General features: G+C 50.0%; 2 protein-coding genes across 8 annotated transcripts; both read right to left on the bottom strand.

Moving 5' to 3' along the window:
- Window positions 1–29,133: 29,133 nt before the first annotated feature.
- Window positions 29,134–49,726, bottom strand: ASB1 (ankyrin repeat and SOCS box containing 1). 2 transcript variants are annotated; one of them, XR_006778981.2, is made up of 6 exons: window positions 49,367–49,726; window positions 45,809–45,950; window positions 43,501–43,803; window positions 36,133–36,518; window positions 33,145–34,964; window positions 29,134–30,654 (listed from the first exon to the last, which is right to left on the bottom strand). XR_006778981.2 is itself a non-coding variant. In XM_045793974.2 (5 exons), exons 1-5 carry the CDS (start codon window positions 49,413–49,415, stop codon window positions 34,837–34,839), a joined length of 1,008 nt encoding a protein of 335 aa, XP_045649930.1. In that variant the 5' UTR covers window positions 49,416–49,726; the 3' UTR covers window positions 29,134–34,836. The 2 variants fall into 2 exon arrangements, 1 of the variants encoding a protein (XP_045649930.1); XM_045793974.2 differs by having other exon boundaries at window positions 29,134–34,964.
- A 15,252-nt stretch (window positions 49,727–64,978) lies between these two features.
- On the bottom strand, window positions 64,979–123,998 carry IFT54 (intraflagellar transport 54). 6 transcript variants are annotated; one of them, XM_087864877.1, is made up of 18 exons: window positions 123,742–123,998; window positions 120,072–120,140; window positions 119,511–119,672; window positions 117,538–117,681; window positions 117,001–117,435; window positions 114,709–114,780; window positions 113,705–113,780; window positions 110,856–110,957; window positions 109,314–109,373; window positions 102,487–102,588; window positions 100,118–100,138; window positions 99,107–99,191; window positions 98,564–98,647; window positions 95,989–96,112; window positions 95,750–95,786; window positions 93,120–93,196; window positions 69,370–69,593; window positions 64,979–67,773 (listed from the first exon to the last, which is right to left on the bottom strand). In XM_087864877.1, the coding sequence occupies exons 1-18, from the start codon at window positions 123,862–123,864 to the stop codon at window positions 67,608–67,610; spliced, it is 2,163 nt and encodes a 720-aa protein (XP_087721003.1). In that variant the 5' UTR covers window positions 123,865–123,998; the 3' UTR covers window positions 64,979–67,607. The 6 variants fall into 6 exon arrangements, with proteins under 6 accessions (XP_087721003.1, XP_045649937.2, XP_045649932.2 ...); XM_045793981.2 differs by lacking the exon at window positions 110,856–110,957 and having other exon boundaries at window positions 109,314–109,409; XM_045793976.2 differs by lacking the exons at window positions 109,314–109,373; window positions 110,856–110,957.
- Between the last annotated feature and the right edge of the window lie 19,545 nt (window positions 123,999–143,543).

Here is a 143,543-nt window from a genome sequence, read left to right as displayed (position 1 = left end):
TTTGCTGATTTTGAAAGAAGTGGTACGACAATAAACGGGGAGGCGAAGGATCTATGCAGTGCAGGAATGAGACCAGTGTTCACTGGAATAGTCCATTCCGAGCAGGTGCTCGCCTGGCCCGTTCACATAACGCATCTAGTCTCTGCCTCCCTTTGGCCACCAAGCTATGAAAATCCCCACGTGTGCATGGTAAGGGGGCAATTATGTGTTTCCCTGGCAAGATATCACCAGAGGGTGCACTAAGACACAGAGTTTGTCTGAGAGTCAGCACTCTGAGCACGTTTGAGGAAGGGAGGGAGGGAGGGAGGGAGGGAGGGAGGGAAGAAGGAAGGAAGGAAGGAAGGAAGGAAGGAAGGAAGGAAGGAAGGAAGGAAGGAGGAAGGAGGGAGGGAAGAAGGGAGGGAGGGAGGGAGGGAGAGGGGAGGGACGGAGGGAGGGAAGGAAGGGACAGCATCCAAGGACCCAAACTGTATCATTGACTGCTAGGACCAAATGGCACCCACTGTCCTTGTGACCGCGGTAATGACGGGCAAAACAGAAATCCTTCTCTTCACCTGCATCCATAAGGCACAGATGAGGTCTGAGAAACTGGGGGTGATGTCGCTGGAGCACAGAGAGGGCCGGGGGCTCAGGGGACATGGTAGGGGCTTGCTGCCTTCCCCTTCCATCCTCAGACCCATGGACTCTCTCCCTCAGCTGCCCAGAAAAAGAAGAGCCAGAGAAAGGACTTTTGAATCTGGAAACCCCATCCCTGCTTTCTGAAGGACGAAACAGTTGGGGTTAGCGGAGACCGCCCGCATGCTCCCCCTCTGTTGCTTTCCTGAGCTGCTGGAACACTTAAGCAGACCTTTTGGGAAGGACTCCTGGTACAAAGAGTAATCACTGATTCAGCTAAAAGCTGGAAAGAAATAAGAACAGGGAAGCAAAAGTCCAATGTCTCAGTTATTAATTTTATGAACTACACAGGGTTGCAGTCTCTCCTTGCAGCAAACTTCCTTTGTCATGGATGAATGTAAACATACAAAATTTCATTGGCAATTCTGGTCAAAATATTTAAATAGAAAAATTTATGAGCAAAAGAGTGATTTTATTATTCAGTTCTGTTATAACCAGCCCCCTGAGTTTTTGCTCAGATTTATTTCAGCTTGAAGGCAGTCTTCTGTTCATTCTCTAATCCCTTCAACCCAATTAACATGTAACAGTTGATCAAACACTCTTGCGTTTTATTTTTTCTGATTATAAAAAGAACTCATGTTCCTTCTGCTTCTGGGAAGATGAAGTGGACTTACTTTTTTCCACTTTTTCCCACTAAGTATAGCTGAAAACTCTGGACACTATATGCAAAACAAATACAAAACACCCTGAAAAGTGGCAGACTAGGTAGGGCCCCAGGCACCCAAAGGAGACACATTGTGGGGGGCAGGGGTGGGGGGGGTCCCTGGCTTTGCTCTCACCTAGTATATTCCAGACTTGGAGATCGATGAGGCTGCAACCCAGAAAGGTCAATGCGCAAAGGTCCAAAAGAGCCCCAACAGAAGCCTGCTCCCTCTAGCCAGAGGATCAGAAAAGAGGCCACCTGGCTGGACAGAAAACTCTTAGACAATAACTTCTACTCCAGCCAAACACCGCAGAGAAAGCTGTGGCCCCTCCTCACGCATAAGAGCAAGGGCAAGTGGAGCCCAGACATCTACTTCCACCCACCCACCCACCCCCCCGCCAGCAGAGTGTCGCAGGCTCCAGGCCAAAATCACTCAGCACACCGAGAACCAGGCAGATCTCAAACTGAGTGAAAAAAGACAACCAAGAGATGCTGACAGCAAAGTGGCAGAAGTGTTAGAATTATCTGGCAGAGATTCTAAAGCAGTCATGACAAAAAAGCTTCAACAAGCAATTACAAATATGACTGTAACAAATGAAAAAAATTGAAAGCCTCAGCAAAGAAACCGAATATATTCTAAATGGAAATTTAAGAACTAAAAAGTTCGGTAGACAGCTCAGTGGATAAGCTCAGCCGCAGAATGGACAGGACAGAGGAAAGACATGGTAAACTGGGAGACAAAACAGTAGGCATTATCCAAACTGAACACGGAGAGAAAATATTCTGGGAAAAGACACTACAGAGTCTCAGGGACCTGTTGGACTATAACAGAAGATCCAATGTCCGTGTCATCAGAGTCCTGGAAGGAGAGGAGAAAGAAGAAGGGGCTGCAAAACATTCAAAGATATAGTGGCTGAAAACTTCACCAATTTGACAAAAGACACAAACCTACAGATTCAAGAAGCCAAGCAAGCTCCAAAAAGGATAAACCCACAGAAACTGTGCCAAGACACATCCTAGCTAATGTCTAAGAGCAAGACAAGGAAAGGATCTTGAAAGCAGCCAGAGAAAAACAGCATCGTACTACAGAGAAAAGAACAATGCGAATGGCAGTGGATTTCTCGGGAGAAACCAGAGTCCAGAAGGAAGCAGCACAGTAGTTCAAGTGCTGAAGAGAGAACCGTCTGCCCAGAATCGTTTCCCTGGGTAGGAATGAGGAGAAAATGAGATATTCTCAGATGGAGGAAAGCTAATAAGAGAATCTGTCGCCAGCAGACATGTCCTAAAGAATGACTTATGGAGGTTTTCTGAGCAGAAAGCACACAGTAGAAGGAACCCGGGACATCAGAAAGGAAGAAAAACACGCATAAGAAAAAGACCCAGAGAACTACAACAGGCTTTCCTTCTCCTCCTGAGATTTTGAGATTATGCTTGATGTTTAAAATCATAACACTGTGTGATATGGTTCTCAATATATTTAGAGTAAATATTTAAAACAATGATATCATCAGTGGGGTACAGGGACATAAAGAGAGATAAGGTTTCTATACTTCATTCCATTCAGCAGAGAGGGATCCTGTCAACCCCGTCTGAAACATTGCCTCCAGGGCACCGGTGCCCTACCCAGGCTGCACTAAGGGTTAACATCTGCACCCAAGGGGCTCACTGGCCCCTGGCCACCAGGGGAAGCAGACCACATTGCTGGGCTGACTCCCCTTTCCTGGCAGAGGGCTATCCTTTCCACCACCTCTTGCAACCAGATGGGAAGCCATATGCCTCTTGCTGAATGTCACTTGAAAAGACTGGAGTGACCTGCAACTGCCCTCTGCTCTGAAGGGCTGAGCCTGTCTGGGGAATGACTGGGGAGCCATGCAAAGGAGGTCTGGGCTCCTATCACCATCACTACCTGTGTGAGCAACGGCTGTCTGGCCTCCTTGGAGCTGTCCCAGCCCTGTACCCTCATGGACCCCTGAGCTGAGGGAGGATGAGGGCACAGTCAGACAGAGTCCTCCCTGTGCAGGTGCTGCCATGGAAGAACAAGAAAGGGAGGATGAACAAGAGTCGGCCCCATCATCAAGAGGAGGAAGGACGATGTGTGGGGCACAGGTGCCTTAACGGGATTCCAGAGTAATCATGAGGAGAGAGGGACTGGAGCATGGGTAGCTAGAGGGCATGGGGCTCCCCCCTGTGGGAAAGACAGAAGGTACAGGGTCCCCCACCAGCCGGCTTGTGTGCAAAACAAGACCGCCGCCAGAGAGCGGATTTCCAAACCCCACTCTTCCCGGTGGGACCGGTTTCAAAAACTCTGGGAGTCAGACACCAAAGAGGGACCAGAGGGTGAAAACGCATGGGCACTTTTCAAGGCAAGGGGAGAGAGGGCTAAATCGCGAAGCATCCAGACTAGAGCAATGACAGATTCTGAAGACACGATTTCAGGGACAGAGCGGTGAAAGACGAGTGTGGAGCGGAGAGACTCCGAGCCCGTGCCAGGGTGACCAGCTCGCTTACGCCTGCAGACTGATTGACGGTGAGCACCTGTCTTCGCTCCGGGGGCTGCAGTCTGAGTAGCTGGGCTCAGTCGCACACGCTGCGTGCCTGTGGGACTGACCCCAATAAGAGCCTCAGCAATTTCCTCCGTTGGCAACGCTCCACACGTGCCGTCACCCAACCTCGCTGAGAAGATTGTGTCTGTGTGACTCCACCGGGAACAACACGGGAAGCCTGGGCCTGCCTCCTCCTGGCCTTCCGCCCGGTGCCTGCTCCGTTAGCGCCGCGACGACCGGCTCCACGGGGGCAGAAGAAGGTCCGGGCTCCGAACGTATCCGAGCATCTCTGCGGAGGGGTGGCTCTGGGGGCCAGGACAGAGGACCCAGAGCCGTCTGGGCCCTTCCTGTCGTGGGGGACGCTCTTCCGACCAGTGAGATGTCCGGCAGCACCACCTGCTCTTGACAGAGAAGCAGAGAAGCAAACGTCCTCCACGACCGGACAGCCTGTCTCCAGCGCATCCAGCTGCAGGCCGGGCTCTGGCCACGGCGGCGCCGGGACGTTTCGGCCGCGCCATTCTGCGCCCAGGGGCTGCCCGTACTCGGCGGACTGCGGAGCAGCGTCTCTGCCCCCACCCACCGGCTGCGACCCCTTGGGGTGTGGCAACTAAAAATGCATCCGGCCATGGCCGTTCGTCCCAAGGGGGCAGAACCCCTGCTCTGGCAGCACGTAAGTCACGTTCGGTATTTGGTATTCAGCTACGTTCTTCAAAACCAGTTTTGTTTTCTTTATAAAACAGACACACAGACACACACACGCCCCACGGAAAGCCGACTTCCCAGCGGTACAAATGACTAGACACCTCCGAGCGGGTGCCCCGCGAGTCGGGAGGCCTGAGCAGGAGCACATGTGAAGGCCACGAGGCCACGGCCTTGCAGCTTCCCGGCCGCGTGCTGCGAGGACAGGGCCCAAGAGGGATGCAGGCCGCTCTAGCACAGCGTCCCTGCTCTCCGGGAGGCCGCAGGGAGCCCGGCCGGCCTCTGCCCGGGGACAGCAGCTCGGACAGCCTGAGCACACGACTCCACTGTCATTTGGGTCCCACAAGACAGCCGTTCTTCGAATCTCCGGTACAGCAGGAGGGGGCTGAGCGTGTGGAGAACTTCGCTCAAGGCGAGGCGTCAGGCCGTGAGAATGCGGAGGAGGGTCTTAAAAACCCCTCAGAGCCCCCCCACCAGCGTCATCGCCAAAGCCCCTGGTCAGTCTTTGAAGAAAGGTTTCATTCCTTCACGATTCACACCCCTCCTGGCTCCACAAAAGCAGAGGCAGAGAAACAGAAACTAGTCATCGGAATCAGAGAACATTCCAGGGCTCCGGCACCGACACAACTCCAGGGCTGGATCAGCCCCTGGAAGGAGGTCACGCCATTCAGAGGGGCGGCAACCCTGGGACAGAGGAATTCCTTATTTCAAAGTCCTTCTATAAAATGCTGCTGGCAACTGGTGCGTTTTTCCTTTGAGAGGAACCAGAACAGTTCTGAACATTGCCCCTGGGGGCTAGGCCCTGCCAGAGGGGAGTCCGTGCGAGTGGAAATTAGTATTCTCCTGAAAATGGTTAGGAACGCGCACGGGCGCCAGGGTGAGGCCCGACTGCAGCAAGGCTGTGGCGGGAGCCACGTGGGCTGAGGTCACTCGCCCTCCACCCGGGACTTTCTGAGGGGGGGCACTGCCGACCTGGGGGAGGGAGGGAACGCGGGGAAGGAGGGGAAGTTCATGGAGACTGATGATTACCAGAACACAATAGACGCTCTAACGGTGATCAAAGGGCAGCCTCTCCTGCTTTTGAATAATTCTCAACACTTTATAAGAATGTGGATTCCACCTCTGGCCTCAGGCCATGTAGGCCAAAGGTGAGGCTAATTAAAGCAACTTTTGGAATGTGAGGACAGAGGCACAGGGCAGAGGTGCAGCTGGGGGAGGCAAGGCACCTAGGCCAGGCCAGCCTCCCGAGCAGCACCTGGAGAGCCAGTGCCATTTGAAAGCTGATTCAGACCATGGCCAGGATGCTCTCGTTAAACTTGAACCTTAAACCATGCCCTTTCACCCCTCTGGGCCTTTGCGCAGGCCGCCATTTGTCTACCCTCCCCCATCCCTAATCTACTAGATTGTTCTGGAAAAATCCCCTCCTCACGAGGTCCCCAATCCCCAGGACATATCACCAAGCAAGCCAGAATCCCTCCTCTGGGGCCCACATGACAACCAGAGAGACATTTTTCCCATTTTTTTCTTCGGTCACTGGGCTGAAGGTCCCAGGAGGACAGGACCAGGCCATCCTATTCGCCTGGCACCAAGAGCAGTGGCTGTCACTTGACTAGAGCTCCAGAAATAGTCATGGAATTGAGACCGTCTCTTGGGGCTGCTGTAACAAAGAACCACAGACTGGGGGGCTTAACACAACACAGATGTATTCTCTCACTGCTCAGGAGGCCCAGAGTCCAAGGCTGAGGCACGGGTGGAGTTGGTTCCTTCTGGAGGCTGAGGAAGAATCACTTGCAGGCCTCCCTCCAGCCTGTGGGGGCTCCAGCAACCCTTGGCACTACTTCAGGTTGCTTCAGGCCAACCTCTGCCTCCCTCTTCACGTGGCCTTATTCTCTCTGGGTCTCCTCCAAGTCTCTGTGTCCAAACCTCCCTCTCCTTCCTCTTTTAAGGATACCGGTCATTGGATTTAGGGCCACTCTTATTCCAGTATGATCTCATTTTAACTTGTTTGTATCTACAAAGACCCTACATCCAATTAAGGCCAACATCCGTGGATAGTATGGGTTAGGACAGGACACGATTCATCCCACTGTAGCAAGGCTTGGGTGAAGGTCAGTGCCAGCCCCGAAAGCAGTATCCTTAAGCATCCCATCTCCTTCAATTTTCCAAGGCCTGCAGTGGTGAGCACTTCCTGCCCTTGGGAAGGTGAGTACGTGAGATCAGGTGGCTGTCAGTGCTACCCAGTGAGGGAGCAGTCCAGTCCCCATACCTGCAATTCCAAACATGGAAGCAAGTCCTCAGTCACTAATCATAACCATATCCCAAACACACACATCACACCACAGTTGTGGGAATACATGCACTGGGGTAGATGCGTGTGGTGTGTGTGTGTGTGTGTGTGTGCGTGATGTGAAGTACGTATGTGAGGTGATGTGTGTGTGTGAGATGTGAGGTACGTAAGTGAGGTGTGTGTGTGTATGTGTGTGAGATGTGAGGTACGTAAGTGAGGTGTGTGTGTGAGATGTGAGGTACGTAAGTGAGGTGTGCGTGTGAGATGTGAGGTACGTAAGTGAGGTGTGCGTGTGAGATGTGAGGTACGTAAGTGAGGTGTGCGTGTGAGATGTGAGGTACGTAAGTGAGGTGTGCGTGTGAGATGTGAGGTACGTAAGTGAGGTGTGCGTGTGAGATGTGAGGTACGTAAGTGAGGTGTGCGTGTGAGATGTGAGGTACATAAGTGAGGTGTGTGTGTGTATGTGTGTGAGATGTGAGGTACGTAAGTGAGGTGTGTGTGTGTATGTGTGTGAGATGTGAGGTACGTAAGTGAGGTGTGAGATGTGAGGTACGTAAGTGAGGTGTGTGTGTGAGATGTGAGGTACGTAAGTGAGGTGTGTGTGTGAGATGTGAGGTACGTAAGTGAGGTGTGTGTGTGAGATGTGAGGTACGTAAGTGAGGTGTGTGTGTGAGATGTGAGGTACGTAAGTGAGGTGTGTGTGTGAGATGTGAGGTACGTAAGTGAGGTGTGTGTGTGAGATGTGAGGTACGTAAGTGAGGTGTGTGTGTGAGATGTGAGGTACGTAAGTGAGGTGTGTGTGTGAGATGTGAGGTATCTCTGTAATGAGTGTGTGAGATGGGAAGTATGTATGTGATGTGGGTGTGGGTGTGTGTGGACAGCTGAAGGTCTGCTTCATTCTGCTTACCTTGAGAGGTTTCATGGACTTGATGTGCTTCATTAGATAAAAAATGTTTCCAAGAAACCAGGAAAGTTTCCCCAGTGGGGAAGGGAGGTGGAAGAAATGATATTTTTCAGGCTGCAGTCACTAGTAAATGGTAGTTGTATTAGTCAGCTCAGGCTGCTATAACAAAGGGCCACAGAGTGGGGGCCTTTAACAACAGAAATTTATTTCCTCACAGCCCTAGCAACCAGAAGTCCAAGATCAAGGGCCATGAGGGTTAGTTGCTGGTGAGGTCTTTTCCTGGCTTGTAGATAGCCACCTTCTTGCTGTGTGCTCACACGGCCTTCTGTGCACTCACAGAGAGTGAAGATCTCTGGTGCTTCTTCCTCTTCTTATAAGGACATCAGTGCTATTAGATCAGGGTGCCATCCTTATGACCTCTTTTAGCCTCAATGACCTTCTTAGAAGCACTGTCTCCAAATACAGTCACATTGGGGTTTAGGGCTTCAACATATGAATTTTGAGGAACACGATTCCGTCCATAACAAGACGTAATTTGAAGAAATAGATATTAGTGCCAACACTTCTCTTTGAAAGGACATAAAGCACTGAGGAGAAAGGACACCTGAGAGGCACTGAAAGAATGCGGAACATGGCACATCCTCATCTAGGAGCCTGAGGCATGAGGCAGAAAGTGTTATTGGCTTGGAAGGGTCTCCACGAACAGTCAGTGAGGCCACAGAAGTGTGACCCCTGGATCTGCACCCACTGGAAACATTGGAGCTTCCTGGTTCCCTGAAGGGGACCAGAATGCTCACATGAGGGATGTGAAGAGTGAGTGTCTGAGAGGAAAGTGGCACCCCAGTCTCCCTCACAGGAATCCTGGTGACCTTGGTACCATGTGCTGAGGGGACTGAGAGGGCTGAAGGAGGGGTTCCCAGGAGACCACACACAGACTCACAGAAGCCCAGAGCCAAGGGGACTCCAGGCAAGGCATGGTGACTAGGCGACCTAACACCACCTGTCCTAAGATGATTATCCCAGATTAAGCAAATGCACTAAGCAGCAAAGTGAGAGACGGGCAGAAGAGCACAGGTTCTATCAGGCCGCCATACCAGATGCGAGCTGTCCACCCATTTTCTTTTCTTTCCTCAAACACTCTCTGGGGGACAGGTCCATATCAGCCTCCAGATCCTCCAGACTGTTCTTCACACCACATTGGAATATACAAAGTTCAGAGGAGTCCCAGGAAACCACCTGAAGGGGCTTACTTTCCCTCACAGATGTACAAACACAATAAAGGAGGCCCTTCCCCGTTGCTGCCTTTCCCTCAAGAATGTTCAGTGTGGCTCAGACCAGACTCTGTGTCTCAGGGGCACCACACCCTTGCAGAGCCTCCACTTCCTCACCTGTGGGTTGGTACTTCTCTCGGGAAAGATGGGCGAATGGTACTCTGCTCATGAAATCATTGTGCCAACCACCAACACCAGCCAAGAAAAACCCACCATTCACCCCACAATGCTGCCCTTTGCATTTGTAGAGGCGATCCTGAAGCAGCCAACCAGCAGAGGGCACCCCACAGTCCCCGAGCCTCTGTTCAACTGGGGCTGGTGTCTCCAGCTCTGCTTCTCAGCACTTCCGTTCAAAGGAGGTGGTGATGGCCCCATTCACTGCGCATGGAGCAGGTTTATTGGCTGCTGGGACTTTCCAGTCACTTAGAGTGAAAATAATTGCATCCACATGGCATTTGTTTATAGAGAGTTTCACTCATGTTTCACTGAGTACCTTCCTTTTAACTCAGTTACTGAACCACCACCCACCAGGTCCCCCTTCTTCGATTACTGCTGTTTCCTGTTCCCTGAGCACAGTTTGGGTTCTATTAAATGGTGTCAGGTACAATGCAAGTGGGCCCCAAGTGTTGAGAAAGGGTTAAATATGGCCCACCACATATTGGCTATAGAAACTCCCACAACCATTTTAGCTCTCTGAGCCTCAGTGTCCCCCATCTGTAAAGTAGTGACAATAACTCTGCTAACTACTTCATGGGACAATTATGAAAATCAAATTTAAAAATCATCTGATAAAATGCAAACTGCTGCTGAAGCAGTCTGGAATTATTCCATCAATCTGCTCTAGCATGACAGAATACCTGTATCAGACCAAACTCCCTGCCAGAAAGAACAAGAAAAGTTGGATAAAACACAAAGATCCCAGAGAGAAGAAAACTGACTAATGTGAGAGTGCTGTTCCTACCTTCCAGGTAGGAGGAAATTCCTAAGCAGCATGGATTTGAGAGGATTAGAAGCCAAGCAGAAAGTGGCTATGAGTGAGAGAAGCAGATTCTCGCCAATCTCATAGGTTTAAGAGGTACCATTTGGTTCAAGGTACCAATTCAGCCAAAACATGAGGACCTTAAGAGACAAGGTGAATGCACAGAAGTGAGCCCAACACTCTTCATCACTTATCTCCACAGACTGATTGCTTATGTGCAAACCGCAGCCCATCGGCTGACAGGCCCTGGAGAAAACAAAAGTCAAGAGTCTGAAAAGCCGAGTAGAGGTTCAGGCACTGTCACTAGGCTGTGGAGTAATTGGAGTTCAGGGTGCATTGAGGATCATACCTGTGAATAATGATCCAGAAACTGATTTGGCCTTACAAAGACTAAAAACCACCTTGAATCAGTTCACTGATTAAATTAAACCAGTCTACCCCTAAGCAAAAGTAAACCCTCTCTAAAGGAAGATAATACCATTCAGAACTACATCAATTTATGATGCAATGCCCAACATTCAATCAAAAATTACCAGACATATTGGACACAGAATCAAGAGAAAAAGTCACAAGAGAATAATAGTGTAGAAACAAGTCAAGAGTCCATTAACAGTAGAATAAACAAATAAAATGTAGTATATTTGTATAATGGATTTCTACATAACAATAAAAAACCACTGCTAAACAAAACAACATGGATGAATTCAGACATAATGTTGAGTAAACAACAGGTATAAAAGAATACATACTAAGGAACCCATTTATAGGCAATTCAAAAATAGATAAAACTAATCCATGGTGTAGAGGTGGTAAAAAAAAATGGTTATCTCTGAGGGAAATATCATATGCAAGGGACATGAGGGAGACTCAGGTGCTACCTGATACAGGTGATTATTTGGATATGAATATAGTAAATGATGATATAGAGATAGAGGTTGAGACAGAGCAGAGAGATGTGTGTGTAACAATTCATCAGGCTAACCACAAGATTTATGCACTTTATCATATATAAATTATACCTCATTGAAGATTTTATTTATTTATTTGACAGAGAGAGAGAAAGAGCACAAGCAGGGGCAGCGTCAGGCAGAGGGAGAGGCAGGTTCCCTGCTGAGCAGAGAGCCCAATGTGGGGCTCGATCCCAGGACTCTGGGATCATGACCTGAGCCAAAGGCAGTTGCCTAACTGACTGCACCACCCAGGAGCCCCTGAATTACACCTCACTGAAAAAAGAAAAGAGGAAAATAGTATTTCAAAAAAAATAGAATTCAGTACATGACTTTAAAAGCAGATTATACATAGCTGAAGAGAGAATTAAAGAACTGGAAGAAGTCAGTAGAAAATTAAACACAGAAAGAAAAATACAGATGAAAATACAGGAAATCGGGGGCGCCTGGGTGGCTCAGTCTTTAAGCAGCTGCCTTCGGCTCAGGGCATGATCCCGGCATTCTGGGATCGAGCCCCGCATCAGGCTCCTCTGCTGGGAGCCTGCTTCTTCCTCTCCCACTCCCTCTGCTTGTGTCCCTCTCTCGCGGGCTGTCTCTCTCTCTCTGTCAAATAAATATATAAAAACTTAAAAAAAAAAAAGAAAATACAGGAAATTATTTTAAGGGGAATCTGGGTCAAGGAACACAACACATGAACAAAGAAAAAATTACAAGGTGGTAGGTAGATTTGAGCTCAAATATATCAGCAAGTATAATAAATGTAATTTTGTTAAATACACCAATTAAAAGACAAACTATCAGATTGAATAAAAATACAAAGTTCAATTTGATGAAGCTTGAAGCTTATAAGAGACACATCTTAAATATAAGAATACAGAGAATGTGAAAGTAAAAGGAGTGTTCAAAAAGATATACTATACAAACACTAATGAAAGGAAAGCCAGTGAAGTTTACTGATATCAAATTAAACTCCAAACTAAGCAGCATAAATAAAGAGGAATCTTTCATAATAATAAAAGGGTCAGGAAGTATTGAGAATTCCAAATACATATGCACCTAATAATATAGGCTTAAAATATATAAAGCAAATTGGCCTGCCTGGGTGGTTCAGTCGGTTAAGCATCTGACTCTTGGTTTCAGCTTGACATGATCTCAGGGTGCTGAGATCCAGCCCTGAGTTGGGATCCATGCTCAGCAGGGAGTCTGCTCCTCTCTCTCTCTATCTCTATGTCTATCTCTATCTCTATCTCTCTCCCCCCTCACACTCTCTCTCTCTAAAAATAAATAAGTAAATCTTTTAAAAATTTATATATATACATATATATATATGTATATATATATAGCAAATAATTACATAAATAGAGGGAAAATGGGTGAATTCACAACCAAAATGAAATACTTTAATAAATATCTATCCAAAGTGGACAAATAAGCAGACAAAAATATCAGTAAATATACAGAAGACTTGAGCAACATACTGAAATCTCAACAATTTTAAATAGTTAAACACATTGTATTCTCTATTTTCTGATTATAGTGGAATTAACCCACAACTGCAGAAAAAAATTAAAACACTTTTAAATAACCTATAAGTTAAAAAAAATAATGTAAATTAGAAATATTTTGAAATGAATGAAAATGAAAGTAGAACATATCAAAACTTAAGAGATTAAAGTCAAAGTCATGTTCAGAGGGAAATTTTGTAAGTTTAAGTGCACGTAAAAGAAAAAGAAAAAAAGCTAAAAATCAATCATCAAAGTCTCCATTTCAAGAAATTTAAAAATAACAATTAACCCAAAGAAGGAAGAAACAAAGCTTAAAGGCTTATCTGGAAGAGACTTGTGAATGTAGGTGTCTAATGAAGCAGACCCCGGTGAGATTCACATGTCAGCCACGTCACTGCAGACAGAATTACATCAGCGAAGACACTGCCAGCTTAGACTGAAGGGGATAGATATCGGTAGAACTAAATTAAAGGAGCTGATCTGATCCCAAAATTCCACTGACAGGAATAAGACTGTGAAAATGACTCCACTGCAGACACGCACCATCTCTCACAGAAAAAGGAAGAATGACTCAGAGGGTGGAGCCAAGAGGCCAAGGGACAGAGCCACACACTCTGAAGAATCATCTCCGGGCCTGGAGACCTAATCAAGGAACCTCCAACATGTGCCCAGCCAGATGACAGAATTGCTACGGGCCAGTGACTCCGTGGAGCCTCCCATTCCCCCCCCCCTTTGAAGAGGAATATCTAGAGAGCAAGGCCATGCCAGTCCCACCGCCGTGCGCTAGGTGCAGGGAGCAGATACCCGATCTCTAGCTCCGTGGATCTGAAGGTGGGGAGGAACAATACCTGAGCAGCTGTACTTAGAGAACTTGGAACGTGCAGCCTTGTGAGCGCAGCACACTTGGCGGAGTTTGAACCATGCATAGGAAGAAAAGGATCTGCTGGGTAGAGCTGCAAGGAAATGAGGGGTTGAGAAGAGCTGGGGGGGGGGGGCGGTTATGGAAGAAAATTGAGCCTCCCATCAAGGGTCAGGGAAGTTTATTCTCACTCCCAACGGAGGAACTGAAAAGGCATGGCAGTCAGTGTAGACACAGGAAAAGGTGAAAAAAATGGGGCCAGATCTCAACCCTGAACTCTGAAATTGTACATCCCACTAGACCTGTTCCACATTTTTCACTGGGATGTCTTGAAGATACCTCAAACTGAACATTTCCAAGACCAGATCTGGTCTAGTAGCTTCCATATCAGTGAATGACAAGACTCTGTCCAGTTGCATGAGGTAGAAATCGAGGCACAGTCCTTGATACCTTCCTCCCCCTTACAACTCATTATCTGATTAGTCACCAAGACCAGAAGATCTGACTCCCTAAGCCATTCTAACATCAGCCCACTTTTCTCCATCCCCCTCCCCTGTGCCGCCAACCACCACCACAATCCAAGCTACAGAATCCACACTGGCCTCAGAAAATGGGCAAATCGTTACCCGCCCCCCAACCCAGACACTGAGACTGGCTTTTGTGGCCAATACACTCTTTGCAAAATGCAAGTCCCATTGTGACTTTCCGTACTTAAACCCTTAGGTGGCTTCCTAAGGCTGTTGGGATGAGGATGAGAGAGCTCACCTGGCCCAGTGGACACTCCATAGTCTCCACCTGCTGGCCTCCCCAACTCCCTTGCTCCTCTCTCCCTCCAGCCTCACTGGCCTGCCTCCTCGCAGCCCCTGGGGTTACTGGGCACCCATCTACCATGGGCCTCTGCACAAGCTCCCCCTCTCCTTCCACCCTCAAACCTGCTCCTTTTCCTAGGAAACTCCCCGATTTCGGCTAGAGGTGGTTTCCCCCTAGGACCCCTCCCCGCCCACTTCAATACACGCCCCCTTAAACAGTACTCCTTTCCTTGGCATCCCCTGCTTGGGTTCATTTAACCCTTGAAATAAGCCTAAGCAGTAGAGGACATTCTCGGTCTCCCCTTACACATGAAGAGACATGGGCCTAGAGGAGTGAAGAGAAATGGCCAAGGTCACAGAGGCTTGGGACACATATGATTAACAGAGAGGGGAACAAAATTATCGGGAAAGTACTTCTCACTTAGAAAATGGTGATACCAAGAACAAGCAGAGAAGTAAAATGCTGTGATTAGGGGTTCCTCACTTGTAAACTCCTTCCCTCCTGCACGTTCTTTCTCTCTCCCTCGCTTTTTTCCTCCCTCCCTACATTCAGTAGCTAACCTGTCTCTCTTTAAATAATTCCCAAGGAAGCCGCCTGAACAGTCTTTCCCACAGATTTGAAAATTTCCTGCAATAAAAATGTCAAGGGTGAAATAAGACAATGCAGTTTCTCAGCCCTCCATCAGGCCAAATTACACAATAAAGGACCAACAACCGAACAATAAAACTCGGGATGAGGGCCACCATTAACTTGCTGGAACCCCGGCTGAGGTCTGTGTTAAACGGGGTGGGCGGTGCAGCTGAAGTTGTCATTCTCCAGTGCTTTTGTACACGGGGGCAATCCGCTCAGCCCCTCCCCAGCCTCCTCCCCTGCCAGGGCAGACACGAAGCATGGAGAGACTGATCAACTCTCACAACGCTGACTGTTGAGAAACTGTCCTTTCTTGCTAGAAGTAAAAGTTTGCATTGTGCCTGCCGGAGTTCCTCCACTGGCATTCCCCAGTGGCCCAGTGGCCCTGGGGCTCTGGAAGCTGTCCCTTCCCCAGCTCTGCACCGGGTACAATGCATGCACCTGTTGAACTGAACGCAGGATTGTGACCACGCACGCCCCACACGGACAGTTCAGCCAGGCTGCCAGCACAGCCACACTGGGAGCTCGGGAGGGGCTGGGCCCATCCCTGCACCAATGGAGGCAATGCGTCCAGATATCTCACACCCAGGACAGAGAAGAGACCAGAGCCTTTCTCATCACTGTCTCTTTCATCAGGCAGCCCACTCATATGCTTCCCAGCTTTTTTTTTTCTTTACTTTTTTAAACTTTCTTATTTAGGTGAAAGGACTCAAAGACTCCTCTCCCCAGAGTTGCTGGAAATCCTCCTCTGTCCAAATACCAATTCGCACCTTGTTTTGTTTTGTTTTTAAGATTTTATTTATTTATTTGACAGAGAGAGACAGCCAGCAAGAGAGGGAACACAAGCAGGGGGAGTGGGAGAGGAAGAAGCAGGCTCCCAGCGGAAGAGCCTGATGTGGGGCTCGATCCCAGAACGCCAGGATCACGCCCTGAGCTGAAGGCAGCCGCTTAACGACTGAGCCACCCAGGAGCCCCCAAATACCAATTTGCACCTTGTTGTTCCATCAGTGACCAGAACATCCTGTCCTGGACTTGTATGATGTTAGAAGACAGTGCAGGGTTCCCTGAGAGGCCTGGAACACAGGGCACCAGCTCTGGGTCTCTGGAAATGCCTCGGGAACACTGCCTCCTCTCTGGGCCTGTCCAGGACAAGGTCAGGGCTCAGCCCAAAGAATGAGGTGTGAGCCTTCCCCAGGGTCCCCGTCCCCAGAATGACCCACAACAGGCCAGTGTCAGAGCTGGATGACTTGTAAAGTTGATTTAGATTTTAAGGATTTGGGGGGAGGAATGTTTATTGTTTCTAGAGTCAAACCAGACATGGATGATGACGTTATGATGTGCTGACCCCCAAGCTGTCACTCTGTTCCACTGGATCCAAACTCCCACACACACTCCCCAGGCTTAATCACCAGGTCAATCCAATTTCCCCACTCCTCTGGGGCTTCCTTAATTTTGATTTTGCCATCACAGACAAGAAGGGGAAATGCCAAAGATGCTTAGTTACTCACCAGAGACTGTCAGTTCCTCCCCTTGATTTGTTAATAAGGAAAACAGGACCCAGAGCATGGGTATCCTGCCCAAGGCTAGAGACCCAACTGGCATCAGGCCCAGAGCCCTCCAAGCCCTCCAAGTAGGTTCTCTGTCCACAGGAAGACTCACAGTAGGGCAGGTGCATTTGTCTCCTTCCCCAGGAAGACCCTACAGGACTCCAACACTGTCACCAGCCCCCAGTGGCCTTCTGCTTGTCCATCCTGGCTCTGTAAACCTATTGCATTTTGGTTTTCATCCTATTTTCTATAAAGATTAATATAATGCTTGAAATCTAAGGTCCTTCTAAGTATCAGTGACAAGGCAGCGCTGGGTTTAGGGCTTCCCCTGAGATGGCTGATAAGATATAAGATTAAGATATAAGATTGAAATATAAACTTAGTCCAAAGGAAATCAGCATGCACACACGCACACACGCACGCACACACCATGGTAGTGTCAGAGGAGGCCTGGTGGAGAGTCAGGACTTTCAACACTGTCCAGTGGTAATGAGGTGACCACCCTGCCACCCCACACCTCAATGGCTTCTGGGAAGTCATCCTCTCCAACCCCCAGGATGTCAACAGAAGCCAAGAAGGGAACCTGGACTTCCACCCCACCTGACAGTAACAAGACCACACCCCCTTCTCTCAGTGAGGAGGCATCAGAGGTTGCCTGCTAAAACAGATTTTTAAAAAATCCCAAATACCCAAAATGTTCAGGATACAACCAAAAATCACTCATCAAACCAAGAAACAGAAAAATCTCAACTTGAATGAGAAAAGCCGGTCAACAGATCCCAACACCAAGATGACACATCTGCTGGAATTATCTGACAAGGATTTTGAAGCAGCCATCATAATTATGCTTCAATAAGGAATTATGAACACACTTGAAATAAATGAAAAAATAGATGCCTCAGCAAAGAAACAGAAGATCTGAAGAAACTAACGGACATTTTATAACTGAAAAATACCATAACCAAAGTCTTTTAAAAACACACCAGATGGTTCCACAGCAGAACAGAAAAGGCAGAGGGGAGAACTGGTGAAGTGGAAGAGAGAGCAGTAGAAATCTCCGATCTGAACATGAGAGAAAAAACAGACTAGCAACAGAAATTAACAGTCTCAGAGACCTGTGGGATGATAATGAAAGATGTGACACTCATGTCATCCAAGTGCTGGGAAGAGGGAGGGACACACACACACCCCTACAGATTCAAGAAGCTAAGCAAACACCAAAAAGGATAAACCCAAAGAAATCTGCACCAAGGCACATCGTGAGACTCCTCAAAGCTAAGGACAAAGGAAACACCCTGAAAGCAGCAAGAGAGAAACATCTTTTTTTTTTTTAAGTTTATTTATTTATTTAAGTAATCTCCACACCCAACATGGGGCTCAAACTCATGACCCCAGGATCAAGAGTCGCATGTCCTACCAACTGAGCCAGCCAGGCACCCCAGAAACATCTTACCTATATAAGAAAAACAATTTTTTTAAAGATTTTATTTATTTATTTGACAGAGAGAGACAGACAGCGAGAGAGGGAACACAAGCAGGGGGAGTGGGAGAGGAAGAAGCAGAAGAAGCAGGCTCCCAGCAGAGGAGCCGAATGCGGAGCTTGATCCCAGAACGACAGAATCACGCCCTGAGCCGAAGGCAGACACTTAACGACTGCACCACCCAGGCACCCCAAAGAAAAACAGTTTGAATGACATGATTTGTCATCAGAAAACCATGGAGACCATAAGAAAGTGGCATGATATCTGGCAAGTCCTGAAAAAAAAAGAACCATCCGTGATAATATCTTCAAAACTTAAGGGGGTCCCAGACATCCTCACATGAAGGAAAACTCAGCAAATCTGTCACCAGCGGACCCGGAGTAAAGGATGGCTAAAGGAAGCTCTTGAAATAGAAAGGAAATGAGAAACAAAGGCTCCTGGAACATCAGAAAGGAAAACAGAACAACAAAAGAGGTAAAAATATGGGTAAATACAATAAATTGGGCTTTATGAAAATATTTTGCTAAACATTCATGTTTTTCAGACCCTTACAACAGTTAGCATCATCAGATGCACGGATGGTGGGCACCGGGGAAGTCACTGATACTTTTTAGATGTTTTTTAAGGCTAATTTGGAAGAATTTCATTCAGATTTCACAAATAAAGAACAATGACTACTTTGTTCGCTCTTCAAAATATTCACCATCCTTATTTATAAGTCAGATTTCCCACTGAAGAATTACATATTCAAAAAACCTTTAATTTTATTCCCAAGTTTATTCCAATGAGAACTGCCCAATTTCACAAAAATACTGGCTGTCCAGTTAAATGTAAATATTATATGGGACATAATGATACTGAAAATTAGCTGAAATTCAAATTTAACTGGACTTCCTGTATTCAGTCTGGCAACCCTATAGGACTTCAATCATCGGAGTCTACAGAAGGGGTGCTCTCTTGAGTAGAAACTCTTCTAGAACCTTGTCCTCTCCCAGCAAGAAGCAAGGGACCTGTCATCTCAGTACCACCAGTCTTGGGACAATAAGTAAGGTCCTTGTTCAGAAATGTCCCAGTTCTGGGTTCTTTAAACTTTTAATTCATCAGGATAAGGATTATCTGGTCTTAGAAACCTCACAGAAGAAATGAAAGTCTTTAAGCTACTGTCAGGCAAAACTAGTGGGGTGTCTCTAAGGCGGACATCCCCCCATCCAGCTCGATCTACAAGCACTCACTGAGCACCTATTCCAACCCCCCACGGTGTGAGGACCACAACCCCGAACTCACATCCTAACAACAAATGCTCGAGGGTGAGATCACAGGCCTTGGGGAGCACAGGGGACACCACTCTGCTGGGAGGGAGGGGAAGGCTTCCCAGCAGAATTGGCATCTGAAAGGGGTGGGAGTCACTCCGAGAGAGGAGGGTCACAGCTGGCGTCCGTCCTCACTACCACGGCCACGCACTGAGCCTTTCACAGAAGCCCGTGGCATCATGCATCAAGCACAAACAGACCCGTCCATCTATTTCTCGGCTCCTTACGCTGCTGGCCTACTGGTCTTACCAATCTGTCTGTCCCTGTACATAACGGCACTCCCCGTCTATACCACAGCTTTAGGGTTTAGTCCTCAAGTCAGAGGAGCAAGACTCCCAGGGTCTTTTCGTCCAGAGCCGGCTGGCTAGCTTCAACCCTTTACCATGCTGCATGATTATTAGAACTGCCTTTCAAATTCAAACAAGAAACCAGGAAACATTTTAACTGGAATTGCATTAAGTCTCGATGTGGGGAAATCTGATATTTTTATATGGTCTGTTTGGATCGTGATGTCCCTCGAAGATCTCCTGCACGCCTTCTGGCACACACAGTGCTGGTTCTCGCCTTTTACGCCACTGTAAACTGCACCTGTTCAAATCTTTAATTTCTAATTTCCTGGTTTTGATGCACAGGATGAGACTGATTTTTTGGTGGGGGAGGGCCGAGGGGGAGGGAGAGAGAGAATCTTTAGCAGGCTCCACACCAAGCATGGAGCCCGACACGGGGCTCGATCTCCCGACCCGGAGATCACGACCTGAGCCGACGTCCAGAGACAGTCGCTTCATCGACGGAGCCCCCCAGGCGCCCCCAGACTGATTTCACAGTTGATTCTGCACTCAACTCGAACTTCATAAACTTTCTTGCTAATTCTAAAGCTATCGGTACATACGTCAGGGTCTTCTGTATTTATATTGTCAGGTAGCAAGTTTTGTTTTCACCATTCTGGTTCTTACACTATTTATTTTTGTTGTGAATTGCCTAAGTGCCCCCAACTCAAAAGCAAAGCTTTACATTTTTCACCACTGTTATAACACTTGCCATAGAGGTTTTTGGGGTTTTTTTACAAGTAACCTGTGTCGGGGCAAAGGTACCTGCCTCCATTCCCAGTTATCAAGGTTTTTCTTTTATTAAACATGTTTTCTGCATCCACTAATATGATTATATAATTTTTATCCCTTAATCTGTAAATATAGTGAAATATATAATTGACTGTGTAACATAAACATTATTAAGGAAGGCCAAAACACACACACCCCTCCAAATGTGTACTAGCTCAAAAATCAGAAGTTCGGCGCCTGGGTAACAGCCCAGGATGGAGGTCTCTGACGGGCACAAAGCTGTCCAGCCTCGGACTCCACTATCCCCAGGCAGCTGCGGTCACCCACGCCCAGGGAGCAAGCACAAGGGGTAAGAGACCTCAAGGAGCCTCAGCCTGGGGACGGCGCTCCCCCTGGGAAGAGCGGGCGCCGGTCTGGGCCTGTGCTTGCCGGTAACAACCCCACACGATGAAAGGGGAGCGCGGACGCGGGCGTCGAGCCGGCTGCTGCCGACAGAAACCCACGGAAACCCACGGCGGTCTTAACGCATCGTATTTTATATACCCTAAAGCAAATTTTCTGGGTTTTCTTTAGGATTTCGCGTCTATGCCTAAGGGAGATAGGTCAGTATTGTTTTCCTCCTGCCGTAGGTGTTGGGCTTTGTCGTCAAGGTTACACTACCTTCATAAAATGGGTCTAGCTGTGCCCGTTGTAAACGTGTTGTCTGTGAGCGGGAACCCACCTCCCACCCCCGAGCCGGCCGATGCGGCGCCAGGCTCTGCCGGTAGAGGGAGCAGGAGCCACAGCGGAGGAGGAAGTTTCTATCCGGGTTCTGCTCGGCTTTCCTTCCTCTCTGTTGCCAAGGCCCTCAGCTGGATGCCGCACGCCCAGGAAGCTCACCTCCCAGTGCACGCCAGGGCACCCGAGGCGGCTTCCTGTTGGAGAGCCCGGCCGCATGCCCGCAGCAGCTTGTTGCAGGTTCCGCAGGTGCCCCGGCCAGCTTCTGGAGAGTTCAAGGACACCTTCATGGGGGGCTTGTCAGCAGCTCACCAGCAAGTCCAGCCATGCCCCCAACAAGCTTCTCAGCAAGTCTGATGGCACCTCCCTTCCCCACGGGCAGCTTCCAGGTGAACTGTGTAGACATCCCCCCAGTGTAGGGAGGGGAGGGGGGTCTGCCTGCTGCTAGCTCCTAGTTCTTGCCCAACAGTCTTGGCCCAACGAACATGGGCCATTGCCAGTCCAGATCAACCCCACAGATTCCTCTGCCATCTGTTGAGATGAAACAGCATCACGTCCAACGAGGTGTCAATCTCCACACCCTGAGGGGTGGAATCCTCCCTACCAGATGTGTTCCTGCCTTGGTACTCTCCCTCGCAGTGTTCCTTAGAATCCTTCTCAACTCCACATAGTCGTTCAGTCCCTGGAAGTAGTTAGTACTCTTTATACCAAACCTGCTTTGCTCCGATTGTGGTATGGTTACTCTCTACTGACGGCACCCTGGCTGATACGACCCTGGTACCGAGAGTAAACACAGGGGATATATTTGCACAGATGGGATTTGGGAAGTGAGCTGTAGTCCTAGTCTGAAGCAGTGTTGCGCTCATTACCAGTGGAAAATGGGACGCCAGTCATCTGCGGCATGCACTGGCATAAGAATTAATCAAGCTATCACCTTTGGCTGATGGTGATTCTGACCAAAGCAAGTGCCTTGGAGCCCTAGGAGCTGCTGAGCTTGTCTTCTCACGGTGGTAATGATGTCGACAGAAACTCGGCTGTGGGCTAGAGTCTCTCCGGGGCAGGAGAGTGCTCACAGAAAGAAAATGTCTAGTCATGGTGAGAACCAGGGAACTTTAATGACTGCTCTAAAAGAAGCTTTCTTCTCATAGTCACGGGGCTATTTCTAAAATTCACACAGAAAAAATAATTGCATTTGTTGAGAACAACAGTTGGATTCACAGCCTCACCTTTCTCAAGGGAAAGCCAGGGCACGGACTGGAGAAAGAACATGAAACTCGGAGTGCGGACATGTGGTCAGACCCAGATGTAACTGGCCATCTGAAACTCCAAGTCACTCTGTGCCTTTCCGATTACTAAGTAGTAAGTCTGCCCTGGGGTGTCGTAGAAGATCAAACCTGTGACAACCTTGCCAAAGGAAGGGGGGGCCTTGAGAGGGGACACGCATTCACCACAATACCGTAGGTTGCCACCAGACCCATAACAAGGGTCAGACTGCAGAGTGCTTCAGAGGGACGGGTCCACGCTATGCCCCCAGCAGAACAGCGTGCACACCTAGGAAACCAGTCCGACTTTGCTAATATCTCTCAGTAGAAATATGGAGAATATATGTGGATTCTAAGGGTGTTAGACCAAAGTAGACGGAATCTAACACCAGGTCAGACCAAATGTGCTGATGATGGTAGAGTTGATAGCGAGTCCAGATTTACCTACTCGGGCAGTTGGAGGTGGCTCCAACAGCGTATTTGATCACTTGATTGAAACCTAAACTCAAAAATGACCTACATTTAACAAGGTGATAGGAATGTCGGACTGGCTTTATCTGTGTGACCTGCACCTTTATCTCCTAATTACAGACTTCAGGAAGGCCCAGGAGAGACTCCTTTCACTAAGGCATTAAGAAATACATTAGTAAGAGGCATATCCACATCCTTGAAAAACCCTGTGATTACTCTCCTTGGCAGGTAGGTGCAATGGTGGGGATACTGCCATTGAGATGGGCTGACCGGCTGGTTTCACTGGGGCTGATGGGCTGATGGGCTGATGGGCTGGTTTCACTGGGGATGATGGGATTCTGGAGGAGCAGAGGCCAGATGGCAGGACTTGACCCCACCAAAGTGGGGGGGGGGGGGTTGCACTTGCCATGAAGGATAGCAGGTACGTACTGGTAATCAAAATACCATGGTCCATAGGGATCTCTGACAGTGGTTAATTGCACGTGATGCCCCTAGAAATACAAGAATATTGATGATACGGGGGGGGGGGGGAGAGACTTCAGATCTAGTAGGGACGCTTAGGTGGCTCAGTTAGTTAGGCATCTGCCTTTGGCTCAGGTCATGATCTCAGGGTCCTGGCATCGAGCCCCAGATCGGGCTCCCTGCTCAGTGGGGAGTCTGCTTCTCCCTCTCACTCTCCGTCTGTGCTATCTCTCTCTCTCAAATAAGTAAATAAAAATCTTAAAAAAAAAAACAAAAACAAAAAAAACTTTAGATCTAGTAGGCAAAATCTGCCTTGAGTCACAACTGTGGGTCATGACTGCCTCTCAGCCAGTCCCTAGATCTACCTCAATGTACAGGCCCAGCCTCCTTGACTGGAGGGGGAGAAGAACACTGCAACACTGCCTCAAGGACACGACGTGGATCCTCCTCCAAGCTTTCCCAAATCCGTTCTCCCTTGCTCTGCTGTGACGCTGGAACCGTTCTTGCTTGCCAGGCGGTGTGCCAGGCTTGTCAGTAGAGGGCGCTAGAGGGCCACTGGGAAGAGGGAGGGGGCTTCTCTTCACAGTTCATTTACCTCCTTCCTTCCTACCCCTTGGCACTTGGCCGGTAGGAGACAGCGGTGGAGCTCACCAGCAAGTTTCAGCAGCACCAGCAGGCAGCTTCGCCGCATTCCCACAGAGTCCAGCCCGCTCTGGCCGGCTTCCCACCAGGTTCGACCCCTGCAAACAGCTGCCCAGCACATTTCCTTGGCACGCCAGCAGGTGGACAACCCAGTGGACTTCTCTGCCCTAGAGTAGGATGCAATCACTCCAGAACGTGTACAGGTTTTCCCGGCTATCCAAAAGCAGAGCATTCCCACGAAACCTCTGGTAAACCGAAATGGCTCAAAGCGAAGAAGCAATTGCCGTTAATTTATATGGAAAATTTTTGAGGGTTCCCAGACCCCAAAATCACCTTTCTTAGGCCTTTCTGATTACCTTAGGACACATCTTGCTAACAGATGCACAAAATAAATCGAGACAAAACACAGATGTTCACAGACACAGTTCAAAGCTCTGGCGGCTTGATGCTGAGATGCCGAGTGTGGTTCTGGGGGAGGGAGTTTGCAGGACCACTCTCTGCTGAGGGTACACACACCTCCACAGCAGCTCACTGCAAAATGAACACTGGACACTATTTTCACTTTTCATCTTTTTCAAAAAAGTTAAAATCCTCTTCAGGTTTCTTTCAGTTAGCAAAAGTGGGTACTAATACAGGTCTTTACTGAAAGCAAAGTGCTGTAATGCAAACTTTCGAAGAGTGGACGATACCTGTATTTACTGACTGTGAGCATAGCTATAGGAAAGATACAGGTCTGAAGATGCTGAGAACTTCTGTGCACTCTCATCTTGCAAAGCCAGTTACTAGAACATTTGTAAATGCCCACTTACAAGGGGCACATCCCCCCTAACTTTGCCACAGTCTCCCCCACTCCCTACGATTACACTTAGTGTTTCTGAACTAATTATGGCTCCTACATAGCCCCTGTATGTCTTACAGTCAATGGTACCTGCCTACTAGATTCTGGACTGCAGGGGTAGTAGGTCCTGGGAAGAAAGCTTCCCCTCAGCAGTGCTGGAAAATGTGGGACATCCCCTGGATACAACAGACCCAGCTCTTATGGCTTAGAGATGCGCTGGTAGGGGGAAGGGGGAGGGGGCCAGTCTCCAAGTCCTTCAGTTATTCCCTAAAGATCTTGGGCAGCAGAACAAATCAAGCCAAAAGTGGAATGAGAGTTCTTCCTTGTCATCATCTCTCCCCTCACCACCCATCCCCTCAATGCTGCAGACCCCAATTCTGTTCTAACCCACCCCACATAGTAAACAGAAACCGCCAGATAAAAGGTGGCTTGAACAATAAGGCTTTTATTTCCATACCCAGCAGAATAATGGGAGGGAGGCAGTTCCTTTGGAAGTTTGACTTGGAAACTGGACAAATCCAACAGGAGTCATATGAGGCCAACAGTATCTCAGAAATAAGGTAAACCATGCCTGTAAGCCACAAAAAGGCCCCAACTGAGGTCCTCCTAGCCAAAGCTGAGTCCCACCCATGCCATAACTCGTAAAAAGAGAATGAAGACCACCAGTGGGCTCAGACTGCTGTGAGTCCCTTCCAGCTGGCAGAGTTCATGAGATGGCCTCCAACACAGGCACTGACAGAGGTAACTTTGGCAAGGGTCCTGGGCAGGCTAGAAAGTGCAGCATAGCCCCTAAGAGCATCCCACACACCTGGCACTCATCAGGAACATTCCCAAGGTGGGTGGGTGTTCAACTTCTGGCTGACCGCATCCTCACAGAGGCTGTTCTCAGAGCTTCTCTCCCGCGCTCGTCTTGTTGTGGTGAACGAGGAGAGAACACATTCCCTGCACACTTAAAGCCGTTCTCCAGTGTGATGCTGAATGAGGTAAGGCCCTTGGCTGAAGGTTTTCTCACACTGGCTGTGCTCAGAGGGCCTTTCTCCATGGTGAATTTGCTTGTGCTGAACGAGGAAGCCTCTCTGGTCCAAGGCACTTCAAGCACCTCCGCCTTCATAGTCTTCCTTGGGTGTGAGTTTGCCAGGGGCGAATGAGGTTGGACTAGCAGCTTAACGCTCCCTCACACTAGCCATACTCAAAGGGCTCTTATGCAGCACAAATCTGAAGCTTGGGCAGGTTTTCCCACATTGCCGTACTCCTAACATCCTTCTAGGCTGTGCACGTTCCAAGCTAAATCAGAGCAATGCTTCATTCTGTGCCTTTAAAAGGATTTTCTCAGGCGTGAGCAGTCTGCTGCTGCATGAGCTCAGAGATGCGGCTAAAGGCCCCACTACCACTGCCTCCAGGAGCCCTTCCTCCCGTGAACCTTCTGATGCACCGCCAGTATGGATCCTTCCCTGAAGCATCCTTGGCACACTGGCTGCGCTCTCAAGGCTGTTCTCTGGCGTGAACGGCGTTGTTGAATGAGGCCAGAGCTGTGGCTACAGAACTCCCCACTCTCACTGCCCTCCAGCCGGCCTCCAGCGTGGCTGCGGGCAGCTCCCTCGTTTGCTGTGCCTTCCCGAGGGGAAAGGTGTCCCCGGGGGGGGCTGCAGGGCTGCGCGGCTCCCCCCCCCCCACGAGCGGCCCGGTGCTGGAGGAAGGCACACGGAGGGCTTCTCCGACGTGTGGACTCCACGGCTCTCCTGCAGGGTTGCTCCCAGCTGCTGCTCCGGAGCTGGTTTACGCTGCGGCCGCAGCCTCTCCCGCACGCCTCCGCACAGCCAGCTTCTGCCCGCCGGGGCGCCGGGCACTGGGCCGGGGTCTCCGCCCGGGCCGCGCGGCGCACGGACCTGCCCGGGGGTCGTGACCCGGGTTACTCTTACAAAACACCCCGCCCGAAGGAGCTACCCCCGGCGCATCACCACGCGGCCTCCGGGGAGAAGCTCGTGGCCACAACCCCGAGAACCCGGCCGGGAATCCTCCCTCCCAGGCAGTGAGAGACCACAGCACCGCCGAGAGTTCGGCTCCAGGAGCCCCGCCCCCACCCGGGCCGCGCGCTGGGGAACACCCCCTCCTGGGTTCTCATTGGCCCGGCGCCGCGTGACATCATCAAAATGGGCGCCGGGAAATGATATTTCCACACGAGGCGGGGCTTCGCTTCCTCTTAAAGGCGATGCGCCAAGATTTACATGGCAGGTGCTCCAGTGCCCCCTCCTGCAGAGCAGTGGGTGTGGTTACTGTCCGAGCACCTCCTTCGAGTTGTTTTTCTAGAAATTTGATTTTCACATTTCCTATCACACACTTGTTGACGGTACCCCTATCACTGGTATCAACGTGACCTGTAACACTGCCCTTTTTCACAGTGATTTGTACGCTCTTCGTCTTGATCAGTCTCTCTGCAGGTGCAGATTTTCTTAGTTTAGGAAGAAGCAACTTCCGGCTTTGCTGCTGCCCTCTTGCTTTTGTTTTTAATGAATTTCTGCTCCTTACTTCCCCCCTTCTACTCTCTGTGGGTTCATTTTGCTGCTCCTTTCTAACTCATACCCTCAGCCTTTCTTCCTTTTCCGCTTTAGCTCTTGACCCCTCCCTCCGGGAAATGAAGATTCGATGGCTTTCGCTCACACATTTCTGCACCCCCATCCTAACGAAGTCTTTCAGCTGAATGGTTCAAACTCATCCTACTAGGACCACATCAGTACTAACCACCGCGGAGTCAGCTACTATTACTCTGGTCGCTTTTTGTTTCTTGCCCATCCTTTTCTTCTCCTCGGAGTTACATCCCTTGGTTTCCTAGGAACTTGTCAATAACTGAATCCCAATTCTTATTCAAATATGTTCAGAGGCAGGAGGCAGTCTAAGAAATAAGACCTCTCTGGGGCTTCCTCACATCTCCTCCAGACTGGGGGGCTTCTATGCCTGGTGCACGGCCGCCATCCCAGAAGTTTGCATGCTCCTGGTGTCGGGTCTCCCATTTCCTGGGTACCATGTTTTCCCCTTTCTTGGTGTACTCCTCATTTTGGAGGAGTACATCCTCTAGTGGTTTCCTAAGGGTATGCAGAATATAAATTTTTAAAGACACAAGTCTGTAGCTTGGCTTTTAATCTAGCTGAAAATATTCCCGTCAGAATTATGAAAGTGAAGGGTCACCCTCCTCCATGGCCCAGTGCGGCATTGAGGACTCCAGAGCTATTCTGATACCTGATAGTGCATACATGTCCTGGTTATTCGCTCCACAAGTTGCGGATCTTTTCTCTCCAGTACTGAAATTTCAGTGATGCGTGTTGGCAAGTCGTCTTCCACTGTGTTAGCACTACATTGGCTCTTATAATCTGGAAACCCTGCCCTTTGTTCTCAGAATTCCCTCCATTTGTTAGAATCTATTGTAAGACGTGGGACCATTTGTTTGGCCGCATTCAGTATTGGTATGTTAGGTCTTTCCTCTGTCAAAATCCAAACCGCATACTGAATTAAACAAAACAGAAAGAGGAGTTTACTGCAAGGCTTTCAGCCTGCAAACCAGGTAACTCAAGGCTACAAAAGCAATGAGTCCCGAGTTGCTCACAGACTAAGGGGCTTTAATGGGAAAAATACAAAAATTACTTTGCTTTTTCAGCTGATTGGTTGCCTAGTGGTGTTCTTTCTTATTTGGATGAGGGTAGCTGAGTCAGGGAACAAGAAGTTCAGAGTTGGGAGTAACAGACCCAGCAGGTGGGGGCTGGCTGGCGACCTCTGCTGACTTCTGAGAAGGGCCTTTCATTCCTATAAGGTTGTTTCTTTTACATGCCTGCACTGATGGTCTCCATTTCGTCCCTGACATAAGGGACTTCATTTGCATCTGGTTCTATACCTTAGGCTGGTGAGATTCCCTAAGAAGCCTCTTTCTGCTCTATTCCTGCCTGCAGGAGATGAGCCCGATTCCCAGGTGAAGAGTCGACATATGGAAGGCTGTATGTGGCAGGCCTCCCCAGTCTTCCACTGGGTTGGGGCAGGCACAGCTGCCTGTCAGCACAGTCAGGACAAGGTCTCAACCTGGCTCTCAGCCAGTCCTCCCACTCTCACCCACAGCCGATTCAAGAGCCTTTGGTTGCTTTGCAGGGAAATCAGATTCTCAGATACTCACTTCTTACAAGGGGGTTTTCTCAGTGTTTCTAGATCAGTTATCACTCATCTGTTTTCTTGAGAGGTTCATTCCTAAATTTTGTTGCTATTCAGTCAGCTTAGTGGATCTCTACATTTTTTAAAAGTAAAATTCTGCTGTCATTTTAATGGGATTTCAGAGAAGGGAGTTATGACAAACGGCCACACCTACTGCACAGAAGGCTGGGAAATGAAGACTATTCTGGGAATTTAAGTGTCCAGCTAAAACTGTGGGCTGTTATCACAGATGAATACTGGACAGTGAAGGAAAACCACCAATCTCTACCACACAAATTGAGCTGGTTTTGAGACAGAAAGTGAGGCCACCTTTCCAGCAGAGCAGGAGAGGTGTGCATGCAGCTAGGGTTGAAGAAGATGAAGAAGATATCTGAAACAGCAGACACACAGAACATGCTAGTGTTGCCAGATAGGAATAAATGTCTTTATTTAGTTCCTTCACTCCTGGGTCCATCCCAAGGCTTCGTACCTCACCCTCCCCTGTCAAAACACGTCACATGTAACAGAGGCCCAGAAACAATGGTTCTGCCCACAGTTCTCCACCACCTCCCCCCTGCAGCACTGTAGGGACAATTCACCTTGCCTGAAAGCAAGGGGCACGTTCTCTTCAAACTGGAAACCCCACCTCGTAAATCAGGCTTGGCCAGAAGTTTGTATCTGTGCCACCTTCTGGGCACCCCTCTACAATAGCAAGATCCCTCTGAGCAGTTCAAAAAAGTTCCTCTCTCCACATCATTAGAAACTTTCCTGAGAGCCAGTCACTTGGCTGAAATGTGTATTTAAAGATTTCACAAGACCAATTTCTACCCATTAAGATAAACAGTCCAAAAAATTAAGGCATTGGGGAGGGGATGAATTAGAGGGTAATAAAGCATTTATTAAAGTTACAATAACATATCAAAGAGGTCCATCATACTTTTGGAAATGCTTAACCAGGCACAAGTGCAAGAACAGTCACGGCCCCAGCTGCTGCGAGCAAACACGCCTGCATCCCCAAAGCAGGAGGGACAAACAGGGTCTACGGTGAACGTTCCTGTCAGCCTGTCTCCAGCCACACAGGCCCACTGCAGGTCCCACTCTTGTGCCAACCACCAAACAAGCGCCAGGAGCTGTGCAAACACTGCAGAGCAGAGCAGGGACGCTGCTGGCTAAGCCACGGCAGCAAGCTGGGACTTCACACGCGCACAAACACCACACTCAAACTGCAAGGATGCACACTCGTACGTCACCTGGTAGAGATCTGAAATCAAACCAACTTTAAAAAAAAAAAAAAGGATGCCCATGCATTCCAGACACTGCGCAATTCCGTGTTAAGGCCACAGAAGTCTCCCCGCCTCACTTCTCCATCTGATTGTCTGCCTAGAATCTATAGTATATAATCTGTACATCACCATACTCCAAAATCGGCACGTCCCTCCCGTGGAATTCTCCCAGGACACAACTCCACTAACCATTCATGAGCGCACATCGGTTACTTTATTCCACACCGAGGGGTCAGGTTCTGGGGGGCAAGAGGGGAGTAACAAGTAAGCTGGGGAGAAGGAGGTCATGTGGCCAAATGAGGCACTTCCAAGTTGGTGCAGAATCCAGACCACTCGGGACCGGTCACTGGGCGCCTGGCAGGCGGCCAAAGGGGCAGAAGCGGAAGCTGAAGCCTTAGATCCGGAAGACCCACTTCTAGCGCCATCACCAACAGGCCACGGAGCCACCGGCCCCCAGGCCTGACGTCAGGGCGGTCCTGACCGAGAAGGCCCCACGGCAGTTCCAGGGAGTGTTCTCGTGGGTTTGGGAATGGCTGGAGCCTGGTCACCGCAGGGAGGCTCTGTCACTGCCAGACCACAAGCACGCCTTCCCGACACTGTGCACAGTGATCTCGAGCTTGCTCTTGGACTACGAGGCAGCAGAAATACAACCGCGAACAGGCTGTTTTAAGAATCCAAGAGGAATTTCTCATCATTACGTAAACATACACTGTAGCTAGGCTGGGGTTCCCTGACTCTGTGACTTCAGACACTGGCAGGCTTAGAAGAAATTCTGGGGCTTGACAAAGAGCAACCAACATTTTATCTTCCAACCAAGAGCATTTTAAAAAATAAAAATATTGCCCTCTATTACCACCTTCATTACATAAAAGTACACGTTATCACCCAAATTAGGAAGGACATTATCTTGGAATAAAATATAAATCTTTAGGTTGAATAAACTTACTTCATAAGTAAGTATTGTATTTACTTGTATTTACTGACCTGCACAGAGCTCTCTGTGCCAAGGGCCTACGCTGTGGGCCCCCAGGACCGTCCCTGCCCCGTGGGGCCCCGCCCCAAGGTCACAGGCCCTTCCAGCACCGTCATCACCTCCAATGCACATCCACTGAGAAGAGGGACAACAGTCACGACAGCAGTTTACAGTCACAGGGACTGCTCAGTACAAAGTGCTTTCGCACACGTCCTGTGCAGGCACAGTCGGAGCACTACAGTGCGAGCGGGGGAGGCCACGCACTCACACCACAGCCTGGAGCCCGCCCTGGCCACACGGCCGTGCGTGGAAAAGCGCAGGCAAAGCACTTCTCTCTAAGGCTGAGTTTCCTTTGCTCAGACCTCTGCCTGCTGCATGTTCCTCCCCTTCTACTTCTGCATGAAACTTTGACTTAAAAAATCAATTCAGAGAAGAGGGAAAAAAGAAAAAAGGATGGCACTTAAGCCTGAAAACAGAAATATAACAACACTAGGAAACTGCTAATTGTCCTCTTTTTAAAATCACCTAACAAGTACATGCTGACAGAAATTTACCAAATGCCAAAAGAGAACATCAAAAACCAAGGACTGCTGCCTTAAACACTTTTCTGGAACAAGGCAAGACATAAATAAATATATAAATAACATGAGTAATACGAAAAGGCACAGCCATGCATGACACAGATGGCTTTGGGAAACAGACTCAAACTCCGCGCCCAGATTGCCAGAGCGGAATTCTCAGAGGTTATCAACACTGCCCCCGACCTCAATCCCTGCCCATCTGTCCACAGCAGCCAAGGCCCGCAGCAGAACGTTGTTCAATGGCCAGGAGGTGCCCCACGAGTGGGAACAGTCGGGACACTCCTGGGACCAGGCTGGGGGGACACTCCAGCTCACTCCCACTAGTGCATTGTACCCTCCCTAGGGAGAGCTCCGGGGCCTGCCGGGCAGCAGCCTCTTCGAGTACCACCACGTTTCCTGGCTACAGGGGACCTGGGGGCCCCATGCCTCAGAAACATGATTTCATACAGTGTTCTAACGGAGCTCCTCTTTCCTCTTCAGCATCCCATCCCAGCCAACAAAAGGAAAGGGAGCCTCAGTGAAGTGAAGTGTCACTCGAACAAGCAGCAATGACCATAAGCAACCATCAACATTGTCCTCAGTTTCATGTTTGGCAGCTACGAAGTTTCAAACTAGAGGCTGAACCTAACAGTCCGCAGGATTCCGAAAGCATCAGCAAAGTCTGGCTGAACAAACAATCAGACCTGTGCTCTGCAAAGGAAGAGTGGGGGCTCTGGTCCCCCGCAGACTGGCCCGGAGCACAGCACATTCGAGGGGCAGAGCAGGAGAGTCCCTGCTCCCTGGCTCACCCTCTCCCAACTTACACTATCTCCCTGGCCAGGTCTGGGGGAGACCCAACTATGAGAATCAACTCAGTCCATTCCTTTTAGACCCTTTTAGACTTAAAAATCGTTCAATCCCCCGAACGAAGCCCTGCCCTTGCTTCACCAGGCAGCAGACCCTGACACCACTCTGCATTGGGCCCTGGCCTCTGTGCAGCCCGAAAGTCGTGCCTACACATGCGAGACTTCTGCACTGGCTAGGGGGACCCTGTCCTAACACGCCTCTGCAGAAAGCACCCAGCGGGGTAGACTCAGAGCGTATCACGCGTCTGTAACATGGCCTACCTGGACAGAACCTGAGCCAAAAGAGCCGAAGCAGGGGGACACAATGCTGGAAGAGCTGAAAAGTAAGGTGAACTACCACACACTCCAGAAACTCCTATCTCAGCCACTCAGGGGTCACCAAGAAGGTGACCAGCCACTGCTTTCCCACCCCTAGTGACGTGAAGCCCCTGCCAGTAGCCCAGTCCACCCCTGGGTGGCTCCAACTTCCCTATATCCAGGGAGCTCTACCTCCCCACAGCTCCTGCCAGAGCCTAACTGTGGTCCTGGTCCCACCCTGAATGCCACAAAGAACACCCGGAATCCCTTCTCAGCTGAAGCCTTTGTGGCACTTGGCTCCGGCTCTAAGGACCCACATCAGCTACCCACAACCCGCAGCTCACAGCATCGCTCTGACCGGCCCCCAGCTCTGCATCAGCCCAGCCGGACAGGGGCCCAGGCCTGCAGCAGCGCACAAGCCCCATCTCGGGCTCACACAGCCATCCCACACTTACACTATGGCCACGGCTTGTGATAGGGTCACTGTAGCCACGTGGAGCCTCCAGTGATTGTGTCTTCCCTCTGAATCATCCAGGGCCTCTTCTCCGCTCGGACCTCACACACACACCTACAGGTCACACAGCCCGGTGTTCGGCAGAGCCGTCCGGGACACGAGGTGGGGTTTAGAATTCTATCCTCAAGCCGCGTTAAGACAATGAAAGACACTGCCTGTCTCCTCGGCTAAAACCTACAATGCTGTTAGTAATTAAGTATATCTGTATCACTAATTCAATTATTACAAATTCGATAGCTCTTAGGACAGAAAACCTAAACACAGATTTGAAATCTGCCCACTCCCAAACACTTCTGAAGGTTAGAATCACGATTCCACACAATGGTCATCAGAGGCTTCCAACTACCAGACGAGGTTTCCCAGGAAACAGCATCACCTGGAGAGCTCTGAAGAGGCAGCCGATGGCCCACCTCTTCGGACACAGCCAGAATGAGCTGCACAGCCCGTGTGTGAGAACCCTGCCCATCTCACCTCAGCTCGTCTCACCTACCAGCACCCCCAGCAGGCCCAGGGGAAGACTTCTGACTCACTGCTGCCCCTGTCCTCACGTTCTAGGAGCAACTACCAAGACATTAAGTCCAAAAAGGCAAAGAGCAATCAACCAAATGCCAGATGTATTGTCCACTGGACCCTAAGCAACGGAAAGCCTGGAACCATCCAGAGGACAAGGGAATCTCCCCGTCCTGGAGCACCGCAGGTGCTCCGTCAGTTAGAACTGGCAGTGAATGCTGTTGGAGCGGTCCTTGGTCCAAAAGTAGGCAGGCATTTTACTGGCAAGTTCTTCAGTGCGGGCCTCCTAAAATCAATCCGTGTCTGGAAGCTCCTCAAAGGGAAAGGGCAGAGAGTTCACGAGACCTGCTGGCGTGACGCGAGGCACAGGTTGGTATGAGAACAGGTGTGGCACTGCAGAAGGTTCTCCCTGTAGACTCGGAACAAAGGCAGGGACTGACTGAGCTCACACAGCTGGTCCATGCAGCCAAGAAACCATCCTGGAAGGAAGACAGTTAACGGAGGACACTGCCACAAGAAGAGAACACGGAAGTGGCAAGGAAGGGGTGAGTGTAGACACATGCCACATGTCACCCCAAGGAGTAGGGAAAACAAACTAGCAACAAGTCCATGAACTGCATTTCTGTACTCTCTCTCTTTTTTTTTCTTTTTTTTTTTTTTTTTTTACCAAAACTCTCTTTTCATTTAGGTATTAGAAGGCTTTAATCAAATAATTAAATTGAGAAGTAAAAATATAAACAGAAGCACAGTTCTGGAAAGCGCTAGGAGTCTTCCCCGCGGGAGTTATTAGCAGGTCTCCAACCTCAGCCCGTACTTACACACACCGCAAGGCCCACTTCATGAATATGCTACCGTGAGAATCCAAAACAGAGATACTGAGGAAGAACAAAATGAAGTTTTGTATGAACTTTTCAGCTGACAATGACCCCAGGACTGTCCAATGCCCCAAGCACCTGAGATGGAATTACAATCCAGGAGAACAAGGCCGTTTCTGCTTTACCAACAGCCAAACGGGATTCCGTCAGCAGCACAGACAGGATGTGGTTCACGGGGCAAGAATCGGTGTCAACTTTCACTGCAGGTCACCTTCCTCCACCCTGCAGTCCACCGCTGCACTCGCATTCTACTCATAAAGCAGAAACTTTTTTATGGGGTCTGGCAGAGGCAGCGAGGGAATCAGATGGAGTCGGTATTTGCCAAGAGCTCTTCTCACGGCCACACGGCACAGATTCAGCAAGGTCCTGGGGACACCTGGAACGCCGTGGGAAGAAAGGGGGACAGAGGGAGGGAGGTTAACCTTTGGCTGGCTAAGACTAACAGCCAGAACTGCCAACTTCCCAAGTGTTCAGTGGAGAGCAGTCCCTGGTGAGGAAGGTCTTGTCATCTGCTCCTCCCGTCTGCGGAAGGAGTGAAATCTTCACCTGGGGCACCTGCTCACCGGGACAGCACCTCCTTGACTGGGTTTAATTTCCTAGACAGAAGTAAGAGCTGACCACTGAAGGCCCTGGCAGGTGTGAACAATGGACCCTTACCCTCTGTCAGCCTCTGCTCCTGGTCAGTCCCAGGAACTCCAGGGGGACCCAGGAGAGACAGGCTGACAATTTTGCTCTGGGTCAAAACAGCCTAGCCACGTCTCCGCCTTGTGAAGTAGGCCCGACGCAGGCAGCTTCGATCAGCATGGCTCCAACTGACCATTAGCCAACTCTTTCGGGGAAGGCTCAACAGGAGCACGTTTTAATGACTGGCGTAGGAAACTCCAACAACAAAAACACAATAAACTCAAGTTCTGTGGAAGGGTTAGGGAAAAGGTTTTCAACTCAGATGCCCTCAAGACCCCGGCGAGAAGGAGGCCCACAGCAGCCTGCAGGAGGCGCACAAGGTCCACTTCTGGGCCCCAGAGAGTGCCTCGGACAAGAAGACCAAGCCCAGGATCACTGCAGACAATCTGGCTATCGACTGACTAATTCATTGGCAAAATCTTTCTTCATAAATAAGCAAGCTATGGAGTTTATTCTAACAAAAACCAGACGTACCACACAATAAAAGTAACGGTATTTGAGTGGGGCTGAAGAAAGGGAATGAGGATGTCTAGAGGAGAAAGGACTTGCAATTTGTTGTCAGGCAAAAATTTAAAAACCATGCGTAAGTAGGGACTTTGGGGTCACAAAGCAGAGCAAAGAGATAAAGAGACTATAATTCCAGGAACTTTGAACATGTACTTTTATATATTTCTTTATAGCAACGCTTGGTGTCTAAGTATTTGAAAAGACCAATCTGGAAGTATTCTGGAAACTTCCTAGCCCTAACTGCAGATTCTGACTAAATGCTTCATTGGAAAAGTCTTTTTTAATCACTACCACTTGATTCATTCAAATGACCCACACAGACTGCAAGTCAGAACGGAACTCAGGCCACTTACTTCTGGCCTCTTTAAAGACCTGCAAGGCCTCGGGGTCCACCTTCCTTCTGCCTCTCGACTCTGGGCCCAAGGATTCCCACTTCACCAGGTTCAGGTTGGCTCCAAACTCTACGAGCAGGCTCACGAAGGCCGCCTCACAGCCATGACGCAGGACGGCATCCATGACACACCCGGGGGAGCCCCTGTAGAAGCCCTGCGTGTTGACGGGACCATTGCAGTTGAAGTCGGGATTCGCCCCCGCCTGGAGAAGCAGCTTGAAGCACTGGAGGTTGTGGTAGGCTGCGCTGATATACAAGGGGCAGACCACCAAGGAGGTGAGGCGCCGGGAGAAAGGGGGCCGGATGTCAGGAGTCAGGTGGTGGTTGACATCGACGTCAGCCCCATACCTACAGGGAGACACAGGGAAAGTGAGACCTTGTGGTAGACTGACCGAAGTCAACTGATCCCCACAGCACCAGAGACAGGCCTGACCTCCGTGGGCAGTGGGGAACCACTGAGGAGACGCCACAGATCACAACGGTCTCATGACTCCCAGCAAGGTAAGACAGTAGTTAAGAACTCGGAACCCACTCACACAAAAAATGCATCAGGGAACTCTTCAAAGCCTTTGAAGAGCTGACAATCTTATGGCTATTCAAACTAGGTCAAAGCAAAGAAAAAAAAGGAAAAATTCGAATTCATCTTATGAAATTAGCAAGACAATCACAAAAACCTGACAAAAGCCACACCATAAAAAAAAACTACCAACTAATTTCACTTATGAGTATCAGCTTAACCACCTTCAATAAAATGTTAGCAAAGCAAATCTAAAGTATATAAAGAAAACAATATACCATGACCTCATGCGGGTTATTCCAAGAATGCAAGGGTGGTTCCAATATTAGAAATTTTAAGAACACAGTCCATCATATTCACAGAACTAAAGGGAAAATCATGATTACCTCTATAAATGAAAAAAAGAAGGCATGGGACAAAACAACACTAATGCAGGTTTATAAATAATAAAATAAGAAGTGATAGACATTTCCTTCACAAGATAAAACCCAGATGTTGGCGTCTTACCTAACGGGGAAAAGGGGGGGCTCTCCTTTGGAAGCTGGGGCAAGCCGCCTACACCCATTCTCCAGCCCACTATTATTCAAGCATTTTAAAGATTTGAGAGAGAGAGAGAGAGAGCTCGTGGCTTGATCTCAAGACCCTGAGATCATGACCTGAGCCAAAATCAAGAGCTGGACTATAAACCAACTGAACCACCCAGGCACCCCTAATTCAGGCATTTTAAATAAGGGTATTAGTTCAATCAGACAAGGGAAAGCAATTAGCTGATTACGATCATAAAGGAAGAGAAAAAACTTTCCCTATTTTCAAAGGATATGACTATGTCTGGAAAGCCCTGAATAATTAATGAAAATACAATAAGCAATGAGAGAATTTATTAAATACTTTAATGAAGTTATAAAACCAACAGCCTTCATACATACAAAAATAAGTTCAAAGACAAAATGGAAAAGATCTCATTTATGGAAGCTAAATAAATTTTAAAATGAGATCTCTAAGCATAAACTTAATAGTACATGTCCAAAATGTGCATGAGGGAAGTTTAAAAGACACTCCTAAAGTCACACAAGTAGACTTAGGAAATGGAAAGCCCCACCGCCGCCTTGGAAAGGGGGGCTCAACACTATCAAGAGGTCAATTCTCCTTTAGTCTATCATATAAATGAAAATCCCATCCTTAGAACTAAAGCACTTGATTATAAAACAAATAAAAGTAACATCTCTGGAGCTACAGAAGTTGATTATAAAGTCCATTTGGAAGATCAAACAAGAAAAGATGTAAAAGCAAAGCTTTTTAACATGAAAATTAAACAAAGAAAAACTTCTGCATGGCAAAAAGCAGCATAAGCAACGTAAAACAGTAAGTGGGAAAGTTGAGGGAATGTTACAAAGGATTAATATCCTTAATATAGAAAGAGCTAATACAAGGCAACGATCAGGGCGTCTGGGTGGCACAGTCAGTTAAGCATCCAACTCTTGGTTTCAGCTCAGGATATGATCTCAGGGTCATGATCCTGGGATCGAGCCCTGCATTGGGCTCCACACTGTGGACTCCTTCTCTCCCTCTCCCCCTCCCCCCTGCTTGCTCACACTGTCTCTCTCAAATAAATTTTTTTCCTAAAAAAAGGAGCAGCTCAACTGTTCTACAGGAAAATGAGCTAGAGACGCTGACAGTGGCAAGCATCCCTCAGCCATCTGAAAGAACGCTCAGCCTCCCTCATAACACAAATGCAAATTAAAACTACCTTTACACCTGAAATTAATGTAACATATTTTTTTAATTAAAAAAAAAAAAACTACCCTGAGATACTGGTTCTCACCTATCACACTGGGGAAAATCAAAACTGTATTGACCAAGCTTTAAAGAAACAAGAAGTCTCATTCCGTTCTGGGGGCAATGCAAAATGTAACACTCCCACTAGCAGGAAATTTGGCAAGAGCTGGCAAAATTACATATGCGTTTACCCCTGACCCACCAATCACACTCTCGGAATCTCTTCCCAAGATACACTTCCAAAATTCTGAAAAGACGCATGCACACGACAATTTATCAAAACATTATCCGTAACGGCTGAAGGCAAGAAACCACCTGCACGTCCCTCAGCAGGAGACTGGCTGAACAAACCGTGGTCCATCCATATAAAGCAGCACTGAATCACTATGAAGAGGCGTGAGGAGGATCGCTGACTACTGCTCTGGAACGACCTCAGAACACATTTAACAAGTGAGAAAGGCAGGACCGTGAAAGTGTGTACTATGCTACTGTTTATCGGAGGGAAAATGGTTACTCGACATATACACATTATGGTTATTTTTTTAACAATGGAGGGATAAACCATAAAAGTTTTAAAATGGCCATCTACAGGGGAGTTGAAGGAGACCAACACAGAAGATAGACTTTTTTTTAATATACTTTGTTTTATAGATTTGACTTTGGAACCACAAAAATATATATATCATAAAACAAATTAAAAAAAAAGCAATCCCCAAAAATTAAAAGCAAAAAGAAAACCACGTTAACCCAACTACGTATCCAGACGGTGCCATTATGTCCTGCCTGCAGGGTGGCTCCTCTTTCCTGTTGTACTAAACCACCAGATCAGCCAGACCACCCCCAGCATCAGATTCCCCTAGAAGGACCTGAGACAGGAAGCACAGCTGGCCAGCAGGGAGCTTCATGCAGACGGGCACGCTCACAGCAGTCCCTGCAATAAGCCCCATGGCTGTCTGAGGGGCCCAGGGACAGCCCAGACGTGAGGAAATGCATCTCTCACAGGACGGGTGCAGGAGCGGCCTGACCTGGAAGCCTCATTCTTCAGCAGAACCAATCTCTAAATGACTCTAAAAAGGCAGAGGTTTCAGGGTCCCCTCAAGGGACCTGCCCTTGTCCCTGACCTCAGGGAAGTCGAAATACAAGACTCACAATCAGGAATTTGGAGTTCTCCCAGCCCAAGGGCAAACTAGCAATCTAAACTAAGCAGAGGCCACTGACTCAAACACAGAGGGCAGCCCGGCTCAGGATATCAGGGTCCTGGCAAAGTCAAGAGGGTGCTTGCTAAAAATGCTGCCTGGCATGGGGTGTTAGAGCCCACATGGGGTGAGGAGTCATGTGTGAGCGGGGGCAGCAACATCAGATTGGTTACTGGGCGGGGGGGGGGGGGGATAAATTAATAAATATGTTAAGGAGAAGGGGAACCAGGTCTCTGCTGGAAAGGCAAATAATAAATTCAGAAAAGGAGAAGTAGGCTGACCCCTGCGGTACCAGACTGGATTGGAAGTATCAGGGTGAATTCTACTGTCGACGTATGTAGACACAGAAATATAGACAGAAATGTGTATCTGTAACCTTAGCTCTGTCCAAACGGAGGGCCTGAAAACAGCAACAGCCCATAAGCAATAAACAGTATCGATATCCAGATCTTGGTTTCTAACCACCATTCTCTGCTAAAAGAAACCAGGACTCCTTGGAGAAATTACTAGTTCCAGGGCTAAGACAGGCACAGTGCTAGATGCGCCTAGACTATATTGTTATAAGAGAAAGTAAGAAACTGTTCAAAGGATGCGGGGGACATGTCGTAAGGACAGAGCTGGGCTCCACTTTGACAGGGCTCTCGGCAGCCAAATCTGAGACAATCTGAGCATCAAAATAGTAATAATAAGGGATTATAACTCTTTGGATAATACACGAAACTGTAAGTCTAACACAAATAAATGAATAAATTAAAAATTTGATGAGAAATACGATATATATGTGTTGCTCAGTTACCTCTCCGCGAAACACGAATTAAATAATTACAGAGGGAAAGAACAGCTTTCCAGTGGAGAAACCTGACAGACACCCCCCTAATCGAAAGACCAAAGTGAACTCAGCAGTAAGCAGCCCAAGTGCGATCCTGTGCAACCGGACAGGACGTGGAGAAGGGCGCGGCCTCCCTGCTGTGAGATCCCCGCCTGGCACGCATTGCCCACTCTCCTCTGAGTCAACACCGGCCAGCCAGCACCTGCTTCCCTGAGCTTCCATCACCCAGACAGCCCTACAATGCCGCACAGGTTTTGTCGGCACATGATTCATGGCATTAGAAAATGACAGCACGTAGAAGCAGAGAAGACGGGCGACAGGCGGGGGCCTAGGGCACAGGAAACAGCACCACTTTCCAGGCCATCACACAAACGGCTGGTCAGCAGTCATATTCTATCACCTGTCTCTTCAACACATTCCGAGTGTCCGAAGGAACTTCTCCCTGAAGCCCACACTCTTGCTTGCAGGCAGCACAGACCTAAGGAAGAGAAGGGACGGGCACACAGACCGATATGCTCACAGGACAGTCCTCTCCCCACTGAAGCCACGCAGCATCGTCGGACACCACAAATGCAAACACGGCCCGGCCTCCTAGACGCTCCAGCAGTGACAGGAGAAACATTCTACAACCCACACCAAACCAAGCAGAAACTGCCATTTCACTTCATACGCTCAACCAAGAAAGAAAAAGAGAACTAGATTTTAAGCCGTGATTTTTTTTTCCCTCCTCCTGTTAGGGATAGGTCTTCCAAAATGTTTATAATTTTGGGCAATATGACAATCTGGTATTAGCTGAGCTATGGGAAAGACAGCCCTTCATCCACTCATAAAAATATGCTGGAATGGATCCAGTTAATTTTAATTCTGAATATTTTCCAAAATTCCCCTCCTGCTTTTAATATCTCTGGCAAGGAACCACTGGGACAACTCAGTGAATCAATATAAAGTTTGCACATACAGAAACACCACTCCTTACCTCTTTTTTAAAAACATCAGCAACATATATCAAGGGAATTTACAAGTAACAGAATGGAATTTACTTGCAGGGCAACAGCAAATTACGGCGTGACAGCAGAGAGCCCTGCATGTAAGGGACACTGACCTAGGAAGGCAGGAGCTGACATCATATTTAGACTGTATTATTTGTTCAGTAACTCAACCATATCACTCCCATTTTCCAAAAGTCAGCAAGTCAGTTAGCTGGTAATTTAGAAAATAGAAAACTTTTTCGCATGTGTTCTTGGTACCTCACTGTAATAGTAATGTCCTACGCTCCAGTGAGGGAATGAGATGTCTTAGTAACGGTAACACTTTCTCAAACAGGGCATCTGTATATGTACTTCTGAAAGTCAAGCCTGCAGTTAATTCAAAGCAGGTGTGCATCATGAACCCACTGAAATGCCTAAAGGGATTTCTGGAACCAAGATAAAATTTCATTGATTGATCCTATTCAAAAATATTTCCAAATTCATGGCTTACATTCTCTAAGATGCAAAGATAGGGACTGAGGTGGCTTGGATGATTAGGCTAAAAATTTTTAAAGAGAAGGGAAATACCACAATACCCTCGTCTGTATTTCCAAAAGCCAATTCCATAGTGATTTAAAAAAAAAAAAAAAAAACTTTTAATGAATAAACATATTCTCAGTACCTAATTCAAAAACCACGCCCTGCGCTGGGCTAGGGGACGCCAGGTCTCTTGCTCCTCAGAGCCACCCCCACTGCAGCCTGTAACAGCAGGACCCTCACCCAATCCTTTCCACACTGAACACTGGCTACCTAAACTGTCCTCTGTCCAACCACAGGAAACACCTCCAGAGCAGGGCACAGGAAAAAAGCATCTTTGGCGGAAAGAAGTCACTGGAGACACAGAAAATGAAATTGTAATCTGGTTCAAATTCTTGAAAAATGTAACCATTAGTACAATTAAAATAAGACCATAAACTATCTAAAATAATAGAAAGGGAAAGCAAAGAAAATATAGATCATGGAACAAAGATACAAAATAAAGAACGGCTAAGAAACCATAGAGACATAGACCTAACATCAGCTATGGCAATAATGTGAATTGTATTTGAAAAACAAAGAATCCTATACAGTCAAATAAGAAAGGTGAGCACCCAAAGAACTACTTAAGCCCACGAAGATTAAAAGCTAAATGTGGCACAATGCTGTGTAAACGAGCCCCCAATGAGACCCTTTGGCTTGATAATGAGCATAACCCACACGCAACAACTTTTAGCACCAAAACACAGGAAGCAAAAAATCCTAGAAATAAAAGGGGAAGCTGACAAATCACAACAGCAATGAGAGACTAACAGACTTCTCTGACCTTGGGGCAGATCCCATGACTAAAAGTGTAAAAAAAAGAGAGGGCCCATGAGTAACATGACTAAGGCCACCATACTGTCCTATGCAAATCAAACACTCCGGTCATGTATTTTGGTACAAGCATCCACAACAACATCGTGTGACATGAAAAAAAATTAAAAACTCAGAAGAAGCCCCAAAATGCAAATTATAAGCTCCACATTATCTGAGCACAATACAATAAAAGCAGTTCATAAAAATGTGTATTAAACTTTTCTCCTCCATAACCATACAACAAAGAGGAAATCAACTTCAATAATACCTAATTTAAATATGGGGTAAAAGCTTAGCAGATAAGACCAAAGCTACACGCAAAGGTAATAATAACCTTGAGAGCTGACACTTTGAGAATGAAAATGAATAATCATTCAACTGAAAAAGGAGAGAAATAAAGTAAAATTAAGGAAAATGGGAAAAATAGAAATAGAAATTAGTAAGCAGAAAAATAAGAGGACTGAGCTAAGAAGTAGCTCTTTAAAAAGCCTAACAGACAATTCTTCCAACACGTCTAACTTTACGGAGAGAGAAGTAAGTACAGACAACAGGGCAAGAGAACATGGCCACGGGGACTAGAGGCCATGGGGCCACGTCCCCCACAAGGGCCCGTGCAGGGCGATGGTCCCTAGGCTTCTGCAGCACTGACCTGATGAGGGCCTTCAGAATATCGGCCCTGCCCACACGCGAGGCATGGTAGACGGGGGTGCTGCGGTGGTGCCGGCTTCCGTTGGGGTCGGCGCCGGCTTCCAGGAGGATCTGGGCGCTCTCCAGGTGTCCATTCACCACAGCCACGTACAGGGCAGTCTGTCCTTTTACGTCCACGAGATCCACCTCGGCCCCTTTCCGGATAAGGAAGTCCACACAGTTCCCGTGGCCCGCGGTGGCCGCGATTCTCAGCGGTGTGCAGGGGAGCCAGCCACAGCACCAGACAGACTTCTCGTTGATACGGCTAAGAGAGAACACAGGGAGCCGGGCTGTGAGGGGCAGCTGGGAAACCCACAAGCGGCTCTGCTTCCTCTCGTACTGGTCCATACGAGGAACAGACATCAGGAGGGCAACCTCTTCAAACAGACACCCCCGTGGTTCAAGAATGCCTCCACGTGTGCTCTGCTCTATGAAATGCTGGATCGGTGCCCGGGGCGGAGCAGATCTGAAGAGCCCACTCCACGGCAGAGGACACGGAGCCACAGGCTGACTGACGGACAGAGAGCTAAGGTCTCCACAAAGGGAGGAAAGGTCCGCCCAGGGAAGCAGCGTGAGATCAAGGGCAGCACACTCACGGGCAATCTGCCAGGGTCCCAAGCACCCACCCCCCGACCCAGATACTCGCTGTGAAGGCCTGAGCTTGGGCCTTAGCATCCTCGCTGGGACCAGGTGACCCCCGTGGCCCCCTACCCATGACACAGCACAAATGACAGCCTGCAGGAATCGCTTAGGCCACGCAGCACCTCACTCCCGGCCAACATCAGCAGAGGGAAACGGGCTCCGCTCAGCTCTTATCTCACAAGGAGGCCGCAACTCCCTGTCAAGGAGTGCCCTGCCCTGGCCGTGCAGGCCCACTGACCCACCGCGTCATCAACCCAGACACAGTTCACTGCAATCTCCCCGTGCAGCTCTGAACGAAGCCTGGCCATCCAGCTCACTGATGCAGGGGCACAAAAATACGTAGTGGGGCAGGGGCTCCTCCTTCAGCTGCGCACTGGCTCCCATGAGCCAAGAAGACCAAGGATTCATCATCAAAGTACAAGCAACAGAAATAGATCATTGGGTAAAGCCAAATATAGGAAGAAAGAAAAAAAAAGTACTTGGAAAAGCAGTATGAAAATACCTAATTGAACTCCATTGTTTTTATTCTACTGTTGCATCTGCAAATTTAAGGTTTCCTTTGGGCTTGAGTCATTTGCATTAAATATTCATGCAGAATCCATCCGACATCTTTGTATGACAATCCTTTCTGGATATTTAGAGCTTTTTTTTTTTTAAATATTTATTCTGATAAAATAATGTTAAGACATCAGAAGTTAAAAAAAAAAAAAAAAAGAAAGGAACCTATTGTTGAATTGTAAGAAATCCTTCTCCTGGGAGCTATTCATAAAAAGCAGCATTAATTTCAATATTGACACGCAGGCATTTCTTCTATCAATTCACTGCCATTCTTAACCCTGAAGGGGAAACAGACACAAAGCAGGAAGGAGTTTTTGTTTGCAGCTCAGTTTCTAATCTAGCTGGGACTCTAATCTTCGACCCACCAAGCCATCAGAGACACCCAGAGGGAAGGCAGACTCTGTGCTCTCCCAGGGGTCCCTGGTGGGAAAAAAGTAGCATCAGCACAGGCTGCTACGAAGGAAGAGCCTGAGCTGGTGCGGAGGAACAGGCAGGATCTGGCGGGCAGCAGGCCCAGGCCCTACAGACAAAGGGAATAAGAAGGTGAGCACACAGCATGTGCCCGGGTGATGAGAAGGCCGGTGTGAGGCTGAACCCCAGGCCAGGGGGGCAGACAGCTGGGGACCACAGACGCCAGAGGAGGGTACATCAGGAAGTCTGCACCCAAAGGGGGGGTAACCACATGAAAATAACAAAGTTAGGTGAACTCTAGTATACAGCTTAGGGTAAAGAGCCACAGAGACTTGGAAAGGGGCAGGACCACTCTTAAAGAGAGTAACAGTGCTGCCATCAGGACTAACATCAAGAAAGCTGACACCAGAGAGGGCCAGAAGTTTCCTGAAAATATAAAGGTCAATGACGGAGCTGAACTTGAACTCAGGTCTCCCCACCCTCACTATCTGCCTATCTCCTACATGTCTGACCACGCTCCCTCGGTCTCCTTTTCTCCCGTCCTCTAACACTGGAAAGCAACGGGGTCTTCCCGTGCACACCAGGGAGACACAGACCCTCAGGGATCACGCACCTCGGCTTCCGGCAGCACTGGGCCAGCCCCAGACAGTGATGCTCACCTGCGGTAGCTCTCCTCTTGCAGCAGGCTCCTGAGGGTCTGCAGGTCCCCCACGTAGGCTGCGTCATGGAGCCTCGTGTCCTCACAGTGCTCCAGCGGATGGTCACAAAACTGCTCCCTCAGCCACTCCTTCAGATTAGGACCTGCACTGAAGAGAGGGGCTCCTGTCAGCTAGGGGAAACCTTGCCAACACCAGCCAACAGGGGGTGCCGTCTGTAGCGAGCCCTCTGCGCGTAGGAAGGCTACGTGGGTATGCTCAAACTCTCCAGAATAAATCATTCCCAGGCTCCAGAAATGCCCAGAGCTTAGAAAAATACAGAAAGTTTCCCTCAGGGAAACAAGCACATTCCTGACACCAAATCTGACAAGAGTACTAATTTTGAAAACGGTGGTGAGACAGGAGGTAATGAATCAACCCTACTGAAGAATACAGAAGATCCTAAACAAAATATTAGCAAGATAAACTTAAAATACATATCAAAAAGACACCATAATATTACTCTATTTATCCCCAGAATGCAGCAGTGTCTTAACACTGGGGAAAACCATATAATCATCACCTATATTACAAAAAGACACTTGCATTTGGCAACACTCAACAGGCACACAAATGCGGCTGTTTGCAACACGGGCGACCACAGCAGAGCTGACCTGGGCAATGACCTCACGGGAGCCTCCGTGCCTAACTCCTCAGACGGTAACCTAAGATGGGCGCACTTTATCGAATGTAAGTTACACCTCAGTAAGAAGGAAAATGTTAAAATATATGCATATAACTAGAAAGCCAGCTTCACATAATGAAGACTATCAATTGGAGAACAATAAGAGTAAACCATACCATGTGCCCGGACAGGATGAGTCAATGCTAGACAAATTTTAAACGATAACAAATAAATTAAGTGGTTTAACAAATCTCTTTGGGATTTTTATGAGATGTGACAAAAATATCATAAAAGTCTATCTGGACGGGCACCTGGGTGGCTCAGTCAGTTAAGCATCTGACTCCTGATCTCAGCTCAGGTCTTGACGTCAGGGTCCTGAGCCCAAGCCCCCCACTGGGCTCCATGCTGGGCGTGGAACCTACTTAAAAAAAAAGTTCATCTGGAAATATGAATGAAAAATCACCTGTTTTTTAGTACATATGAGAAAAAAACGACCCTACCGGTTAACAGAACATATTATTATCTTATCAGAATAAAAAAAATAAATCAAACAGAATCAATTGCCCAGAAAAGACCTTAGGATAAAGATAAATGGGTATCAAAATCTGTGAGGAATAGAAAAAGTAGTTGCTATAGACTGTTTGTGTCTCCCCCCAAAATATGCTGGAATCTTAACCCCCCAAGGTGATGGTATTAAGAGGTAGTGACTTTGGTAGATGATTGCATAGATCACTAGATTATGACAGAAGAGCCTTCATGAATGGGATTAGCGTCCTCACAAAAGAGACCCCAGAGAGCTCCCACACACCCTCCACCTGTGAGGACAAAGCAAGAATACTGCCACCTAGAACCAGGAAACAGGCTCCTGGCAGACGAAGAATATGCTGGGCCTTGGTCTTGGACTTCCCAGCCTTGAGAGCTATGAAAAATAAGCAGTCAACAGATTTGTAAAATCAGATACGTATTTGCAAATTATCGAGTTTTCCCCCTCACACTAAAGCCCAGAAAAAATCTCCAGATAATCAAGAGTTCTGCAGACCTCATTACAGACAGGGGCATAAGGAAAGAGCATGAACACGGACTCCCAGCACATGGCCAGGCACAGGTGGAAAGCACACCCCTCCACAGGTGAACTCTATCCAGTGATGAAGTTGCTTTTACATTCAAATCAAATCTCTTGAGTACCTACTGCATACAAGGATTGACCATGGTACAGGCGATGATGAGTAAGCTTCCTTGCCCTTCAGGACTCAACAGTTCACTGGCAGGTGGCAGGGCAGCCAGGGTTCAGACACACACAGGTCACTCAAGCGGATCCCACAACCACACCTGCAGCCGATCAACAGGCAGGCATCAAGGAACCCTTAGTGCCGCCACCGATCTTCCTTCAGCTGTTCTCCTCCACAGCAGTTACCCTGCAGTTTCACCCCCCCCCCCGAGTGAAAAAGCTCAAAGCAGGAGCGAGTAAGATATAGGAAGTGTAGAGCAAAGACTGACAGATAAGTGGGAGCCACAGATTTTTGCTAAGTTCTTCTCTGGGCCTCCCTTGACCAGCCTGTTTTCAACCCACTCCCTGGCCCAGCTCAACACAGCCTCCTCTACACCCAGCTCCAGATCAATGGACTACTTCAAGTTTGCGTGTTTCTGATTAGCTTCTCCACTGCCAACGCAATGACTCCACATAGGACTTAGACCTTAACTGGAAATCTCTGTCTCCCCTCCACTCCCAGGCCTGCAACACTCTAAATAACAAAACAGTACTGCTCAGATAGGAGAGGCCCTGCATACAGGCCAGAGCAGCCTGTCTTCCACGCAACGCCCTTCTATACTGGGAAGCGGCCATCCATCCTCCTCTCGTTCCATACCTCTCTCTCACGTTCCAGTGACATCCCAGACACTGAAGTCCTGTTCCCTGGGGTCACAGTCAGTATCAACCACATCCCAGGGGAGAAGGGGCTTTGTCTGAACTGTCCTTGTTCACTGGGGTGTCCCCAGCCAGGAAAGGTCTGGCCAACAGCAGTTCCTCAATAAACGTCTGTTGAAAGCATGGATGGAGGGATGAAAAGCGCTATTTACACCAGTCTCCAAGTGTCATCAACTCCTTGGAGGGGTAGCTCTCCAAAGACACAGATGAACACGTGAAGTCCAGAGCACAGAAAAGCATTTGGTACACAGGGCAAACTCAGCAACGAACACAGAGGAAATCCCACCACAGGTTAAGAGGGAACCTCTCCTGAACACAGCAAACACCACACTTCACTGGCAACTTCACATCTGCTTAGTAGGAGGGTCTCAGGGTGGAAACCCTACGTCTGATGGCTATATTGGGTGGTGAGGGTGAGCCTTTCTAGCTGCCTCCTCTGCTGGTGGGCCACGGGCCCCTGGACATGCTGTGTCACGGACAGCTCGCTGGGGATGCCGTTATCGCTGTCCCTTGCCTGTGCATGTGCGGTAACACCCCAGGCAAAAGCCGTGGGTGGCAGGGCGGAGAAAAGACACCTGCCGTTGAGGGACTGGCCTCTGGGGGCTTTCCCGACCCGTGCGCTCAGAGCTGGAAGATGATCCGTGTCCTGTTCTTACAGTTAGGGCCCTATCAAATCCCCACTGGTTCATGGACCGGCAGTTAGAAAGCAAGTTCCACAGGAGAGGAAAGCCAGCGCGAGGATGTCCACGCGAGGCCGAGGAGCCGGCACACGCAGCAGCCGGGGCCGCCCCGTACTGCGCGCCGCGTTGATCCGACCTCGGCGGCAGGGCGCGGCTCCGTGGGCCTGGACCTTTGGGGACTAGGACGCACGGCCCCCGCCAGGGCGCCGCCGCCGGGGTCCCTCGGCCAGGGCGCTAGACCCTGCCCTCCGCTGCCCCGCCGCCCCGCGGCCCGGCGGCTGCGCGCACGTTACCTGCGGGCCCCGGCCCGGCCCGCCCGTGGGGGCCTCCGCCCTCCGCCATGGGCGCTCCGGGCTTAGTCCCGTCCGCAGCCCCGGCCCGAGAGCGCCCCACCGACCGGAAGCAGGGCGGCCACGGCCACTTCCGGCGCCGCGGGCAGGTGGATCGCGTCGGGGTCGCGGCTTCCGGCGGGCGCGCCCCTCCCTCACGGGCTAACGAGGCCCAGCGCAGGGCGCCAGCGCCTCTGCCTCCGGGCTCCCGGCCGGACGTGAGGCCCAACGAGGCGGGGCGCGAGCTGTCCGGAGGCGCGCCGTGTCGGGGGCGCGCCGACAGCGCGGTGGTTTCTCTACCGGAGTAGAGGAGTCTGGGAAAACACTCTCACCTGGGGGGCGGAGCCTAACTCTTACCCGGGAGCTCTGGTTGGCCGGGCCCGTCCCCGCCCCCGACCCCGCCCCCGCGAGAGAGGCGTGGCCTTGTGCCCGGCTGTTGTGGGCGGGGCCGCGGGCGGCTAGAGAGGCCGATTGGAACCCGACCCCAGCCCGGCAGGCGGCGCGTCCGGGGAGTGCCGGTTAGAGGAGGCTTGCGCCGGGCACAGTGGGCCGCTCTGGTGGTCTCCGCGCTCGTCCGTGGGCTGCAGCAGCCCCGGGAGAGCGTGGATGCAAAGGTGCCGGACGTCCAGCCTTGGCCCCCGCAGCAGGTCCAGTGGGCTAGGCGCCGCTGCGGTGGGCGTATATCTCCGTGCTAAGAGATGAGTGCGCCCCCGGAATTCCTTCCACGACGGCGGGGATCTCTTCTATTCAATTATAGCCCGGTGCCTCACACAAAGCATTTATTGACTAAATTAGGGAACAGAGGAATACATTTTCCGGCGCGCTCGCTTCTTAAACGTTGTCAACAGTGTGCATTGAGTTTGCATTCTTGAGCTCGGATCTACTTGGGTGCAGACCTGGCTGGCCCTACGAGGGTGTTTGGTGGGGTAAGAGGGCTTCCTGCAATGCTGTTTGGACTTGATAACAGCAGAGAGCACCCCTGGCAGAGGCTTGGGGGTGACGCCCTTGGTGCCGCAGGGCAGGGAGCCAGGGGCGTGCCCAGCCCACTGGGAGCTTCCAAGACACCCAAGCATGGAAACAACCAAGTGTCCGTCAGCAGTGCAATAGGTAAACAGTGTGGTCTGGTCATCCAGGGGAGTGATACTCAGCCTTAAAAAGGAAGAGTATTCTGGGGCATCTGGGTGGCTCAGTCGCTTAAGTGTCTGACTTCAGCTGGGGTCGTGATCTGAGTCCTTCGATGGAACCCCCCGTTGGGCTGGGCTCCTGCTCAGTGAGGAGTCTGCTTGTCCCTCTCCCTCTGCCCCTCCCCCTGCTTGTGCGCTCATGCTCCCCCTCTCTCTCTCTCTCTCATAAATAAATAAAATCTTTAAAAAAAAAAAGGAAGGATATTCTGACACCTGCTACAACATGGGTGAACCTTGAGGACATCATGCTAAAATGAAACGAGCCAGTCACAAAAGGACAGATACTGTATGAATTCCACTTCTGTGAGGCACCTGGAGGAGTCCAATTCCTAGAGACAGAAAATAGTATGGGTGCCCGGGGCTGGGGAAGGGGAGAATGGGGAGCTGTTTAAAGGACACAGAGTTTCAGTCTGGGAAGATGATAAAGTTCTGGAGATAGACCAATGTACAACGGTGTGAATGTACTTAACACTACTGAACTGTACACTTTTAAAAGGTTTAGATTAAAAATAATAAAATAAAAAGTAGTAAAGTTCAGGGGCACCTGGGTGGCTCAGTCGGTTGAACGTCTGCCTTCAGCTCAGGTCGTGATCCCAGGGTCCAGGGATCGAGCCCCACAATGGGCACCCTGCTCAGCGGGCAGTCTGCTTCTCCCTCTGCCACTCCCCCTGCTTGTGCTCTCTCGCTCTCTCAAATAAATAACATCTTAAAAAAAAAAAGTAGTAGTAAAGTTTATTATGTATCTCTTACCACAACTGGGGGAAAAAAGGAAGCCTGACGCCACCCTCATCCCCACTGCAGAGGTCCAGATGCAGCTGGTCTGGGGTGTGGCCCGGGCCCCACGGGTTTTGAGACTCAGGTGATTCTAATGAGCACCGAGGCCTGGGAGCCCTGTCCCAACTGGCTTCAGCTGTGCTGCCTTCCCCACCCCCCCCAGGCATCAGTGCCTTTGCATCGAGGGGTTCGTGGCCCGAGCAGAGCACCACTCTGTGCCTAGGCCTGGCTCTGATACTGCCCTTGGAACCCTGTCTCTTCCTGAGAAAGACCCGAGGCCCCACTCCATGTGTGGCCTCCCACCCCTCCTCCTACCTGCCCACCGGTGGGGACTGTGCTGTCAATACCAACAGGAGCTGGACACGGCACTAAACGTCCTCCCTGAGCCTGAGGTTAGGAGGCTGCTGCTGTGCCCAGAATGCACAGCAGCAGAGATGGGCCTCGGACCCAGGGCTGTCACACCTCGCAGGTGCTCTCCTCGGGCCTCACCTCTCTCCAGGGTCCCACTTCTCTAGGTCCGTGAAGCCTCAAACACCCACCAATGAAAGGGTGCTCAGTGAATGCGGCGGCTGGAATGAATTCAGCTTGCATAGTCTACAAGCCACAACAGTTCACCATCGCAGCCCTGGGCACACTGGGCATGCCGACCCATGGACAGAGGGCTGGTGCCCTCAGGCAGAGTGGGAGCTGTCTCTGCCCCCCCGAGTCCCACCAGCACCCTCGCATTTTCCCACAACCATCAGTTCCTCCCACCCTAAAATCACCCACAGCCTCCTGCTGCCATCTGACAGCTCAGGCCGCCCCCACAGCAGCACACTCATCTATGTCCCCAGAAAACATGCCCAGTGTCCCCATACGATAACCTCCTTGAAGTCTAGCTCAATCTTCCTGGAGAACAGCTTGACATAGAAGGTTCCTAATCCTTGATCAGAAATACCTTTCCTAGGCATTTATTCTAAGACAGTAATCAGATGTGTGAGAGATTTTGCCACAGTGGTGCTCGTGAGGCATAATTTTTACAGCAAAAATGTCCAACAATAGCCTTCTGGCTCCGGAGGTCTGAGCCAGGGCCCCTCCCCCTGCCCCTGTCCCCTTCCCCTGCTGGGAACTAGAGACCTCCTCTGGAAACAGTACTGGTGTGCCTGGTGGCTAGAAGCCTGAGCCCCCCAGCTGCATGTAGTGAGGACCCCTGCCCCGGACTTGGGGTGCTGGCAGCTCGATCCCTACAGCACAGCTCTGGGAATGGTCAGTAGATCCCCACCCAACAGGGTGGAAGAGGGCAGCTTTCCTGGTACCGGGGCCCTTGGGCCTGCAACTGAGGTGTCTCCTCCCAGGAGTCGGGCCAGACCCCCCTCCTCCCACACCCCACCCCAGGTTGGGGACCCACCTTCCTTCTCTGCCCAGGCTGGGAGAGAAGCAAGGGTCAAAGCCAGAGGCAGTGTCCAAGCAGGCTTTCTCGCCCGGGCTGGGACAGGGAAGGACAGACAGAGAAGGGTGGTAAGTGGCCAGTGTAGCCCACAAACCTCCTCACACACCCTCCCTTTGTGGCCAGAGATGGCTGAGGACAGCCTGGACCCCTGCGCTGACCTACTGAGCTGTCAAAGTGTGTGTCCCCACAGGTGTCGATGAGACCAGGCACCCGCCAGTCTCTCCTTTCGACACCATGTGAGGCACCTGCTGTGCCCCCATCACAGGGAGGAGGAGAGTTCCAGGCCTGCAGCAGCAGGGAAGGCCTGTGCCTAAGCTGCAGGGGGTAGTGACTCAGACTCTTAGGGAATGACTCACCCGCTCCGGGGAGACCAACCTGCCCGCCTTGCCCCAGACCGAGCGGGGTCCTGAACACAGGACTCCCAGTTTTAAAACCCGAGTGAGTTGGGACCCTACCCCAGCCCTCAGATTGCTCCCCACCGGCCTGCCTCACACTGCCCCCCTCCCTCAAGCCACATCTAGAACCCAGTGTCTGCGCGCCGCAGGCCCTCCCGTCCCCACATCAGCCCCCCGGGGGACATGTTCCTCCTGGTGCCCAGATGCCTCCCGGTCAGCGCGAGCGGCTGGCACCTGGCCCTCTGCCAGCCTCCGCCCACACATCTGCCTCGGTTATCCGTTCGCACCTGCACATACAGCCCTGCGAGACCTGCGCTGTCTCCGCTGGCAGACGCGTGCGTTCCTCGAAAGCTGCCTCCAGTCGGGGGAATATTCTGAATCTCTCACAGGACTTGTTATTGAACAAATGGATAAAGCCATTCATCGACCAGAACTGACAAGGCTCCTTGTCCAGGCGCGGTGCCTGGTCCCGCGCGCAGGCCTGAGCCAACCTGGACCCTGTCCACAGAACCTATGGTCCAAGGCAGCGGGGTGCATGGTGGCTCCCCAGAAGGGTAAGCCCACCTTCTAACCCCTGAAACCTGTGAGTGGGATCTTGTTGGGAAAAGGGGTTTTGCAGATGTAATTAGGGTAATGATCTCAGGCACCCTGGACTCAGGCTAGGCCCTAAATCCAGTGACAGTTTTGTTGATAAGAGAAGGGCAGAGGAAGATTTGAGACTGAGACACACAGGGAGAAGCCCCGCAAGAAGAAGGCAGTGACTGGAGGATGTGGCCCCAGCAAAGGAAGCCGGGGACCACGGGGAGCAGGAAGAGACAGGAAGCACGTGCCCCTACAACCCCCCGGGAGAATACAGTCCGGCAGACACCTCGATCGATTTCAGTCCTCTGCCCTCTAAACTGTGCCAGAATACATTTCCATGTTTCAGCCAGCAAGTGCATGGTGACTTTTGGGGGCAGCCACAAGAAACCCATACAGCCAGTCACAAATCACCGGCTGAGCCAGGGCTGTGAGGGACAGAGCAGGGCTAGGGGCAGGGAGGCCTTGGCAGGAGTCAGAGAAGGATGTGAAGTTCACCACAAAGAGATGGGAAGCATCGGAGACCAGGGGACAGACAGATGGACGCTCCGGACCAAGAGACCCTGTGGGCCAGCTTACCCGGAGCCTGTCCCCATGTCGCAGGGAGGTCGTCGGGGCGCAGTGATGGGATCAGGTTTGGAAAGGGGCACGCTGTCTGCTGTGTGCGGGGAGAACAGGAGGAAAAGGATGCAGGACTCCAAGGAGACCCAGGGTGACCCCCTGCCATCCACACCAGCCCAGTTGGGGCCCAGAGGACAGGAAACACCGCCTTCCAGCGGCGTTGGGCACACAAAGTTTGTATTCATTCCTGTGAGAGGGCCAGACCCACAGAAGCTGGTTTCAGTCAAAGGGAGTCTTCAGGGGCACCTGGGTGGCTCAGTCAGCTGAGCGTCTGCCTTCGGCTCAGGTCATGATCCCAGGGTCCTGGGATTGAGCCTCACATCGGGCTCCCTGCTCAGTGGGGAGTCTGCGTCTCCCTCTGAAGCAACCCCTGCTTGTGCTCTCTCTCTCTCTCTCTCTTGCTCACTCTCTCTCAAAACTAAATCAATTTTAAAAAAAGTAGTCTTCAGTTTGGTTCAGGGAGAGCAGAGGCCTAGAAAGACCGGCTGCCCTGGATCCGGAAGCTTCTCTGAGGCTCACGGTGTCTGTTTTTGATGCCTCTCCGGTATGCGTGTGTCTCCGTCTCTACGTCCGCGTACCTCGAGGCGCTGTCTCTTTCTCTTTGTGTCTCCCTCTCTCCCTCTCTCTCCTCATCGATCACCAGCTGAACCAGAACTCGGGGAGGGGGGCCAGCAGGAAAGGCTTGTCTGTGCCTGAGGACCTCTGAGTTCAAAGGCTGGCCCACAGGCTGGTGCTGACAGTCACGGCGCTACGCGTGGCCTCCCCGTGGGGAGAACAGGGATGTCCAGGACGGGATGGTGTCCGTGCACCGCTGGAAGCTGGAGCTGCAAGTCTGGCCCTCGGTCTCATGCAGCTTCAGACTCGCTTTCCTCCGTGTGCAGCCTCCACTGAGACACTTCCCTCTGCGTGGCTTCACCACAGACCCTCGAGCACTCGCTCTGCAGCCGTGGGAGAAACCACCTCTCGGCCCGCACGCCGTGTCCGCGCCAGGGAGAGCTCTGAGTGCCCTGCCGTGGCCCTGTACCCCCCCGGGGGCCCCCACCAGAGCCTGACCGTTCCCCCAAAAGAACAAGGAGGACCAGGGAGAGGGCCAGAGATGCCCACACGGCCACACAGCTCCTCCCCGCCGTGTTGCTCGCAAGTGTGTGGCTTTGGTCACTTTTTCTCAGAAATCAATTTTTCTGCTGTTTGAAGACAAGATGAATGTATTTTATTTTCTCAAAGGTCACAGCCAGGAAACATAAGCCCCTCAAACCTTCAGTTGTCTTTATCCAGGTGACCCAGGGCCACCCCGGGACATTACCCCGCAGCAGTGGCCATACTGGGGTCAGGACCAAGGGTGCAAGCTGGTTGCTTCTGAATCCGTAAAGCAGCAGAAGAATGCCCTGGGTTACAATTCACACCGATCATTGTTCCTAGACGGGAACAAAGCCGGCCTTCATTCCTTATTTGGTGGCCCATTTGGTGAAGCACTTAAGAAGCGCCAGGCCAACATACACATATAGTGGTTTTAATTACATCCTGTGAATTTATTTTTCCAGAGAGAAATGGTTCTTGGGGAAATGTCCATAAAAGCAACGTTTAGCAGCCGTGTGATCGTGTGTGTGTGTATTTCCTGTAGGAAGTCTGTTGAGTTTAAGGCCCAGCTTTAGCACGACTTTTACAGAGTCAGGGGGACGGTGAGGGCTGCCCACAGCCCCGGGGGTGGGACGTTGTGGCCGGCCGTCATCGCCACCAGAGGAAGGCATGCTGGCTGAGGGTGGGACGGCGTCCGCGGACTCCAGCAAGCCTCGGGAGCTTGCAGGGTTCTGCTCACCCAGCTCAGCGGGCTGCTTCACACCTTTCTACAGACAATTCTAGCGGGTCAGTCTTACAAGGAAGGAATAGGATCCCAGACGCAAGGTCCGAGATGCAAGACAGAATGATGAGCAGATATTGGTAAATACTTGAATAAATTTGGACAGAACATGGCTACCTAAGCAAAAATAAAACAATAGCGAGCTAAAAAAAACAAGTAAAATTAAAAGACCAGATACTATAGCATATCAGTTGGGGTTGTGCTTGTGTTATTTGAAGAAAGCCAAACATACGGATTAATCATAGACTTTGTAAAGTGTTTAAAGGAGCTAAGGTAACGGTTAAAATAACAACCATAGTCTGGGCGGCCCAGTCAGTGAAGCGTCTGCCTTCGGCTCAGGTCATGATTCCAATGTCCTGGGATCGAGCCCCAGGTTGGGCTCCCTGCTCAGAGGGGAGCTGCTTCTCCCTCTCCCTCTGCTGCTCCCCCTGCTTGTGCTCTCTCTCTCTCTCAAATAAATAAAATCTTAAAAAAAAATAACAACCGCAGTTTAAAAGTTATAACTAGACATATCTAGGAAAACAGAATAAGAAAAATAGGATAAAAACCTTTCTTTTTTCCAAAACAAGGCAAAAAAACAAAAGGTGGGAAAAATAGAGCCCACGTTATAAGACAGGAGAGTATGTCCAAATGGAATAAACTCTCCAGAGGAAAACAGACGGCCTGACGGAATGTTTACGGGAGACACAACTAAACTATGACAATTCAGAGAGATTTAAGGGCCAAGGGTGAGCACATGTTCGAGGAGAAATCAACCCATCATCACAGTCGGCGGGAGGCTGTAAAATGCCTCTCTCGGGAAGCGAAGAGTCAAGTCGGAGAAGCACCCACCAGAGTATGACTTTGGAGAAGACGACCGACGGGCTTTGACGGAACTGCGTCCTCGATTCCTTTCACGATGACACAGAACACAGCAAAAGCAGCGCCGGCGAGGCTGTGGGGACGTTGGAACGCTGCGCACTGCTGGTGGGACCGCAAAAGGGTGCGGCTGCTGTGGAAAACAGAGCAGAGGTCCCGCAAACAAACAGTCACCGCACGATTCAGCAACTCCAACGCCGCGTGTGTCTCCGGAAGAACGGAAAGCAAGGACACACGCCGATGTCTGCACACCCATGTTCACAGCAGCATTATTTACAATAAGCCGAAGGGGGAGGGCCGCCTAGGTGTCCACTGATGGACGGAGAGTTCGACAAAACGTGGTCCATCCGCGCAAAGGAGTGTTTGTCCCATGGCGCCACGTGCTTGAAGCTGGCAGACGCTGTGCCCCGTGAGACAAGCCAGCCACGGAAGGCCGAGTACTCGTGCCTGCACCCGCAGGAGGGACCGAGAGCGGCCCCACGCACAGCACGGAGCAGGGGGGCGGGCGCCAGGGGCTGCGGGCGGGCTGGGGAGTCGGTGTCCAGGGGACGGGCGTGAGAAAGCTCTGGAGACGGACGGTGGTGAGGGCTGCCAGCAGGAGCGTAGTTAATGCCCCCCACTCTACACTTAAAAATGACGGAAATGTGCATTTTTTAAAAAGATTTTATTTATTTATTTGACAGAGACAGACACAGCCAGCGAGAGAGGGAACACAGCAGGGGGAGTGGGAGAGGAAGAAGCAGGCTCCCAGCAGAGGAGCCTGATGTGGGGCTCGATCCCAGGACTCCGGGATCACGCCCTGAGCCGAAGGCAGACGCCTAACGACTGAGCCACCCAGGCGCCCCTGAAATGTGCATTTTATGTGTATTTTACCACAATAAAGAAACAGGATGACATGTCAAATGTTGTTTGTTAAACCCTATAAAGTGAAAAATTGTGGGAAAGAAATATTTGGAGCGTTTATGAACTGGACTGTGTGTGAGGCTGTAAAGGCAGGGTCACGGGGCCAGAGGGTCAGGACCAGGCAGGGCACCTCCTGTCCCCCAGATGCAGCCAAACCGGAAGTCAAGAGCAGGAGGAACAGACTGGGGGGGGGGAGGGGGGAGGGGAGGTGTATTTGTCAACGGGCCAAAGAATAAATTACGATGGGATGAGAAAATATCTGCAACGGAACCGGATAAGGGCTCCATTCAATGAAACAGCACGCAGCCATTCCAGCTGCGGTGAAGAGAACACCTAGTAACAGGGAGAATGTAACAAATTGTTCACCGACAATAAGACGTCAGTGTTACACAGCGATAGAAACTATATAATCCCAATCCTGTAAATGTGTGCTTTTGCGTCTGCGTTGTATATGCATAAAAATAGGTGAGATTGCAAATAACGTGTTTTAAATCTGAGAACACAGACACACGGCCGCAGGGGCCTGCGGATGGTGGTTGGCTTCGGAAGGGGGGGATGAGCCATGTTTCTTTCCTTCTCGGCGCTGCTTTCTGACTGAGCAAGTGTTGAGCAGAAAGCTAGACCCACGAAGGTCTTTGAGACAGAAGCAGCAGTGAGTGGCTGTGGGGGGAAAGGACTGGAAACCACCACCCACCCACCCACCCTTTGATCCACTCCGTGCCGCTGCTGGCCAGATGCCCGCCACACAGGGCCAACAAAGGTATCGGTGGTCCGGGCAGGACATCGGAGACACCGCCCCTCCCCGGCCTCCCCAGGTGGCAGGACCCTGGGTAGGGGGCAGCCCGGATCTTCCCTGGAGTTGACGCGGCACGTTCTGCTCAGTCTGCAATGCCCCCCACCCCCTCCTATCGCCCCCAGTCCTCCGGCTCTTTCCGATTCTGGAGCCCCCAGGCGATGTGACCCCTAGGAGCACCTCGGCAGCCTGGAGCCCGCTCAGTCGAGGGGGAGGAGACCACATCCAAAGCCCTCGAATGTGTCTGTTCCAGAAAACGGAGCCTGAAGGAGCTGTGACCTCAAGGACAGGACAGGTGCAGCTGTGTTGTAAAGCCAGCAGCACGCTTTCCTTGGGGGCTTCCCGCAGCAGCCCCCCAGACCCAGCAACCTGGACTTTAGGGGCCCCGGAGGCTCAGGGGAAATGCCAGTTGAAGAACCAGTCACGGAAGGAGATGGTCTGGGAAGGGAGGAAAACCCCCACTCACAGAGGGAGATTTCCAGGGGCTGCCCTGACACGGGAGGGGCCCAGAACTACCAGGAGACCGTCCTGCCCCCAGATCCCCGTCAGCCCTGAGAGACCAAAGCCGGAGACCGTCTCCACCCCGATCCAGGGGAGGTGAATTATACAGATGAACAGTGATATAATACTTACATTTTTAAAACATATTATCGGTACAAAAGTGTGTACGTAGCACCGCTCGGAAATCACGCCCCGTGCTCGTCGCCATCCGTTCCACCCTCCCTCCGGGAAGGCTCCGGCTGACTTCTGCCGACTCCCACGCCCACGGCCAGCCTCAGGCCGCGATTCACGAGCGTGGCTCTGACGCGACTGTCGCCTAGTATTTTCATGTATTTAATGAGCGAGAGGAGGGTGAGGCCGCAAGGACCTGCGGACGGCGTCGCTCGCCCAGCCCTGCCGTGAGCCAGCTCCTTGCGGGACTGAACGGCGCTCACGGGGCCACGGCCGCGGCGCCTTCCCAGCTCGCGTGCGCTGTCGCCGGTGCCACCACCCTGCTTGCCGGTCTCCGCGGAGCCCAGACTCCGCCGTGGCCCAAAGCCAAGGGACCGGACCGTCCGCTGGGGGGAGACAAGCAGTCCATGTAGAAAGAGCCTCACAGGCTCAGATAAGCGTAAAATGTGAAAAGTGATGAATTTTCAGGATTGCCTGCCTTTGCGTTTACGGTACAGTCTCGCAACGTTCCCGAAGGGGAACACTCCGCGGTCCGAACAGCTCTGGGTGACCGGACTCAGGCGTCAGCGTCTCGGGGTTGGAGGGCGGCCCGGCGAGGACGGCAGGCGCCCCATGGCTGAGGGGGTCGTGAGGGGAGCCCCAGCCCACATGGTCCACCTGACCCCACGGACCCCCTTGCTCTTTACAAGCTGCGACCTTCCTCATCCCAGAGCTGAGGGATCCCGGCGTTCGGGCCACACGTGGCTGTTTGGGCAGGTGTAAAGTTGGGGACACACAGAAACGGCTTTGCAGGAGTGGAGCCAGGCCCGGGGCGCCGGGAAGGGGCTGCCAGAGCCAAGGCCACGGCCAGGGCTCGGATTTCACCACCATCGGAACCAGCTGCACGCTTAAAATCCGTGGCTGAGAAGTTTTTCTTTGAATGTTCTATTTTTAAATGCATCCCAGTGTTTGTATTGAAACTGCCCCAAGACACTTTCCTCCGGAGCCATAATCCCTGGAAAGGGAAAACCCGCGGGAGGAAGGCGGCCGTGCTCTGCGGGCCGGCGGGTCCCTGGGCGGCGGCAGAGTGAGGTCAGCTCTGAGGGGGGTCCAGCGCCCACACGATGGCCCCAGGCACTTGTGCCTTTGTGGGCCCTTCCTCCTCCCAGATAATTACAAATCATATTATGCAACCTTGTTGACATAAAGATGAATCTATTAATAGTATATAGTAAAACATCTACTCTGACCTAAAACTTAATTCCTTTTTCTGATTATAAAAGAAGTTAAAACACGCTCACGGGTCCTTAAAGTACTGGGGATGCCACTGACCCACCCAGATTAAGCGGCCGTGGTCCTCAGGTCTCGCCCGGGTGTGGGGTCTGGCGCTGGGGTGGGAGGGACCCCGACGCACGCTGTGATCTGTCGGAGCAGAGATGCCCGGCTAGGGCTGGGGGGGCCCTGCTGTGGCACCAGACAAAGCAAACGGATTTATAGCAAATCACTGCCTTGCACTTTCTTAGCTCTGTGCTCGCTCAGATGACTGATCAAACCAGCCCGACCGCAGGCAACCCCCTCCAGACGACTCCCCGGGGCCCTGGGGCCAGCCACATGCTCTGCAGCTCGGACCGGGCCCATTTACCCTGAAGGTGCCTGGGACTTAGAGCTGGCGGAGGCTGGTACCTTGCTCCTACAGCCTCGGTTTCTCATCCGTAAAGTGGGTAGAAGGCCTGACTCTCAGCCCTGGAGAGGCTCACGTGAGAAAGCGGGAGCAAAGGATCTTTGTAAACAGTCTCCCACCAGGAGGCTTCTTTTCCCCTGCAACCCCAAAAACCAGCAGAGGGGCATCCGGGACAGGGAATTTCAAGCCCTGACTGAGGCTCGAAGCGCTGAACACCTACAGGGCCAACCTAGGCCCCCAGCCAGTGCCGGGCACAGGTTCACAAAGCACGGCGTTGCCCCGGAGTTTAAATGACAATTTTGGGAAATCCCGGATCTCAAACAGGCCGCTTGTGAGCGAGGCAGAAAAACTCACAAATGCACTTGTCCCGATTGATATCTGCTCCAAGAGAGGCACAACCGTCCACAACTGCCTGCAATGTTCCCCCGGTTTCCCAGGGCCATGACGAAGGCCCCTGAGAGGCAGTGTCTGTTCAGGGGAGAATGAGGACAGGCCCCTCCAGGCAAACTGTGAGCAGTGAGAGGGGCCTTCAGGGGGCAGCAACCACAGCCAGGCTCAGCCTACACGGGGCTCCTGAAGCTCGAGCCCAAGTACATGAGAGGGTTAGCATGCTGGGTCAGCAGCTAGGGCAATAAGGGGCTGGGGTGGAGACCTGGGATGGTGGGGTGGGTGATTCTTTATGGGGGTAGGCAAGGCCTGGTAGTAGCCGCGGGGGCATCCAGTGGAATTCTCAGCAGCATCCCAGAGAAGTGGTCAACCAGTTCTCCTTGCACACCTTCTGTGATGGGGAACTCACTATCTACCTGGACCATCCACACCATCTTGGAACCATTCTGTATGAATGGAGACTTCTTCCTTATTCAGACCCGAAGTCTATCACTCCATATTTCCCACCCATGGTCAGTCCTACGACCCCAGAGCACAGGTTCCTCCTCCACCCACCACACCTTGTATTTGGAGACAATGGTCATGTCTCTGCTTCAGCTTTTTCCTGGGTCAGAAAAATATTCCCGTTTTTAATTTTGAGAAGTACTTCCAAGACACCCTTTAAAAGCACTGAACAATTTATGCCATCACATCCTCAACCACACCATGTATTAATATAACCTGACTTCTGCCAGTTGAAAACTGTGCCCACGTGATATTAACACGGATCCTGAATAACAGCCAGTGCTTGTGCAGAGCGCACTGTGCACCGATCACTGATCTTTGTACTTTACAATCAGTGACGCATCTATCCTCTGACAATAAACCATAAAGTCAGCACCACGTGGAGCAACCCAATCAAATACAGGGGAAAGTGAGGCAAGAAGTTTCGGCCACTTGCCCAAAGTCACAAGCTAGTACACGCGCCGGCCACAGGCGGAGGGCAGGTAACTCTCTCCTCTCTGGATTCCAGACTCCCGGCCACGCTGTTTCTCCACCGTAAGGTGAAACACTGTCCTCACGTGCTTCTCCGTCATCAGCACCTTCTACGGACTGACTGTATCTCTCTTCCATCATCCAACTGGGCCCTAAGTATTTTTATTATTAAATGTCTCTGTCTACTGTGAATATTATCTCTGCTAGAGATGTTGCAAATATTTCTCCCAGTATGCCATCTGTTGTTGTTGTTTTTTTTAATGTTTGCTTGGCTAGAAATGTTTAATTTTTATGAGCCAAGAGTTAATTTTATTTTTCATCATGGCTTCTGGAAATTATGTCTTTTTTAGGAAGTTCTTCTTCACCCCAAAACCTACTTATCACTTACCATGCTCTCTTCTAGGTGCTTTGCTCCTATATATTGTTACCTCCCACAAAATAAAACTATAACAAATAACATAAATTATTATACTTTATTAGTATTAGTATATCAATAAATAATAAAAATATTAGTATATCAATAAATAATAAAAATATATCTACAAATATGATAAATACAAAGTGGCCTTCAATCACTCTAGCAATCTCGTATTTTTCAAGTTCTTTAATTTTGGGGGAACTTGTTTTTGTATGTGGTATGAGGCAAGAATATAACTTTATTTTTGCCATATGGATGACCATATGCTCCAATACCATTTATTTGGACAAAGCTTCTGCTTTGAAATACCATGTTTATCAGACACTAAATTCCCAGATGTATGCATCTTATCAGAAGTTGATTAATGCTGTTTCATTAATTTATATTCTTTTTTTTCTTAAGATTTTATTTATTTATTTGAGAGAGAGAGTGAGCACAAGCAGGCAGAGGGGCAGAGGGAGAAGCAGACTCCCCGCCGAGCAGGGAGCCCCACAAGGGGCTCGATCCTGGGACCTCGAGATCATGACCTGAACCGAAGGCAGATGCTTCACTGACTGAGCCACCCAGGCACCCCAGAAAGGTAAGTCTCTTAAAAAAAAAAAAATCATTTTTACATGTAACACTGTCACCAGGGTGTCCTGCTGGGCTCTGGGGGGACCCTGGACCAGCAGGCGGGGGCACAGGGCAGCCAGGCCTCACGTCCTCAACCCCTCCCAAGGTCGAAGCACCGGCTTCATCAGAGAACACCAGGGGGGGGGGGTTCCACCACTGCACAGCCCATCACATCCCGACTGTGGCGAAGCCTGGACACCCGCGCGCCCTCACGGTTCTTCCTGGCATCCTTCGCCGAGTCCAGGCTGGCCCACCGTCATGTTCCCGAGTCCTGTGTCAGTTCGTCAGTGTCAGGGGCCTGGCACTCATTCACACCCGCCGTCAATTACAGACCCACCTCCCCAGCTTCCTCCAATCATTGGGAAAGACGTCCGAGAGGACAGGCCCACCAGGAGCCCCCTTCGGGCAACACCAGTTCACCTTTACAGCAAGGTCCTTCCACCTGTGAGGAACGCAGGCACATTCCCACATCTGTCCACAGGGAGCAGAAACCTCGTCAGACGTCCAAGGCCTCGACAGCACCTCCCCTGCCCCAGCTTACTAACTTCACGGTGGACCCTGCTGCTGCCCACGCTGGCGCTCAGCGGGCACCCGGGGCCCTCGCTGCCCCCTGCAGGCCACACACCACCACGCACGGCAGGTTTCACGTAGGAAGAGGGGGCACATCTGCTGTCCAAACCAGGACATGGCTGAGGGTGGCAGAGGGATGCTGTTCAAAGTTCCACCTTATGAAAAGCCAGAGCGGCAAGTGTCCTGAACACATCAGGACACGACCGCCCCAGCACCCCCGGAGCCCAGGCAGGGACAGTACGTACGTGCCACATGTGTCCACACTAGCACCGACCAGGAAGCGAGACCCGTACACGCTAGCTGGTGTCGTCCAGTAAGATACGGGCTTTGACGAAGGTTTTGAAGGGGAAACTTAAATGCTCAAGGATCTGAGAGGGCGCGGGGACGGCAGCGTCACAAAGCTTATCCTCAGACCTGCCGGGAGGTGAGGGCACCGCGGAGGCCAGCAGGGGCGCTGGGAAGGCCCAGTGTGCAGGCCCTCCTATCCCATGCCCTCCCGACGGGCTGGCGGGCGGCGCTGGCGGCTCGGCCCGAAGAGCGGTGGGCGTTGGGACCACGCTCGCTTACAAAGCCCCGACCCCTCCCTGCCTAACAGGGCACAGCCTCCTTGTGATTTATGGACTTCACTGTTTGAACCCCATTTTTCTTACCAGGAAGACCCACTTGCTTGGTTTAAGAAGCTGATCATCGATCTGGAACTTGGCTCTAAATATGGACTGAAAAAGTTACAGTTTAAAAACCCTTTAAATTTCTTCTCACTGGCCGAAAAAAAAAGTCCTTCCCAATATTTGCCTTTATGAAAACACCCAAAACAAGCAAAACGGACTCGTGTAGGAGCCTCACTTCTGCCTGACCGTAAGGTGGTAAAACTATGCTTACCAGAACACCTTTTGGGAAAATAGAAAACATTTTATTAATAAAGTGCATCATGGGACAGTTCCACTCAGCCCAAGGGCAGGACGCGGCTGCCCTCTGGTCCTGACAGGAGGGCTCCCTCCTCTCCTGCCTCAGTGGCTGACGCCACGGCCCATCTCACTCCAGCCCTCTGCCCCGGCGGACTGCGCCGAAGCCTGCCGCGAGGCCGGGGTTGGCTTCTTGGGAGGCATGGCTGGCTGTGCGTGGAAGATTCTGGAACTGGGTGCAGAGTCCGTGTGGACTATCCTCCCTCGCGGTGGGCACGCCTGACACATGGTCTTGTGCGTGGCCTCATCTTCGTGGAAGCGACTGGTCGTGCCGAGCGAGAGCCTGTGACTGCGGATATCCGTGTGCTCGCCGACGGGCAGTCTCGGCCCTGCTGCCCCCGCTCCCCTCATGCGCCCCACCCCCTCCACCAACACAAGGCAGGTGCAGTCAGCTAGGCGCAGCTCAGCCGGCAAGCTTCGGGGCGCCTGTTGGACGCAGGACGGGACTTGGACCACCCAACATTCTCAACCACACTTCGTGTCACTACGAGACATTATCTCTCATCACAGACTTGTCATGAGTATTTGTTTAAGTTGCTTATTGAAAAGAAAAATAAGCATGAATATCAAAGCAGAAAGCTCACATTTGAGGCCTGATTTTTTCCCCAAAGGATTACACATTTTCTTTGAATATAAATTAATCTCAGCTCAACTTTTAAATTAAAATTCCTGCGGTGTGACTTCAGTACTTCCGGGAAATGTCCAAGCCAAAGTAGAGGTAAAGGCTTAATAATCCCCTTTGTGTATTTTCTCAAAGTGTAACATCAGGATTTAGCGTGTCTCCGACAAGACACCGTAATAATCACACACACAGACTGTCCGGAACTTTGTGAATGATCTTGAAATTTCCGACAAATGCTGATCTGTCTTATAAAACTTCAATTTATATAGAAGAGGAATAAGTGTCGTGATATGAATGATAAGATAAACTTCCCTGAACTTTCTTCACAAGAAAAACAAAATACACACGTTTGAAAATACAAAAATCCAAATGCTTATGTTTTCTCAAGCTGTGAACTGAATCGCACAATCATACACTTATAGAAAAAATAGGTGATTGTTTTTAATGATTTATGTATAAAATAAAAATAAATTTTATGATACAATTTGATAAACTACTTCATACAAAATTTTACTCACATAAAATGTATGCAATTTTTTTTGCAACACAAAACTCCTATTCGTATGTATAAATTCATAAAAGGCAGACACATCTCGAAGCAAAACAGTCCATTTAGGCTTGTGGCTAAGCTGTTCAACTAGACGAGACGAGTACATGAGGGCTGGTTACCGGGCAGCCGCCGAGCCTCCCCTCCCGCCTCCGGTAATGCATCAGCTCAACCTGACCCAACGATTCTACCCTGCACGGTAGGAATGACGAAGCGGCCAATGTGTCAAAATGGCAGAGCTTCATATCCGACCTTGAACTTACTCAGCTTGGAAAAATCATAGAATCACCTTCGAAAAGGATTTCTTTTGGAAATTACAGGAAGGAAACCTAACCTGTGCATTTGTGCTAAGCCTTAAAAAAACAGAAATTTCTCAGGCAATTCTAACATTTAAGTGGCACTGCGTGGTTCACACCATAAATATCTAGAAATAAACGTATCAGGACCCAGACCTTACAACCTGAATGTCTCCAAAACTGGAATCCTTTATATACAAACTTAAGACTTTCATAAATATTTACAATATCATATGTGAGCGAAAAACTAAATATAAACCATGTTCTAAAAAAACCTTGCTTTAAATACAATTTCCAAAAAAATGGTAACATCAAAAAAATGTTGCAAATTGGCACGTCCCCTGAAGTCTTCTTTCAGCTGTCTGCCCCAAGCTACCTGCCTCTCGGGAACGCACATCTATGGGAAGGACGAGGAAAGATGCCAGGACTGCGGGCCCAGAGCAGCTCACTCTTACCTACACGGGGAAAACCCTGCAGCCGAATGTCCACAAAGGACATACTGAAATCTCCTTAAGGCTGGAAACACAAGCAAGAGGCCGTAGGGACCAATGAGAAAATGACAAAGAGGTATACGCAGTTGCAAAGGGCTTTAAAAAAACCTCACACGTACCTTATAAAGATATAGACTGAAATGAACCCTTTCCACGGGGAAATGAACTCAAAACAGAGCAGTCTCACGTTCAGGCCCCGTTCCGTTTCTAGTGCCAGTCAGAAGGCGGCCGTCCTTCACTCTGCTCCCCTCAGGGTCCTGTCACCAGACCTAAAACCTGAAACCAAGGATGCAGGCTTCCTCGCGTTCCATCCCCACTCACCTGCTAGCAAATCCTGGCACAGAACTGAGCAGGACAGGCCGCTGCAGAGACGCAGAGAACACGTCTGCACGGCAGGCCACGGTCCTGCTGGAGGAAGGGGAGCGAACACGGCCCCTCGACACACGGACGTGGGTGCGCTTTCAAAGCTCTGCACTTTGGAGGGAGGACGCAGAAAACTTGACTTTCTTAGGAAACTGAACTTAGAGAGTAGTGACGTTCTACCTTCCTTTTTATTTTCAGACTGAGCAGGACTTCCAGCTTCGGAAACGTGTGAGCTTTCACCTTCTCGAACTCAGAGTGATACTGTACACCATTTTCTGAATCTTCTCTTCGTTCTTCAGGATGTTGGCCTTCACGGCATAGATTCTGTCCTGTTGGTCCTTGATCAGCTGCTCCAGCTCGGCCAGCTCGGCCTTCAAGGGCTCCACCACACAGTCTGTGATGCTGGCGGGACACAACATAGGGGCTCGTGAGTACCAGCTCTCAGCTTAGATTTGCTTCTTGATTGCAACAATGAAAGAAGACAAAAGTAAGTTGTTTACAGCATCCAAAGAAAAAGGGTAAAAATATAAACACACTTGGGTAATGATATAAAGGGATGAGGACGTCACACCTGGGGAAAGGGTATCTTACCGACCCACAGCCAAAAGCGAAGCCAAACATGCAATTACACAAAGAAGCGTACTACTCCTAACACCTCACATCACATGTGGCACAGAGCCCTGGGACGGCAGGGAGGGGAGCAGTGCGGCCACCACCCAGGGCCACGCCCTGGCAGCCTGACACTCCCTCCACCTTCCTCCAGGGAGGCTCGTCCAGCTGCCAGGGCTTCGCCACCCAGGCCTCTCCAACTCACGAGCTTGAGGCATGAGGCCTTTCAGTGCTGGGTTACCTGCAAGGAAAAATCTAGAACGTATTTGGGAAAGCAGAGGTCAAATAGGCATTTTCTTTAGTTTTTTTTAAGCATGTAAATACAAAATAAATACAAAGAAGAGTGATGGGGCGCCTGGGTGGCTCAGTCGGTTAAGCAGCTGCCTTCCGCTCAGGTCAAGATCCCAGGATGCTGGAATCAAGCCCCATGTCGGGCTCTCTGCTCAGTGGGGAGCCTGCTTCTCCCTTTCCCTCCACCTGCCCCTCCCCCTGCTTGTGCTCTAATAAATTTTTTTAAAAAGACTCTATACAAAAAAACAAAACAAAACAAAACACGAAGAAGAGGGACAGTCTCCAACATCCTGCCACCAAGCAAGCTCCAGTTCTGTAAGGAAGAAACATCTGGGCACTACTTTTCAGTGCCTTAAATCAATGGTATGAAGTCCCAACAAATCAACGTGCTGGACTTGGCACCAAAAAGTTCTCGGCAATTTCCTAACTCCTTCCATGATAAACATTTAAACTTTTAAGGGACTTTTTAGGAGTAAGCAGACAAATAATAGAGAGAGCAGCTTTGTCACCGCACGGCGTTTTACCGTTGGGCTTACAGACCTAGCAGTGTCCGCCCAGGCCGTTTTCTGAAAACCCTTACCTACTGACACCGTTTCATGTATTCCAGATTCCCTGATTATCAACACAGAACATCAAACATTTCTCTAAAGTAAATCTCTTTTTAGTGGTTATTGTTTTCTTTACAGTGGCAATTTCGAAATGGGCCCACCAGCATTTATTTATTTTTAGAGTAAAAAATTAAAGTACTTTCAAAGTACATAGTTACCAAACTTTCGGGATTTTGATAAGACACATAAAACAATAATACCCACACTGCAAAGATCCCTGTATTGTTCACTGCCTGTATCTACCTGCATGTGAACGTGAGCTCCACATCTTTCCTAACTGCTGCAAAGACGTGCCCTGTGCAGTACGAACGCGGAAGGAAAATACTTCTTTGGGAAGGGTGGTGGCTTCTTGGGAGGTGTCCCCCTGGGCTTCCTGCGCCCCGCCCCCACCGACCTCTGCTCCTTCTGCAGAGCCCCGCCCCCCCACCTCTGCCCCTTCTGCAGGGCCCCACCCCCTCCACGCCTCCTGCAGGGCCCCGCCCCCGCCGACCTCTGCTCCTTCTCCAGGGCCTCAGCATGCTGCTTGTTCTCGCTGTGCCACAGCTGCAGCTCATTCTGCATGGCGTCCACGTCCTCCTGGATGTAGTCCATGATCTTCCCCAGGGGGAGCGCACTCTTGCACAGGGTCTGGATGGACGCACGCAGCTTCTCGATCTCCTTGGAAACTATGTCCTTCTCCTTCTTCCACGCAGACTCAAAGACAAGCGATTTCTCCTACAGTCAGTGGGGAAAATGGGATATGAAAGAAACAGCCTCACTCCCAAGGCAGGACGGGGACCTGCTGAGGCTGGAAAGACATGCGGGCAGGGACAGAGCTGGCTGGGGTCAGCAGCAGCCCTGAGGTGCCAAGCACTGTGCGAGCACATACACTGTGCCCAGGAACGGTCCATCCCTTACCTTCTCAAAGGTAGAGGGGTCTTCACCTGGAAGGCTGTCAGAGGGGCACATTTCTATATAGGAAGATTTATTTCCCAACTGACCAGAAACTTACTGTAGTTCCTGTTACCAATGCTGAGGGACCCTGATGATTTTCCCAGACGGATGGGCAGAAATGGGCCCTGACCCTGCATCTCACTCCTTGAATGGACTCCTTTTCCATCTCAAAGGACTCTGCAAAGGAACTCACCAGCTCCCTGGGTGAAAGGGGGAAAGGAATCCTCCAGGGAGGAGGAAAACTGCTGATGTGGGAGTGAAGGGATGGGAGGTGTGCAAAGGAGGGCATGGTGGACAGCACCAAGGCAGGCCGAGGGCCGCTTGATAAGGGCTGATGGAGCTGGCTGGTCTGGAGGTCAAGGTGGCCTGGTGCCCTCAGCGGGAACCACTGGTAAGGGGGACCAAGGGGTGCAGTAAAGAGAGAGGCAACTGAGAACACCTTTCAGTTTGGGCCAGGAATTCTCTTCACATGAGCATTTATCACAGACCTCTCTGAATTTGAAAAACTGATGTAAGTTGATAAGAAGCAATGAGAGTTTGGCTTCTCAGAAAACCTTTCCTAGAAAATGGATGTTGTTTAGGAAGCCCTCCCTGGATGCTCCCACTCCATCAGGCTGGTTAAGGTGTCATTGCTTTACCCACTTACAATATGAGCCGAATGCTGTTAACTGAATTATAATTAATTAACTTGTTTTATTAAGTTATACAACCATTTGTGTTACTTCTAACGTCAGCTTCAGACTATAGGCTCCAGGAGGGCAGGAACCCTGCGTCTGGATCCACCGTGGCCCATTATAGATTCTCCTTAGATATTTGTCAAACGAACAAATGAAGTGACGAAATAATCTGTCAAGATTCTAGCTCCACTACCTACTGGGCCTTAACGTAATGCTTGGCACACAGAAACTGTTAAATAGACAGGAGGAGAAATGAAAGGTAAATTTCATAAACGAGTAACAGTTCAGCATGGTTGCAGGATACAAGATAAACATACAAAAACCAATTATAGTTCTACATACTGTCAACACATGGACACTGAAATTAAAAACAGCATCATTTACAATTATCTATGTTAACAAAAGAGAGAAATACCTAGGTGTAGATCTAACGAAATATGTATAGACCTTGTGTACTGAAAATTACATAATGTGGTTGAAAGAAATCAAAGCAGACCTAAATAAATGGAGAGACATACCATGTTCCTCAATGGCAAGATTCAAATATTGTAAAGATGTCAATTCTCCCCAAACTGATACACAAGTTTAACAAAATTCCTATCAAAATCCCAACCAATTTTTTTGGAAATATAGACAAGATTATCCTAAAATTTATATGGGAAGGCAAAGAAACTAGAATAGCTAAAACATTTTTTTAGAAAAGAATAAAGAGGGGGGAATCAGTTTATCCAATTTCAGGACTTATTATGTAGTTACAGTAGTCAAGACTGTGTGGTATTGGCAGGACAGACACATAGACCAATGGAACAGAATGAAGAATCCAGAAAAAGACCCTCACAAATATGCCCGACTCATTTTTTTAATAAGATTTTTATTTATTTGAAAGATTATGAGCAGGGGGTGGAGCAGAGGGAGAAGGAGAAGAACAAGCAGACTCCCCCCTGAGCAGGGAGCCCGACATGGGGCTCGATCTCAGGAGCCCAAGATCACAACCCGAGCCGAAGTCGGCTGCTTAACCAACTGAGCCACCCAGGCACCCCCGCCCAACTGATTTTTGACAGAGGTGTGAAAGCAATTCAATGAAAAATTAACTCAAAATGGATCGTTGACTTAAATATAAAATGTAAAACTTTTCAGAAAAAACCTGGGGAAAAAATCTTTGGAATTTAAGGCCAAGCAAAGAGTTCTCACACTGACACCAAAAAGTATGACTTGTTAAAGGAAAAACTGATAAAGTAGGCTCTATCACAACTAAGAATTTTTGTTGTGCAAATGACCCTGCTGAGAGGTTGAAAGACAAATTAGAGAGTGAGAGTACATATTTTTAAATCATGTATCTGACAAAGGACTAGTATCTAAAATATAAAAACTCTCAAAACTCAACAGCTAAAAGCAAACACTCCAATTAGACATGAGCAAAAGACATGAACAGACATTGCATCAAAGAGGACACACAACGGCCAATAAACACAGGAGAAGATGTTCAACGTCAGTACTTATCAGGGCAATTCAACTTAAAGCCACAATGAGATTATCACTACCAGGATGGCTTTAAAAAAAAAAAACAGTGACAAGGCCACATGCTGGTGAGGACGCAGAGAAACTTGATTACTTGTACACGGCGGGTAGGAGTGTAAAATGGTAGAGCTCCTATGGAAAACAGTTTGGCAGTTTCTTTAAAAACCAGCATGCGGCGAGCATCTGACCCAAAACTCTACTCCTGGACACTTCCCAGAGAGATGACAAGTCACATTCCCACAGAGCCTGTACATGAATGTTTAGAGCAGCCGTATTCAGAGCAGCCCCAAACTGGAAACAACCCAGATCCCAGACGCCCTTCAGCAGGTGAACAGCTAAACAAACTGTGCTACACTCGAACCCTGGAACACTGTTCGGCAATAAAAAGAAACGAACTGCTGAGTCACGCAAGCACCTGGATGGATCTCCAGACAGTGACGCTGGATGAAAGCAGCCAATCTCCAAAGACATGCTCTATGCTGGCATTTACAGAACATTCTTGAAATGACAATATTGTAAAAACCGAGAACAGTCAGTGGTTGCCATAGGGTAAGGAGGGGTGAGGTGGGAGGGAGGGAGTAGGTGTGGTAATAAAGGGCAACAAGAAGGACCGGTGATGGAACTGTTGTGTATCTTGACTGCATCAAGGTCAGTATCCTGGGGGTGACACTGTACTGTGTCTTTACGAGATGTTATCAGTGGGGAAAACTGAGTACATGGGAAATCGCCATTATTTCTCGCAACCGCATGTGAATCTAGTTATCTCAAAATAAGTTTAGCTAAAGAAGAGTTAGTGGCCATATAAATACCTTTAAAATAAAATGATAAACAACTAAAATGAATTGTAGACAATAAAAAACTACTTCTCAAGAAAAAAAGAGTGTTGTCTTTACTATACAGAGATTAGTAAATCTCTCAATAACTTAGTCGAGCAATTTAAAATTCTACTAAAACCTGGGACACCTGGGCAGCTCAGATAATTAGTTAAGCATCTGCCTTCAGCTAGGGCCATGATCTCCAGGTCCCGAGATCGAGTCCCGCGTCGGGCTCCCAGCTCAGCAGGGAGTCTGCTTCTCCCTCTCCCTCTGCCTCTCCCCTTGCTTGCGCGCTGTCTCTCTGTCTCTCTCTTTCAAATGCATAAATAAAATCTAAAAAAAAAAAATTCTACTAAAACCCATGCAGGGGCCCTGAGTGGCTCAGTCGATTGAGCATCCAACTCTGATTTCAGCTCAGGTCATGATCTCCGAGTCACGGGATCGAGTTCTGCATTGGGCTCCCTGCTCAGTGCGGAGCCTGCGTGAGGTTCTCTCTCTCCCTCCGCCCCTCCCACCCCCGCACTCGTGCTCTCTCTCTAATAAATAAATAAACCTTTAAAAAATAAATACGATTCTACTAGAACCCATTCATAATGCTTATTAAGTAATTCCTATGCATCTGGCATTGTGTTGAGTCTGATACAAAACTGAACATGTAAAAGTCCAATAAAACTGGTGCGTTACAAACTAGACCAAGACACAGAGGGGATCTGGCCTAGCTCCCTCCTATTCTAGGTCCCCTGTCAAACTGCCTCGTAGTTCTGTATCACCGCACCAAGCAGAATCGGGAACACTAGCCTTAAATGTATAACTTTATTTTTAAGGGATTAAGAATTCAAAACAAAATGCATTTGCGCTGGGGTTATGACAGGACAGACTTTTATTATTGCTGCAAACATGCTGCGGCAAAACACCAGAATTCTGGCATTAAAAAAACCAAAAAGTTTCACTTAAATGAACACGGCAGGATGGAGTGGATAAGTCAGTGACTGTTTGCTTTCAAAGCTCACCTCTCTGATGATAGGCTGATTTATATAGAGCTCATAGCTGTATCAGCAAATTTCCAGACAAACAACCATTATAAACCCTTGATTTATAGGCTTTTAATACGTAGAGTAAAATACGAGACCCTACTACCATATTCACCACCCGGGAATGAGTCCTATGAAATACGCTTAATTTCTGGAAACAGAAGAGCAAAAAATAATGAAACTGTATCATTCCACAAAGTAGGACCTACCACAATCTAGAACGCAGGAGGACTGGGGAAACGCGGCGAGGGGTCTGGAACACGTGCTCCGCAGACACGAAGCTGCTGCCAGTCTGGCTTCACCACCTCCTAACTTTATGGCCCTGGGAGCCTGACCTGACCTCTCTGTACCCCGGTTTCATCATAATAAAATGGAAATCATAATATTTATCCTGCAGGTGAGATTGAATGGGATAATATAAAATAAGCAGCCAGTGCCTCGCACATAGTAAACCCTCAATAAACGTTAATCATTATCATAAATTTATCCGAAAGAAAGAACCAAACCGTGAGCCCTGCAGGAGGAAGCAGGCGTACTCTTACTCCGATGCCGGGATGCAGCTCCTTTACCGCGAGCGAACTCGTCAGTGACAAAATGCTCCGGGCCAGGCACGTTCGGAGAACTTCGGTGCGTTCGGGAAGTACGTCCACACAGTGTCAACACCAAGTCACACGTGGTTACGTCCAGCTTCAGACAGACGGGTTCTGCCATCACAAATACCCCTTCCTCACTGACACAGCCCCTTCCCCATCTCCACTTTATAAACGTACACAACCCACTACCATGAAATTAGATCTCAAATCCCTTTCCTGGCAGACCTGGGATCCGGCTCTGAGTCGGCCAGGACCGGCTGCCGCGCTGCTCTGTGGCGCCCCGGCCACGGCCCCCCTTCCCACGGGGGACGCAGCAGGGGCGGTGGCCAAGTGCGTCTCGCAGGGACACACCACCACCCTCCTGGGGCCCTCTGCCTCCTGCCCGCCTGGCCTGGCGTCTCGTGCAGGCTGCAGACTATTTACTCAGCTGCTTTCTGGCGGGAAGGCCTCCGACCAAGTGTGTCAGCGCTTGGCCGGCCGCGTCACACGCACTTTAGCTACATGATCTTCCAAGACTTTTCAGGTGAACACTTACTTCTGGGACTTCATACGATTTGCATTTACCACACACGCACTTGTCCCCAGAAATGCAAGCACTTGTGTTTATGGTGATTTTTTAAGTTTACAGTGATTTATTCTAAGTCATTTAAATAAAAACTATGAACTAAAATATGTGTTTCTTTAAATTTCAATCTCAGGTCTTCATGAGAAGCCAGTACCATTTTCAAGACAACGCCTGGAGAGCCTGGCCCTCGGACCTGGCCGCTCAGAAGCAGCCCGCAGGGTGCAAGCGGACGGCCGCGGCCTCTACGCGCTGGCCTCCCCCGGGTCGCTGGATCCGAGGGTCGCCGACACTCCCGAGCAGCGCGCTACCCTACGCTGAGCAAAGCCAATAAACAAAAGCCTGATTAATGCAGGGTGGGGAGAGGGAATAATAAATCAAAGAGCGTGAGTATTTGCTTTAAGTAACATGCCCTCCCGTGACCTCAGGAAGTGAGTTATATACAACCTGCCAAGAGTTCATTTTCTTCATAAACCGAGGAATGCCTGCATCCAAGTTACAAGAGAAACGCAGCGACTGGCACAGTGACTATTCTGAGTGTCTCGCTCATCTAGAAATATTCGATCGCACAACTCTGCAAACCAAACGTGCATCTCTCACTGGGTCCAACTAGATCCCTTAAACGCAGAGTAAAATAAAAGTCTGTCATCGAGTACTTCAGCCTTTTTGCGCGCACACAACAAAGCACATACAGTGTCAATGTGCGGTGCAACGAAATGATGAAGTGCCTCCGGCGCCTTCGCCGGGGCCACGAAAGCCAACTCGGCCAGGGTCCCGAAAGCCCAAGGCCACCGTCACGCCGCCCTCCGTGTGCGTGCTCGAGTACGGGTCGGCTGTGCTCGCCTGCGTGCCTGACTCGCTCGTACGGCGCGTGTCCACGTGTGTCTGCCTCTTCTGCTCCCCCTGCAGCTACAAGCACACACACACCACTCGTCTGCGCTGCTAAACGGGAGGTATTTCATTACGGAATACACCGTGATTTATTTACCCACTGCCGCTGGATGTTCGGGTTATTTTTGGTCTGGGTCTATTACAACTGCTCAGAAAAAGTGAGTATTCTGAACAGCTGAGTTGTAGGTAACAACAGCCAGAAACAGCTCCTGCCACTGTTCACAGCACAGCTGTCCCAGTACGCGGGCACAGGAGTCTCGGGATACACGGCGAGAAGTGGCGTTGTGGGCCAGAGGCTGTGTAAGTGTCCAGCTCTGGGACATAGTGTCAAACGGTTTTCCAAAACGGCTGTGCCAAGTGACATCAAATAGTCTTCATGAACCACTACTTTATTTCACTGCATAAAATACAAGAACAGCAGCCCATCTGGCATCGTCACGACCCAACGGCTGCAGGTAATGACCGCGGAGCCAGTGCACGGGCAGCAGAGGGGAGCTGCTGTGACACAAGACCTTCCAGGTGAGAGACGCGGCCCCTGCAGCGCCTACAGACCAGAGCGCAGGTGCGAGCAGGACACGGCTGGAGCGCACGCCTACAAAGGGACGCAGTGTGAGTGCCACGTGCCCGGACGGGGCCCCACGGACCTGGGCAGACGTCATACCTCTGCCACGGATGGCCTACATCAGACGAAATAACTCCGTGCCTCCGTTTCTGAACCTAGGAGCCGGGGACGGTACTCATCTAATTAATTACCATGCAGTGAAGTGATGTTTACGACTCCTTCGTCATAAGGAGTCCTGCAGGAGATGGCTGCTGCTGTGACAACCGTCTACACAACTAACAACTGATTGACAAGCTTCCACAGGGGGAAAGACAAACGTCAGGCACCTCCCAGCACGTGGCGCAGAGCAGAAGATCACCCCATGTTAGCTCCCTCCACGGACAGGAGTGTCTCTGGACAGGAAGCAGGTGGGAAGTGCGAGTGAGGAGGCTTGGCCCACTGGGGTCACGAGCTGCAGCCAAAGGTCAGTGCAGCGCAGGACAGACATCTCTTCAGATTAGCCTTTCTGACTGCCCTGAAAATTGGAAATAGTTTAAAAACCACTTTTGATCACACAGAGAGTGGGTCAGATGGACACTAACAAAGCTGGCAGGCAACAGGGACATGCAGAACTCAAATTCTCAGCCACAGCGGCCCCTTCTCTACTTAAAGTCATGGAAGTAAGCTAAGAATGTGATAATACTGGCTTAAAACTGGTCCTTTCAAACATTTTTATGAAAGGCTCTTCTTACATATTTATTCTCTCAGAGGAACTTTAGAATATTCTTTGCCAAACTCCAAAACAGCCACTGAATATTTATTGGAATTCCATTAAATTTATAAACTAAGTTGAGGGAAATAACATCTCTATCATATTGAGTTTCCCAACCAGAAACCCTCTCTCGACTTTTTCCAGGCTTTTTATATTTCTTGGTAAAATTCTGTGGCTTCTCGAAATAGTTGCTATAAATTTCTTGTTAAATGCATATGCGTCTGTAAGTTACGTTGTTTCCAGTTCTGAAGGGGAACGTCAGGCACGTTATTTTCAATGGGCTCCTGCCGAAACGTGGGAAACACCGACTTCCGTACGCCTGCCTGACACCGGGCATCAGGTACATTTGTTTTTGAACAGTCAACCTTTTGGGGATCAGCTCCCTTGGTGGACTGTCATCTTTGAATGACGTGATCGTGCCTCCTCCGTGAAGAACTCGCACCTCACTTCTCTCTGCGCCGGCTGGAGCCCCAGCAGAGCCCGACGGGACTGTTTCCCAGCCTCGTTCCTGAGTTCGGGGGGATGCACGTAGCCACTCGGAGCTGCCTAGGAGCTTGACCGCTGGCCGCAGACACACACTCCCTCCGTCCTCCTTTGCTGCACGTTTCTAGTCACACCGGATGAATTCCACGTGCGCCATTGATTCTTAAGAGAAAACACACCTACTGGTGACTTTATCTGGTTCAAGAACAGTTTCTTGGTTAGACGTAAGAGAAGCAAGCCATGTTTAAAGGGCGCTGCAACTGCTGAGCTCAGTCTGTCTGTAGCTGAGAAGGTGCCTCTCGCCGGATGCGGCAGCAGAGATGAACAGAAGCACGGACTACTCGCGGAAACAGAACCATATTTATCTAACAGAGGTAGATCTTTGCTCCTATGATACATTCTAGTTTGCTATTAATTCTATAATAAAATACGTGCTTTAGGAAAAAAAATAGTAGTAGTTCCTAACCATGAACTTTTAGTTTTTCTATTTCTTTAAACCTCTAAAACCCATTCGAGCTATAGATTTTTAAGGTTCTATAATTCTTTTAAAATATACCAAGTAGATTATAGCCAGAAAAGGAAAACTGGAGCCCAACCAGGAAAAAACCACAAGATGGAACAAACCATCAGGGGCAGCTGTCTCCAGGCCGCATCTGAGGGCCTGAGAAGGGACAGCGACCAGCCCAGCCTGGACCTCCTGGCTCCGCTCAGAGCGTGAGGAGGCGGAGACCCCTCCGTGAGGTAGCTGACAGCTGGAACCTGCAGACAGGGCGGGCCAGCCTCCAGGAGGTCCTGGAGAACCGTCGGAGACCATGACTGAGAGAGCCCATGCGCAGGCCCCGGCGCCCAGAGGAGGGCCAGCACACCACTGGAGCAGCTCGCCTCCTGGTAACTCTGGACCGCCAGCACAAACAAGGGCAGGAAGAGACCTGGCCTGCAGGACAACAGGCCCGTAATTCTGTACAAACACCTGCCCCTCCCTACTTCCCTCAGACAATCAAAGAGTAATCGGGGAAGAAACAAACTGCACAAGTCTGGGATCCTGCTGGGCCCCTGCCACAGGGCAGTTGAACTCAGTGTTCATCCCAGGGCTTCTGCAGTGAAGATGGGATGGGGATAGCCCAAGGAATCACATGACAGCATGCTGGAGAAGGGCCCTCGCAGGGCGCCAGACCTCAGACCCATGTGCCCTGCAGGCACGAGCGAAGGCACCTGGGACGAGTCAGCAACAGCTGACCAAGGAACCATGCGGGCTCCGAGCTACCGGGGTCTCAAGTCACCATCGAATAGGAAGTGAGCTCCTGCTTCTGACCAGCGGCCTGGGCAGACCAGCCCCCAGAGAGGACCAACTTCTTCCAAGAGGGAGGGAAGGGCATCCAGCCCCAAGGCTCCACAACTTCCATGAATCAGATCACTCCTCTAACTTCAACAGTTCTAGGGCACAGGAGATAATTTTATAAGAATTAACTATATAAAACTAACATAATCTTGATTCTAACACCTAACAACAACGGCACACACACAACAGACTGGTATCAGTTGACTACAGACTTCTATCTTCAAAGATTAGTAAGCTGGGTGCCTGGCTGGCTCAGTCGGAAGAGCACGTAACTCGTGATCTCAGGTTTGTGAGTCTGAGCCCCACACTGGGTGTAGAGGTTACTAGAAAATAAATAAAACACACTCTCTCTCTTTCTCTCTCTCTCTCTCTCTCTATATATATAAAAATATATATATAAATAAAATATATATAATAAAATATATATAAATATATAAATATATAATAAACATATAAAATATATAAAATAAAATAAAATAAAATATTAGTAAATTGATTGTGGTTTTGCATCAGATAAATAATAGACCATGACCAAGCAAATGTTATTTTAGGAACATAAGAACTGCTCAACAATTGGATTCTATTAATTTAACCTCAACATCTGCTGAGAAGATAACGTTTGATAACGTCGCACATCCATTTCTGATCCGAGTCCTGGAACACTGCCCGGTGCGTGGTAGGTGATGAATAAATCCTGACTTAAAAAACATGATAACCTGTAATCACAAAACGAGTTTATATTAAGTTTTTTTAAAAAAAGGCTAAATAAACAGCAGTAATGTGAGAGTCCGACTAAGAAATTAAAAGGACAACAGAATAAACACAAAGAAAGTAGAGGAAGGAAATGAAGAAAACAGGAGAAATCAGTGAAAAGAACAAAGATACAAAAGAGAACGCCAATGAAGCCAAAAACTGGTGGTTTAAAAACACTAACAAACTTCTGAAAACATTGCTTCAAAGAAGGAAGAAAAAGTGCAAATTAGTAGATTATTAATAAAACAGAACAAAACTAAATTATAAATAAAGCACATATTTAAAGAAGTCTATCAAGAGCTTTTGCCAGGAAACATGAAAATTTAAAAGATACCACCAAAACTGACTCAAGAAGAAAGAGAAAGCCTGAGTGCTCCCATAAGATACAAGTAACAGCAGTGCCCTAGAAGGTCCCCATCGAGGAAACCCCATGGTTCCACACGCAAGTCCCACCAAACTCTCAGAAACACACCATTCCATCATCTACCGTCTCTTCTAGAAAAGAGAAAAAGAACTCTCCCAGTTCACTCTTAACCTTGGGACTAATACAAGACAAGGATCATATGAGGAAAAGAAAATCGTGGGTCCATTTCATCCATGAATATAAATGGAAAAATTCTAATTAGAAAACAGAATCTACCAGTGGATGAAAAAGATAATATAGTGTAACAATGCTGATTTCATCTCAGAAACGATCACTTAAAAGCCATAAATGTCATTTAGTGAATTAGAAAAGTAGAATGGAATCATCTCAATGCAGAAAAAGCATTTAATAAAATTCAACACCCATTCATGATAAAGCCCCATAGTGGAAAAAAAAAATCAAACTTTCTTCATCTGTTTTATTAAGCGCTACAATAAGTATCAAGGGTAAATTCTAGAAGAAGTCATTAAAAATCAGAAAGGAAGAAGGTGGCCCACTATCACTGTTACTACCCCTCTGGGAGGGGGTCCTGGAGGCCCCATGGGAGTGATTAGACAACAGCACGGAAAGCATGAGGCCTGGAGAGGAGGAACAAGGCCACAGGGACTTGGGGCCACAGGAACGAGGGTACAGCTCCGGGGAAAGAGCACAGACTCGGGCCAGGCACCTGCGTTCGCATCAGCTCAGGCGCTCACCAGTCCCATGGCCCCAGACAAGTCCCTTCAGGTCCTGATCCCCAAAAAGGGGGTGACAACAGTCCCTGTATCTCACTATATTCTCTGCATTAGTATCCAGCAGCTACCATGGCACAGAAAACACAAAAGAATCAACATGTATTTTTAAAACAACAGTGTATCAAGGAAGTGGTTGTAAGTCAACAGCATCCCTACCCACCAACAATTAGAAAAGAAATTTAAAACAGAGTGTTTCCAATACCAGAATAACCTCCAGAGTGCCCACATACAAATCTAACGAACAATGGGCACGATTACTACAGATGCAAATCACAAACGTTTCCTGAGAGGCATTAAAGACGGAATACGCAGAGAGATCAATACGCAGAGAGATCACTGCTCATCACTCCTCCTTAGTTCCCGAGAGGGCTTTCCATGGCGCTCAATCAGCAGCTTACAGGACTTCTACGGAAGTGGAAAGGACCCAGAAGAGCCAAATCACCAGATACGAGGCCTCTTTGTAGCGAATCAGAGCAGTGTGGAATCAGGCAGGGCTAGTGAGACAGACCACAGCCTAGAGGCTGGCCGGCCACCTAGTTGTTTGTATAGCCCATGAGCTAAGAATGGTTTTTACTAAATAAATAGTTGAAAACAATATTTAAAGGGCCATATTTTGTGATATGTGAAAATTCTATAAAATTTGCATTTTGGTATCCACAAAAAAAATACTTTATTGGAACTCAGTCACACTCATTCATCCGGGGGTCGTCTAGGGCTGCTTCTGCAAAGCTGAATACTGGTGACCAAGCTGAAAATACATGCTTTCTGACCCTTTCTAGAAAGAGTCTGCTAGACTCTGGCATACAGAATCCAGAAAGCACCCAGGCACACATAACTTTCACACACAGCAGAGCAATGTGGAAAGGAAGAAAAACTGATTATTCATAGCAGAGAAAACCTGCACCTCGATCTTACAGGACACGGGAAAATCAACTCCAGGTGGATTAAGAACAGAAATGTCCAAACAAAGCTTTAAATGTTTAAAAGAATAAATACCTTTGTGGCCTCAGAAGAGAGAAAGATTTCTTAACTAAGGCATAAAAAAGCACTAATCCTAAGCGTTAAGACTGAAAAATTTTAGTTACATTGAAATTAAGAACTCAGACATCAAAAGACACTTTAAAGAAAGTGAAGGGAAAAGTTTTAGACAACAACTTTAATGTGATTTTACCTCCATTGACCCTCTGCCCCACCACCCAGTCTTATTATGCTATTTTTTTCCATAAAACTGATTTTTCAGAAACTGGTTTAGGGCTTCTGCACTCAGTTCCATAGTGATGGTTATGCTCAATTCTATTTGCTGAACCAGTTTTATTTCCTACTAGTTTCTACTAGCTTCCTTAAAAACTAAGAGGTGAAATTAACTTCGATATATTTTATTTAACTCATATATCTTTTTTTTTTAAGATTTTTTATTTATTTATTCAACAGAGAGAGAGCCAGCGAGAGAGGGAACACAAGCAGGGGGAGTGGGAGAGGGAGAAGCAGGCTCCCAGTGGAGCAGGGAGCCCAATGCTGGGCTTGATCCCAGGACTCTGGGATCACGCCCTGAGCCAAAGGCAGACGCTGAACGACTGAGCCACCCAGGCGCCCCATTTAACTCAATATATCTAAAATACTGTTTCAACATGCACTCAACATACAAATGACTAATATTTTATATGTTTTTCTCCTTAAGTCTTCGAAATCCACATGTATTTTGTCCTCACCCTGTGTTCAGTCTGGCCTGGCCGCTTTCCACGTGCTCACATGTGAGGGGACAAGTGCTGTCTGCACTCTGCCTCCAGAGCTGTGGGCTTGGGGCTTCTTTTCATGCTTACTTTTCCCAGTTATGTACGTAGACTACGTCGGAGGCCATTCTTCTCTCCAAGAATCCAAGAGCAGATTCTTTCCGAGCCCTTGCATTATCCGGATACATCTTTCCTTATTTCTACATATGTAACGCCAACCTGACAAAATCATAGGAACCCTGAGTCAACCTGTTTCCCCACAAAGGCTGTGGCTATTGTCCCCTCCTCTTCGGGCATTTAGGGCTGCACAGCAAATCTAAAATCAAATCCGGCTTTGGTTCTTTTGAAAAGAACCTACTGTTTCTTACAGTATGTTCCTTCCTGGAACATGAAAGCCCCTTTACAGGCAGATCCACAGCAGGTTAAGCTCTTGCTCTCTGTAAAAGGACCAAAGTGCCTCTAAAAAAACCAGACTTTGTTTAACCATTAATCTAGATCAGCAGGCTTATCATTCTTATCACACTTTACTCTGAAATCTGTCTTACTGTCCGGACCAGTCTGCACACTGGGGCAGAAAGCCACGCGGCAAGAGGGCTGCGCCTGCTCCCCGGGCCTGCGGTCAGGAGCCACAGTGTGAGGGGCTGAAAGCAGCACCCGCTGGGCAGCAAGGGGTTCACTGAGGCTACAGCACCCCCCCACATCCTCTTCTCCTCCAGAAGCATTGTGAGAACATCCACTAACCTTCCAAATGCAGTTCTGTTTATTTCATGCTGCCAAGAGCTGCCTCATATTGGCCATTTGTTCCTTTCCATCTCCCTCTGTCTCTTCTAACTTTTGTTCCATGAGCTGAAATTCATCCAATCAACAAGTTAAAGATAACTTACGTCTAAGTACCGTGCCAGCCATGGGAGAGACACGGGTCTCCACCTTACGAGATTCCATTCCAGGGGAAAGTCTGGCTGGTCTTTTCCTTCTGAACCATTCAGTCCTAAAGCCTTCATGCAGGCCAAGCAAGGAAGTACCTGCACCGGGGGGGGGGGGGGGGGGGAGCAGCAGCCAGCACAGGGCGGAAAGAGTCCTATGTGGGGAAAACGGCTAGCCCAGGAGCGATCGGAAGCCCACCCATGGGACAGGGGTAACAGCAGCAACAGGAGACAGAGATCACTCACTATGTCAATCTACGAGGACAATGACAGCCATGCTCCTCATGACTGGAGACAGAATTACAAATACAGAAAACCAGCATGACCCCTGTGGTGTGTGCAAGCATGCACACGCGTGCTCACACGCACATGCACACACTCTTCCTGTAGCTCTGACCACCGAGGGGCTGAGAGCCAAACACTCCAGAGGGATGAGCGTGCCCAAAACAGCTCTTGGTTCCCAAACACCACTCTCCACTAAGAGGAACCAGAGGGAGTGGCTGGTTCTGGGCCTGGGGCAGGGAAAGTAAAGATGAGCCTGGAGCACCTTGGGGACCCAAAGGAAGAACTCGAAGAACAACAGGACACAGATGCCAATTTGAAGGAGCCCCCACTGGACAAATCTGGGGCAATCTGAGCCCCAACATGAGTAAGAGAGCGTAACCTCCTGAATAAAACTGGAAACTGAGCCCATGATGGTAGAAATAAGTGATGAAATGGACAGCGAGTGAAGAGCAGGGGGCTTACACTTCCCAGTACCCCCCGAAATACCAGCAATTACAAAGAGAACGGGGGCACGATACGGTGGAGAAGCCTGGGAGAATCCGCCTTCATCGAGAGACCCGAGAGCGCACCCCCAGTCGCGGGACAAACGAAGGCACGCGCCCTGGGACGGGCTGCGGGCGGAAGAGCTGGCCTCACTTGCGGGAGATTCCTGCCCAAGCGGCGTGAGCACACATCCCTCACTCGGAGGGACCCTCTACAAAACAGCCTATAATCTCCGAAGCTGGCAAGGTCACGAAAGGGAAGGACAGACGGACTGACGCAGCCTGGAAGAGCCTACGGAGGCGCGGCCGCTGGACGCTGTGCTTCCGAGCCGCAAGCCTGGACGGCAGTGACCGATCACGTTCACTTCCCAGTCTGACATGGAATGTCCCAGCTTGCAGGAATTCCTCACGCGAGGACTCAGCAGTGAGGTCAGCACTCTGTGCTCAAGTCGTCTGGGGGGTCTGGGGGCTGACTTCTCTGCACCAGACTCACAATTCCCTGTGGCACTGCTCTAAGAACTCGCGGCCAGCACGTCCCCGCACAGCCCCACGTGGCAGAAGCTGATCCAGCGCCAGGACAGGAGGATTCCGCCAGCACCGTAGGACGGCCGGGGAAGGCCGCCCTCCCCTGAGCCTGCGCCACCCCCGACTGCAGCCGGCAGGAGCCCAGCAGCACTGACCCCGCCAGGACAGCGCAACGCGCTCCCTCGGGACCCGGAACGTCGTCATCAGTCATCTCTGAAGTATCGGAGGGTTCTCAAAAGTGCCCTTCACAACTTTAAATGTCTGACCTGCTTCTAAATCCGCCTGTCTCCAAAAGTTGCCTTTAATGTCGTATGAAACGATTCACTTTATTCGGTCTGTTTAGTTGTTAGTTTTACAACAACTACCATTTTCTATCATTTTTCGCAGCAAACGAACTCTCTGTAGTACAACAAAGCTTTCATAAGCTCCCTGGAAACTTAATCAGTACCAAAAATACTAATAATTGTAAATCACTCCTGAGTTTCAAGAGCTAACCAAACTTTCAGAAGATCGCGTTGGTCACACGGAGTGTGCACATTAATGCGTACTTCAGTCTGTGTTCACGCACAGTGTGCTTTATTTACAATTTCTAAATAACTTAATGTCTAAAATAAACACATTCCCATTTTATTGTAGTATCTTTTTTCCCTGTAAGGGATTTAAGGATATTCTGTGAAATGTAAAGCTTACGCCTAGCCAAGCCCTGACGTAACGCAAACTCTGTGCTAAGTGGCTCTCAGTCCTGGCCTCTATGACGCGGCTCTTCCAGAGGGCTCTGTTAATTATTAAAGGGGTCCCAGATGGTGGGGACGGGTCTTCGGCCAGAAAGAAAGGTTTGGAGAATTCCATCAGGAAACCTTGATAATGCTGCCACACGAAAATCATACGTGCGTCACTGCTATAAGCAGGAAATCAAAATATTTGAACGTCAAGCGTTTCAGTTTTCTTAACCATAAAAAGTCCCTTGAAACCCATCTCCTGGAGGAAAAGGACAAAGCTGCGTCCCTGGTTTGCCCCCGTCAGCCCCTTCTGAGCCTGTTTCCCCAGGTTCGACTCAGCCAGGAAAGGCCGACTCCGCAGCCGAGCGCGTCCCTCCAGCAGCCACGCTTCGCTGGACGCTGCTCTTGAGCCGGAAGTAAACCGACAGGAGCGACCTAGAGACGGGCACTAGGAGAATAAACTACTCGCATTGCTCACTTTGAACAATGAGCACAAGCGGGAATGTTTTAGAAAGCACAAAAATAACTAAGAAATACGAAAAAAAGTTACCAGGAAATAAATTTCTTCGTTTAAAGAGAAGCCAAAGACACATGGAATTTCAGGACTGAAATAATTCTGGAAGCAGCTGCTCCACCTGTTGCCGAGAGAATCCCTGTGGGCCTGCTCCACACGCAACAGGGCCTGTGTCCCAACACACACCTGCCGTCCCCAAGGAGCCCTGTGCCCGGGAGCCGGATGAGCAGTGGGACAGGCCTGGAGCACGAGGTCACGCGTGGGTATGCGGCCGGAGGGAGGAAAGCCGCCGTGGCTCCCCTCGCCACTGTCATCTGTGAACCACCTGGGCGAGCAGGGACACCAGAGGCCAGGCCCAGTGGTGCCACTCCCAGCGGAGGAAAAGGAAGCCAGACCACACCAACAGCTCGCCCAGGCTCAGCCAGATCACGGGGACGCCGCTCCTTCCCAAGGTCCTTTTTCCTTACAGACCCTCATCATGTCTCACTGCAAACCAGCGAGACAGGTTCAGCAGGGCCGGGGCATCCGCAGTCTCTCCCTGCCGAGGGCCCACACTCGCCAGGCGGCTGCAGCTTCCAGAACATGTGGCACAGTCCCCTCTGTTCCCTTACGCTCTCCGCACAACCCACGTTTGTTTCCGTGGAGTCCCCAACTGACCTGGACCTGAATTCTAATCCTTATCAGCTGCCTTTCATCCCGAGGCCACTAGAGCATCGATCCCCTACCTCGTCCACGCCCCGCAGGGACTGTGATCACACCTGCACCTGCACGGCTGAGGACCGGAATTTACAGCCACAGACTCAGTGTTGTCTATGCAAAGCAAATGGGATACTGATGGAAATAAGGCCAAAATGACTTGTCAGGCCAAACTGACTAAATCTAGAAAAATGATAAATATAAAATGATATGAATGTTAAGCTGACATTTTACGTAAAATCTCTTTTTCTTTTTGCGAGAGAGAGAGAACATGCACAAGCAGAGCGAGAGGGAGAGAGAATCCCACGCGGGCGCCCAACACGAAGAATACAATCTTGTGCTCATCATATTATCATTCACCGAGTAGACATATTAACCAGAAGGTGCCGACCATGCCGTCTGGAGCTGTCTGCCACCAGAGCTAAGCACATTTTTATAACCCAATTTTCTTAAGTCACGCATACGTTTTTCTTCAGGTAAAGTATTCTGGTATTTCATCCATATCACGACCTTTGTACACACAAAGAAGGCCTACTTACTCGTAATTATCGCCACAAAGTTCACCCACAGATGACGTTTTGATGGTTTCCAAACCATTTTCAGTCTACAACGTATCTGTGGCCTAGATCTGCAAATATTTTTAAGTGATATTGTTGATTATTTGCTGGCAACAATTTCATACCCAAAACCTAAAATCCCCCGCCCGCATATGGAAGACACTGCGCTGCTGGGGCACCTGAACCTATCACCTTGTTTCCTAAAATAAATAACTCACTCTTCACGGCTCAAGTCAGGGTCAGCAGCTCCCCAGCTCATCAGTGAAGAATATCGTGGCATGTGTCCCTTTTCTTTCTTTCACAGCAATTTAAACGGAAACAGTATTTCTAGCAAAAGAACGTCCACCCACTAATACCAGGACCACAAATATCCAAGCTAAAGATACTTTCATCAGGCGCAGACTTTCAGTTGAGGAGGGATTGTGAGGAGCCTTTTTCCAACGGGGCTCGAGTATTTGTGATGAAATTGCGCCACCCAGTGACCAAACTAAGAAATAACTAACGATCTATGCGGATCACCAAAGTTAGAGAGTAACATCAAAATCCGACTTTCACGAAAGAATTGAGCTGACGGCTGTTCACTACACACGACTTATTGTAACTGAAACAGAACATGTCCAGGATAAGGTCGTTTTATCCACCAAGAGTCATTTCAAGATGCACATTCCCGAATATATGGTTCTTTCAGGTGACTGACCGTCCGTGATCTCTACCACTAGCTGGCTGCTACCTGAGGCCTGTGTCACCACCTTCCCCGAGAAGGGCAGTGAAGTGCATACATTCACACCAAACTAAACGTGCCAAGGTCTCACCTGAAGAGGTGTGTGATCTCCAGAGGGTGCAGTTTATGCGACAAAGAAGGGGGAGAGTAAAATCACAAAAACTTTAAATGAAGAAAGAAATACACTAAAAGAAAAACTCTATTTCAAAATAAAGAATTTCAACGAAAAGAAAAAGCGTCTAAAACTGACATTCGATTAGAACTGACCCAACATGGAAAAGCTGGACAGGAGAGAAAACAAACGGGGGACAGCAGATCAGGAATGAGAAGAGAGGGCACCATCTCAGAAACGGCTGCTATCATCTAAAGCATCTTCATTTACAAAGTTCAAAAAGCAAGTACTTTTAAAGCAGAAGAAACACTAATAAAACTGCTTTTCTGGTTGTTTTTCAAAAACTGCTTCATAAATCTGAAGGAAAAAAATTGCTGGCATGAGCAAGTATCTTACTATTAACAAAGTTTATATTTCCTCTTGAAAAGACAGCAAGTCGGCCAGAATAATGAAAAAAGCGCTCAGTCTGATGCACATATTTCTTCTGTAATGTATTATTCAAGTCCGTCAGCACAGTGAGAAATAGCTTTCCCTCCAATGCAACAGCAAAGGCCGGCCTGCAAGCTCCTATCTCCTCAGCGCTGAAAGAACAACGCTCCCCCCAAACAATGGGAAGCCTGAGAAGAGAGGCACACTACAATTTACATGAGAAGCAGAGAAAACACCTACCATCTGAATTTTTAAGGGAGACAGAGAGAAGACAAGCGATTATGACGATTATGACGACAGGCAGCCAGGGCTCATTTTCAGCAGTCTTACCATCACCTCTGTGCAAAATCCACCAGGGGCACGGAAGTCGGGCCCAAAGCACAGAAAGCAGACACACTTTGCAAGCACTCGGAAACACCTGTGAAAACTGCCCAAAGACCAGGCCACAAAGAAAGGCTTAATTCCAAATAATCGATATCATACAGACCACATGCTTTGAACATGAAATTGTATTAGAAACTGTCCATAGGACTTTCTAAAAACCCTCATGTTTCAAAACTAAAGAACGGGCTAAATGCCCACATGATAAAAAGAAATGAAGTATTTCAAATTAGAATTCAAGAAGCTTTTAACATTAATATTTAATAAATTTAAATAAAGCACGATTAAAGAGAAACGTACGGCCTTGGGGCAGCAGGGCGGCTCCGTCGGTTGAGCACCCGACTCTTGATGTCAGCTCAGGTCTTGATCTCAGGGTCCTGAGACTGAGCCCACGTCAGGCTCCGTGCTCAACACAGAGTCGGCTTGCGCTTCTCTCCCTCTCTCTGCCCCTGCCCCTCCCCCCATTCAAAGGCACGCATGTATGCACTCTAAAATAAATTTTAAAATAAAAAAATGAAATGTATAGCCTTAAACATATTTGTTTAAAATGACAAAGACTAAAAATGAACGAGCTAAGTATTTTACACAAGAGACTAAAAATGTAAATAACCAAAGAAATTAAAAGGAAAAATAAATCAGTGAAATGAAAACAAAAGGGAAAATGTCCAAAACCAGAAGCAGAGTCTTGCTAGACGGTGCCTATTTCAATAGTTTCTTTAAAGTCTCATGAAGGAAAAAAAGACACAACATTTTTGGAAGAAAAGGAAAACTGTTAACTATAGATATATTTTAAATTCACAAAGCACAGTTGAGACATCTTGATGCCACAACTTTGTAAAACGTGAAGGAAACAGTTCCCTGGAGGAAGGCCGGGGAGGGCACGGCCAAGCGACACTGGATTCTGCTCTCCCTCCCACAGCAAAGCTTCCTGCCCCGTGTATAGCCCACACATGGGGGATGTGCCACTTCTAGAAACTCTCGGCCCCCGGCCTCCTCCACTCATCCGTGTGCTTTGCAAATATTATCATTTTCTGAGCGTGCCAGGCAGTGAGAAAACTTGGCAAATTCTAGCCTGTGTGGAAGCCCTGATTGTTAGCTAAGAGAACCGATGCCTGGAATAAGGGTTTCACTTCAAGGTCCCTTAGCGGCAAAGATCTGGCAGGTATCACGGAAGTGGAGCGGGACGTACAACTGCCAAGACGCGGTCTCAAAGGAAAGGGGTGTGCTCCACTCCTCCTCTTCTCTTCCCCTCCCCTCCCTTCCTGCTGGCTGGACCTGGACGGCCTCCTTGGGCCATGAGGGACCCTGAGGCACAGGGGTCACACACGTGGGGGGACGAGGCAGAAGGCATCTGGGCCACAGCCACCTCCAGACCCTGACTCAGGAGCTAAAGCACTTACCACCTCACTTAAGCCACTAACGCTTTGGATCTCTCCACCCACAGATCAACCCAATCTTAACTGATTCAAATGTCAATTACCGAAAGAAACTCAAAAAGAAATAGAAAAACGGAATATAGCCACTCAAGAAACTGACTTGGTAAAACGAAAAAAGGATTAGTTCTAAAGAAGAGAAAAGCTAGCAACATTAAGGCATCAACACGGAGAAAAGTGCAAGAGGAAGAACCAGCAGTCAGGACAGAATCATCATCAGCCATTAAGCAGATGCAAATTAAAACCCCAAAACTCAGAAAGACTGACCATTCCAAGTGCTGATGAGGACGTGCAGGAACTGGGACTCACAGATGCTGTGGTGGGAATGTAAACGGTGCAACCACTTTGGAAAACGTTGGGCGGTTTCTTAGAAAGACCAACATACATTGACTGTGTGAGCCAGCCATCTTGCTCCTCGGTATTGACTCAAAAGAATGAAAATCTCTGTCCACACGGGACTCATATGTGAATGTTCTCCATAGCTTTTCTTGCAATAGACTCGAACAACAAACAACCCAAATGCTCCTTCCCTGACGAGTGGACACACACCCTGTGGTACATCCATACAGTGCTCTCCCCAGCCACGAAAAGGAACGAACTGTTGTCAGAATAATCATGATGACAGAGAGAAGCCAAACCAAACAGGAGCACATGCCCCCTGACGCCACTCAACTACAACTCTGGGAGACACAAACCAGAGGGACCAAGAGCAGAGGAGCAGCTGCCGGGCCCTGGTGGGAGGGGTCATGGTGAGTGGTGGCCAGAAGGGATCCCGCAGGGCACAGGCCACCGTGGGGGGTGACGCACACGTCCATTGTCCCGACACAGACACGTGGAAACAGACACTCATGCATGGGAGATGCCTTGGCACAGCCATGAGGGGGGAACCTGGCTGTAGCTGGTGAAACAGAAGCTGTGACGCCTCAATTCTGAGTCCAGGCACGGACCGTAAAGCAGGATGGGACACAGCCACACACACTGGTTTACGGCTGCTTTCAGGCCACAGCGGCAGAGCTAGAAGCTGCAACAGCTTGTACGGCTCGTCGGCCTGAAACATTCGCTGTCTGGGCCCGGGCGGAACGTGTCTGCTGACCAGCGCCCGAGATGCACGGCACCTGCTCGCCAGCTGACACATGGAGGAGCCCATGAGAGTCTGGGACAGTGGAAGGCCACGACACCTCCACCTACCAGTACAGGAATCAATGAACACATACTGGAAACCAGTCATCAGTTAAGACGGATGAACGAGGTGCCCAGGCATCCAGGGAGGGTCTCAGAACAGGATGCTGCCTGAAGAAAAGCACCTGGCCGAACGTATCAGCAACAGGGCAGGACCGAACACTCGCAGAGCAGCGGCTGTGCTGAAAGTAAGGCTCACACCAGCTTGGTCCCAGGGACTGACTGCCCTAAGGACAGCGGGGTGGGGGCCGAGGCAGAAAGGACATCAACTTTTCCTGCACATTTTTACTTCTTTTATTTTAAAAACTCTAAGATGTCAGAAGACCAATCAGTGAAATTTGATGCGCGCACTAGAGAAAACAGAGCAGCTGGCCTGTTCTCCGTCTGTAATACACATCGCCCCGACTTCGAAACCCTTACTGTGCTTTTGTAAAGCAGCAAATGTTCACCAAACAAGGACATTGTTCCTTTTATCTTCTAAAGTCGAAGCCTCCACTCTCAGCTTTACTCTTCAGAGGAGGGTCTGAAGCACAGAGCCCGTGTGCTCTGCACGGGAAGCGCGGCTACACAATTTTAAGCAACTGAAGCCTCGAAGGTCGCCTACATCAGCAGCCTGGAGCGACACACTCAAGGTTTCCGAGTGGGTCCCAGAAACACTGCCAGGGACACAGGACAGCCCTCAGCCTACAAAAAGGACTAGGACATGTTAAAATTCCATAGCAAGAGACAATGGCCCACAGAAAGGCAGCTCTCCCTCCGGAGGCACCAACGGGGGTGCCGTCAAGCAAAGCCCTGGGCAGCGTTCCTCTCCTGGGACGGCTCCTGGGCCCCTCCGATGTTGCTCTCAACTGCACAGTCCGCCCCCCACCCCCGGCTGTTTCAGGCCACATCTTCATGAAAAACCAGGACATTTTAGGCAGAATTATCTATGCATGTGTGTGTAAAACATACTGGAATTGTTGGCTTCCGGTAAAACTATTCAAGAAACATCCTTTGGTTACAAAACCAGCAAGTGAAGATTTATTCTTTTTGAAAGTGGCTGTAACAAACCTAGCCGTGACATTTGAGGCATGCTACGTAGCCGGCAGGTATCCACCCCAGGGTCACACGCGCAGGGGCAGTGGTTGGCAGGAAGCGGTGGGTCCCAACAAAACCGCATCCCACAGCTGTAAGGCAGACTGCTGGGAGGCCAGGTACCAACAGCACCAGGATTGAAAAGCCAGACCTGAAAACTCCCCAGTCTCTTATTTTGCAATCAGCCAGGGCCAGGCGGCCAGCCTCCCGACTCTGCAAGGAGGGAGAAGGGATTGGACAAGGCAGGAAGGGGACAGCCATGGGGTCAGAGCAGAACAGGCCTTTGGTCTTGACTCCAGGACACACTAGAGGAGCCCCAAATTTTCTATCCTACCAAACAAGGAGGTGGGAGGGAACTCTGAAGTCCAGCAGCAGACTTTGCTGATCAGCGCATGTGCAGAAATCACTCCTTACCTTCTCTCCAGGTCTGGGTGACTGCTGCAACTTCTCATAATCTTTCTTGGTCTCCAGAATTTTTTTCACAAGTCCTCCTGTAAAGAATCAGTGGTTTTATCTTATTCTCTAAGGAGCTATTCCATTGTAAATGGGTAGAGGGGCGTTCTTCCTCTTTCTATACTGAACAATTGATAAAAGGGTCTACAATAGACTGATACAGCTGGTGGTGGAAATTAACTGTAAAACTTTACAGTGATTCAAAGAAATCAGCTCCTCAAAGGTAAAAAAAAGAAAAAAGAGAAAAGCTGTGGAAACAGAAAACGATTATGAGGAAATGTAGATTAATATTCCAAAAGATAACCACCTGTCACAAACAGGTGTGACAACTCTGTGCTGTTTCTAAGCACAAATACTCCTTTCATATCAGGTCAGGGGTCTTCAACTGCCTTAAAAAAAAACATTGCCTGTGGGGTAAATATCACATAGAACGTTTTCTTTAGAACACCGTCTCATCCAAACGCGCATCCGTATGAAACCCGCTGGTAGACTCCGCCGCACCCGGACGGCGAGGGGGAGCGGCCGTGAGCAGCAGTGAGGACTCGTCCACACTGCTATGGGACGCATGCCAGCCCCCACGCCAAGTCACAAAAGCAAGAGGGAGGCACGGAGATACCAGTAAATACACACACACACACGCACACGTACACGTACACACGCACACCACGCATGTGTATTAACTTGAAATCTTTTAAATCAAAGTATAAGCCGTTTTTCTTACTGTTACCTACAGGGGGAGGGAGAGGACAGGGTGGAGGCCCCTAATCTCAGAATATACCTTGTTTGGTACATTGGACCTTGGAAATGTGACTATTTTACATAAATAAAACAAAATTAAATCAGATTTCTCAATGCCTAAAAATTGAAACCAAACCTAACAACATCAAACTGGCAAGCACGGCCTAAAAAAGAACTGTTTCATAACTTTACAAGAGTCATTGGTTGTCCATCCCTGAGGACATACTGAGAACACACTGACCCCGAGAAACACTCTACAGTGTCTCCGGGAATCTGCTGCTGCTAATAACGGGGGGGGGGGCTCTAAGGTGCTGCGGTGTGTGCCAGCCGCAGGGTGAAGCAGACACACGGCGGACGCTGGGAGCCAGGATCTCTGGCATGAGATAGACATGCATGTATAAACTCAGAAATGTAGGAAAGACTCTGGAATAGTAAAGCTGCACTGGAAATACCAGTACGAGCTTGGATACATGTTCTCATTTTTTTAAAAAAGGTAAGAAAATCCCTAGAAACAACGACCAACCCAGAGGCAACAGGCAGCCAGGCTCCTTGGAGAAAGGGAGGGTTCCAGCCTTGGGGCAGGAAACACACAAAATGAGCCTGAAACATCTGGTCCTCTCAGAAAACAAGGACTCTGCAAAGTCTCCCAGGATGTGTCAGAAAGCCTCAGAGAGCCCCCACTGATTACGTCCCAGACAATCTGAACATCGGTGAGAAGAACTCATCTGGCCTGAAAAGAGGCCCATCAAATGCGTTAGAGGAAAACCCAGGATTTCATACAGATATTGTAGAGAGAGCAGCGACCGCCAGCCCACACGCCCTCTTCAGTTGGCGTGGATGGTGCCAGGGACAGAGACGCCCTCTGAGGAAAACCCTCCTTCTAGGGGTTGCGCCACGGCACTGAGGCTGGGGGATGGGGGGCTCTGCGCTCCGGTGTTCTCTAGCCAAACCTCGAGGAAGGGAGGACGGGTGGGACGAGAACGTCACCATCCTGCAACCCTCAATGATCCAGGCTGACATCACAAGCAGACGTCAGGAAGAACCAACACCACCTACTAGTATTCCTGCCCGAAACCCGCAACTGATCAAATCTCTGGAACCAAGTTACAAGAATGGAAGAATACGTAAAAAACCATACCACGGGCATATAGTAAGCAACACTCAACTGTGGGAAACTCTAAAGGACAACCAACTAGTTTCTTCAGGGAAGGGGGGAGACCTACAGGTTAGGGGAGAGCTCAGAGCTAGATTAATCAACTCCAGTGCAGGTCCTTATTTGGATTCTGACTCAAACTAGAAAAAAATATACACAATAACTGGAAAAGTTGTGTATTAAGAAAGTGTTTTGTTCTTGCTTTGTTTTTTAATACACAACAACAGAATTATGGTTATGTGTTTTGAAAGAGCTGCACATAACATGTTAACCGAAGAAACAGTCTTCGCTAGGACCTGACAACAGTCTAGGGGAGCAGGGTCTGCAGCAGACAGAGGCTTAGGGAACATGCGAGCCGATCACCGTTGACGCCGTGTGATGGGTACGAGGGGGTTCGTTAGACTACGCTCTCTGCTTCTGCAAACGTTTGAAATCAAAGAAGATACTTGGGAAGAGGACAAGTACTATTACAACCCTCTAATCTAACTGTGCGCCACGCTGGAAGCTGCTGACAGCAAGCCCCAGGGGCCAGCACCCGTCATCTCCCAGCCTAAACCCCACCAACCAAGGAGAAGCCCATCCATGCCCCGGTACCCCGCCCATGCCCTTCAGACCCCTGATCAACATGGGGCGCACAGAGCTCCTGTGCGCGAGAGCCTCCCACAGTCAGCCTGGCACGCCCGGCACGCCCGGCACTCACCGTGCTTCTCCTCGTCCTCCACGTCGACTGTGGGCACCTGGGCAGGAAAGCAAGGAGGAAAAAGCTGATTCTCGAAACGCTGCTTCCATGGATCTCCTCAAAGCAATGACAAAATTAAAGAAGGCAGAAATCTGACTGAAAAATCGGAGGAACGTTTTGTCTACGTAACCTAAATGCTGGAGGGGGCATTCCAGGACCGCCCGCGGCAATGACAGGAACAGACGAGCCCGTTCACTCACCATTTCCAGTTCTGACACCTCAGGGAGCTGGGGGGCAGCGTCCACCACAAACTGATCGTCCTCCTCACTGTCGGAGTCCTGTGCAGCTACAATCACACTGGCCACGATTCTACCACTTCCCGCCCTAAAGAGAGAAAGGAATTAGGCTACATTAGCAGGGCTGCTGGTGGCACGTCTGCCTCAATCCCCGAGTCCCGGGCTCCAAGAGGAGTTTAGGCACCACCTACCGCTAGAACGTCACGAAATACAGGCAGAAGCTGAGGGAAGACCCAGGCCTGGGCCCCTGTGACTCCTGCCCTCTGTACTCCCACCCGTAGCCTCTCACCTGGAGGGCCCTATTCTTCCAAGGCGTAAACATCAGGGCAGGGGTGGCGATGTGGCCCCAGAACCTTGCTCCAACACAGTGGCCTTCTCCCAGCATCTACTTCCTGCCCAGCCCCTCCTCTCCACCAAGTCCTCCAATCGCTCTGCGCCAGTCCAACACCCAACTGCCTGGCCCCCCCGGCCTGGCCCTGTCCTCCCAGGTGACTACCGTCATCCCACTGCAGGCCGTCAGCTGCCCTCTGCTTGGGCCCTCACGCCTACCACACTGTGCCCGGATCACAAGCCTCCAGACCCGAACACTCACCAGCTCCCCATCAGCCCTACCTGCCTTCACTTCCTCCCTACCAGCCTAGCATAACCATGCTTTCCCGAGTGGCCACTAACTCCCCTGCCCTACGATCACTCTCGCACACGTGCCACATGTGCACACCCACGCGTGCACACCCTCTTCCTTGCTTTGGGGCAACACACAAGGTCAGGAAGGAACCTGTGCACTTGGGTATGAGCTCTCAAGACAGTACACATTTCTCCCAAACACCCTCTGCTCCTTCACCAGGCCCCTCAATCCTCACAAGCAACGTCTCGCCTCCACCAGGGGCAGCCTCACCGCACCCCACACCTCTCCCACGCCCTACACCCCTCGAGCCCCTCCCACACACCCTCCCTCATCAGCAAGCCCTCTCCATTCTCCCCTGCCTCAAGCAGCAGCCTTCGTGGCCAGGCCAAGAGGGAGGGCCAGCGTTCTCCTTGTGTTTACTAGGTCTTCCAGATTATTCTCTCTAAAGTCTGCCGACTCTGAATCCATATCACCAGCCTCTCTGGCCCTCAACCCCATTGTTACTGCCACCCCTGCCAGCCACCAGGCATCCCCCTGCACTCCTGGCTCCCTGCCAACACTGCCCATCTTAACTGAGAAATGATCCTTCCCAAAGCCTGGCTCTAGGGTCCCCAAGCCCTCCTGCCACCATCTACTTCCATCACCCAGCCACAAACCCAGGGTCACCCTTGGGCACTCAAGCCCCCCATCTCAAATCTCAGCACCCCACTCTTGGACCACCACTGCCCACACTTCCATCTCTGTGTCCACCCAGTGCCTGGACCAGGCGGCTGCCCACAGCTGGAGAACAAAGTCCCCAGCAACACTGACTCCTGTCACTTCACACCATGTGCACCCGGAGGCGGCCAAGCATCCTGCTTCCACACGCCGCACCATGGACCTCTGGGCCTACTGTCCTCTGTGGTGGGGCTGCCTGTCCACTGGGAATGTTTGACAGTATCCCTGCCCCACTCCCCAGCTAGATGCCAGCAACATTCCCTCTAGACCCTCCCAGTCCTGACGCTACATGGGGTCTCCAGACATGGCCCCATAGGAGGCCGGGGGTGGGGGGACATGACCCCAGATGAGGACCCTCTGCTCCAGCCCAGTCAGATGCCCGCTCTCTGGGAGCGCAGCTCCGGGCCTCCCCTCCCACACTCGCTCTGAGCTCACAAGACAAGTGGAGCGCCAGAGGGCATGCAGCTTCCAGAACTCACCCACACACTAAGTCTCCACCATCTTCTCCAAAGCCAGTCCCTCTGCGTCCCCTCACCACTCGGGGACGCTGTCCAACAATCATCCCGCCCCTGTGGCTCCTACATCACCAATTCCCCATCTCCACTGGATCGGTCCCATCACCAGAAACATGCACCAGTCTTCTCATCTCACAAACAGTAACGAGTAACGTTCCCGACACCACCCCTCCCGCCATATCCTGCGTCATTCCTTCAGGTCCCTCGGCAACACGGCCACATCTGTCTCCAATTCCTGCCTCCTGCTCTATCTCAAACCACTCTGGTCCAGCCTGCTTCATTTTTCTATTATTTTGTTTTGTTTTTTTGTACTTTCCTCTAAAGATCACACTACGTCCACAGGGATATCCCTAACACTTGGAGAACCCTGTCTGCGGCTGGTTTTCATATTGTTTATGACTTTCTGACCTTTTGTTTTACATTTTTGTGCAATTAAGCTTGAAATCTTTTTTTCCTATTTTTCGCCTTGTTGCTTTTTGCTTAGAAAATCCCCCCTTCTCTCAAAGAATAACTTCCCCACGTGCTGTAAAGCACATTTTCTCTTCAGCTAACTGAAGTGTGTGGTCAGCGTGTGGCCTGAGGTCAGGGTCTGACCCCGCTTTCCTCCCCCTCTCAGCTGCTGGCAGCGCTGCCCCTGCCCCACCCCCACCCCCCCCAGCACAGCCCCCAAAGGAGGCCTCACCTGTCTGGCGTCAGTGCCTCCACGCTGTCCTGGCGCTTCACCCGGGGAGGTGCTGGTCTCGCACTCCCAGGCCGAGGTATTCTTCTAAACCCAAACACGGGAAAACCAGAAAGAGGATATGACACACTTGCACATTTCAAAGTGGACAACAGAAAACCCAGGTCAATGTTACCGCTCATTTCCCGTCATCAACATGCTAGTCGGACACAGTCTGCAGAATGTTAAGAACATTCCATTAATTTGACAGGTTTGAAAGTATCCGTCTCTTAATCTTATGTTTTCATTAATTTTAAGGCTCAAAAAGGAATCATGTAACTCTCAGTAATCAAAATATAATTTACCATAATTATGAATTTCCCTAAATCTTTAAAATGTCCTACGTGTAGTAACTTATACCCAGTACAGGAAAATTAAATAAACGGTTTCTGCTGTCTTCGTACAGTATTTCCCTGTCACTGAGCTCAAGCACTAAACAAACTGCGGAAGGTGCCGAGAGAAGCAGGAGGCGGCGGCGGCCTGGACGTCAGACCGGGGCCCACGGACCTGATGTCGGCTGGAAGCTCGCTCGGCAGCTCGGAACTCTCGGACACCTCGGGCTTCTCAGGGCCAGAAGGTCCAGCTTCTCCTTCTGAACCATGACAATCCGGTTAGCGATTCACAGAGGAAGAAACACAAACAGTAATAAGTGTTTGAAAAGACAGCAATCAAATAATCACAAATATAAATGAGCTTTATTCATCTATCATTTTCACGCAGACGTTTCATATCTAGACTTGGTGAAGATCTGGGGAGGTGTGCACGCCAACTGGAAACACAAACTGGTTCAATTTCTTAAGAAACAGAATTCAAAAGGCAGGTTGATCCAGTCGAGCCACTGAATGGACAGGAAATACAACCCACGAAGGACGGACGCGTGTCAAGATGTTCACCAACCACCACTGGTGTTAGTGACGACGGTGGGTCACGCCAGCAGACGCCAGCAGTCACTCACCAGACCCTTCGCATAAAACGGTGTCATCGTTCTAACACAGAACTGAGGACAGTAATGTCTCTGATAACACACACACACACACACACACACGATGGGGGTTCTAGAAAGACATCCGTTTAGGTTAGAAACAGTGTTTTTCATTTCCTTCTCCATATTTTTCTGTATTTAAAAAACTTTCTACTTTGGGTATGTACCAAATTGTTTTTATAATCTGAATAAAGCTTTCTTCGTTTTAACAAAAAGATTTAATCAGTAAGTAACAACCCCTAACTATTAAGGCAATTAAATTTACTCCTCCATTTTAAGTAAAAGGGCTTTGTATTTTAGAAAATAGGATAAATCAGATTTGAATTTAGAAATAATTTTTACTCTGGAAAGAATCGTGAAATACATTCTTCTGGAACATAAGACATAGAAATTAAACCTGAAAGTGGTACAGTTATGTTTCCTTAAATTACTTTCACTAACTCACTGTGTAAAACAAATCTGAGAGAACATATTAGTATCTACACACACACACGCACACTTTATACCAAATACACTCAGTTCAGGCTGTTCCTCACCTGCATCACTAGGGGAGTCGCCTACAAAAAAAAAAAAAAAAGGGCACATCAGAAAACCGACTGTGTGCTGGCAAAGCTCAGTCATGAAACAGCAGGACTAGGGAAAAACGGACTTAGTAACAGTGGACACCTGTCAGGGAACACAGAGCCTTCCCTCGTGTCCGCAGCCATCACTTTACTTTCAAAGATCAAAAGACAAAGAACAAAACAAACCATGAATTCTAAAATGCTATTAATGAAAAGAGGCAACAGGATTATGAAGAGAGCGGGTCAGAGACACAAATAAGAGTTTAGAGACAAGGCAGCAGCTGGTAAGCCAGGGAGCGTGAGGCACGGGGTGTGACGCCCCTTTCACGACGGGGTGACAGCGGCCAGGCCCTCCCTCACCAGCGCATCAGCAAAGGCTCTTCCATTAGCTCCTGAACGGGAGGACCTTTCTCCACCTCCCCATCGACCTACCTCCTTCTTCAAGTGCTGCTTTTGGGGACAAGGGGGACATACGTGGCCACACGGAAATGAGCAGGAGCACTGCAGGGAGGGGGGGACTCAAAGTCACAAGACGACACCCTCTGCCTGACACACTCAAGATGCGGGACTACATCTGCAAAAGCACCCAAATGGCACGGGGCCATGTCAGGGCTAAGGACCCCCCCGGGAGCTGCCATGCAGCCCCCCATTAACGACAGCCCCACCTCCACACAGGGACCTTTCACACGCACAAGGACTGGGCCCAGGGTCACCCTGAGGACACACAGCCCTCCTCGGACTCCTCAGTCTGTCTGCTGAGCGGACTTCAGAACTCTGTCCGCTAATCAAAGACCGACATATGTGGTGCCCCAAAGAAGGCGTGTAAGAGGGGCCAGGCCTATGGGGCAAGGGGAACCAGGAGGCCCTACAGGACCTGTATGTATGGAACACAGGAACCTCCCAGAGGTCACCCTGCACAGAGCAGAGGACAGGCCCAGCACTTAGAGCCTGATGAACTGTGGGTTAGGAGGGGCTCGAAATCACGTTTCCAGACAGTACCCCTGGAAGGATGGGGTGACAGCAATGGGGGACTTGGGCTTGACCCCGAGACAGGGCTTCCCGGGGGCCACAGCAGGTAGCAGCAGAGTCTCTTCTCGACGCCATGCCACCTGGAGTGCACTTGGCAGAGCCCAGCGCGTAGCAGCGGCTATGCAGCCTGGGACCCTGGACTCCAGACCCCTGGGCTCTCCTCCAATCTCACACCATCGGTGTTGGGGACAGACTGTGGGTTCACATGCAGCTGCTGGATCTCAGGGCTGATACCCAGATGGAGAGTGCACACAGTGACTCCCCCTTCACAGATGGGGTCTCCCACCCCTCGGCGAGGGTTCCAGCCTCACAGACACTCAGGTCATCTCTGGATCCTTCACCAGCTCAGCCTTTCTCAACAAGGCACGCAGGCCCTCCTTCCCATGCCCTGGCGATCACGCCCAGCACTCACATGCCATCTCTGGTGCAAACCGTGCCCAAAGTCCCCCGGAACCTGCCCAGCCCCCCACCGCCCACTCCAGCCCAGGCCACTCTGTCCTGGACCACTCACTAAGCCTACCACACTAACGTGACCCGCACGTGATTGAGCCAACAGCAGCTCGGGCTTCCTGCAGCGGCTGGCCGCCAGGCTCCACTCCCCGCCCGAAGGCTCCCCCCGCCCACACCACGGCACAGGGCGTCCTCCAGGCTGGCTCGGCTCACCGGGGCACTCGCTGCACAGGGCAGGCCGTCGGCAAACAGTTTCGGCGCACACACACTGACAAGCACCAGCCCTCCCCACAAGCGCGGGCTCTGGGGTGCCACACGCTCCGCCACGAGGCGCCAGCACCCCACCAAGCCTGCGAGGAGCTCCAGGGCCCGAAAAACACAAGCGGAGCGGGTCTTTCACCACAGTTTGGGGGCTGGGAACTACTACGCCCGAAGCAGAACGTCACCGAGTACAACCTGATGCACACAGGGAACGTTACAGACAGAAACACCGGTCGGGGCGGTGTTCCACGCTGCTCTGAGGTCCTCTCTGAGCATGAGGTGGCGCGCGGCTGGGCCCGCGGGACTCCCACCCGGGCTCCGCCCCGTCTCCTCCGAGACAGCGCTGGGGACCCAGAGAGGCCGGTGCCGCCGCGCCGCCTAGCGGGCCCTGCCTCGCTGACGGAGAGGCAAAAGCGGGTCACTCGCCACGTCCGGTCCTGCTGGTGTCAAGAACCAGGGACCGGACCCCGTGCGGGTCAAAGAGCCGAGGGGACCCTGCGGCTCTGGCCGCCGCCCTCTGGGGGAGGGGTGCCCACCCGTGTACGTGCGGAGCTGCTCGGTCTCCCGCACCAGAAGGGGTGAAGAGACGGCATCCTTCTTACCTTTCTGCTTCACTGCTGGTTCTGGCTCAACGTTCTCACGCCACAGACCAGCTGAGTTATCATCTGAAACACTAGCTGAGTTAGTATTAGCTTCTCTTGTTCCTGACATAAAACAGTTTAAAATGAGTCATTACGAGGCACACGGCAGGCTGGTCCTCTGGGGCGCCACTAACAGAGGGCACGCTGACTCGTCCCAGTTCCCCCACTCCGCGAGCGAACAGAAGACTGACCGAGGGCAGCTTCTGAGAACTCGCACCAACGATGTTCCTCCCGGCTGTGCCTGTGGGATCGGGAGAGGGAAGGGGTGCCCGGAATATGAGAGCGCCCCAGGCCCACTCAGCCCAGGAGGAGGTTGGGGTCCCCACAGCCAAAGCAAGGTGACCCCTCCACCCCGGTTTCCGGAGCCTTCCTGACACGACCTGCTCCACCTGCCTCCCCACCGCAGCCAGGCCCAGCCGAGAAGCTGCAGACAGGCGGCGATCTCAGTAAAGCAGGAGGAAAAGAAAACTATCTCTGGCATAGTTCACAGTCCTAGACATACTGAAAGCTCCCAAACCCTCGTGGAACACTGACTAGTATGCCAATGTCTCTAAAAACAGAAAAAATGTCAAATATCTGAGAAACAAACTTTTTTTATATTAAAAATAAAAGGGGGGCAGGGAGGTGCTGGAGGAAAAGATCTTTAATGTGGCAGGACCCAGGGTAGAAAACTTATACATCAGTAAAAGACCCCCACTCTAAAATAAAACCAGGAGACAAAAATAAAATTAGAAAAATGTTCCCATTCCTGAAATACAATCTTATAATTTCTCCTTTTTCTTTTTTTTAAGATTTTATTTATTTATTTGACAGAGAGGGAGACAGCCAGTGAGAGAGGGAACACAAGCAGGGGGAGTGGGAGAGGAAGAAGCAGGCTCCCAGCGGAGCAGGGAGCCCAATGAGGGGCTCAACCCAGGACCCCAGGATCACGCCCTGAGCCAAAGGCAGACGCGTAACGACTGAGCCACCCAGGCGCCCCAATTTTATAACTTCTTAAAAGTATTTAAATAGTTTATATCAGAATCAACCTATCATTAACTATCAAAGAACTGAATTTATGTAATAGAACTTCATACAATAGATGACATAATTTTCTAAGGAAATTTTTTCAATCTATAAAAATGATAATTTAAACAGTCTGATTCAAATAATTATTTATGAAATCTAAGGTAGCCAAAGAAACAACATGAAATACTAAAATTCTAAAACAAATGTAAAAATAAACATAAGCTTGACAACTGTAGATTATCTAGTTTAAAAGAAACCATGCAAGAATTTTAGATTGTTACATTTTATTTGAAAGTGTCGAAAATTTCCTACATTGTTCAAAACCCACCAGCACAATAAGTAAGTTCCAAATGCAACACCTTCGGTCCAAAGCTCAAGGGGACCGATGACACTCTGCACCATTTCATCTCTTCAAAAGTCTAGTGGCATTCTTTTTTTTTTTTTTTTTTTGAGAGGCCTATGATGGTTGTTTTAACATCTTTCCTAACGTTCTTAAGTTAGCTTTACTAAAACTCCGATACGCACAAACAGAACAGAAAAACAGACTATACATACTAATACCACAATCAATTCTTAATCACAGAGGACAGATTGACCAGTCTGCCAAATAACAGCTTTAAAGAAAAATAATGCACCTGTAAAAAATAAAAATTATTGCGAACTGGCAAAAAGTCTGTTGTCTGAATTACCGGTAACAAATGAACCTGGCAGGTAAGGATGTGGGCCGTGGTGTCCTGATTACCTATGTTCCAACGCCCCCAAGCACCGCAGCTTGAGGGGGCTGCTTGCCTCTTCGGAGCCACAGTTTGCCCCAGCTCGTGGCGTTATCTCAATGAGACCCTGTGCTTGATAAGGCAGGCCTTATCACTGGGCCCGGCCCAGTGCCCATCCGCCAGTTACCATCCCTGAAACACCAGGTACAGCCCCCAACACAGCCGCAAGCAGCTTCCCACTAGGCCCACGTGCTGGTGCAAATTTTAGCAGCACAGAGTTGCCAACTACTTCAAGTGTAAGTGTGAATGAATAACCAGGGCTTAAAGTGAGGGGCTCCGCTGACCCAGTGATCAGTCTTTTTTTTTTCAATTTTGTATTTTATTTTTTTAATTTTTTTTTTATTATATTATGTTAGTCACCATACAGTACATCCCCGGTTTCTGATGTAAAGTTCGATGATTCATTAGTTGGCGTATAACACCCAGTGCACCATGCAATACGTGCCCTCCTTACTACCCATCACCAGCCTATCCCGTTCCCCCGCCCCCCTCCCCTCTGAAGCCGTCAGTTTGTTTCCCAGAGTCCATAGTCTCTCATGCTTCATTCCCCCTTCTGATTACCCCCCTTTCTTTATCCCTTTCTTCCCCTACCGATCTTCCTAGTTCTTATGTTCCATAGATGAGAGAAATCATATAATTGTCTTTCTCTGCTTGACTTATTTCACTTAGCATTATCTCCTCCAGTGCCATCCATGTTGCAGCAAATGTTGAGAATTCGTTCTTTCTGATAGCTGAGTAATATTCCATTGTATATATGGACCACATCTTCTTAATCCAGTCATCTGTTGAAGGGCATCTCGGCTCCTTCCACAATTTAGCTATTGTGGACAATGCTGCTATGAACATTGGGGTGCATATGGCCCTTCTCTTCACTACGTCTGTATCTTTGGGGTAAATACCCAGTAGTGCAATGGCTGGGTCATAGGGTAGCTCAATTTTTAACTTTTTAAGGGACCTCCACACTGTTTTCCAGAGTGGCTGTACCAACTTGCATTCCCACCAACAATGTAGGAGGGATCCCCTTTCTTCACATCCTCTCCAGCAATTGTTGTTTCTTGCCTTGTCAATTTTTGCCATTCTAACTGGCGTAGGGTGGTATCTTAGTGTGGTTTTGATTTGAATTTCCCTGATGGCTAATGATTTTGAACATTTTTTCATGTGTCTGTTAGCCATTTGTATGTCATCATTGGAAAAGTGTCTGTTCATATCTTCTGCCCATTTTATGATTTGTTTATTTGTTTCTCGCGTATTGAGTTTGAAAAGTTCTTTGTAGATCTTGGATACCAGTCTTTTATCTGTAGCATCATTTGCAAATATCTTCTCCCATTCCGTGGGCTGCCTGTTAGTTTTTTTGACTGTTTCCTTGGCTATGCAGAAGCTTTTTATCTTGATGAAGTCCCACAAGTTCATTTTATCTTTTGTTTCTCTTGCCTTTGGAGATGTGTCATGAAAAAGGTTGCTTTGGCCGATGTCGTAGAGGTTGCTGCCTATGTTCTCCTCTAGGATTTTGATGGATTCCTGTCTCACATCGAGGTCTTTCGTCCATTTGGAGTTTATCTTTGTGTATGGTGTGAGAGAGTGGTCAAGTTTCATTCTTTTGCATGTAGCTGTCCAATTTTCCCAGCACCATTTATTGAAGAGACTGTCTTTTTTTCCACCGGATGTTTTTTCCTGCTTTATCAAAGATTAGTTGCCCAAAGAGCCGAGGGTCCATTTCTGGGTTCTCTATTCTGTTCCATTAATCCATGTGTCTGTTTTTGTGCCAGTACCATGCTGTCTTTGTGATCACAGCTCAAAATCCGGCATTGTGATGCCCCCAGCTTTGTTTTTCCTTTTCAACAGTTCCTTGGCGATTCGGGGCCTTTTCTGGTTCCATACAAATTTAAGGACTATTTGTTCCAGTTCTTTGAAAAATATCATCGGTATTTTGATCGGGATAGCACTGAAAGTGTAGATTGCTCTGGGTAGCATGGACATTTTAACTATGTTAATTCTTCCAATCCATGAGCATGGAATATTTTTCCATCTTTTTGTGTCTTCCTCAATGTCTTTCAAGAGTGATTTACAGTTTCTAGAATATAGGTCCCTTACGTCTCTGGTTAAGTTGATTCCAAGGTAACGCATGGTTTTTGGTGCTATTGTAAATGGGATGGATTCCCTAATTTCTCTTTCTTCAGTCTCATTATTCGTGTATAGAAATGCAACTGATTTCTGAGCATTGATTTTGTATCTCGCCACATTACTGAATTGCTCTATAACTTCTAATAGTTTGGGAGTGGAGTCTTTTGGGTTTTCCATATACAGTATCATGTCATCTGCGAAGAGAGACATTTTGACTTCTTCTTTGCCAATTTGGATACCTTTGATCCCTTTTTGTTGTCTGATTGCTGTTGCAAGGACTTCTAGTACTACGTTGAATAACAGTGGCGAGAGTGGGCATCCTTGTCGTGTTCCTGATCTTAAGGGAAAGGCTCCAGCTTTTCCCCATTGAGAATGATATTTGCTGTAGGCTTTTCATAGATGGTTTTTATGAGATTGAGGAATGCACCCTCTATCCCTACACTCTGAAGGGTTTTAATCAGGAAAGGATGCGGTATTTTGTCAAATGCTTTTTCTGCATCTATTGAGAGAATCATATGATTTCTGAATTTTTCTTTCTGGATAAAATCTAAGACCCCGATCGATTTGCAAATGTTGAACCACCCTTGCATCCCAGGGATGAATCCCACTTGGTCATGATGGATAATCCTTTTAATGTACTGTTGGATTCTATTAGCCAGGATCTTGTTGAGGATTTTGGCGTCCATATTCATTAGGGAAATCGGTAATTCTCCTTTTTGATGGGGTCTTTGCCTGGTTTGGGGATCAAGGTAATATTGGCCTCATAGTATGAGTTTGGTAGCTCTCCTTCCGTTTCTATTTTTTGAAATAGCTTTAGGAGAATAGGTATTATTTCTTCTTTGAATGTTTCATAGAATTCCCCAGGAAAACCGGCCAGGCCTGGAGTTTTGTTTTTTGGAAGGTTGTTTATCACTGACTCAATCTCTTCATAATTAACTGGCCTGTTTAAAAAATCAGTTTCTTCCTGTTTCAGTCTTGGTAGTTTATAGGTTTCCAGGAAGGCCTCCATCTCCTCCGGATTGCTTAATTTATTGGCATAAAGCTGTTGATAAAAGCTTCTAATAATCCTTTCAATTTCATTGGTGTTGGTTGCGACCTCTCTTTTTTCATTCATAATTTTATTAATTTGGGTCCTTTCTCTATTCTTTTGGATAAGTCTTGCCAGTGGTCTGTCAATTTTATTGATTCTCTCAAAGAACCAGCTTCTAGTTCCGTTGATCTGCTCTACTGTACTCCTGGTTTCTAATTCTTTGATTTCTGCTCTAATCTTGGTCAACTGCTTCCTTGTGCGTGGATTAGGCCTGTCCCTCTGTTGCTGTTCCAGCTTCTTGAGGTAAGAATATAAAACTTGGGGACAGAGTGCAGGACTCCACACGTGCCACCAGGTGCCACCAGGCTCCGTTCAAATCTCTGGCAAGCTCGCAACTGAGAACCACGTGTATGTTGCAGGGTTCCTGTTCCTGAACACTGAGCTGTGCGTAGTGTCTACAGAGTGAGGATACGTGTCTGAATAACTACTGCACTTTAAGTCCACGGTACCATCTCACCCTGACATGGGGCTCGCAGTCACTGAAGTCGGATCCACAAAGCAGATCCGGAAAGTACACATGTGACATGCCGGCCACTTTATGGACAGATGTCTCCGAGTCTCAAGGCAGGTATTTTTAGACCCACTTACCACCAGGTCACTGTGGCTCAGAGAACGTACCCATGAAGCTAGGTCAAGGCCAAGAGGTGGGCAAACGGGAGGAACGGCATCTTCCCACTGGTCTGGGATGCAAGCCGATCTGCCTACACGGGCAGCACCACCCAGCCCCTCTCCTGCTGCACGGGGACTGCCTGCTGCTTTCCTGCTCCGACCGGTCTGTAGCTGAGAGAAGCGCCCGCAGGGAGTTAACACATAACTTTCACCAGATGCAGGGAACTGCACCTGCGAGCCTGCGGTGAACTGTTTGTCGGTGAGAACTCGTCCTGCTCCCGTCCAGCACCTCCCAGCCGGTCACCACACACCGCTGAGGAACTAGATACACACCACATAAGGCTGACCGACTTGGAATAAGATCAGCCAGGACCACCTTCTAGGAGGACCACCTTACACACTGGGCCACGGATGCGGCAGCTGCCTGCAAACACAGCTGCTCTCAGGAGCTCAACTTCTTAAAGGGAAAGCACACACACAGAAAGAGGTGTTTACTGTTATTCTACCGACATGTGCAGAATTTTTGAAAATCAAAGAGATACAAGTTCAGCCTAGACAAATTTTTATCTTTTCCTGGAGTCAAGATTTACACTACATTTTCCCCTAAATGTCACTCACGATTTCTGATATTTCTGAAGAATTTAGTTTAACATCACAGGCAGCAAATAGTGATCTGTCAAGGACTACCCCATTAGAAATCCCTGATCCACACGTCTCACTGCTCCACCACAGGCGAGGACGCATGCACACGCCTCACACCGCCCTCCTCCACAGAAGAGGGCAAGCCATGGGGAGCCGCTTCCCCGATCCGCCACGGCAAGCACCTTAAACTCTTTCTTATGGGGCATTTTCTTAATACAACACAGCAGAGCAGGATGGGAGAGCTGAACAACCATTTCTCTATCCGACCATCCACGTCATTTTGCAAAATTCCAACAGCAAGATAAAGAAAGCATCTTGGTCTAAATGCAAAAGAGCTACACATAGAAAGGCACGTAAAGGTTAACTAAAACTCAGTTAATATTCTTTATCATATAGTATAGCAAATTAAAGCGAGTGGCATATCAAGTCATTTCTGATCTTCACTACCCATGGTCAGAAGAATAAAAAAATGTAACTATGCTGAGAGGTAAATACTTCATACCAAGGTAGTGAGGAATGTAAACTAAAGAATATCTTTTTCTTACCGATTCCTGAAGTCGTAGTTTCCTGATCTGCTTCGTGATTTAATCCAGACACTATGGGATCTAACTTTTTAGCTGAAATATTATCTTCCTTCCTTCCTGACGTAAAATAGTTAACGACAGATTAAAACATGGCAAAGGTTTTAGCGTGCGGGTGCTCTGGTCGGGACTCAGGGGTTGACACCACGCTCACAGAAACTCATCCCCACCCCCGGTCCCCGCTGCTCCTCCCTCCCGGGGCTCTCCGACCGGGACCACGTGCTGGACCGCCCCTCCCTGCGGTCCTGGCGGGCTCTGGGGCTCACCCTCTTAAGCCCCACGCTCCCCAGCACTAATTTCACATGGATCTTCATGTGACGGCAGGAAAGACCACCATGTAAAAACCCCAACTTCTTCGATTTTACCTTCAGTCGCCCCAACTCCCTCCCTGAACGGCAGGCCTCCCGCTCTGCTCTTGTCCTGGACACGCTACTGGGCTGCGTGGCAGGCGCCTCAGACTTCACGTGTGGGATGGAATTCCTGGCGCTGCCCCCATCCCGCCATGGCTTCTCCCAAAGCCTCCGCCCTCCGGCAGCAGCTACTCGTGGCTGCGCAGACCCCCCACGTTCTTCTCGCTGTGCCCTCTCCTGACCCCTCGTGGCTGCGCAGACCCCCCTACGTTCTTCTCGCTGTGCCCTCTCCTGACCAGGGCCAGCCAGTCACCCAGCGACTCTGTCACCCCTTCCATCAAACACGTTCTCACCAGTGACACTCGGGTCCCAGCCGGCCGTCTCAGCTGGACACTGCTATCTGGCCTCTACACTTGCCTCTCTCCACTTCAAAAAGGGGAAGCTTCTAAAACCTACGTCAGATCATGCCTCTGTGCTGCTTACTGTCCTCTAAGAACTTATGCTCCCACTCACTACAAAACTCTCACCCTACGTGGCCCAACACCTCGGGCCTGCCTATTCGTGCAGCCTCTTCTATTCCTTCGCCTCCCCACCCAGCCTCCCTGCTGGGCCTCCCATCACTCAAACAGGCAAGCCTGTCCCCAGCTCAGGGCCTCTGCCCATTCCTGGACACCCACATGTCCTCCTCCAACCTACTCAACTCTCTGTCCGGACGTCCCGTCCTCAGAGCCTCTCTGCCTGTGCACCCGCCCCTACATGCCCATCTCCCTCGGCTACATTTTCCATCAGAAGACTCATCACTAATAAGAAAGTGTACACCCTGTGGTCTCTTGATTATCTGTCTTGTCCCTCCACGTTATGCGCCCCAGAAGGGCAGGCACTCCATAAATATCCGCAGAACAAAGAAAGGAAGACTCAAGCGGACAATCCCACCCCGTGACTGACTTGTGGTAGGAAATGGGCAGGTGGCTGGGGCAGCCCCGCAGCTCGGCAGGCAGGGCTTATGCGCCCTTCTGCCACTGCTCCACTCTGGGGCCCAGGCCCCGTGTCCAGCAGGGCTCCACCCACAGGGCTCCACCTGCTCGGTGGTCAAAGGGAAGCAAAGGCTCCGACTCCCCAACATTCGCAGCTTCCACTGGGGCCTGTGTCGTCTTACCGAGCTGTTTCACGGCATGCTCCTTCTTAGCTTTACTGTAGGAGGAGTTATGTTCTTTTTCAAGGGAAAGACTATTTTCACTGGTTCTACAGTCCCTTCTTCCTGATATGAAATCATATAATGAAAGTATGTATTAAGCTTAATTTATAATGCTACATAGTATACTCATTCATAGTATATTAATCTGCTATAATATGCTACTTAATAATAAGCCAAAAGTATCATATTCTTATGAAGAATGTTTTTTGGGTTCTATATAGATCCTAGGCTAGCTTTAAGATTCTAAATATGTTTAACAAACATGATAACCCACACTCTAGCAAATGCAAAGCTTATCCCCTCAAGCAGAATATAGAGGTCCTATGCCTCCTACACCTTCTGGATGCTGGACATTCGCCCAAATGCAACCCATTTAAGTAAGGCAGAAGGTCAGGGTGGGGTGCCAGCTGTGCTGGGTGAGGACGCGCAGTGAGGTCCACGCCCAGCTCGCAGGCAGGGAAGGAAAGAGTCCATCAGCTTGTTGACAGCTCGGGAAAGCTAGTATCATAAAGCCTGCAAACCTCTGTAATCATCTCAGAGGCCATAGAAAAGGAGCCCAATGGTACAAGCTCACCAGCAAACTCAGATGCACATGCCCTGAGTTACTAGAAAAGCAGACAATAATAGCTGTCCGCTTACAAAAAACACGATTCAACAGAAGAACTGCGGGCTAAGACTTAATACAAGGCGAGGTTTGCGGTGCAGCGACCACAGTCCATGACGCTTCTACACTCCAGCAATAATCACAAAGAAACAGGGAAGGGAAAAAAGATGCCATTTCTAAGCAAACTAAAAACAAACTGCCATAATCCGTGACTGACACAGCTCAGCACGTGCACAGGGAGACACCACAGTAACGTGGAATCAGGAGTATCCAATCTTCCCCAAATAATGAAATCACAAGTTTAACACGAGTCCAACTCAATCCCGATAAATTTATTAGTTCTGTTTGTGGGAGGTGAGATTGACTCATGGTTTTAAAATAATCTAGAAGAATAAGCACATAAAACGGCTTAAAATTAATGATTCTGGAGGGGCGCCTGGGTGGCACAGCGGTTAAGCGCCTGCCTTCGGCTCAGGGCGTGATCCCGGCGTTACGGGATCGAGCCCCACATCAGGCTCCTCTGCTATGAGCCTGCTTCTTCCTCTCCCACTCCCCCTGCTGTGTTCCCTCTCTCGCTGGCTGTCTCTATCTCTGTCAAATAAATAAATAAAATCTTTAAAAAAAAAAAAAAAAATTAATGATTCTGGAAAACCTGGTGAGTTACTCTGAAAAAAGAAATGGAGAGCCTCACCTTACACCATGAATTAAAATAAGAAATAACTAAAAAGATTAAATATAAAAATGCATGACAAAACACAAATCTTCATCTCTCAAATATCTGGACAAACTACGAAAAAAAAAAAAAAAAAAAGACTGGCCACTTCAGTGCATACAAATTAAACACTCAGGCAAGTCAGAAACTAAACATAATGAGTAGAAATGAGCTGGGGGGAAAAAAGAAAGAAAGAAACACTTATTTAAAAACTGGCAGGTGACCTTAATGTATAGCGAGCTTGTGCAAATTAAGAACAACACTGAAACGGCCATCACAGCAGCAAGGAACCCCGCAAAGGACAAGCCCGAGAAGTCAATAAAAATTACTAACACACATAAAAATGCACAATTTCGGGGGCGCCTGGGTGGCTCAGTCGTTAAGCGTCTGCCTTCGGCTCAGGGCGTGATCCCAGGGTCCTGGGATCGAGCCCCACATCAGGCTCCTCTGCTATGAACCTGCTTCTTCCTCTCCCACCCCCCTGCTTGTGTTTCCTCTCTCGCTGGCTGCCTCTCTGTCAAATAAATAAATAAAATCTTTAAAAAAAAAAATGGACAATTTCACTAGCAATTCAAAAGACATAGCACTGTTCGTTTTTCACCTCCCTGACTCAGCAGGCCTTGGAAACTGTGGAAAAAGTGTAGGGCAGAGGGCACGGTCGGCATACCCTGCAGCCAACACCGCCAACGTCCCTGCCCTCTGTGCCAGTGCCCCTTCGGGAACCTGTCCCAGGAGATCGCCCGCAGAGGGAAAAGCTCGTGAAAGCTTCACATACTATACTCTGAGAGTGGGGCTTTCCGTCACAGTGTAATGTCTAAATGAGGAATTCCAACTGTGGCACTCCTGCCACCCTGCTTTAACTTACAATTTAGGAAAAGGACGAGGTTTCAGACACTACCACTGCTCAAAGTAACCTCACACTTCCCTGAAAACCTGCAACACCACCGGCGCCCGGCAGTACCTGCCTGCCCAGGACGGACCCTCTTGTCCCGCTTGCTCATCGGGCAGAACCGGGGCTACCCTCGGGCAAATTCCCGGCCAGGCCCGTTCGCTTCAACCTCAGCTCTTAGTGGCATGACCCCCAGGGATCGGTTCTGCTGCTTTCTAAAGGCACGAACATCACCCACGCGCAGGATGCCCTTGCTGGCCACCGTGTCAGGATTACATTTAGCCTACCACTTCAAGCGACAAGAGTCAGTGACACACGGCTGACTGATAACCATTTCTGGAAAATTAAAATTCGATCACATCTTTCAGATTACAACAGATCTCCAGCAAAGAGGTGCTGCTCTGCCGCTGTGTCACAGGCTCACACACGTGCACGTGGGGGGGGGGGGGGAGAAAGAGAGAGAGACTAATCTTCATCCTTTTCACACAGTCTTTGTTTCTTGCCCCCACTGGCAGATCTGCCTTCTAGCCACAGGAAATTTTTTCTAACAGATACTGTGATTACTACCCATATTTTCAGCTACTTATATGATAAATTTGCAGTACCTTCCATTGAATTTTTGGATCGCCGTTTTGATGCTTTTGTTGTCACTGACCTGGATGCTCTAATGGAAATCTCGGTCTTAAAGAAAAGAGAACGGAAAAGAATTAGTTGATGCACGACCACCAGTGAGAGTTACTAATCAAGCTCTGCTCCAGGAAGAACAGAGAGGGAACAGAACACCACTATCCAGATGCGTTAACGAGGAAGGGACACCAGCTCAGCACAGGTCAGCACCCCAGACCTGAGGGTGAAGAGAGGACACTCAGGCCTCCTTCACTCTAAATTCAGAAATTCACCTCTCTGTGAAGCTCTCTGAAGGCCAGCAATCCGCCAACCACACTGAGAGCACGGTCTTATCAGGTGTGTTTATGGGAACTCCATCTCCCTTGCTGTATGCTAATTCCTCGCATCTGTGCCAACTCTGAGTGCAAACATACGCGTTTATACACAGGACACACCAGCCATGAGGTTTTGCTCAGCCTGCCATAACTATGCCCTCCTAACTGGCCTCCCAGCTTCCACGCCACACCTGGTCCACCTTCCCTGCAGCTGCCTGCACGTGTTCTCTGAAATGCAAAGTGCTTTATGAAAATTGGGCTGAGTCTAACCTCCACGGCCTGGAGGCAGGGAGATGATGTGGCCCAGCCACAGGACACGCGCCACGGGGCCTCTACCCCGCAGGCCCAGCAGAGCTCGGAGGGATCCCTCCAGCACCCTCGCTGCCAGTCTGCCTGGAGACTGGATCCTCTCCCAGTCTCATCTAAAGTGCCACCCGGACCCTCTCCCAAATGACTCCCCCATCCCTTTGTACCCCAAACGTCATACCTGTCAAATAAGCTTATAAGGAAAGCCTGGAGCCCAGCACGGAAGCTGGGGCTCACGTGGCAGCCTGTGCCACGTCCCCACCCCCCAGGTCTCCACAGACTAGAAGAGACCACAGCATGGCAGTCACCTCCTCAACACAGCCACGGTTTATGTCTCCTGAAGTTATTTTTTAAAAGTTTACCTCTGTTTCAGCTCTGGAGTCTTTCAAAGATCCATCTGGCAGCTTTTTAGACACCTCCCCTGAGCTTGAGGACTGTTAAGAAAAAACTCATCATATTCTAGAATTATTTAAACCTGTTATATCTAAAACCACATCAAGGTGCAAGGTGTTTCTTGCCAAGCAGCAGCAAGATCACCATTCCCTCAGGAGCATCCGTCCCACTCCAGGCTGAGCCTCTGCGGCTCCTATGCTGCCTGCAGCCCCAGGGGCCGTCGGGATCGTCCCGGTGGGGCAGGGGGTCGGGGCGGCGCCTCCCAGGAAGCTATGCAACAGCGTCTCCCGGACACGGGGGATGCCCACCCCAGGCCGAACCTCTCGGAAACATGCCAGTGAAACACGGGGAATCTGGGAACGGGGAAGGGAGTGAACAAGAGAAACCGCCAGCCACCACGGAAACACAGCCGCTGCTCATTCCTTCCGGGGTCGGGGGGGGGGGGCACTTTCCAACGGAGGGTTCTTGTCAAGCAAAAGCTTCAGACTCTCCATCAGGAAACACTCCCGGAGGAAACCTGCGAACCCCCGCTCACAGCTCCAGGCACATCTCTGACCGACACGTCCTGACGGAAGGACTAGAAGAGACGAGGCCTCGGACCCCGCGCCCCGTGAAGACTGAAAAGCAAGGGATGACTGTCGAGGTCAACCAGGATGCGCGTCCGTGACTTCCTGCTGGAGGCGCCAGGCTCTGCGCAGCGCACCCCGCCGTCCCCGTAGGGTGCGGGGCTCCGCACCCGCCGGCCGGACACCCGGTCCTTCGCCGCCACACCCGACACTCCGCACACACGCCTACGACTTCGCCTTCTCAGCACACAAAGCCTGAGAGGGGCTGCGAAGGTCCCAGCATCGTCTCCTCCAGACGGAAATCGAACGGAGGAGAATCAAGGGACCAACACACAGCCGGGTTAAAAGGGAGTCTCCGCCTGCCCAGAGCCTCCCTGGGAGGGTCCCACAGGGGGTGTCCTTGCCGCCGGCAAGCACTGCCCCCCAGATGCCGCCCCACAGGGGAGCTGGACCAGCAAAACCACCACGAAAGATCTATGCAAAGCCAACCAGGGGAATGCGGACCAGCTCGGAGCAGAGGCGAGTCCCTGCACCCTGGCCTCCCACACGCGAAGCCAAGCCGTCGCTGCCGCTGGGCTCCAGGATCCCACAGACGCCTCCATAAAAACGTCTCTTTGGAATTAGCTTTCTATTTAAAACACTCCTCACAGCATCAGCAATTTCAGCGAACGTAATACGTGGGAAACTTCACCTGAAAACCCGGAGGGCTGAGGCTATCCCACTCGGAGGCTGCCTCACGCCAGGAACATACGTGAGAGCACGCTAGTGCTTCCGAAAACTCAGGTCAGTGAGAAACACTTTTTCTTAGAGCTCCACAAACAGCCAAAAGATGGGGAATGCCTTTGTTATTTCTAGAACTCCTTCGGGAAGCCTGGTTTTCATGACATATCTCACAGGGTCCATTACTCCAAGGCATTCAGGGGAGACCTCGAGGCTCTCTAAGGGTCAGTCCCATGGCCGCTCATCACCCAGTACTGTCACACCCTGAGATGCGGTGCCACAGAGCCAGGAGCACGAGCCACGAGCGCCAGCCCAGGCCTCGCCCCTCGGCACGCTGCTGCTGACCTTGAACCTTTCCAGACCTCCGCTCCCTCTTTCCTAGCAGCTGGAGACCAGGAGATTTCCACAGCCTTCCGGGGACACTTGACAATATGCTGTCCCCACAAGAACAGGTACGTACAATGCCAGCCCTGACAGAGACCAGAACTATCTACAGTGAACCCAAGAGTAACTTGCACATTTGGAAAACACTGAAACCAAACGAATTTTCTAGCCAATCATAAATTTACCTGAAACTTTAAACAAAAATTACAGTAATCCAAAGTCTTGTACGTATCCGCTAATGCCCACAAGACCTAGAGAGTAGCCCTGAGCCTTCGTAAATTCAGCCGAGCCCAGGAGCACGCACGCAACCAAGGCGGCTCGGGAGGGCTGCTCACGCAGCTACGGGCTGGGCCCCCCGTCTTCAAAAAACACCGAAATGCACACACAGCCAGAGGCGAGAGCGGTATATCTTGGAACCCCAGCAAAAACTGGTGTCAGTCTGGGTCTCTCCTGGGAATGCCCGAGTGGCATCATTTTACCGCGGTGTCGGAGAGAAGCAACGTCCCGATCACGCTGCGACACAGACGGGAAACACCTCTGAGAACAACACAAACTCTTCTAAAAGACAGAGGTTTTCAAGCAGGACTTTACCTTTTTCTCAGGTTTGTCGTGCTCTCTGCTCTTCTCTTTTTCGGGGTCCCTGGAGTGCTCCCCGTCCTTCACCTTCCGCCTGTCCCTGTCCCTGTCCCGGGCCTTGTCTCGCTCGCGCTCTCTCTCCTGGTCTTTCCACCTCTCTTTCTCCTTTCCTCCCTCATTCCTTCTCTCTCTCTCGCGGTCCAGATCTTTGTCTCGGTCTCTGTTGCCCCGGTCTTTGTCCTGCTTAGCCCGGTTTCTGGCTCGTTCTCTCTCCCCCTCTCGATGCTTGTCTCGCTCGGGATCTTTATGTCTATCGCGGTCATTCTCCTTTGTCTTCTCCTTCTCCTTCTCCTTGTCCTTCTCTCTTGCTCTGCTTTCTTCCTTCATTTCTTCTTTCTGTTTTCGATCTCTGCTTATACTTCTCTCATTTATTTCAGAGTTCCTTTTTTCCTGGAAAGAAGATTAAACAACAGTAAGACTTATAAATGTCTTTACCTGAACTATAGAAAGACTCATTATTTCATTTTCGAATATGTGCAATTTGCAATTCACCTCTTTATCTTTATGACCTCTGGGCTCTTCTTCTCGTGCATTCTTATTGTCCAATTCCTGAGATTTTGACGTCAGTGAGGTCCTCCCCTTCAGATCCCCCTTCTCTCCAGCTAACACTCTGTTCACTGCCTCGTCGCTGGAGAGCTTGTGGTCCGAATCGGAAGAAACGAAACACAAGGTGAGAATGAGATCAGCACAAGTGACAAATGCAAGTGTCCACAAAGACAGCTCACTAAACACGTTAAACACACGGTCATGAAAGTCAAAGGATAAAACATTAGAAGGAAACGCTGTCATCGCCAAGTACGGCATCACCTCCGACACTTCAGACGTGAACAGCTGAGTTGACCCAAGCTAAGGGAATCCCACTTCAATCCCACCGAGCTGTCAAGTGTGGACATGCGTGTCATGCGAGGACAGCACAGCTGCCTCGCACGACTCCACAAATGCCTTACACCTCTCACAGGATCACAGAGGCCCAGCACTGAAAGGGCCTTACAGAATGATCTAACTCAAGCTCGATCAAATGCCGAAACCCTTCTGCAGCATCCCCGACGCCATGCAGAAGCATCAAACACCTCCAGACACTCACTCACACGCTCATTCATTCCACAAGGATGCACTGACTGACCATCGCACACCAGGCACTAGACGCCAGGTTGAGGACACGCTATGTATCAGGGAAGAGGCCAACGCAGCAGTTAAACATCAGTGTGCCTAAGCCAGCCTGGGAGAGAGGAAAGGCCTGGGCTCCAGGAACAGCGACTGATCCCCCACTGCTGCCAGACGAAGAAACGAGGGGGCCTGGCCAGTGCAAGGGACCTCAGGGTGCAGGCGCGGTGCGGGAGCTGAGAGAGAACAGGGGGCGGGGGGGAGCAGCAGCAGGTCGTGAGGACCCTTGTGAGTCTTGCCACGGAGCTGGCTGTGCCCAGAGGCAACAGGAAGCTGGCAAAGGACTCATCAGGGAAGACAGGAGTCAAACGTGTTTTGAAAGAGAAGTAACAGAAAGGATGTAGGAGTGGGGACTGGGGACGGAAGCCAGGGCACTGGCAAAATCAGCTGTGTGCCTCCGAGCCTGAGATCTGGATGCAGACCAGGGCGAGACTCTCTCATGGCTTCCTTGGAGCACCACCTCCCACCCTCACCCCTACTGTGTGGCCTGAAACCCATCCTCTTTCCCATTTTGGAAACGTGGAAGATTAGCCCCAGCCCACAACCCATTAGGTAAATGAAGGGCGTATTAGCTATACCCTCTGCCCTCGGAGGTGCCTTGGCTCCCACAAAGAAGAAAGGCCCCTGGACAAGCCCTGCTGGCATCGCCGAGCGGAGATGTCCTCCAGCGTCCCTAGGAAGGATGGCCTGGGCTGGATCTAAGCAGAGAGGCCAAGTTTCCAACCCACAGTGAGGATCTCTGGAAGCAGCAAATCAGTCCCTGTACAAGTGACACAGGATTTCTCTGAAGGCAGCACAGCTCTGCTGTCAACAGCCAGGAAGGAGAGAGGACCGGAAGAACAGAGTGCAGGGGGGAGGAGGGAGGAGAGAGGAAGGAAGGAATGCAAGGAGAGAAGCAGACACCGGAGGCTGGAAAGGCAGGCAGAGAACAGGAGTGTCCCATAAGCCCCGAAGCAGCACAGCAGGTCCTCCGGCCTCCCAGACCCTGGCCTGGAAGGAGGCCCAAAGGGAGAAGGTAGGCAGGGCTTGGCTGCCTGGGCACACTGCCCCCTGCCCCAAGAGCCAGTGTCTGTGAAGTTCCCTCGTTCATACGTAGCTTGAAGTCTTGTGTGTGGCGCACCTTTGTTTCACTGTATAGTTTCAAATCACTCCTCCTGGAACTCTAAGGCTCCAAAGCAAAGCGCTTGACAGACTCCACCAAACACTCCTTCCTGAGACACTGCCCACTACCCTGCGGTCGCCTACCATCCCGTCTTGCCTTTCAGGACTGCTGGGTCTAAACTCTGGCGCCTCTGCATTACCTTGCTGAGACAGCATTTTCCAATTCTCTGGAGCAGCTCGTTTGTTCTTTCAGGCTCGAGGCCGGCCACGATCCGCGCTGGTTTTGCCGACAGTGGCTCTCCTGAAACCATCACCACCACGTCTATGGCCTTCTGAAGGAAGCTAATTTTTGCATCTTTATCCTGAAAGATTTCCATTTAAAATACAAATAAAAAGTACTTCCAAAAAAGTTTCCATCATCTTTGGTATGCTCAACAGGCACAGTTCCTATTAACACCACGTCAGATTTGGAAATACTAACTCTTCATAACAAAAGAAAAACAAATAATGAAAGCTTTTAATTTGAGCTGGTAGGCTAGCAGGAACCTTTAATACACTAGTTCCATTCCTCAGTGGATAAAATTAGCATGATATGCACTTGGCAAAAGTAAGAAAATGAAACAAGAGAGGGTATACTACAATTCTCGATTTAATCAACCCTGTATTTCAACACGCATCAGCATATAAATGACATACATCCAGTTCACAGCTTACAGAAAACCCACTTGTGAGGCTGAGGGGCGCCCCCCTCCCCAGCCTACCTTAACGTTATCGGACTTCATCTCAGCGTCTGTGTAGAGGCCCTTCATGAAACCAGTCACCTTAATCACCTTCAAAAAATCAAGGCAGTGGTCAGCACCTCACAGGGCAGCCTCTTTGTCGGCCTTACCCCCTGAACCCCACACTGTCAAGAGCTGTCATAGTCTGTCCATATCCAGATTTAATTCCTTCACCTACTCAACAAGCTTTTGGGTGTCTACTATACGGGAGGCCTTTGACCAGGCAGAACCCAGCCTGGAAGTGTGGATGGGTAAACATTGCAAAGACTTGCAGGGTACTAAGGGAGCACAGGATCAGTCCCTAATCCAAACACAGGAGGGGAAAGGGTGTCAGAGGAAGTTTCCCGGAAGACATGGTATCTACACTGAGACCACAGGCTGAGTTGGGGGTAGGGGTGTTTAGGACACATGTGCCAGGCGAAACAACCCCTGCAAAAGGTCCGGGGCCCAGAGGGTCCTATTCAACAGAGCAAAAGAAGTTCAGGGCAGGAGGAGCCTGAGGCCAGAGTCAGGCGGGGCCACAGTCTGACCCAGATGGCCTTCGAAGCCACTCAGGAATACAGATTTTGGCTTAAGAACCACAAGTGGGCCCTGAAAGGTTCAAAGGCAGGAGGACAGTATCTTACAAGGGTCACTCAGGCCCAGTGGAGAGAATAAATTTTGGAAAGAACAGGAATTTCTCAGCCTGGGTTTCTGAACCTGGATGGAAAGGTCCTTCTCCTCACTCACTTGCTATGACAGGGGGGTGCTCTGTGCAACTGTCACTTTTGTTCTCTCCCTGCCTGTCCTCCCCTCAGTCAACCTGTAGCTCCCCATTACCCTGAACCAGCTTCAGGGATGGTGATTTTCTCTGTTCCTCCCTGTACCCATACACAGCCAGGCTCCTCGTTCTCTCGGACCAGAGTTTTCCAAAATGCAAGAGGATACTATAAAATCAACATGAGTAGCAATAAGCATTTTTGTTCATAAAATAAAATGGAAAAGAAATTGTCAGCTGCACTGTACGTAGAAAGCATGAATATACCCACATGTGTATGTCCTGCGTGGATATAAAACATCTGTATCAGTGCAAGGCATGTTTGCTGGAAAACAGACAGTCCTGTGCTAACATCAAGCTATTTCTCTGAGACCAGCACACCTCACTATTAAGTTGGCTCTCATTCCTCATCAACTACCTAAGAGCTGTGCTATTATTTTCCCTAAGAAGACAGACGGGATATTAAGAGTATCCTATACTTAATATTCCTAGAGCCTTTTCATTTTGTCTCTTCTGAGGCTTTCCTACTTTGCTGGTAGTTAAAATTGTGAACAATACTTTTAAGGAACAAGAAACATCAGAGGCGCCTGGGTGGCTCAGTCGTTGGGCGTCTGCCTTCAGCTCAGGGAGTGATCTTGGAGACCTGGGATCGAGCCCCACGTCAGGCTCCTCTGCTGGGAGCCTGCTTCTTCCTCTCCCACTCCCCCTGCTTGTGTTCCCTCTCTCGCTGGCTGTCTCTATCTCTGTCAAATAAATAAATAAAATCTTTAAAAAAAAAAAAAAAGGAACATGAAACATCAACCTTACAAGATCAATGCTTTGATTTATGAAAGAGACAGAGTTAGTTTAGCTGTAGCTAAATTACTAATATGGTAACTTGTGAAAACAACACTCAGAAAGAATTAAGAATTAAGAGGCTCTTCACCTCTTACCTGAAAATGCTTTCCAATACGCCATTCTAAAATCCTTAACAAGCAGGTGACAATTAATGTATTTACCTTTACATAGGCAGAGAAATTAATTTCAGCATTAGATTAGACAAAAACCATGAAAGAAAAGCAGACCACTGGTTCCTGATTGGGAACGTGTAACTGCTTCCACACAGCCTGGCTACTGGTCCCCCAAGTCAATTCCTGCTTGAATGTCCCTCCTCCTTCCCCATTCCAAGGCTACTCCGACCTTCCAGGAGCCAGCGCCACACCAAGACCCACAGGATGAGGCCTAGCCCCGCTGCCTCTCTGCATCAGTGGAGAGACAGGACTCACGCAGAAGATAAAAGTGTGAGGGTATGGTGGCAACTGCTGTGGTCAGGCAAGCAGGCTCACTCCTGTCTAACTCACTTCTTCCCTTCTGCGTTTGGGGACACTACCTGCGTACCTTACGGGTAAAGCAGCACACAGCCTCGCTTCCACTGGGCTCTCCTCACAGCCGTGTCCCTTCCCCAAACACTGTCCAAGACAGGTGGAAGCCTTGCCCTAGCTACAGGAGGAGGTGGAGGCTACACAAGATAGCGCTGGGATGTGGGTGGAATTCCAGAGAGTTCTAAGCACAGTTAGGGTTTTCAACACAGACGCACACATTATAAACTAAGTTGAGACAGCAAATGATAAAGCAAAGCTTGGGGAGAATAATACACCCAACCTGTTGGAAAGAGTAAGAAATGAAGTTTGAGGACCGATATGCAGAGCCCTCGGAAGTCTGCAAGTTCAACCTGATTTCTAACTCCCAAAGACCACGCCCAAGTGCCTGAGTTCAATACCCTTCTTAGGTGCGCCATGGAGACGAGTTACCAGGAGCCTAAACAGCCTCCTTCAACGACGAACGTGCGCCGTGCTCCTTCTGTATACCTTATCCAGTTCAGCTCACCCAGGATATGGCAACAAACAAGTACAGTTGCCATCATTCGGTAATTCACCATCCACTGGGGAAAAGTTACAGACAACCAATCTCAACGGAGGTGAGGCTGTGCCCTTCATCAGCCAATGCCAACCTGCTCCTTTATAGTTTTCCCTTGTGGGTCCCACTACAACCACCTTCAATAAATTTATCCACGGGTATTTATTAAGCATCCAAAACGTGATCACCATGCAAAGTAGTGTGGAGAAAAACTTGGGGGGCATGAGGATAAAAAAACAACCAAACATAATTTAATTCTCCAACAATTTCTGATCACCTTTCACGAGCTAGGCACTGAAGGGGTAAAAAAATCACAGAAACGACTCCACCAGGCAGGGTGGAAGAGGAGTGCTAACAGACTTAAGGGTAGTCTGGAAAGAAAGAATGCTCCCTGAGGGGCCGGAAGAGGCGGCCCAGGAGGAGGGGTGAGAAGGGAAGAGCAGGGGTGAGGGCAAGGAACTCCGTACAGAGGCACCGCAGAACTGGGCCCAGTGGGGCGCTGCTCTGACAGGGCCGCAAGCCGGGCTCCGCGGGCAGGGGCTGCGCTAGGCTATGGGAGGTCCGACTCTGACACCAGCCCTGATCCCGGCCCGGCCTGCACCCCGTACCTGGGCCCTGACCACTACCTGGGCCCTGACTCCCGGCCGGCACCTGGGGCCCAGACCTCCGGCTCGGACCGCAGCCCGCACCCCGCACGTGGGCCCTGACTCCCGCCCCTGACGCCCACCCGGGCCCTGCCCGGCCCCCGCCCCGCCCACACCTGGGCCCTGACCCACACCTGGGGCCCCGACTCCGGCCCGCACTTGGGCCCCGACTCCCGGCCCTGACCCCCGCCCGGGGCCCCGACGCTTGGCCCGCACCTGGGCCTGACCCGCACCCGGCTCCCGACCAGCACCAGAGCCCCAACCCTCGGCATGCACCCCGGCCCGCACCTGGGTCCCGACCCCCACCCGGGTCGCTGACCCTCGGCCCGCCCCCGGCCCCCGGCCAGGCGCCAACCTCCGTGATGATGTCGTGCAGGTAGCGGAACGGGGGCTTGCTCAGCAGCTTCTCCGTCAGTGGCGGCCTCCGGATCACCTTCCCCAGGGCCTCCTGCGTCCGCTTCACCACCGCGGCGTTCATGGCGGCGCCGCCCGGGCCCGCGCCCCCGCAGGCCGGCCAAGACTAAGCCGCGCTCTCCGGCCGCCGTCGGCCCCGCCGCCGCCGCCGCCCGCTCCGGCCTCGACGCGCCGCTCGGGCTCCCATCCCACAGTGCACCGGAGCCGGCCACGGCGCGTGCGCGGGGCGACAGGCGCCCGTCGCCAGGGCGGCGCGGCCTTAGCAACGGACGCGCCGCGGTGCCGTGCCGCGCCCCGCCCCTGCGCGCCGCGCTCGCTGCGAGAGGTCTGGACCAATGTCCCGCCTGCGCCTGGCAACCAGGACCAAGCCGCGTCCTTATTGTTCTGCCGGGTGTCAGTGACTCCGTCCACCTGTCTTCCACCCACCGGCACAGGCTCACTGCAGAAATCCTTCCAGCAATTTGGAAGCTTTGTGACCTGTTTTTGGTTCTTTCTTGAAATAAAAAGATGCTGATTGCAGCTGCATTTTTAAATCTTTTTTTATTGACAAATAATCGACATACAGAACATCAGCTTCAAGTGTACGATTATTTGATATTTGTGTATATTGCAAAATGATGACCACAGTAAGTCTAGTTAACATCCTCCACCATAGTTCCAAAATGTTTTTACTGCAATGAGAACTTTTAAGATGTACTCTCAGCAACTTCCAAGTATGTAGCAGAATATTGTTAACTATAGTCACCGTGCTGACTCTAGCCCCATGACCGGCTTACTTTATAACTGGAAAGGTGCGCTTTTTGACCCCCTTCATCCGTTTCGTTCTTGTAATGGTATCTTTATAACTTTTATTTACATATATTTTTACTGCTTTCAGCGCTCTTCACTCTTTGCATAGACTCGAATTTCCATGTGGTATCGTGTTCCTCTGAGGATCTTCCTTTACTGTTTCTTTTAGCAAAGGTCAGCTGGCAATGAGTGCTGTCACCTTTCCTTTGGGAGGACTTGTGGCACCTTCACATTTGGAACGTTCTTTCACAGAGTATACAAGCCTGGGTTAACAACTTTTTCTTTCAGTACTTTACAGATTTTACTCTACTAGCTTCTGGATTACATAGTTTCTGAAGAGAAGTCTGCTCTAGTCCTTTGTTTCTATGTATCTGGCTGCCTTCCAGATTTTCTTTTTATCATTGGCTTTTATAAATTTGCCCCTGATGTATCGAGGGGTGGGAGTTTTTCAACTTTAAATTTATATGCAACTTAAATTATTTATATGTGATAAACTTCACCGATTTTAAGTATACTGGTTGATGCGTAAATGTTACTACCACCACAGCGGAGATATAGAACACTCGGTGCTCCCTCAAATATTTCCTCCTGCTCGTTCGCAATCTATCTCCTCCTCCACCCCAACCCCAGGCAACCACTGATCCACTTTCTATCATTATAATGTTACCTTTTCCAGAGTTTCATATAAATGGAATCATATGCTACTTTGTCTTTTGTGTTTAATTCTTTCTCATATAATGATTTCGAAATTCATCCATGTTGCTTCATACTTTAATAGGTCATTCTTTTTGTAGCTGAGTGGTGTTTCATAATATAATTTGTTTATCCATTCACCAGTTTATCGATACTTGGGTTGCTTTTGGGGTTTGATTATTTCTGAATAATGCTGCTAAGAGCATTTACATACAAGTCTTTGCGCGAACATACATTAATTTACTTTTGTTGCAGATTTGCAGGGTTCTTTTCTCATAGAGTCGAAGAATGAATCTCTCGGACACAGAAAGGTGAAGTGAAGTGAAGGTTTATTAAGTGAAGGTAAGAACAGAAAGGAAAAGCTCTCTAGAGTGAGAGGGGTCCCCAGGGGGTTGCCACTGAGGGCTTTTATGGTCAGTCTCTTATTGAAAACTGACCAGGGAACCTGAGATCTTCTTGACGTCTCTACCACCGATAGCACCATGTTTACCTCTCCTTTGAAGGCTGGTGGCTTTTAATGGTCAATCTGTAACTGTCATAAAAATACATTGTCTCTGACGTTTAAGACAAAGGAGATGGTTCGGTTATGTTCCCTCTCTCTGGTTTCTTACACCTCAGCATTTTTCCACATCTGGGATTTCTGTAAGCCTGGTCATGTAGCCCCCTACCTATCTCTCCCTACCTAGCCCTGCCTATCCTTTACTCACTTTCTCTTGAATAAATACCCAGGAGTGGAATTTCTGGGTTGTATGTTAAGAATATGTTTAACTTTACAAGATGCTACCAAGTTTTCAATCTGGTGGCATCATCTTTCATTCCCACCAGCAATGTATGTGATTTCTAATGGCTTCATATTCCTGCCAAGACGATAGGTCAGTCTTTTTTTGTTTTGCTTTAGTTCAGTCTTTTTAACTAGTCATTCTAGTCATGATATAATATCTTATTATGGTTTTAATTTGCATTTCTCTAGTGATTTGTGATTTTGAACTCTTTTCATGTACTAGTCGGATATTCGTATGTATTCAGTGAAGATAGTTCATGAAGTTTCCGGGCGCCCAATGAATCACTATGTGCTGTGAAAATGAATAGGAAACATCCTTCACGACATAGAGGCAGGAGGCCAGCAGGAGGCGCTCTCGTTCCCAGCACTGGTTATCCATTGCAGATCCGACAGGAACAGAAGGACCTTGCACATGGATATTATTTTACCATCCCAGCCACAGGAAGAAAGGTTTCGTCCTCATCAGGCAACAGCCCAGTCAATGAGAGACAGTCACAGCTCAGCCCATGAGAAGCCACTCCCAGCTCCCAGTTTCCTTCCATGGACTTTTTGTTTGTAACGGCCCTCCCAACTCCCTCTTTTCTCTGTAAAAGAGAATCTCGCCTTTGTTCTGGGGACTTGCCCGTGGTTTTGCTGTAGTGTGCTTGTCCCTGAATTCTCTGCTATTCCAGAATAAATCCATTTTTGCCAGTGAAATAACTGACAGCTTAATTTTTAAGGTCAACAGTGCTGAGTACTGTCTAGATGCTGGAGACTTCACGGAGAACTACGTACCTTCTAGTAAGCCACATCCATGCCGTCCTCTGCTGTCCACTGCTCCTGAGAGCATCACTGTCCCTGCAGCTAGCTGCTTCCAGGACCGCTTGAGCTTTGGTCACCCGGACAGAGGCCAGGCGAGCCACCAGAGCTCATCTCCCTCCAGCAGCGCTGTCCGTACTTCACCACGTGGGCAGGCTGTATGTCTGAGACTTTACTGAGAAGTTAGGAGCCACCTAAGAGAATGACAACCCAGGAGGGAAGGAATTTGGCAACACTCACTGGATAGAGCTATCTCTTGCTTTATGGGGATAAAGCACCCAGCAAATTGCACCCTCAGACGTGTTCCCTCCGGGGTGGCCCTGAGTTACTGGCCCTACTCCCCAGCTTCCAGGTCTACCCCGTTGGCCAGAGCACCTCCATCCTCTGACCCCTGCCTTGTCAAATCTTCCTGACTTTCTAGCAACCCCACCAGCTACATATGTATCTTCCCAACTACCCCCTCTCTTTCAGCGCGGGGTACTCCATTCCAGACTCATCCCAAGGCAGGGGCAAGACAGTTCAATCGCTTGGAACGATCCAGGGTAATGTGGACACTGTGACTCAGGCTCCTTCCAGGGCTCAAAGATCTCCATCGTTCTCCTGATTGTCCGTGTGTCTATCTTTATCACACACACCTTTGTGTGTTCATGTTTCCCGAGAACAAAGGTTCTCAAACAATTCATCAACTCTATGAAGAAGAATAAAATAGCTTCCCAACTGTTTGATCATTTCTGAACACCCTTGTCCACACTGAAACTAATACTTCGTATTCACATGGAGAACAGTGTTAGCCTCCTTTCTTCCCCTTCCCTGCCACTGCCTGTCCCCGCTCTGGCTTCCCAGAAGTCTTCTAAATAGGGGGGTGGGCCATAGTGAGACTGTGTCCTTCTTCAGGGCTGGGCCCTTAGTTCATGAAGGCTGGCCCACAGCGCCAAAGTGATTAAGCCTTCAGACAAAGACGCACCAGCTTGGTGCCCTCCGGGTGTTAGGGGGAGAGGGGGTGGGATGTCATCCTCATGGGATGGCCAGGTAGAGCCCTTGGGGGGCTGCACGAGATACAGAGAATGCTGTGGTGTCTGAGAGCTGAAGCGTCCTGACCCAGACATCTTCCCTGATCTGCTCACTGTGGCTGACCTGGGAGCCCAGAGGCTCCTACGAGGAGTCCCCACCTCTGAACTCTGAACTCTGAACACTGGCTGGGTCACCTGAGTAAGAGTGGAGGGGGACCTCAGGGAGGTCACTGACCCTGGCCTCTGACCTCAAGTGCCCTGCCTTCCCAGCAGACACTGCCTAGCCCCATTCCTCCAAACTTCATGCAGACAGAATCCTCCTCTGGGCCTGGGGCCACGGGACAGCTGTGCCCAGCAACGGCTTGTCTATGAGTGGTCAGTCACCCAGAGCAGTGAGGACAGGGGGTGGGGCCGCAGAGAGCCCTCTGGCCCCTGAGGATCCACTGAGGACCCCAGCCAGTGCCACGTGAGGGAGAAGCCTGAGCGTGGTTTCTCCCAGTTTGTGGGAAGCAGGGAAGCCATCTAGGTGGAGGAGGCCCCCTGCAGGCCTGCAGGCACAGGCCTTGCTGCTGTCTTTGGGACCGAGGGCCATGAGAGAGGGTCTCTGAGAGGATCTGGGACAAGGAAACAGAGTCACCAGACCCCACTGAGAGCCTGTCTGAGGGAAGCAGGCCATGGGGTGCGTGTGGCAGCCTCTGGGAGGGGACACGCTCCCAGTCACATAGAGCATCCTCCTGAGGCCTCCACGCAGCCCCATGCAGGTCCATGCCCCCCACACGGAGACCGGGACAGGGCTGCAAGGCCCTGGGGAAGCAGGGCCGACAAGACCCAGCTAAGGATTCCAGACTCCAAGAAGGAGACATGGAACCACCTCAGGAGAGTGAGGAGCAGGTGAGGCCCAGAGGCAGGTGGGGAGCCTCCAGTTCCGGGGGCTGGCAGCATGGGGGCCAGTCGCTGAATTACCCAGAGCACCTCAGGGTCATGTAAGGATTAGAGGAAAAGAGAGCATAAAAAAGAGTCATTCCTGAAAACAGACAAGCAATTACATAACTATAGAAAATCACAGTAGAGAGAGCGTTTGAGACATAAAGAGCTGGAGGACATGTACTTGAAATAAGCAATTTCCAAATGAATGAGAGAGATGACAGTGGCCATGACTCACCCCAGGAAAGAGAGCTCCACAAAGCAAGGGGCTTCCAGACCCTGCTTCTCCCTTGTAAGGCAAACATTCCCAGAGACAAAGGCCCGGGGGTAGGAGGTGGGGGCGAAGAGCCCAGGATGTGGGTCAGCCTGCAGGAAGGACTGGGCGAAAGGAGAAGTGGCCCAGAGTCTGGACACAGCCCCACCCGCCCTGGATCCCAGACTGAAGTCCCTGGCAGGCTCAGAAAGGAAGGCATCAGTTTGCTTGGCCAGTCAAGTGCCTTGCTGTGTGCTGGCCTGGCTAAGCTGGAAGGTGGCTGGCACCGTAGTGTGAAGCCCGAGGGACCGCCGTGGAAGACCTTTTTCCCTCCTCTCCAGCTGAGCCTAGAGTAAAAGAAGACACAAACTTCTTCCTAAGCTTGCTAAGACCTTTGCACTTACTGGTCCCTTTAACTGAATAAGAGTAACACTCATCGCCCAGATCTTCATATGGCTGGATCCTTGCCATTATTTGGGTCTCAGCTCACGTGTGACCTCTCAGAAATATCAAAAATAGACCACATCTGAATTCCCCAGCCTGTCATCTTACCTTATTTCCTTTAAAGTACTTACCACTCTGTGAAAGCAATTTTTTATTCATATCTTCCTTTTGTTTTTGTCTCTTCCCCCACCCCAGAAAGTGAGTTCCATGAGTAGAGGGGCCTGGTTGATTTGCTCTCCCCTGAACCCCTATACCGTCAGCACCGTCAGACACACCCAGGCACTCAATCACTCTCTCCTGGATGTTGAATAGACTATATTCTTATTAAAACTGCTCTTTCCGGGGCGCCTGGGTGGCACAGCGGTTAAGCGTCTGCCTTCGGCTCAGGGCGTGATCCCGGCGTTCTGGGATCGAGCCCCACATCAGGCTCCTCCGCTATGAGCCTGCTTCTTCCTCTCCAACTCCCCCTGCTTGTGTTCCCTCTCTCGCTGGCTGTCTCTATCTCTGTCAAATAAATAAATAAAAAATCTTTAAAAAAAAAAAAAAAAAAAAAAAAAAAAAAAAAACTGCTCTTTCCAAAGGGCTCTTAATAATATGGTTTGTTTATACCATAATTTTAAATGAAAAAGCCAAACTCGAATGCTATGTAAGCAATGGGAGCTCAGCAATGTTAAATGTCTATGTGCGCGAGCGTATGTGCTTGTGTATGTAAATAGGTCCAGCATTAGCAAGGTTTCAGAGACTATCCAGGAATTGGGATAATGGGACATTTCTTCTGCTTCTTTGTACCTCCTCGTAATTTAGATTTATTTCCCAATAAATAAGAGCTTTTATTTATTTTTTAAAAAGATTTTATTTATTCATTTGAGAGAGAGCACAGGGCGGAGGGGGAGAGCCTGAGCAGGGAGCCTGATCTGATGCGGGGCTCGATCCCAGGACCTGGAGATCATGACCTGGGCCGAAGGTAGACGCTTAATCATCTGAGCCACCCAGGTGCCCCAATAAGAACTTTTAAATCAAAAACAAAAGTTAAAAGTTATCAGAGGAGGGGGCACCTGGGTAGCGCAGTCATTAAAGCGTCTGCCTTCGGCTCAGGGAGTGATCCCGGCGTACCGGGATCGAGTCCCACATCGGGCTCCTCCGCTGTGAGCCTGCTTCTTCCTCTCCCACTCCCCCTGCTGTGTTCCCTCTCTCGCTGGCTGTCTCTCTGTCACATAAATAAATAAATAATATCTTTAAAAAAAAAAAAAAGTTATCAGAGGAGACCCCCCCAACCCTAGGGAAAACCATGGTGTTATTGATAAACCGTGCTGGTAAACTGTGTCTCGGGGGCCCATTTATGGCCCGTTTGTGTGTAGCTGCTTCTGACAGGGTCATTTACAAGCCTGAGGTGTACCTGTGAAGATGCCGGGGTGAGGCCCTTCCTGGACTAGCTGGCACCTGGAGCGGCCTTTACCTGTCACCAGCTGTGCAAACTGGGTGGGTTCCGACCTCTTCAGTCCTCAGTTACTTCACCCAGAAAGTGAAGGACGTGGACTCAATAAGCTTGAACATCTCTTCCAGAATCTATCCACAGTAGCGAGTTCTCAGAGCAACAACCACCACCCCCACCCCCTGCCCAGAGCGTGAGGGCTGGGCCCCGTTCTACAGGTTCACTTAAGCCGGGTCTGCCAGGGCCTGGGGTCTGACGGGAAGGCCCTTGGATCCCTGAACACACAGCAGAACCATTGCTTGAGGGTAGGTTTCTGGAGTGGGCACGGATTTCATCCTATTTGCACAGGGGGCTGGATCTCAAACAAAGGCAAGAATCCTCTGCTGTTAGAGTCCCAGGCAAGTCCTTCCACCGAACTCTGGTTAACTAGTGTCCAAAGTCAGTCACTATCTGCTCTTCCCAAAAGCCAGTGAGGACAACACCCACGTGTGGACTGGGGGCTTTCCGCCAGCGGAGGCGACGGCAAGAGCAGGGAATGGAGGCATCCCACCCGGGCAGGTGCCAAGTCCCGAGGACACTCTGCGTGGCCCAGAGCAGCTCGGGCCACCTCCGGGTGCCCAGCCCCTCCCGCGAGCGCCCCTTCCCAGGCCGACCAGGCCTCGGCCCCTCCTGTGCGCCCCTCCTGTGCGCCCCTCCTGCGCGCCCCTTCCCAGGCCGACCAGGCTCAGGGAGGAGTCCAAGCCCACGGCATCCTTCTGCATGACATAAAAACTGAGAGTCCCACCCGAACTATCCCCACCCGCCACCCCACCCCGTAGTTGATTCCTTCCGACTCCCCTCCCCAGGGGCCTCCGGACCTGCGCCTCACGGGGCCTGGGTCCGCCTTCCTCTGGGCCGAGGTGGGACGACAATGGTGTGACTGCTGTGCGATGTCTCCTCCCCGCTGGACGCTGGCTCCAGGAAGAGGGAGCCCGTCCCGCGGCCTCAGGCGACACGATGTACGGCGGCCACATGAACCCGAAGGAGGGAGTCTCACACCACCGACGTGGCTGTGCGGCCTCCAGATGCCCGCGGGACAGAGCCCCGCTCCATGAGAGTGTGGGTCCTTGTCAGCGCACGGCCGAGCTCCTCTCTGGGGCGCCACCAAGGGGTCCTGCCTCACCTCCTGTTCCACAGACGCAGCCCACGTTCAAGGGCTGACTGAGCTGGGGGTGCAAACCCACATGCCTGGGGACCTCCAGCTAAGGGAGCTGCTCTCAGAAGCCCCTGCGGAGGCAGCCCCTAACCTGAGGCTTCCACACTGGATCCCCCGCCCCCACCCTCACAGCTGACCTGAAGCCCCCAGGGTGCTGGTGCTGCGGTCACACAGCCGTCCAGCAGGGGGCGCCACCGCAGGCCCGCAAGAGGCCCAGGGCTCAGATGGCTATTGCAGGGTTTCCAGGGGCAGCGCGCCGGTGGCAGGGAGGCTGAGGGCGAGAGCCGGGGCCTCCCTGGAAGGCTGCGGAGAAACTCTTGTCCCCTGCAGCCGAAGGTCAGCAATAGCTGAGGACCAGACCCAAAATCAAGTACGGGGGCAATGGGGCTCCAACGCTCAACTCGGGGAAATTTGGGGGGATCAGAGACCGACCTATGGGCAAAGAGAAAGGGAGAGGAGGGAGTGTGGGCCAGGGGTGCAGCCTTGATGGGTGGCGTGCAGAAGGGGTGAGGGCTACACCCCGTGTTACAACATGGATGGGTCTTGGGGACGTTGTGCCGAGTGAGACACGCCGGCCACACACAGGCAAATACTGAAGGATTCCACGGGTATGAGGCCCCCAGAGCGGCTGAAGAGTCTGCAGGGGCTGGGGTGACGGGGACTTAGTGTTCAGGGGGCAGGACTTGGGTCTTGCACGATGGAAAGGGTCCTGGGGATGGCTTGCGCAACAAGGAGAATGCACTTAGCGTTACAGAGCTGTACGCTCAAAACAAGTGTGACGGTAACTTCGGTACGTTATTTTACCACAATTTAAATTTAAGTTTTTAAAAAACAGCCCTCAGGTTGCTGGAGGAGAGAGGGTGGGGGATGGGGTCACTGGGGGATGGGCATTAAGGAAGGACTGTGATGGAACAAGCACTGGGTGTTCTATGCAACTGACGAATCACTGACCTCTACTTCTGAAACTAATAATACACTATATGTTAATTAATTTAATTTAAATTAAATTTAATTTAATTTAATTTAATTTAATTTAATGAAAAACCCTCAGGGAGTTGCCTGGGAGGCTCAGTTGTTTAAGCATCTGACTCTTGGCTTTGGCTCAGGTCATGATGTCAGGGTTGTGAGACCCAGCCCTGCATCGGGCTCTGTGCTCAGTGTGGAATCTGCTTGTCTTTCTCCCTCTGCTCCCTGCCCCCCACCACCTCCACCCATGCTCTTGCTCTCTCTCTCTCTCCTTGGAATAAACAAATTAAGTCTTTAAAATAATAATAATAAGGAGCACCTTGGTGGCTCAGTTGGTCAAGCGTCTGCCTTTGGCTCAATCATAATCTCGGGGTCCTGGGATCCAGCTCCATGTTGGGCTCCCTGCTCAGCGGGGAGTCTGCTTCTTCCTCTACCCCTCCCCCGCTCATGCATTCTCTCTCTCTCTCTCTCTCCCTCCCTCTCAAATAAGTAAAGTCTTTAAATAACAATAATAAATAAATAAGTTAATAACAGTCCTCAGGCTAGGTCCCACTGTTCGCCCTATTTTACAGAAGAGAACACTGGGGTTCCAGAATTTATCCAGCATGGTGCACCCAGTCAACGGTGGACTGGGATGGGGCTTGCTCCAGGGTTGGCTCTCAGCAACCGTATGGGACTACCTCCAAGGTACTGGCTCCCAACCGATTAGAACATTTCCCCTTGGATGACTCTGCAAGAAGGAGAACGTCCCCATTTCGGGGTTCTTACTGAGACAGAGGTCCCGGCATGATGTGCTTCTTCAGAAAGACAATATTTAGCTAACTATTTCAACATTAGGTCTCTTAACTGTCACTATGTTCAATCCAAACAGATAAATCTTATATGTGCCCAACGATTATGATAAAAGCAAGACAGGTAACACTAGGCATAATGCCAGTGTCTGAAAGAAAGGAGGGCTACATCGTGGAATGGGGTCATTAAATGAGGCAGGCCCACCCCTGAGACTCAGGCGTCTGCCTGCAAGAGGAGCATGGAACATTCGAGATTAAAGCAATTGTTTTTATTGTAAGTGCAATGACATTTTACAAACAAACCAAAAACAATTCAACTTGCTGGGGCTTAGTAGGTGAGCCAGGCTTGTCTTTGCCTGAAGCTCTCCTGGGGAACACGGGGCTTGGCTGTGAGCAAGAGCTGACTCGGAGCCTGCATGGGCCCCGACAGCTGGCTCTGAATCCCAGTTAGCAACCAGGGGCTATGCTGTCAGGGTATTCCCACTGTCCATTCTTGACTCTGAATCCCAGTTAGCAACCAGGGGCTATGCTGTCAGGGTATTCCCACTGTCCACTCTTGACTCTGAATCCCAGTTAGCAACCAGGGGCTATGCTGTCAGGGTATTCCCACTGTCCACTCTTGACTCTGGGTCTGAAGACAGGCTTCAGCTGTAACTGAGAAAAAGGAAACCAGAGTCTTAAAAATTTTCCAGAAAGAAAGGAGGTGAAATTTGACAGGAGAGCCAGGGCTGAGCTTCCTCTCCCACCTGCTAAGCCCACACCACGTCTCTTAGCCACAACCAGGCTCGACTGGAGATGCATTTCAGGTCTCCCGCACAAACCGAACAAAGGCCTCACGGGCCGCAGGAAGGAGGTTACTGAAAATGGGTCAATCTTTTGATGGTGATGAAAGATGTTGGTCCCCGATGATAGGCACCCACAGCACACATACACACGCCCACAGCACACATACACACACACTACACACTCACACTGGGCCGAGCAGCTGAGGCCCAGAGCCACCAGGGACAGGTCCTTCATTGCCCGCAAAGGGCATCTTCGAGGGCACCTCGTCTCTGAGTTACGTCCATGTGGCCTGAAATCTTGATGACCTGAATATTGAGGGGAGGGAGCCCTGGGGATCAAAGGGTTAAGGAAAAAAAAAACACCCTTGGATAGGATGGGGTGAAGCTCATCTTCGCAAAGGGGGAATAATTTTATTTTGAGTGAGTTTCAAGCAGATTTGGAGCACACTTCTAAACCTAGGTTCTATCGTCTTGGCATATGGATGCCATCAAAAGTTGCCTCAAAGGAGCCACTGGATGATGAGTTCTGAGTTTTGGAAGTCCAGAGTCCTGAGCGGGGACAGAGAAGAGGGCAAGGACGGAAGCTGGGGTCCAGAGTGGGAGGCAAGGGTCCACAGCGTCCCCGTCCCAGGCACTGGGAAAGGTGGGGACTTCTTATCAGGTGACCGCCTCCACACTGAGCAGCCCCGACCCAGTGCTGACTGGCCGCTGTTTCGCCCCATGTCCTCACCCATGACAGGCAGGGTCCCGCCTAATCTTCACTGATGGAACATTCAAGCCCCGGGGCCTGCGGGCCGTCAGAGGAGGAAGTGGCCACAAAGGGACCAGGTCCGAGCGGGGCAGAGTGAGCCCAGCCAGGGTCTCCGCCACACCTCCCACAGCAAATCCCTGCCTCAGAGGCCTGAAATCCCACTCAGGACCCATGCAGGGCCTTCAAGCAAACACCCTTAGAGGGCCGTTTGTGTCTAAATCCACGTGAGAGAGAGCGCAGGAATAACAACCCCGTACCCTGGATTATTTGCACCAGCGAAACAGAGCTTGGAAAACACTCGCGCTGCATCCACCCCAACGGAAATAAATCACGTTGATCTGTTCCCTCCCAGTGTCCTCCATCGGCGTGTGTGTTCTACGTGCTTGCACACGTCAGATACGTACCCCAAAGCACACGAATTCTGCTCCGTCTTTCGCAATATTGCTGTGTCGACTTTATTTTGGCTTCACAGGCACATCCGTGCCCACCATGTTATCTTTCTACCCCTGTAGCGCCGGTGTCTTGCCGTGACTCCTAAAAGCCTCCAAATACCCAGCGTGTTCAATCCCACGGTACGTCTCCACCCCAGGAGCTCACGGCTACGTCCGCTGTCTCCCACCATTGCTTGCTGCAGTTCGTTCATTGAGTCACCGTCTGACATTTGCTCTGCAGATTATTTCAGTTCATATTTTTGCAAAGATCTGCACAATAACTATAAGCTTGGTAAATCCCCAGCGGTGGTGGTTCAAAATAGCACGCAGACATATTCACCTGATTACTGAAGACAAAAGCTGGGAAATGAATAGAAGTCAGGCAAAAATAAGAACTTTGCAATGAGAACAATCGGTACTTTTGCTTTTTCACCACTCGGGTCCTTCCTTGTTCTCCGTCTCTATTAATACGGCCCCGAACACAGCAAGCCAGTCTCATCGGCTACTAAACATCCTAGACAAAGTTAATTTTTTATTTTATATTTAGTAGTTTATAGAATTTAAAACTATTGTTTTCGGGGCACCTGGGTGGCTCAGCCATCAAGCGTCTGCCTTTAGCTCAGGACGTGATCCCAGGGTCCTGGAATCGAGCCCCGCATCGGGCTCCCTGCTCTGCTGGGAGTCTGCTTCTTCCTCTTCCACTCCCCCTGCTTGTGTTCCCTCTCTCGCTGGCTGTCTCGCTCTCTCTCTGTCAAATAAATAAATAAAATCTTAAAAAAAAAACAACTATTGTTTTCTAATTGCGAGATGCTTATTATAATATATGCATGCAGGTCAGACAGAACTCATAACTTACATGTTCAAATCTATGTAACTCACTAAGTCCTCATTATGGACTATATGAAGGGCACTGAAAAATAGAAAAAACAAAACTCATGTCATTCATGTTCCACAACCCAGAGAAAAATCACTGAGAGTTTTGCCGTTCCTTTTGTTTTTCTGTTATCATCCACATTTGCACAAACATGCTCCCCTAAAAACAGAGACCGTCAGGTTACGCACCTCGTCTACCACGGAGCTCCATTTCCTTCTTGTTAATTGCAAGCCTGGATCTCTGAGGTCAATACTCCACACTGAGGGCCAGGGCACTTGGGCCCAGCTGCTGGCCAAGCTTACCCTCCCAGCCACTGTGGAACAAGCTGCCAGGAACTGAGACTTTCCGTGACCTCTTCCTGGCTTTTGACCCTGGTTTGGGGCTGGAAAGCCAAGGTCTGCCCAGCTCCTGGCTCTCCAGGCTCAGACAGCGAAAGGCAGGCTGACAGGAAACATCTGGAGGGCCAGATCATTCTGGAAGGATGAAACAAGGATGCCTGGCAGCCATCTGTCCCTCACCGGAACCCTAATGACTTGTACGAACACTTGGATAAGCGGGGCCCTCACTCAGGGGAGAGAAACTTGAGTAGCCTCCGTTCTGCTGACAGCAGATTTTAAGGCCAAAAAGAGCAGCAGCACCTTGTCTGAGGACCGGTCTCTCTCTGCCACAAACAACGTCTCGAGAGCCACTATTAGAAATCCACCACAGACTGACTTAGGGCAGACTCCTCACACAGGAAGCCAGAGGTCTCAATGACTCAGAAATACTCTTACAATGGAAACTTTAGTGGGATTATTTTGTAATAACAGCCCCTTTTCAAATCTCCTAAATAGTCTGGAAAAACAGTCTTGTAGGTGTCGAACTTCGGGAGACCTACCTGTCCTTGTAACTGAGCAAACCCAAACTGTTTTCTAAAGCAAGGCTGTGTGGGCCACGTCAGACTGGGCCCGGGGTGAGACGAGGTGGGCCTCCTCTCGTCATGCGCTTGGCCCTTGTAGGCACTGCCTCTTTCATAACAGAGTCACGTTGGTAGCCTGAGATTGGCCACAGTGCGGGTATTTACACCATAAAAATTGGCAAATGTTACAAAATTTTTCCCTTCAGAGAGTCAGCTGTTAAACTTCTACTAGCACACTTGCTGGAGTCATCCCGAGAAATGATTAGAACCAGTTCCTGGTGTCCTGGCCTGTGAGTTCTCAATCACAGACGAGTGCCCGTAGGCCAGTGAATCCTCCCGGAGCTCTGCTGACACGTGACCTTCTTTACAGGCCTGGAAATCAAAGGCGGGTGGGGGCGGGTGGGCAGAGGGCAGGTCTTGAGGACAAGCATCCTTGTCAAGGCGCCTGCTCCGGGTGAGGCATCTAGCAAGGACGATCTATTCTCCGGCACAGTACGAGGCACTGCTCTGACGTCTAGGAGGCTCCTGGGAACTTGGGGCTTTGAAACCCTAGCTCATCTCTCCCGTGGGCCACATCCGTGGCCCAGGATCATTCCCCGTCTGACTGCTGACCTTGTACGGGGGACCTGTCAAGGCTGTGGCTTGGGTCTCCTTTGTAGCTCTGTGAACCTCGCAATCAGAGACTGGCCTGAGCTCCAACAGTCCACCCAGTGGCTGCAGAAGATGGGAATTTGCTGAGCTGCCATAGAGGCCTCCAGCTTGCAGACTTTGTCTGAGTTTGGCAGTGAACTGTCGTAAGCCTATCATTTGTTTTTCAAGGTCTCCAGAACGTACACAGGGAGCCGCCCTTCTCCGTAATGGGCATTATTACTGTCGTGGCCCCCTCAAGTCCCGCATCTTCTTGGTCCCTCGGTGCCTGGCTCTCTGCTGTGCCCCCATCATAACTGACCACTGGTGAAAACTTACATAACTGCAATGCAACTATGCCACTGCACGGTGGGTTATTAACTGCGGTCAGCAAATTTTTTTCTGTAAAGGGCTAGATAGTAAATAGTTTAAGTTTTGTGGGCCTTGTATGATCTCTGCAGCATATTCTTTGGCTTTTTTTTCCTCCCCTTTACCTTTAAATAATGTAAAAACCATTCTTAGCTCAAGGGCCATGCAAAAACAGGCCAAGGCTGAACCCTGGTTACTGCTGTCCCACTTAGCACTAGGAATGGGGCCCCTATGGCTCGGAGATGAGTAGACAGTTCAAGCCCAAAATGAAGCCCTGAGGGTCTGCTTCCTAGAACCCTTTTCGGTATCTGGTGTGTTGGTGCAGATTCCCTAGAGAGCAGAGGCTCCAGGTAGGCTTCAGAACGAATGCTTTAAGCTGGAGGTAGAATCCCAGGGCAGCAAGAGTGAGGGACAAAGGAGGAAAATGCAAGAGCAGGCATTTTCATGCGGCCCCTGCTTACCGAGGGCCACGAGGGCCACGTGGGACAAAGCCGACACTCAACAGGTTCACGAGCTCGGCCTATGGGACTTCTCTGGCCTGGCTGAGCGAAAAACCAGGCCTGGGATCTTTATCCACCAGAGGGCAAAGGGCGAGGAACGGCTCGGCTGGCGACTCCTGCCTCTCACTGGCTCAGTGTAAGGCGTGCCCCGCAGTGCCCATGGAGGAGAGGTGGGAAGAACCCAATAGCATTTACGACAGTGACTTTTCTGGGTGACAGTGACAGCTCTGAGGTCTAGCGAGCCGCAGACGATCTGGGACCCTTCCCCTTTCTGGCACGTGTTGAGTGGAGCACACAGTCCGCAATCTCCCAGAAGGGAGCAGAGCGGGGGACAGGGCCTCATTCCTCATTCTCAGTTCAGTTTGAAGGACTCATGCAGGGTGCAGAGAGGCTGGGCGAGGACTGGTCTCACAGGGTGGGCCCAGAGCCACAAGCACTCCCTGCCGGAATCCCAGTTTGACCCTGTCAGACCGTGGGGTGCTAGCTTGTCTGCTTCAGCTGCTGGGTCCTTCAGAGGGGCTAAAAGCTTTGCAGGGTGGGCCTCACAGGTGAGAAGGACCAGCTCTGATCTCCTAGGGACCCCAGTCTTCCGCGTGTCCCCTCCCCCCAGTCCTCACCAGCCCCCTCCCTCCACAGCTCCTAATCTACTGCGGTAGACCCACCCCCTGGGTCAGCCAGCCCCCGGGGTCCAGGGCTTGGCAGACCATCCTTCCCTTCTCAGCTCCCTCTGTTCCCAAGCCACAGCCACCCGGCTTGGGAGGGGGCAGGTCCTCCCTGAGCCACCCCCCTTTCCTTCCTGAGGCAGAGATCTGGGAGGACCGTGCTGTCCCTAGCCCGCCTCCTAAGGAGCGGAGCCCAGTGTGAAGTCGTCCATCGCTTTCTGAGGGCAGAACACGTTGTCAGGGGTCTCTGGACCCCCACCAGGTCTCTCAGGGTCTCATGGCCTCTGTGGGGTGTCCTAGTTTCTGCCGGCAGTCTGAGGGAACTCCCCCAGGACAGGTATGCCCAGTTCCCTCGAGCACTTGTTCCGAGACACAGGCAGGAATGCCAGCGGGTCCAGACCGCTGACGCTGCAGCAGGGGCCCAGGGTTGTGTCCACCACCTGCCATTGGCTCTGCTCAGTAGCACCGAGGGTTCTCATGCTGCAGACACACCTCACGGGCTTTCGGAGAGCTCCCCGGCGCTGGTGGTGGCAATCTCCCCGAGCAGCAGCGGTGCACTCCCGCCCCTACGGGCTCCTGGGGCCACGGCAGCTTCAATAGTGGCAAGGGGGTGGGGGTCTCCTGTTCTCCCCTCCTCCTCCCTCATAGGGCCTGGCTTGTTGAGGAGCAGGGAGATGGGCACGCAGCAGCCCTCTCCCCAGGCTCTCTTTCACGGCTGGACTGCTGTGTGTCCCAAGGCTGCTGCCGTCCATAGTCTCCAGGGCTCCGGACTTTGCACCTCAGTCAGGTGACCCACCACCACCCCTAGAGGGGGTGGCTCCCACCTTGGGAGTGATCCAGTCAAACTCCTTTGTTTCTTCCCAAAAGCTCTGGTCTGGGGACAGGGGTATCTTTTCCACATTGGGCAGCAAGGAGAAGCCAGTGAGTAAGGGCAAACATGGCAGGTAACACACCGTGAGGCACAGGGCAGGATTTACTGGAGGAAAAACCTACAGGCAGAGACTGAGGAGGAATTCACGGTGCCCTGTCATCCCAGGACAGGCGCTGTGGGCCAGCATGGCTGCACAGACACGTGGTGGGTGTTAGGAACATGTGAAGACCCACATCCCAGCTGTCCACACCTGTGAGTCCTTTAGCTATTTGAAAGGGAGTTAGGAAGGTTCAGGCAGCACCTGGCTGGCCATGTCATAGAGGGAGATTTTGGGTGGGGAGGATGTTCAGGGGACCAGAGGGACATTGGAGTTTGGACTTTGGTCACCTAGTTCCCAGACTCCACAGGGGCGGGGCAGTGAGGGTGGCCATGCGACCATTCTGTAGACAAAGGTTGTCTCTCCTTGGTGACGTAAGACACGGCCCCACATGGTTCCTTGGTGCATGGTGACATCAAAGGTATCTTTTGCAAAGGGACAGTGGGGACCTGGACACAAGCTCTATGGAGTTGAGGGTTAAATAAGAGCACATGCGTGAAGTGCCCAGCATGGTGCCTAACGTGGTGAGCTTGTGCTGAACCACAGCTTGTCACAGGGTGGGGGTACCCCGAGGCCTGTGCCCACCCACGAGCGTGCAGCCCAGACCTCAGCCTCCTGAAGGACCCAATGCCCTGCTGGAGAGGGGCCTCATTTGTCCCCTAATTCTTGACACTGCCCCAGGATCTCCGTGGTTGGGGGACACCTGCCAGGCACCCCCTGAGAGCCAACCCCAGCGCTACAGGAAGAACCAAACTGAGATGACAGCCTCGGGGCATACAGCGGGCCTGCACCGTCCAGTTGAATGGCATGCCAACCGAGGTCGCCCTCTGAAGACAGAGGCCCCTCAAACATGGGGTCACCTTGTACACAGGTGGCCTTGCTGGCATGCTGTCTTTCCTTGGGCACCACCAGGAGACCAAGGGATATTGGTGGCCCAGAATCTTTGGGGGGGTGGGGAGAGTGCACCAGCTGCCAGAGACTAGCTGACCCGTAAGTCAGCCCTCAAGGTCCCAAGGCAAAATCTTGCCTCAGGTCAACCTGCCCACTGCCGCCCCCACCTCCCACCCCAAAGGGGACACTTTTCTTCTCACTTCAATCCTTAGGTTTTCTTTTAATGGCCTCATGACCAGGAAGTTTGAAGTTTTAGTCCTTTCTCAAGTGACAGGCTAGCAAAGAGTGTTTTGGTTTCAGTTAAAACCGTGTCTTTTATTTAGAAAGCTGATGATAGGGGCGCCTGGGTGGCTCAGTCGTTAAGCGTCTGCCTTCGGCTCAGGGCGTGATCCCGGCGTTCTGGGATCGAGCCCCACATCAGGCTCTTCCGCTGGGAGCCTGCTTCTTCCTCTCCCACTCCCCCTGCTTGTGTTCCCTCTCTCACTAGCTGTCTCTATCTCTGTCAAATAAATAAATAAAATCTTTAAAAAAAAAAAAAAAGAAAGCTGATGATAAGAGAAGTCAGCTGGGTACACATTTAATCACTGGAGTCCTACAGAAATAAAGGAGAAGCTTACAACATAAAAAAAGCAGAATCTTGGACACTTAACATTTTCATTCATTTCTATCTTTTGTTTTTAATTATAATAATGAAGTAAGCAGGTCTATACAGGTTGTTATATAATAGAGACAAAGCTGCGGTGATTTAAATTATTTGCAGATCCACAAAAATATGTTAACCTGGAGGAGTTACTGTAAAATAATCATCATTACCACAGATTAAAGCCCGATTATACCGACGTACGATTTAAAACAACCACCACAAACCTCTCAGCAAACTATAAGAGAAGGAACCCCTGGCCAAGGCCATCTATAAAACAGATAAACACCTAAGGCTAACATCATGCTTCATGGTGAAACATTGAGCGCTTTCTCGCTCAGATGGGGACTGGGGCGGGAATGTCCACTCTGACCACAGCAGGTGTGTCTGGCTGACACAGTGTCTGTCACATACTAGTTGCCCAGGACATGGCTGGTTGACCGAGAGCATGAGCGGAGAAGAGGGCCAGCGAGTGGCTCTACAAGGGCATGAACCCCAGGTGCAGAGGGGCCCTCCAGGCAGGGCCTGGGCATGGAGGGGCAGGGCTGACTTGAACCCGGCCCATTGGAGGAAACAGGTTGGTAGAACCGGACTGGGGGCAGGGGTAGAGCAGCCTTTGGCTGGGAGGCAGGGTGAAGGCTGACACCAGAGGCCAGCTCCTTCCACGGACAGCATTCCCCAGGCAGCTGGGGAAACTGGCTTACCACCCCCTCCCCCAGGCTACCTCCCTTAGTGCTGGCAAGGGTTCTGTGTTAGAGGTGACAGCTAACGCAACACATTTCTAGGTCAGTGTAGGCTGACCAGGAAAGGATTCATTCCCCACCACCACTTTAGTGCTCCAACATGCGTGCACACCCACACACACACACTCAGGATTCTCATTCAGTGAGAATGGCCCCTGTGGCTTAGCCTGATCCTAGGGGATTACCTCTTCTACACTGCAATCGGAGGACCCAATGAGATACAGTTTGCAGACCCCCCAACACATAGGTCTTCACAAATATTTGTGGAGTGAATGGAAGTTTCCAGTAACGAGAATTAAAAAACAAACAAACAAACAAACAAACAAACCTAGCCGTAAGACCCTGAAAATAGGTTAGGTTCTGAAGGGTTCTAGAGGTTCCATGATGTTTTATAATTTTTTAAATAATGGGTTTCAACATCTTTCAACCAGATTTATGGGCAGAAATAGAAAAGGCTAAATTTAGGGAGGAAATGTGACATTAGGCTACAGGCTGAATATGGAGCAGGAGCAAGGAAAAGCTGAGCAG

Source organism: Ursus americanus, chromosome 1 (assembly GCF_024610735.1).
Source record: "Ursus americanus isolate L20-20 chromosome 1, mUrsAme1.1.p, whole genome shotgun sequence".
In the NCBI taxonomy this organism is placed as follows: domain Eukaryota; kingdom Metazoa; phylum Chordata; class Mammalia; order Carnivora; family Ursidae; genus Ursus; species Ursus americanus.
This window is presented reverse-complemented; position numbering and strand designations above follow the sequence as displayed.

Excerpts from the sequence above, each read along its gene's own strand:
- IFT54 (XM_087864877.1), bottom strand. The coding sequence starts at position 123,864 with ATGAACGCCGCGGTGGTGAAGCGGACGCAGGAGGCCCTGGGGAAGGTG. Across the intron at positions 117,436-117,537 it reads GAGGTCATAAAGATAAAGAG|GAAAAAAGGAACTCTGAAAT; the intron begins GTGAATTGCAAA and ends TCTTCTTTCCAG. Across the intron at positions 67,774-69,369 it reads GCCCTGGAGAAGGAGCAGAG|CATCACAGACTGTGTGGTGG; the intron begins GTCGGCGGGGGC and ends GTGTCCCGCCAG.
- ASB1 (XM_045793974.2), bottom strand. The coding sequence starts at position 49,415 with ATGGCGGAGGGCGGAGGCCCCCACGGGCGGGCCGGGCCGGGGCCCGCA. Across the intron at positions 43,804-45,808 it reads CAAGAGGAGAGCTACCGCAG|CCGTATCAACGAGAAGTCTG; the intron begins GTGAGCATCACT and ends GTTCTCTCTTAG. Across the intron at positions 34,965-36,132 it reads GGTCTTTAAAGAGGCCAGAA|GTGTCCCCAGGACCTTGCTG; the intron begins GTAAGTGGCCTG and ends ACGGCGTTCCAG.